The sequence below is a fragment of the Scomber japonicus genome, chromosome 14, assembly GCF_027409825.1.
Source record: "Scomber japonicus isolate fScoJap1 chromosome 14, fScoJap1.pri, whole genome shotgun sequence".
NCBI lineage: Eukaryota > Metazoa > Chordata > Actinopteri > Scombriformes > Scombridae > Scomber > Scomber japonicus.
Genome location: NC_070591.1, coordinates 2,420,048 through 2,564,226, shown reverse-complemented (window position 1 = coordinate 2,564,226; position 144,179 = coordinate 2,420,048). Strand labels below are relative to the sequence as shown.

General features: G+C 38.7%; 10 protein-coding genes and 2 pseudogenes across 10 annotated transcripts in view; 6 read left to right on the top strand and 6 right to left on the bottom strand.

Moving 5' to 3' along the window:
* Positions 1 to 435, top strand: part of LOC128372804 (D(1)-like dopamine receptor) — a 1,488-nt gene extending 1,053 nt beyond the window's left edge. Inside the window, exon 1 of the mRNA XM_053332967.1 lies at positions 1 to 435. This exon is cut by the window's left edge and continues 1,053 nt beyond it. Coding sequence (XP_053188942.1) covers positions 1 to 435 — 435 coding nt within the window.
* Positions 436 to 21,307: 20,872 nt separating this feature from the next.
* On the top strand, positions 21,308 to 24,270 carry fgfbp3 (fibroblast growth factor binding protein 3). Its single transcript, XM_053333309.1, has 2 exons — positions 21,308 to 21,582; positions 23,826 to 24,270. Exons 1-2 carry the CDS (start codon positions 21,308 to 21,310, stop codon positions 24,268 to 24,270), a joined length of 720 nt encoding a protein of 239 aa, XP_053189284.1.
* A 10,078-nt stretch (positions 24,271 to 34,348) lies between these two features.
* On the bottom strand, positions 34,349 to 40,501 carry LOC128373252 (zinc finger protein 420-like). Its single transcript, XM_053333541.1, has 2 exons — positions 40,451 to 40,501; positions 34,349 to 35,952 (listed from the first exon to the last, which is right to left on the bottom strand). Exons 1-2 carry the CDS (start codon positions 40,499 to 40,501, stop codon positions 34,414 to 34,416), a joined length of 1,590 nt encoding a protein of 529 aa, XP_053189516.1. The 3' UTR covers positions 34,349 to 34,413.
* Positions 40,502 to 43,147: 2,646 nt separating this feature from the next.
* Positions 43,148 to 47,607, top strand: LOC128372592 (immunoglobulin kappa light chain-like). The gene is made up of 6 exons (XM_053332687.1): positions 43,148 to 43,190; positions 43,283 to 43,603; positions 44,020 to 44,064; positions 45,692 to 46,000; positions 46,133 to 46,207; positions 47,104 to 47,607. Exons 1-6 carry the CDS (start codon positions 43,148 to 43,150, stop codon positions 47,217 to 47,219), a joined length of 909 nt encoding a protein of 302 aa, XP_053188662.1. The 3' UTR covers positions 47,220 to 47,607.
* Positions 47,608 to 59,828: 12,221 nt separating this feature from the next.
* LOC128373250 (uncharacterized) lies at positions 59,829 to 67,470 on the bottom strand (annotated as a pseudogene).
* A 1,695-nt stretch (positions 67,471 to 69,165) lies between these two features.
* Positions 69,166 to 73,352, top strand: LOC128372590 (immunoglobulin lambda-1 light chain-like; annotated as a pseudogene).
* Positions 73,353 to 79,829: 6,477 nt separating this feature from the next.
* Positions 79,830 to 84,275, bottom strand: LOC128372589 (uncharacterized). The gene is made up of 6 exons (XM_053332686.1): positions 84,220 to 84,275; positions 83,803 to 84,127; positions 83,334 to 83,377; positions 81,396 to 81,704; positions 81,189 to 81,263; positions 79,830 to 80,323 (listed from the first exon to the last, which is right to left on the bottom strand). Exons 1-6 carry the CDS (start codon positions 84,260 to 84,262, stop codon positions 80,175 to 80,177), a joined length of 945 nt encoding a protein of 314 aa, XP_053188661.1. The 5' UTR covers positions 84,263 to 84,275; the 3' UTR covers positions 79,830 to 80,174.
* Positions 84,276 to 99,944: 15,669 nt separating this feature from the next.
* Positions 99,945 to 103,457, bottom strand: LOC128372593 (immunoglobulin lambda-1 light chain-like). Its single transcript, XM_053332688.1, has 5 exons — positions 103,400 to 103,457; positions 102,987 to 103,307; positions 102,514 to 102,558; positions 100,585 to 100,893; positions 99,945 to 100,452 (listed from the first exon to the last, which is right to left on the bottom strand). The coding sequence occupies exons 1-5, from the start codon at positions 103,440 to 103,442 to the stop codon at positions 100,175 to 100,177; spliced, it is 996 nt and encodes a 331-aa protein (XP_053188663.1). The 5' UTR covers positions 103,443 to 103,457; the 3' UTR covers positions 99,945 to 100,174.
* A 5,605-nt stretch (positions 103,458 to 109,062) lies between these two features.
* LOC128372588 (immunoglobulin kappa light chain-like) lies at positions 109,063 to 113,374 on the top strand. The gene is made up of 5 exons (XM_053332685.1): positions 109,063 to 109,118; positions 109,211 to 109,532; positions 109,970 to 110,007; positions 112,656 to 112,964; positions 113,075 to 113,374. The coding sequence occupies exons 1-5, from the start codon at positions 109,076 to 109,078 to the stop codon at positions 113,356 to 113,358; spliced, it is 996 nt and encodes a 331-aa protein (XP_053188660.1). The 5' UTR covers positions 109,063 to 109,075; the 3' UTR covers positions 113,359 to 113,374.
* Positions 113,375 to 121,070: 7,696 nt separating this feature from the next.
* LOC128373249 (uncharacterized) lies at positions 121,071 to 124,035 on the bottom strand. Its single transcript, XM_053333540.1, has 4 exons — positions 123,980 to 124,035; positions 123,564 to 123,887; positions 123,091 to 123,135; positions 121,071 to 121,462 (listed from the first exon to the last, which is right to left on the bottom strand). Exons 1-4 carry the CDS (start codon positions 124,020 to 124,022, stop codon positions 121,071 to 121,073), a joined length of 804 nt encoding a protein of 267 aa, XP_053189515.1. The 5' UTR covers positions 124,023 to 124,035.
* Positions 124,036 to 129,424: 5,389 nt separating this feature from the next.
* Positions 129,425 to 132,951, top strand: LOC128372851 (uncharacterized). The gene is made up of 5 exons (XM_053333036.1): positions 129,425 to 129,482; positions 129,575 to 129,910; positions 130,327 to 130,371; positions 132,000 to 132,308; positions 132,428 to 132,951. The coding sequence occupies exons 1-5, from the start codon at positions 129,440 to 129,442 to the stop codon at positions 132,703 to 132,705; spliced, it is 1,011 nt and encodes a 336-aa protein (XP_053189011.1). The 5' UTR covers positions 129,425 to 129,439; the 3' UTR covers positions 132,706 to 132,951.
* A 4,070-nt stretch (positions 132,952 to 137,021) lies between these two features.
* On the bottom strand, positions 137,022 to 141,528 carry LOC128372893 (uncharacterized). The gene is made up of 6 exons (XM_053333091.1): positions 141,447 to 141,528; positions 141,046 to 141,354; positions 140,561 to 140,599; positions 138,623 to 138,931; positions 138,416 to 138,490; positions 137,022 to 137,512 (listed from the first exon to the last, which is right to left on the bottom strand). The coding sequence occupies exons 1-6, from the start codon at positions 141,487 to 141,489 to the stop codon at positions 137,397 to 137,399; spliced, it is 891 nt and encodes a 296-aa protein (XP_053189066.1). The 5' UTR covers positions 141,490 to 141,528; the 3' UTR covers positions 137,022 to 137,396.
* Positions 141,529 to 144,179: the final 2,651 nt, after the last annotated feature.

The window sequence follows — 144,179 nt, the reverse complement described above, 5'->3', positions numbered from 1 at the left end:
TGGGCCAACTCCTCCCTCAACCCGGTCATCTACGCCTTCAACGCAGATTTCCGCCGGGCCTTCGCCACCATTCTGGGCTGCAACAGGATCTGCTCGAGCAACGCGGTGGAAGCCGTGAACTTCAGCAACGAGATGGTTTCTTATCACCATGACACGACGCTCCAGAAGGAGACGCTGGTCCCCGCACAGCCACAGCAACACGCTCGCACCATTAACGACGAGTCTGACCACTTGGAGGACATGAGCGCACAGTTTGACGAGGAGTCGCTCATCTCGAATGGTTCACAGAGCCACAACAGACTGCTGCTGCTTCCTGCCACCGTACAGCTGGAAGATGACCCGGAAATCTCCTTGGAGACGATCACACCGTTCACATCCGTGGCGGGGCTGGAGAGTGATGTGCTCATACCTGGACAAATCCACCAGGATGGCTAGAACACAAACTGCAAACTGAGTCGGCCATTACTGTTCAGGAAGTTACATGTGCTGTCTCTCAAATCTCTTCTTCTGTACTTACTTAATATTCTTAGTGCATAAGTGCGTTCACACTGAGAAGGAAACATGCAGCACAATGAGTACCCGGATGGTGCACTCAAACGGTCCGAAATTTGAGTGTGGAACTATGGACACTTCTCACCTTCAACAGTCGCCATCTTGGCTCCGTAGCAGAAGGGGAGGGACCACTTTTCAAACAGGAAACTGCGGCTGAAGCTGTTGTGAATACGGTGAAACTTATACAAATGTAAATTATACATCACTTCTTTTTTACACTAAGCACCACTATACTGTTGTCACATATAAGCCATCAGTAGGTTTATTGGGTTAATTTAGCAGTCTGTAATGATTTGGTACCACAAACAATAATGCATTACCAATTCCTCATTTACGGGAAGTGCACAATGACCCTGTTTGATTACTTGTTGAAATGTTCTCACTACACGAGTAAATATAGAGTGTACTAACAGAAATATGTGATTTGAGACGCAGCTATAGTGTTTCCTTCAAAATGAACTGCTGAAACTTCTGTTCAACTATACTCAGTCTTGTCCCTCGGCATGTTTACCATCCATCATATTTGCTGTTAGTTGATTTGGAATAACAAACAGGACATTGAAAGCTTAAAGTAACAGAAAACATGAGAGAGACTCAAGTGTTTAATTTAAGAATATATTGAATTTGATTATGTGATTGATGGATTGTTTGATTGTTGTGTTTTGCCACTTGTTCAGATGGAAGCAGATTTTGTTTTAGACCTGCGTGACACATTGAGGTTGAAGATAAATGATCATTTTTAGAAAAGCAATGTTTTGTCAGATATTAAATGTAATTTATTACAATGAATCATTGAATGTTTCAGTTCTTCATTGTCTGCTGGAGTTAAACGTATAGACTTCATGTAAACCTAAAACTTGGTTACTCAGATCCCTCACTGATTTAATCATTTGGTTGAGTTTAGTCATGAATGAGAGAAGTTTAAGATGATAATTCAATCTCTGAAACAAGTGTAATATTAATCAGCGTTGTTTCAGGCTCTCGCTGTTTCAGGTCAAGCATTTGTGATCTTTTGTCAAACTGTGTTAAAGTATTGGAGAGCCTGAAATGAGACAGAACTGTCCAATGTATATTAACTAGGGCTGTCAGCGTTAACGCGTTAATCACGATTAGATTAATGCAATCCATAACGCGTTAATTTTTTTTAATCACATTTTAATGTTGCAAGCCTTTTTGTCCCTTCTATTCCCCCGTAGACGGCTCCTCTAGCTGTAGCGCTATGCTTTGAAGTGGCCTCCTGCAGTAAACCTACCGCACTGATGGAAAGTAAGAGAGCTACTGGACTTTTGAACGGCTTGTTTAACTTTAAAACACTTCCAGACGCTTCAGTTGACAAGTCAAAAGTAAAATGCAACCTGTGTCAAACGGAGTTTAACTACCACCGGAGTACGTGGAGTTTGAGTTAGCACCTCCACGCTAAACACCCAGGTGCAGCCAAGCGAGCCTCAGCTCCACCAAAGGACCATTTTGGAGTGTGGGAGTCGCAGCAGAGCCGTGATTGATTCCCAGTTAAGACACTCTGGTAAGAAATGCTTTACATTATGGGCTTAAAACTGCCTTCAAATGGAAAATAACAGGATTTTAAACATACAATTCAAAACGCCATTAATCGCGATTAACTATGGGAATTCTGCGATTAATCTCGATTAAAAAAATTAATCGTTTGACAGCCCTAATGTTAAACCAACTGTTTTTTTTTTTTGGGGGGGGGGGGGGGGGGGTTTGTAACTGCAAACTCAAGTGAGTAGAAAAAGCTGGCATCTCTCAAATTAAATCTGTCTGTAGTTATTTTGAAGACATCTCCTTGTGCTACTGAACATCACTGAGGGTTGTTTTTAAAAACAAAAGGCTATATCATTTACTTCTATCTATACTTGTTGATTGCAGCTCAAGCCTGTATGAAACTGAACACACAACATCACCTTACCACCCACCCTCAATGAAAATGAAAGTCATTAATAAGGAATTAGTGTGAAAGAAAAGAACAAAAGGTGCTGATAAAGCTGGTTAAAAAGTGCTTCTTTAGAGGCGTCTGTGGAAAAGAGCACAAATTGTTTGGATGAAAACTGCAGACAGAGCTCAAACTGCTTATCCAAGGATTTAATAAAAGACAAAAAAACAAGAAGACACCACAGCTCTGACCAAACGACCATTCTAGCTAATCAGCTGAGTGAAAATTGCATGCAGTAAGGTTTAAGATCAGACCTTTTAGTAAGTAAATGCAGATGTATAAAAGTGCAGGCAAGAAACCTGTTCCCAAGTTATGAAACTTTTTCTTAAAGTGCATAAGAAGGGGGTTTTATTCTTGCAGAGCTTGTGCAGGGAGAAAAGTCTCGTCAGGTAATCTCTGAGGAAATCTCTCCCAGCAGGTACATTAAAACTGACTTCCAGCAGTTTATGGGACTCGTGTGTAATGAGAGAACTACATCCTGCACTAAAGAAAAGGGCTGTCTGCTTTTTTCTTTATATTCTGATTCGGTTCAGTTCAAGATTTTCTATTGTAGTACATATAGAGAGCAACATTTCCATCATGTTTTTACCACTTAGAATATTCAACACAAGCAAAAGTCAAAAAAACATGTCTGACACACCTGTGCATATATGTGTTTTGTTTTTAGGTAATGGTGTTAATAATCCATGTAAAGATGAAGATAAAGGGTTAAAGAACCAAATGAACTTCCAAATCTTCAACCTCTCTAATGGCAACATCTCTCTGAAATGCTTAATAGTAAAACAGCATAGTGAGATTTGGGGTTTTTTCCTCTTATTATGTGTCTCATAGCTGTATTTTCTCTACCTGGTTCAATATTGTGGCTGCTCCTTTAATCTTCAGTCGGTAGTGGAGTTGAAACAGAGATGAGGCACCTGGGGGGCGGCAGAGGGGACGGCACCCTGAACCTCACAGGTGTCCTCTCCGGGTTCAGCAGTTCAGACTCAGAGTGCATCATCACAGTGATTCTGTGCTGCAGGGTTAGAAACAGCAGAGGCCTATGTTCACCTCAGAGTGACACATACATGGACTGTAAGAAATGTGGGAGTTAAAGGTTGTAGGAAACAGCTGGGCCATCACTTATAAATAATAAGATCATTTCTCAGGAAAAAAAAGGACAAATGAGACAAAGAGTAATGGACAGCATGGCAAAGGGCAGATCTGGAGGTATATATACACACTAATAAGTGCTGGAGCAGGTGTGTGAGCAGATGATACGAAGCAGACTTGGAACAAATTATGGACAGGTCTGCAAAAACAGGAGAAGTTTTATATGAGAAAAGAACACAGAATAGGCGATGACGTAAGAAATAACTTTTAAACAGATGTTGGCATTGATGTTTATGCAGCCGCTCAGTTCAGCCTCTGTCTGAAAAAAAAAGCTTATTTATATGGAAGTAAATCTGTGCCATCTGCTTTTGAATTTGAATTTTTAGCACTGAATTTATTTGCACCGAATTTCAAACACTGAATTTTTTTTTTCCATTGAAATCAGACTTTGAATTTTAAAAGCTGTTGAATTTCAAGAACTGATTTTTTTTTCCTCTGACTTTTTTCTAATGTTTCAAAAAAAATCAATGCCTTCAAAAAATTCAGTGTAAAAAAATTCAATGTCTCAAAAAATTCAGTGTAAAAAAATTCAATGTCTCAAAAAATTCAATGTCTCAAAAAAATTCAGTGTCAAAAAATTCAATGTCTCAAAAAATTCAGTGTAAAAAAATTCAATGTCTCAAAAAATTCAGTGTAAAAAAATTCAATGTCTCAAAAAATTCAGTGTAAAACAATTCAAAGTCGCAAAACATTTAGTGTAAAAAAATTCAATGTCTCAAAAAATTCAGTGTAAAAAAATTCAAAGTCGCAAAAAATTTAGTGTAAAAAAATTCAATGTCTCAAAAAAATTACTGTAAAAAAATTCAATGCCTTCAAAAAATTCAGTGTAAAAAAATTCAATGTCTCAAAAAATTCAGTGTAAAAAAATTCAATGCCTTCAAAAATTCAGTGTAAAAAAATTCAATGTTTTCAAAAATTTAATGTAAAAAAATTCAATGTCTCAAAAAATTCAGTTTAAAAAAATTCAATGTCTCAAATTTAATGTAAAAAAATTCAACGTCTCAAAAAATTCAGTTTAAAAAAATTCAATGTCTCAAAAAATTCAGTTTAAAAAAATTCAATGTCTCAAATTTAATGTAAAAAAATTCAACGTCTCAAAAAATTCAGTGTAAAAAAATTCAATGCTTTCAAAAATTCAATGCCTTCAAAAAATTCAATGAGTTCAAAAAATTCAGTGTAAAAAAATTAAATGTTCAAAAAATTGGTGTAAAAAAATTCAATGTCTTCAAAAGAATCAGTGTCAAAAAATTCAATGTCTCAAAAAATTCAGTGTCAAAAAATTTAGTGTAAAAAAATCCAATGTCTCAAAAAATTCAATGTCTTAAAAAAATTCAATGTCTCAAAAAATTCAGTGTCAAAAAATTCAATGTCTCAAAAAAATTCAGTGTCAAAAAATTCAATGTCTCAAAAAAATTCAGTGTCAAAAAATTCAATGTCTTCAAAAAATTCAGTGTCAAAAATTCGAGTAACTAGACGGAAGCAATCGATCCCTGAATCAAATCGTTCACCATCCAGCCAATCAAGTTACGCTCCGTTTGTCCTGTGACCCCCGACACAGGAAGGCGGTGAAGATATACGGTTAAGCCCACTCGGCTACGTCCGCTACGTCTCAGCTACGTCTCGGCTACGTCTCAGCTAGCGGCAGAAACAACGACGGCGCTTCGGTGAGTAAACGGAGCGTAACTTGATTGGCTGGATGGTGAACGATTTCATTCTGGGATCGATTGCTTCTGTTTAGTTACCCGGATGTTGACTCTGAATTTGAGACACTGAATTTTTTTACACTGAATTTTTTTACACTGAATTTTTTTACACTGAATTTTTTTAAACATTAGAAAAAATTCAGAGGAAAAAAAATTCAGTTCTTGAAATTCAACGGCTTTTAAAATTCAAAGTGTGATTTCAATGGAAAAAAAAAATTCAGTGTTTGAAATTCGAATTCAATTTCTTCCTCCCTTCCTCCCTTCCATCCTTCCTCCCTTCCATCCTTCCTTCCTTCCTCTGTCCTTCTGTCTTCCTCCCTTCCATCCTTCCATCTTCACTTCCTTCCTTCCTTCCTCCCTTCCTTCCTTCCTTCCTTCCTCCCTTCCGTCTTTCCTTCCTTCCTCTGTCCTTCTTTCCTTCCTTCCTTCCTTCCATCCTTCCTTCCTTCCTCCCTTCCATCCTTCCTTCCTTCCATCTTCCCTTCCTCCCTTCCTCCTTTCTTCCTCCCTTCCTTCCTTCCTTCCAGCTTTCCTTCCTTCCTCCTTTCCTTCTTTCTTCCTCCCTTCCATCCGTCCATCCTTCCATTTTCCCTTCCTTTTTTCGTCCTTCCTTCCATCTTCCCTTCCTCCCTTCCTCCTTTCTTCCTCCCTTCCTCCCATCCTTCCAGCTTTCCTTCCTTCCTCCTTTCATTCTTTCTTCCTCCCTTCCATCCTTCCTTCCTTCCAGCTTTCCTTCCTTCCTCCTTTCCTTCTTTCTTCCATCCTTCCTTCCTTCCATCTTCCGTTTGTTTGAAATGCGATGCAAAAAAATTCAGTGCTAAAAATTCAAATTCAAAAGCAGATGGCACAGATTTACTTCCATATATTCATCAAAAAACTTCCACCGTCACAACACTCATTAGTGTGTAGAAGTGCTAAATTTAAACAGAGTGACACCCCCACCCACACCCCCCCACCCTCCCCCCTCCCCCCTCCTCCCCTCAAGCATTATGGTATCTGCCAGGTTTCAAACTGGAAACCTGAGGCATCCAGCAGGGCGTTTTCATTCTGACCTCATTTTGGCAAATAGTCGAACATTTTGTCTCTAAAAATGTGGTAAATTGTTTCTTTCTCCCCTCCATCCATCCTTCCTTCCTTCCAGCTTTCCTCCCTTCTTTCTTCCTCCCTTCCATCCTTACTCCTTTCCTTCTTTCTTCCTCCCTTCCATCCTTCCTTCCATCTTCCCTTCCTTCTTTCTTCCTCCCTTCCATGCTTCCTCCTTTCCTTCTTTCTTCCTCCCTTCCATCCTTTCTTCCTCCCTTCCTTCCATCCTTCCTTCTTTCCTCTGTCCTTCTTTCCTTCCTTCCTTCCATCCTTCCAGCTGTCCTTCCTTCCTCCTTTCCTTCTTTCTTCCTCCCTTCCATCCTTCCTTCCTTCCATCTTCCCTTCCTTCTTTCTTGTTTTTATATGCACATTTTAACTTTCATGTGTTGCAAATATGGGAGCAGCTTTCACTTGTATCCCTCACTCTCTTCATACAGTCTGTTATGTGTAATGATGTCTACTATTTTTTCCTTTTCTTCATCCTTTATTTATACACTGAATCCTTCCTTACGTCCTTCCTTCCTTCCTTCCTTACGTCCTTCCTTCCTTCCATCTTCCCTTCCTTCTTTCTTCCTCCCTTCCATCCTTCCTTCCTTCCATCTTCCCTTCCATCCTTCCTTCCAGCTTTCCTCCCTTCCTCCTTTCCCTCTTTCTTCCTCCCTTCCATCCTTCCTTCCTTCCACCTTCCCTTCCTTCTTTCTTTCTCCCTTCCATCCTCCCTTCCTTCTTTCCTCTGTCCTTCTTTCCTTCCTTCTTTCCTCTGTCCTTCTTTCCTTCCTTACTTCCTTCCATCCTTCCAGCTTTCCTTCCTCTGTCCTTCTTTCCTTCCTTCCTTCCTTCCTTCCTTCCTTCCTTCCTTCCTTCCTTCCTTCCATCCTTCCTTCCTCTGTCCTTCCTCCCTTCCTTCCTTCCTCCCTTCCTTCCTTCCTTCCTTCCTTCCTTTCTCCCTTCCTTCCTTCCTTCCTTCCTTCCTTCCTCTGTCCTTCCTCCCTTCCATCCTTCCTCCCTTCCTTCTTTCTCCGCTCCACCCTTCCTTCATTCCATCTTCCCTTCCTTCCTTCCTTCCTCCCTCCTTTCCTCTGTCCTTCAGAAAACGGACACTCTAACATTCAGGTAGAGCTCTAAGACGACACACACACACACACACACACACACACACACACACACACACACACACACACACACACACACACACACACACACACACACACACACACACACACACACACTGTTGATCAGCAACACCAGTCACCTTAAAACTAGAACTCCTTCTTTCCTACCTCCCTTCCATCCTTCCTTCCTTCCTTCCATCTTCCCTTCCTTCCTCCCTTCCATCCTTCCTACCTCCTTTCCATCCTTCCAACCTTCCTTCCTTCCTTCCTTCTTTCCTCTGTCCTTCTTTCCTTCCTTACTTCCTTCCTTCCATCCTTCCAGCTTTCCTTCCTCTGTCCTTCTTTTCTTCCTTCCTTCCTTCCTTCCTTCCTTCCATCCTTCCTTCCTTTCTTCCTCCCTTCCCCCTTTCTTTCCTTCCTTCCTTCCTTCCTCTGTCCTTCCTCCCTTCCATCCTTCCTTCCTTCCTTCCATCTTCCCATCCTTCTTTCTTCCTCCCTTCCAACCTTCCTTCCTTCCTTCCTTCCTTCTTTCCTCTGTCCTTCTTTCCTTCCTTACTTCCTTCCTTCCATCCTTCCAGCTTTCCTTCCTCTGTCCTTCTTTCCTTCCTTCCTTCCTTCCTTCCTTCCTTCCTTCCTTCCTTCCTTCCTTCCTTTCTTCCTCCCTTCCCCCCTTTCTTCCTCCCTTCCCCCTTTCTTTCTTTCTTTCCTTCCTTCCTTCCTTCCTCTGTCCTTCCTCCCTTCCATCCTTCCTTCCTTCCTTCCATCTTCCCATCCTTCTTTCTTCCTCCCTTCCATCCTTCCATCTTCCCTTCCTTCTTTCTTTCCCCGCTCCATCCTTCCTTCATTCCATCTTCCCTTTCTTCCTTCCTTCCTCCCTCCCTTCCATCCTTCCTTCCTTCAGAAAACGGTCACTCTAACATTCAGGTAGAGCTCTAAGACGACACACACACACACACACACACACACACACACACACAGTCGATCAGCAACACCAGTGACCTTAAAACTATGAAGTAACTCCCACCTGCTGCTATTTCTGGACCGCAGTCGCGATGAATAATCCAATTCTGATGTTAATATTTCAACACTCACTATAATTATCTTCTAAATCATGTGATGCCAAGTGTTGCAATTGACATGAGCACGCTCTCTTTCTCCTTCCTCCTTCTAGCTCCAACCCCCACACACGTTCACACCGTCTCTCCCTCTCTCTTTTCTTTTCATTTCTATGCAGATAATGACAGATCATTGTCCTGTAGTTAAACCTCGGGGCGTCTGCAGCCTCCAGTGTTTGCATTCTGTCCACATGGAAAATCAATCCTGTTTTTTTTTAGGGGAGAAATAATTCAAAGCTTGTGAGTGGACTAACAGGAAGAGAAAAATATACAGATTACAGATTGTAAAAGAAATGATATTACTCTTTAAAAGTAATGTTACATACTCTTTACATCATTACGTCAGCGCTGCCTTTAACCTTTGTGTCGTCCTCCCGGTTCAAATTGACCCCGTCGGTTTTGACTGTTCCTTCCTTCCTTCCGTCCTTCCTCCCTCCCTCATTCTCTCTTTCTTTCCTTCCTCCATCCCCTTTGTTCCTTCCTTCCTCCCTCCCCCCTACCTTCCTCCCTTCCTTCTTTCCTCCCTTTCTCCTACCTTCCTTATTTCCTCCATTCTTAATTTCCTTCCTCCCTTCCTTCTGTCCTTTCTTCCCTTCTTTCCTCCCTCCTTTTCTTACTCCCTTCCTTCCTTCCTTCCTTCCTTTCCTCCCTTCCTTCCTCCCTCCTTTCCTTCCTTCTTCCTTCCTTCCTTCCTCCCTCCTTTCCTTCCTTCTTCCTCCCTTCCTTCCTTTCTTCTTCCCTTCCTTCCTTCCTTTCCTCCCTTCCTTCCTCCCTTCCTTCTTCCTCCCTTCCTTCCTTGACTCGAGGAGGGTTAAACAACTCAATAAGTCAAGACTGAAACAGTAAAACTTTCTCTCAGGACACGCTGTAAAGTCATTTGACAGAACTGGGTGTGATGGAGAATACTGTGTTAAGAAATCTGAGCTAAGCACAGAGATTATTCTTTATTTCATGGTGTCTTTCTTCTGATCCCTGCAGGTATTCTTCCTTTTTTTTCTATCTTCACCTCCTGCAAATAAAAGTGTCACATTAATAATGTGTGACTTTGATATTGTTACACCCGAAGGTGACACTGATGTCTTTACATAAGAAGAAATATTTGTGCATGAGTCAGATAGAAAGTTTGTCTTATTATCAAACAGCAAAACTTTTCCTACAATTACCTTATATACACAGTAAACTAAAGCTTCTTTATAGGGCTATCAGCATTAACACGTTAATCGCGATTAGATTAATGCAATCCATAACGCGTTCATTTTTTTTAATCTCATTTTAATGTGCAATCCTTTTTGTCCCTTCTACTCCCCCGTAGACGGCTCCTCTAGCTGTAGCGCTATGCTTTGAAGTGGCCTCCTGCAGTAAACCTACCGCGCTGATGGAAAGTAAGAGAGCTACTGGACTTTTGAACGGCTTGTTTAACTTTAAAACACTTCCAGACGCTTCAGTTGACAAGTCAAAAGTAAAATGCAACCTGTGTCAAACGGAGTTTAACTACCACCGGAGTACGTGGAGTTTGAGTTAGCACCTCCACGCTAAACACCCAGGTGCAGCCAAGCCAGCCTCAGCTCCACCAAAGGACCATTTTGGAGTGTGGGAGTCGCAGCAGAGCCGTGATTGATTCCCAGTTAAGACACTCTGGTAAGAAATGCTTTACATTATGGGCTTAAAACTGCCTTCAAATGGAAAATAACAGGATTTTAAACATGCAATTCAAAACGCTAGATTCTGCGATTAATCTCGATTAAAAAAATTAATCGTTTGACAGCCCTACTTCTTTATTAAGTTTAGGTTGAAATTTGTGTAATGACCACTGGCTTTTCCTGATAAGGCACATCTTACAATCAATTCAGACTGGATTTATTTCTCTAGGAGAGGTTACTTTTGCCAGTCAGTGGTTATGATTCCACCTGGAGAAAAAAAGTTAAAAACTAATATTCTTTATGAGCTTCCTACAATATCCAACAAACACAGGCTGCTACAGAAGCCTCATTTCATCCATTTAATTTGCAGCATTGTTACTTTTTGTTTACCTCCTATAAACAAATGTAGATGAATATCAGCACTTCTGCATATATAGAAGATGTAAATGAAAAAGTGAAATGAATGACTTCAATAAAAATATATCTGGCTGCAGGTTTTTTTGGCAGCTGATGATGAATCTTTATCTTTATGAGGAAATCCTGACACCACAAAGCACCAAGCTCTCAGCCCTGATTTACCATCCCTGTACTAATATAATACTTAAATCACATGGCATACGCACAGTGAACCTACTCATTACAGATCTATCAGGCAGTGAGGGTCAGTAAGACAGTTGTCATAGAAACGATTCATCAGGTCCTCAATGAAGACAGTTGCGCTTCATTTATTAACCTCTAAGACAATCTATATATGTGAAATATACTGAATGGACTATTTTTATATTGCTATATTGATTATTTTACTTATGATCTGAGTACTTCTTCCACCACTGTGCATATGAAAGACAAACAATGCATGAAATGGTCCAATCATCTGCAACCCAACATGTGTTATCTTTTACACCACTTGCAGTTTAAACATGCCAACAGAGACCGGCTCTCAGCTCTCTCAGCTTCAAAGGTTTTTTCAATGACAGTCAGCTCTTATTCAGTCTCATCCCATTTTCTTTCCATTTCACCTTTTGTCTATTGCTCCCTTCCATCTCTCTCTAAAACACACACACACACACACACACACACACACACACACACACACACACAAACACACATTGGAGGTCGCAGTGTCATAATCACCAAAGTAATCACGACAGAAGAGGTGACGGCGCCGATCGAGCGCTGATTGCGGCCTCCTCTCAACGACCGCTCAAAACTAGAAAGTGGACGCCTCTGCTCTCTGTCAAGGACTCCAAGTCATCAGTAGCTCATTACACACAAACACACACATGCACACACACACACACACACAAAAGCAGAGACACACACTGGTGGGAGACATTTTTTTCACAAGTGAAGAAAGCGAGAAAGAGAAGAAGATGCTGTTTGGAGAAGCGGAAAAAACAAGTATACTCATAGAATCGGGGGTTATGACACTTAACCAACGTTGTCTGTTCAAACACAATCTTGCTACGCCCTAAAGCTGAGTCTATTTTACTCTAAATCTAAAGATCATCAAACTAACTAGGAACATGTTGACTGAGGTATTAAACTTAATGAGAAGACTTCTTTATGCAGCCAGTGGAGTCGCCCCCTGCTGGCCATTTGAAAGAGTGCATTTGAATTGGCTTACATTTTCAGACCTGGAGCTACCTGCTAAGTAAAGTCATCCATCGTTCCATTTTCTGCCACTTATCCAGGGCCGAGTCGCAGTGGCATTAGGCTGAGCAATAAAACCCAGACATCCTTCTACCCAGCAAGGAAGGAAGGCATATAGGAGGCATCCTGACCAGGTGCGAAGGAGCAGAAACTCATTTTCAGTCACTTCCCAAAGCTTGTGACTTCCCTCCACACCTGTCCTGCATCAGTCCTTGTTAGCTCTGCTCCCAGTTCAGCTCCTTGCCTGGTCACCTAGCGTTTCACCTATATAGAAACATGCAGTTCAGTTTTTATTGGTTCAGTTTTGCTCATTTTGTTTGTTTTTTCCTGCATGATTCTTTATAAAGGAGTTTTCCTCAGTCAGCCTTTCAGTCTCCCATATTTAGGATCAAAATATTAAACCTACAGCTGATATGAAAAGAGTATAATAGGTAAAAGGTCTTTCTTGTGACAGATGTTTAGTTTTCATGTCATTTAGTGTTTACTTTCCCATCAGCTCTCTTGATTGTGTTTGTCTCATGAAAGCACCAGTAGGAGGCAACAGAGTCTCAGCTGTGTATCTGCTCTCTAGACACTCGAGGCACTCAAACACACACACTTCAAATTCAAGAGTGAGCACACACACACATACACACGCTTACATTTGCATGAACAAACATCCTGATGTACACAAACACACAAAGCGTCACATCATAAACCAACATGGTTCAACTGATACTGGTCAACATCGAAATGTAAAGATTCAACGTTACTGTGGTTTGTAGAAATATATAATTCCAACATTTTACTCTGGCAAATTTATTGTGATTTAATATTTTACCACTGTTAGACTAATTTCTGTTTTTCCACTGTGGTGCATAAAAACACACTGAAGTCAAACAAAATAGTTGCTCGACAAACATAAAACTTTCTCTGGTGTAAAAACAAACAAGACCAGAGGGAATTAAAAGCATCTCCCTCATTTCCACACATTTATTCCCTCGTCTGTGAGTTGCAGATAAACTCCTGACACTGGTGTTCTGCTTTTGGCAAAACTAGAGAAAATGATGTTTCTCTGCTCGAGAGGGAAACATACTTACAGCTGAAAACAAGGTGACATATTTGTTCAACATTGATTGGCTCAGACTGGGCAGACCGATGTGTTTACTGTCGTTGGCTTGTTTTTCAGAGCATCCTTCTCTCGCCAAAGCAGATTTTTGGCAGCGTGCGTCCTCTCAGAGCTGCACCAACCCCTGAGCTGAATGAGAAGAGGCTGGATGGCCACGGCAGGGTGTCAGCAGGGGGTTAAGCTGTGACCCAGATTCCTGCACGAGTCTTTGTCCTGGAGGAGGGAGAAGATTCTTCTCATTCATCTCGATGAGGGCCGAGCTACTTGCTGTTATAAATACAGTGACACAGAGAGAGGGAGAGAGAGGGAGAGAGAAAGGAAGGAAAAGTGACTGACTTTCACTGTTCTTTCATGTGACAGAGCATGCATTATGGATTATTTGGGCATGGGGTGGGGTGGGGGGTCAGCAGATATTCAAACTGTTTATCCCTTATTTTTAAATGTAGATTTTAGCTGTGCAGGTCACTTCGCTCACGTTTAGACAAGCCGAGTAATTTCGTAAATGCACATTTTACTTCCGTCCAGACTAAAACTGCATTTTTCGCTCCTGAAATTGGAGCTTTGTATTAAGGCTGTCATATCATCAACAAAACAGATGGTGGCAGTAGTGAGGATTTTCATTGGAAGAATGCAACAATGACAACAATGGCGAAAAGGCTTCATGCAAGTGTTGTTCTCTTTATTGTCTATCTCCAGTTCTACTCAGTTTAGAGTTAAATGCTGTTATCTACCACCTTTCTCTGCCAAAACTACTGCAATCTGTTCACAATAAACGTCTTTTCTCATCCGTCCTTTAGACATGCCCAGTAGGAGGTGTTTTAATGTAGAAGGACGAATAAGCTGATACTCCTGCTGTGGATGCATAAAATTTTTTATATTATAAGACACTATAGTCTGGTCATAAGAAGTGAACATATGCAAGATATAAGGATATTTTAAACTGTTAATGTATAGGATTATGCAGCAAGAGTAATAATAATATAGAGTTGTAGTACAATATTATTTAGGTGCTTGTAAAAAATGAACTTATTGAGGATGTAAGCAGGTCTGATAAAAGACGAGGTTGTAAATAAAGTCTAAACAGCACTCAGTAATGGATGGTGGTTCCCAAACAGTGGTCCAGGGATCAGTAGGGGGTCCTTGATGAGATTCCAGGGGATACTCATTAAAAAGGGAGGAAGCATTTAAAACTGCACACAGAACATTCACAGGGCAGCGCAGAGGTTCAGTGCTTAGCAACGTTAAGGTTCGAATCCCGGCCATCAGAGGTTTACATGAGTTCCCTCTGCGTTATATATATATGTTTGGGGTTTTTATTTAGACAGTAGCTGGCGGAGAGGCTGACAGGAAACAGGGAGAGAGAGAGGGGACTGACCTGTAGCATAGGTCCTTTGCCAGATTCGAACCAGGGATGCTGTGATTATGTGGCATTCACACTAACCACCAGGTTGACCACCAGGTTGCTCTCTGTATGTTAGGATTTTATCTTCTTCACTCTCCACCATGTGGCTGTTCAAAACCTAGAAGATCTGTGTGAGATGTGAGCTGAATAAAACTGTGTTGGTGCTTGTCATTGAAAAAAATAACAAATGAACAAAAGAGCTTAAAGACTGAAGAAAGGAGCAGCCTTTTCTCTCTATGTTCGGTCTGTATAATCAATTCATTAACTTTTTAAAGCAGTATGATTTGGATTAAAGATAAAACAAACTTGGAAATACAGAAATTTAGAAAATAACTCAAAAGTTTGGAGTTTTGATGGTACAAACATTAAGTGACAGAAAAGTAATTTGAGCAATACAGCTGACACAAAATATAGCTTTGTTCTTGATGTATCGGGGCACAAAGGTGATATTTCCATCAGTGTTTATGATTTACTTTGTGGTGGGCATTTAAGTTTAAGATTTGTATGAAGTTCACATCAAGAGCCAGCTAACATGACTTCAGGTAGAAGTACTCAACTTCTCTCTAGAAATATAAAGTCAATAATCTTTTTTTAAATGAGTCATTCTGATCTCAATCTCTAAATTCAGGCTCTCTGATAAATGTGCTTGAGATACTTATAGTAACTTTGATGTCTCACCGGTTCTGGGACTCATGTTTAGTTGTACTAGAGTTGCAATATTTCACTAAATTTAATGTTTCTTGATGCTCTCTTAGCATGATTTAGCTAAAGTAAATTAGTCCAAGTATGCAGTGCTCAATGGTCCCAGTAAGCTAGTGTCAACTTGGATCCAAGGTAGCAGAGTGTGAAAGGAAACACTCCCAATTTGGAACATTGTGGCTCCAAACGGACAAGATTCTACGATACTGAGTCGGATTAGTGTTGCAATATTTCACAAATTTAATGTTATAATTTAATGATGCTCAGTGTTGTCAGTAAGCTGGCATTAGCTTGGGTCTGAGGTAGCAGGGTATGTTCTCCAAAATGTGAAAGGTGGAAGCTCCTGGCTCCAAACGGAAAAGATGGCGACGACCAGAAGCTACAACTCTGGGCTTCAAACTGGCTCAAAAGAAACCAACGGCTGAAGTTACACCTCACTACAGCCATCTTTACACACAGTCTGTGGTTCACACATTCATCATGTTATAACGAATGTTTAAGCAAAATATTTAGGGCTCAAAAAAACTAAAAGTGTGTGTTTCTATATTGTCTGTCTCAATCCAATTTTGACCCAGAAGGACAATAGGCGATGAGGTATGATGTATAGTTTCATTTAAATGAGGCCTATTGACCATAATTTCGAAAAAATGTATGTAAACTTGTGTTAATACATTGGAAAGAGGTTGGCTCTAAATGTCTTACACAGATTTAGGTGGTAATTTCTACTTCATGCTGTCAATTTTGACCTGGTAGGACAAAAGTTTCTCAGTTGACACAGAGACAACAGGAAGGGATAAACTAGCAATGTTCTTTATTTTTTCTCACTCTACTCTTTTTGGCCTGATAATTTAGCTTAAAGTCAAGTTTGACAGAGTGTATGTTTTGTCAGATTAACACACCGATCAACAAAAACATCACATTGAAAAGTGAAGGAAAAAGAACATCATTGATGAACAAAGAGGCGTTTTGTCGGCTGAGCCTGAAGCATCCAAACACTCGAGGTGTTGTCAGTGTCACACAGAGCGAGAAACCCTTGGCAAGTATGTCCATTGTCATTGTTCACACACACACACACACACACACACACACACACACACACACACACACACACACAGGGTTGTTTTCAGGGGGGTTGAATGTGGGAGGGGTCCTCAGTTTTTGGGTGGGCAGTTCTGCGTATAGTCCTCCTTATTCCCTGAACCCCCCTCCTTCCTTCCTCCTCCTCTTTTATCCCCGTCTTCTCCCCTCTTTCTCATTCTTACAGCGACTCAGAGCTGCGGAGCGTCACATGGTAAGAACAGCGGGCCCACACCGCTCACACTTAACTAAACATCCAACACTTTTAATTCATTTCTGCTTCAAACTAAAAAAACAAACAACTGTCAAATGTCTAATATTAGATCGTTAGAGACAAAGATGCAAGAATTGTTTTTGGTCATGACTTATTGATGACGGATGGATTTTGGATGAGTGGGGCGGGGAAGGTGGAAGGAGGGTGGAGGGGGGGGCAGTTAGAGGGGGGTGCTTGGCTTGGCAAGGGGGATTATTTTTGTTTTGGTGTGTCTTTGTTTTTCGAGCAACACTGCAGTAAAATGTGACTTAAACAGCCAAAACATCCACTTGTTCATTTACACTTATTTTTTGTTTTGTTTTTATTTTTCTGGATGACACAAACTTGAGAAGAGGATATTCTGAATGTGTTTAAAAGGAAAAAATGGAGGGAAGAAATTGACAAAAAATTCAAAAATTTGAGAGGAAAAGAGGGGTACTATTAAATATATACACAGTTGATGTTGATGGTGATAAAGTTTAAAGAATATTTAATGTTCTAAACTAATAATTAACCAGAAACACAAAGAAACTTTTTTGAGGTAACAGATTGATTGATTGATTTTATATATCCAGCTTTACATTAGCACTATGCTTCCTGATAATCACCAGCAGTATTTCCTCCTCAAAATTGAATTTAAGGAAACATTTGTGGTTTTATCTGTACATTTCAGGCTAATTTTGATGCAAGCAATAAAAAATAATTTTACTGCCACTCTGCAAAGCATGTAAAAATGTAGATCAAAAGCAGAAATACATATCGAGTTAGAAAAATAGACTGTAACTCAAAATGATGTTGATCTCAGCATTACTCACATAATGTGTGGTAGGTATAGTAATGCTATGGTATAGTGTGGTTATAGAAGAATAAAGCACAGTGCACACACGTATTATTTCCTGTGTCATAATGACTCGTGCACAAAATTGATTATCTCCACAATTTGTGATCAATCTGCATTTTTGTCAAACTCTTTCAGATATATTCAATTCACTTCTAACTGAATAGAAAGAGTGTTCATTACTTAAAACAGACAGTATCACCAAACATCTCTGACACCATTGTTTTAGGTGGAGTGTGTTCTGGGTCTGAGAGCAGTTAGTTCTCACTGTATCACATCATTAACTGTACGTGAAGGGAAGCAAGCTTTAACCTGGCGGCACAGTAACGCAAACTAAGAGACAAAGGAACATTGACCTGCATCTTATTTATTAACACAATAATACCAACCCTAACCCTAACCCTATAGCAAAGATCACTGTGCGTATAGTACAGTAAATGTTTTATTAGCAGCTTTAAATGTTTCTTAATTCAAGATCAAAATGGTTGTTTTATGTTTTTAAATTAAACAATAATTATTTAATGCATGTTTTCTGTTCCAAATATTGATTTGAGCAACAAAATTCTCCATCTTTGGCTTTATTTCCTTTTTATTCGTTACGTGCAATATTGCTATTTCCATTTGTCTCCATACTTTATGGTGATGATGACAAAAAGAAAAGAAAAATAAATGTGGAAATAAATGACTAGCTGTGCATTTAGCAGTAGTGCATTCCTCCTCTAGCTCCCTTCCCTCCCTCCACGGTTGTTTGATAGCAGCATGTCCGGTCTGCACTCTATTTCTTGTGAGAGTGTTTCTGACGCTTGACTGATCTTCAATAAGCTCTCACAGACCGAGCTTCACACCCCCCAACTCTGTGTCCATTGTCCATTTTCTTTCTTTAATTTAACACCCATGCGTCATGTCACTCTTTGACACTCTGGTCCTCAGGGACGCAGAGAGGAACGCAGCTACATTTCTCCATTCGACAAACACAATCTCATACTCCAAATATTAGCGTTGATATAGCAGGATGCTCATTTTATAGCAGTGTTTGATGTTGCGTTGACCCAGTTGTGTTTTAGGGATCAATTAAAGTTTCACTATAGCTCTTATTCACAGTTTCAATCGGATAATTGATTGACACAGCTCTACTCACATGGGCATTTTCTTCAAAACCCTGTTAAGTTTTGATTAGAATAACTAGATAAAAAGGAGAGGGAGTTGTTTTCCTCTGTTCTATTAAAAGGAGCACTCCAACATGTTAAGTTCAGTTAACTCGTCACAGAGGGCGCTATATCTGTGGCTCTGGAGGGATCCATATTAACAAGGGTTTGAGAAAGTGTTTCTGCTAAATTCAGTGTCAATAACAGAGTCATTTTATTCTGATCAGGTCTATAACAGCATGAAAAAGGAAAGGTTTGTGCGATGTGAATCTTAGATAGATTGATACATTTGTCCTTATGGAAATACATAGTGCAGTTATCAGATAAATACAAATTAGGGCTGTCAAACGATTAATTTTTTTAATCAAGATTAATCACAGAATTTCCATAGTTAATCACGATTAATGGCGTTTTGAATTGCATGTTTAAAATCCTGTTATTTTCCATTTGAAGGAAGTTTTAAGCCCATAATGTAAAGCATTTCTTACCAGAGTGTCTTAACTGGGAATCAATCACGGCTCTGCTGTGACTCCCACACTCCAAAATGGTCCTTTGGTGGAGCTGAGGCTGGCTTGGCTGCACCTGGGTGTTTAGCGTGGAGGTGCTAACTCAAACTCCACGTACTCCGGTGGTAGTTAAACTCCGTTTGACACAGGTTGCATTTTACTTTTGACTTGTCAACTGAAGCGTCTGGAAGTGTTTTAAAGTTAAACAAGCCGTTCAAAAGTCCAGTAGCTCTCTTACTTTCCATCAGCGCGGTAGGTTTACTGCAGGAGGCCACTTCAAAGCATAGCGCTACAGCTAGAGGAGCCGTCTACGGGGGAGCAGAAGGGACAAAAAGGCTTTCAACATTAAAATGCCATTAAAAAAAATTAAAGCGTTATGGATTGCATTAATCTAATCGCGATTAACGCGTTAACGCTGACAGCCCTAATACAAATATATTCAAACGATCAGCAACGAACAAACATCCACTACCCTACAATAGACATCCACAACCCTACGCCAAAATCAGAAAGGTCTGTTGTTAATGTGTTCCTCATATAAAGTGCAACATCTTCGCACACAGGAGGTTCAATTACTAATTTCACTGTTGGTTCATTAGTAAAACACTGGTCAGTACAAATGATCTGTGAGCCCTGTTGGTTCGGAGGGATGGCTGATGGTAACAGCTCCTATGCACTAAACAGGGGATGTAATTCCTCTCTAATAATTACCTATCCCTTCCTCAGCACTCAGGACTCACAGATCATCATCATCACACAGTTTTAGTGGTGATAGAAGAGGACCGATATGTGTATGTCCACTTTAAATTGTCACAGTTTATGCAGCAAGCCTTTCTTATAAATAGCATCCATATTTGAGTTCCATAACAGCTTAACATCTATTATTGTTCCTAAATATTTGTACTTATCCACCACTTCAATACTCTCCCCATCAATCATCATCTGTTGGTGGGTGGTGTTACTAGTCCTAAAGTCAAACTTATTTAGTTTTCTTAGTGTTCAAATGTAGAAAGCTGGACCTAAACCAAGCAACAAGCTGATCTGCCCAAGCTCGATAGCTGGTTTCATCTAGCAAAACATGTATCTAAATCATTAGTAAAAGTCAGATCATACTCACTGTTACTCACATCGATCATCTCGAATCACCGATCATCGTGTACACCCCCTGCCATGCCTGCCTTAAATCATTACCTCTCATCTTCCCTTCAATCTTTAATTTCACTCATGCTTGCATTCAATGATTATTTGCCTTATTTCCTTTTGTATAGCTTTCATTTGGGACACATTCTCCTGTTTAAAAGCATGTCTTTTACTCTTCAATGCCACTGAGTTTCCTATTTACACATTGTTTAAAAAAACCCTCACGGTCTTTACGAGGATTACACGGTCCACACAAATGATGGCAAACAGCAGACTCAGAGAAACAATCATTAACAATCATCCTTTTGAGTAGTGGTTGTGTCCACTGGATCAATGTAAATCCAACATTCATTCTCTGTTTAGTACTGGTTTGGTCTCCACCAACCCTTTAGGAGAAATATGCCACTAACTTTTGTTGTGGTAATCTTTCATAAAATGTTCTCTGTATAGTCTTTAGTGGACACCTATTTACTTAGTATATTAATCAGATACACATTTAATGTTTGAATTAGTTTCTTTGGTCATAAAAAACCCACATTACTGTTATTGTGTGTAACCAGTCTTTGTGTGAAGTATAGACTGGAAGTGTTTTTAAAAATGGATTTACTTTACAGCCAAAGTGGGAAGTCCCTAGCAGATCCCTGATAAATCCAAGAAGCTAATTGGTATCAGGGAGACACCTGGCCAACTGGCCTTGGCAGGGAAAATGCTGACAACAGTAAAACTGGCCAACAGGACTGCTAAGGGGGGGGGGGGGGTGGAGCGTTACTAATTTTGGAAAGTATGACACAGTTGTTGCCAGGGCAAGCAAGCTCTCCTTAGTCCAATCCCAGGGTCTGATTTGGGTTTTGTTTCTATCTGCTTCGAATTCTGACTTTCTCCAGTGAATTATTTTGGGCAACTTTGAAACTTCAAATAGGTAATTACGTTGAGTTTTAGTGAAGTGCTGGTGAAGAACCCAGGCACATCATCTGGCCCTGATCTGGCCTTCTCCAACACTTTGTCTTTTTGAGTCTGAGCAGGTGGTGTTCAGTGGATTCACCAGAGCCTGACAGTAAATGTGACAAAAAACAAAACTGGAGCTGACTAAAATGTCAGCATTCAAAGAAAATCTCATAAAAAATACATCACCTTTCATACTTTCTCTTTTTTCTGTGACTGAATATCCCTCCCCAGCCACCATGAGTATCCTGCCGTGCAGTTTCCTCTTCCTCCTCCTCATCTGCCTCCCTGTCCTGGCTGAAGCTAAACGTCAGCCTGGTCAGGGGAAACCGGACAAACCTCGCCAGCCTCCGCCATCACCTCAACCGGCCAAGAGACACAGAAATCGCTCTGTGCCGGGCTCCGGAGAGCTGACCACGAAGGAGGGACATCGCTGCATCTGGCAGACGTCCGGTGATGGCCTGGTGAGCCTGCTGGTGAACTGCAGCACTGAAACACTGGGAGAGCAGCAGAGGTAATATCTCAACCTGACTGGTCATACGGACTTCCATTCATATGACCTAAAGAACTAATTGTAAAGAAAAAACAATAGAGCATTAGTTGTTTTGTTGGTGTGACAAAGCCCTCTGGTGGCCGTAGACTGTAATACTGACTCTTGTCGGCTGGGACCAAAGAAGGAAATCATGTGACTCTGTTCTAGAGCCACAAACTCAGCACAGATTGTAGTTTTCCTGCTTTATATCGACAGTCAACATTTGTTTCTTTTAACCACGAGTGCAGTGCTTTCTTAAATTTAACAAGGTAGTTATTTGAACCCAAACAATGATCTTTGTCTCTACCAACAAATCGCATGTGCAGGCCCAAACCAACACGTTCCTTCATGAAGAGTTTAGTAATGTTTGTTTGTTTGTTTAGAAACAGCTCCAAATAGTAACAACAGTCATTTTCAGTAGAGTAGTTCTGTGTAAATGTCAATTTCCACCGTGTCTGTCAAGAGCTGTATTTCAGCAACAAACACGAATAAAGCTGACAGATGAAGACACCATTTATCTACGTAGCCTACTGACCCACAATAGAAGCACAAAAATCAGAGAAAATTACCAAATCAACTAAATTTGAGCAAGTTAACAAAATTGGAACATTTAGTTGGACTGCTACTACAGTAATTACGGTAGCCTAAAGGTACAAGTTTGGATTTGATTGGGCTGTCGTAATTACTGTATTAACAGTGCAACTTAATTTAAAGGGCAGATTTCTGTCCCAAAGTATGCTCCGCTCCACTGCCATAACGATACTTGCTTCAATGGCAGCAGGAAACGCAACTAACAAATCTACACCTTTAACATTTTTTCCAAGACGCCTCACTGGAAACCTTTACTGGGAGCCCTATAATCCTCCATAGTGAACTGCATGTCACTGCCCCAATATGAACAGCTGCCATGAAGATTGTGTATTGGTTCTGTTTCCACCCAGTTTTTGACAAAGAAACAGATCTGTGATGTGTCATGGTTTGGGTTCTACCGTGCAGGAGGATAAAATCATATAGCATGTTTCATTTTTACACACTTATACGGTCATGGTCCACCCCCACAGGTTTTTTTTTACTCAGTCTATCTGATGAGATCTCCTCTCTGGACTCTGTGGGTGTATTGCATATAGACTGTGCTTGATTAACATCTCTCTGTCTCTTTTGTTAACATTATTGCATATGTTATGGTGGGATAGCACCTTAATTATTCTAATTGGTACACGTGGTTCGGTGACCTCATGTAATCAAACAAGACATCAACTTAAGCAGTCGTCTAATCAGCCAGAGAGACAGAAAACACCTGAGTGGAGTAAAGAGTAAATGTCTCAGATTTCAGAGGCAGATGTAATTAAAATACCTGCCAGTTTATTTTTTAAATCCATTAAACCTCACTTCCAGCTCTCTTAGCTCAGTTTTAAGTTAATTTTGACAGGTCATTATCAGGTCTTAGAGGTGACATATTCTCCTTATTCTGATTTTCTGTTACGTCTAGTTTGCAAAATTACCTCTACTTCGTTTTTTGTGATTATGTCAGCCTGTGTCAAACAAAAGCTGAACTGAGGGGCTGCATAAAGGGTCAGTAGGGTTAGGGTTTTTAATTCTAAATTATGCAATTTACATATAAATATAGAGCTGATGTAAAAATGACTGAACTCAGAATAGTTAAAGCCTGCTTGTGGTTGTTACAAAGCTTTGATAAGTCTTTTTATAAAGGAAAACAATTACTGTGATAATGAGTCAGTCACATTCACTGACAAAATAAAGATCATGATCTCAAAACTATCACATACTGAAGTTTTTTTTGCTATGGGAAGAGGTTGCTGAGAAGTGTATTTTTTTTAACAGTTGCGTAAAAAGGCAGGGCTGATGGAAAAAAAGGTCTTAATTATGGGAGGTGCAGGCAAAAACAGGCCCCAAAAAGCCCCAAAAACTGAACTAAGCAGACAGGGTGCAACAGAATAGACAACCTGACAAAGACTGAACGTAAAACTGAACTTAAATACACAAGGGTTGATTACAAACTGGACACAGGTGAAACACATGAGGTCATCAAGCAAGGCGGGAAAACACAGGAAGTAAATATAAGAAAAGTACAAGGAGAAAATATTTCAAAATAAAACAGAAACTTAACTATTGCTGTGATCAGCTAGTTAGCAAGCATTTCCTTTTATTTTTAACTTAATATTTCTGCTTTACTGTGTTTATTCTTTTTGGTCTTCCTCCTCCAGGTACTGGTGTCGCTACGCTGGCAAACCAGACCTCTGCCAGGCCTACGGGTTGAAGTCCAGCCAGTACTGGAAGCAGCTGGTGGGGAAGCTGAAGAAGAGGCAGAACGCCTGTGATGGAGAGAAAGTCCTGAAGGCCAAAACCTGCAAGAAGTCACCCGTCGAAGCCCACATGAAGCTCGCCCAACGCAGCGGAGAGGAGGAAAGGAAGGGAGGCAAGGAAGGCGGGAAGAAAAGAGTGCTGCCGGCCGGTAGGAGCTCAGAAGGAGGGAAGGCAGAGAGGAGGAAGAAGAAGGAGGAGGAGGATGAAGAGGAGAAGAAGAAGAGGGAGGAGAGGACTGGGTTTGATGAGGAAGGAGTGATGAACGACATGGAGCCGGTGCAGAATTACTGCAGCGAGGGATGGAACTCCGTCTGCTCGTTCTTTATCAAGTTTTTTGAGGGCTGATGGGAGAAATATTGACGGAGATGCGAGTCTCAGTTTGACGTAGATGATCCTGCGAGTTCACAATCTGGAAAACGACCTCAGAAAATAAGTTTTGTTAAATGCATTTGTAAAAAAAAAAAAATCTTTCTTTTCGTCTTTGATTTTTGTCTTTGACGCTGAGTTGTGAATATTTCAAAAATATCATAAAAAACAAATGAGTCATTAAATCATAAGAATAATGAGAAATTCTCCTTTTGTGCTTTTAAAATAAAGTTCAACATTTGAAGTCAAAAGTTATAAATGTTATAAAAGATGCATCCTGGCATTTAATTTGCAGCTTTGTAGCAGATTGATAAAAAACAAACATCAATCTGAATCATATAAAACCATTAAATTAAACCTATAAATACTATAATCACTTAAAAAAACGTCTCTCCCAGTGATCAGAAACACCAATCATCTGCTGTGTCTCATTATAACCGAGTTCAGTTTGTGTTAATTGAACATATTTAGTTTTGGGGGGGTTGGGTTAGGGTTATTTCATTAAAAGTTTGTTGTAGGTTTTTTTTTGTTTTTTTTTTAATGTAAAATCAGATGAAACTAAACAGTTGAGCTGTATAAACTGTGAATGTTGGAATAATCTAACAAATAAAACGATGTTTGGATGGACAACAATCAGTCAATGATCGTCACTGATGCTGATGGTGATGATTTTGTAGTGATTACACTGTAATTGTTGATAATAGAAGTGTGTTTTTTTATCCTTATTTTTGTGATGTGAAACTAATATTTTCAATAAACTCTGTAATTGTTTTGTAAAAATGATCTGGCTTCTGTTTGATGTGATTTGCAACATTTTTTACACCATTAATCAATCAATCAATCAATCTTTATTTGTATAGCGCCAAATCACAACAAAGTTATCTCAAGGCTCTTTCCACATAGAGCAGGTCTAAACCGAACTCTTCAGGTTTTAACTTTAAAGAGACCCAACATTCACACATGAGACACAGTGGAGAGAAAAAACTCCCTTTTAACAGGAAGAAACCTCAGAACCAGACTCAGAGTGGGAGAACATCTGCCTCGACCGGTTGGAGTAGAGAGGAGAGAGAGGAAGGATAGAGGAGAGAGAGGAAGGAGAGGAGAGAGAGGAGAGGAGAGAAAGGAAGGATAGAGGAGAGAAGCACAATGAAAATCAACAATGAAGCTAGAAGGTCCGGGACTGGAATCCGTCATCCGGAGTGGAAGTGGAATCATGTTTCCTTCAAAATACATGTATGTACATTCACCTCTGAGATAATGTGATATCCTGGCAGTATATAATATATTTAATATATTGTAAATATAGCTTTCAGTTTTTGTAATATGCTACTAAGAAATGGGCTGAACAGCTTCATCATAACATAGTAATAATATCTTTAACTCTGTAACGCCAAGAGGATCATATTTGATCCATGAGTTTTAGAGAGCTCTACATCATCAGTGTAAAAACCTGATGTCTATGATCAGACACATGCAGTACACAGATAAACCACCAGGGGACCTTTTCTATTTGAGGCAACCAGGATGGACGTTGTCAATCACTGGTCTGGTCTGTAGTAATGGCTACTGAGGTCGTTCCACATGTATATTACTGATCTGATTGAGGCTCTGACATGTTGACATGAATTTCCATTTTCAGTAAAAAAAAAATCAATAAATCAATAAATAAAATCAAGAAAACGAAGCAAAGATCCATCTATGACTGCATGAAGAGCAAGTAGAAGATAAATAAGGTGTTTAACTGGAAATCATGCAAATATATTCCAGAATATAAATACAGAGTCCTTTAAGACTTATTTGGGGTGAGATTCAAATACGAATCATTGGTTTATTTTATATAGCCGAAAGACAGAAATCACAGGGTTTTATTATCTGCACCGCATAGGCCTCTATTCTATGCTTAGATCCTTAATTCAGATATGCACCCAAAACTATAAAGCAGTATATGGACAGTCCAAACACTACATTAGTATAAATCTGAATACATATATTTTTTATGTATATACACGTGTGCTTTTAACACTTGGTACTTGAACTGGTCTCTTGAGTTATTCACTTAATACACTGTAGAGCAAATCCTACTACTGTATGTATAGGATAAAACGTCCAATGGCAACTTAAGATAAGAGGATGGTATGAGTATCTCTGACATTTTCAAATGTAAATTTGAACTTTTACTGCCCAAAAAGGTGGACCAGCATATCGGAGGGTCATACACGTCTCTGTGACCTCTGTGGAGGTTTGGGAGCATCATTGCTTTAGAGACCCGGCGACTCTGATCTCTGCTGTGAATTCACTCAGTATTCCTGTCAGCCAAACTCAGACTCGGCTGCTTTAAAAATAGAACATCTAACTTTGTGGTGGAAACAAATCCCCCAAAGGCCAGAAAAACAAAGGAACGAGCCGGGAATTTGGAGAGCCTGGACAACCTCCCAGTGGTTGCCACGACAACGGCCCGAGAAGTAGGTGTGTGTATGTGTGTGTGTGTATTTGCAGTGGGATCTATGGCTGTTTGGCAGGATGTATAGTGGAGTCTCCAATTTGTTAAAAGGGGTTGTATGACCCTGTGTGTGTGTGTGTGTGTGTGTGTGTGTGTGTATTTCTGGAGAGACACACACACACACACACAGAGAGAGAGAGAAAAAGATCTAAAGAACTACAGATTGAACCTAAAGAGATTTTTACTTGTCAGATCGATCCGTAACTAAGTTATCCGTTGGTTAGTAGTCACAGGTTTCTCTTGCCATCCATTAATGTTACAGTTATAAATGTTTACATGAATCATTACTCCATCAAACAAATACTGTAAATAAGATGTAAATAAACAGATTTTGGCTCAGATGCTCTGGAGCAGAATATAAATGGCTGAATTGTTTCTTGTGGTTTCTTCCCAATGAATGAAAGGACTTAAGACTTCTGGAAAGTACTAATAATTTGGTTCTAATTAGGAAAATAAAACTAATTTCAAAATCAAGATATCTCTTCATCACGAGTGTACTAACATCTTCATATGGCTGACTTTTAGACCTTAGACATTTTCACCTTGTTAATCTCTTATTTAAAAGCCATCAGCATTAGATTTGCATCATCAGGCACCTAATCATCCCCATTATCCAGTTTGTCAGTGCTCACAGAGGCGGAGTGGATTTAGAAGTTTTTAGAGAGTAGAGTCAAAGTTTAATATAAATACTAATTAAAAGAAATGAACGGCTTGTTTAACTTTAAAAAACTTTGAGACGGTTCAGTTGACAAGTCAAAAGTAAAATGCAACCTGTGTCAAACGGAGTTTAACTACCACCGGAGTACATGGAGTTTGAGTTAGCACCTCCACGCTAAACACCCAGGTGCAGCCAAGCCAGCCTCAGCTCCACCAAAGGACCATTTTGGAGTGTGGGAGTCGCAGCAGAGCCGTGATTGATTCCCAGTTAAGACACTCTGGTAAAAAATGCTTTACATTATGGGCTTAAAACTGCCTTCAAATGGAAAATAACAGGATTTCAAACATGCAATTCAAAACGCCTTTAATCACGATTAACTATGGAAATGCTGCGATTAATCTTGATTTAAAAAATGAATCGTTTGACAGCCCTAGTTATCATACATTATACTTATTTTATGCTTTTTATTAATGTTTAAGAGAATTTTCCTTTGAGGAATTTTACTATTAAGATAAAAGTTGTCCTTTAGCACATTACTCATAGAGGGTATCAGTCTTTCATCAACTAGTTCATATTGTACAGTTAGTATTGGACTACAAGAGAGTTTGCAGGTAGAGTAATTTAAAGCTTTGAATGTACACATCTCCACGGTGGCCTTGATTGTCCTTGTACAGCACACACACACACACACACACACACACACACACACACACACACACACAGCAGGGAGCAGCATGGGTCAGATCCTCCATAGATTCGGATTCTAAGACCCCCCATGCTGGACGCTGGCTGTCTGCCTGTAAGGACTCGGGCACAGTGAGGGTCTGGCAGCTCTCCGCCTCGGTTCAGCTTTGCTTTTATTCATCAGCTTTTTCTTCATTTTTTTCTTTCAACTTTACTGAAGTGTGAAGTTTTAGGGAGTGTGCACACCTCCACACACCCTTAAGTCTTTCATCCGTCAAGAAGCTTTAAGATTCAACTTTGTAGTCGAGCTGATTTTGACTTCAGAGTCGCACAAAAACAGAAAACTTTCCAGAAACCTTGGACTGTGTGTGTACATTAAAGCTAAAGGCACAGTTTTGACCCACAGACACTGACTTTTGGTTGTTGTTATTTGCAAACTGTTGTTAAAATACCACCTTCAGCTTCAGATACTGATCAACATTATCATTCATTAGGAGTCTTGTTTCTTTCCACCTGCTGAAAGTAAAGTCCAATATTCACTCTGTTTTAGCTCTGCTTTTACTCTCTACCAACTACTGAGGGAAATATCTGGCTCTTAAGCTAAATGCTCCACTATGTTCACCAGCTAGTCTACAGCTAACTGTGTCTGTTTGTTTGGTGCTGAGAAGGTAGAGTACAGTGGATTTTTTTAACAGCTTTTTTTTTTCTCTGAATACGACACTATGAGAGTGTTGAGAGTGAACCAAAACAGTGAAGTTGCAGTCGGTCAGTTAAACAATGAGCTGAAACGAGCCAAGAGGTGCAGAGTCACTGATAATTCTCTGTAGGTTCATCACTACAAGTCACAAACGCATTACAAACGTTGACCTTTGATTCATTTTATTAAAAGAATGTGTATGTGTAAAAAAGTGTGTGCACTATGCTTGAAAAATCACAACCAGTCCGTGGTGATTTAATTAAACTCTGTTATTGAAAAAAATCATATTAAATGTTTCTTTTGAAGTTGAGAAATTCTAGGCATGGGCTGATAACCGTGTTCAAGGTATACCGCGATTTGAAAAAGCCAACCGCCAAATTTTGTGTCATACCGTTCCTAAGGTATGAGCTGTTTTTTGTCTGGTCAAAGACAGGAAGTGCTGGTCAGAAATCCCTCAGGTAGTGCAGCTGCAGCGTAGAGTATCACGACCCCTCACACTGTCATTACAGATTCAGGTTAAATTAACATGTCTGTCTGTTTCTTCCTTTTAGGAACATTTTAGAGCTGGAATCTTATGGTTATCATACCACCACAATCTCATACCGGCCCATGCCTATATGGAACATTTACAAATTGGTGACTTATTATTTAAGATTTGTAAATTCAAGACATTTACAGAACCTGTAGACATTCAGACACTCACATGTTACTAATAGTGTATACATTGTGTAAATCAAATAGTTTCACAATAAGGCAGCATCAAAACATGAAACCAAACCTTAACCAACTTAAGGCAGGATGTCAAATTCATTACATTTGTATTAGAACCTGACATAAACTCTGTGTGTATGCAGCCACGTTGGTCTGTCTCTGGTTTACATTTTCAAGCTGCTGCATTAGTGTTAAATCTGGGCCCAGCAGATGTTTGCTGCACTCTGCTGGAAAATGTTTATAATTGCAAAAGGCCCAAAATCCATCCTACATACTGATTGTAGGCACGTTTTGAGTTTGTAGTGTGTTTACACAAAATTAAGTATAATTAAACTCAGTATATAAAAAATATCAATGATTTTTGAGTGTGCTGCTGATGGACAGTTATAGGAACACTTTGGAAAACAAGAATTGGATTTTTTAAAGACTTTTCCTTAAAGTAAAAGTAATCAAGATTTTCTAAGATATGATAAGATGGACTTCCTCAGTGAGAGGACACAAGCAGTACGAGTCAGCAACAACACCTTGAGCAGCATCATACTCAGCACAGGGGCCCCAAAGCTGTGTGCTCAGTCCCCTGCTTTTCACCCTGCTGACTCACGACTACACACCAACCTACAGCACCAATCACATGGTGAAGTTTGCAGACAACACAACTCTGGTGGGTCTCATCACCAGGAACAACAAGACCCACTACAGAAAGGTCAATCTTCTGACCACGTGGTACAGAGACAACAACCTCCTGCTGAATGTCAGCAAAACCAAAGAGACTGTTGTTGACTTCTAGAGAGGCCACACCGAACACCCACCACTGACCATCGATGGTGCTGCTGTGGAGAGAGTGAGCGGCAACAAATTCCTGGGGGTGCACATCAGTGAGGACCTCTCCTGGACCACCAACACTGCATCACTGGCAAAGAAAGCCCAGCGGCACTTCTACTTCTACTACTTCTAAGCTCCCCCACCCATCATGTGCACTAACCCTAACCCTAACCCTACTGGGGGACCATTGAAAGCATCCTGTCCAGCTGCATCACCGTGTGGGGCGGGAGCTGCACTGAATACAGCAGTAAATGCATAGTAAACACAGCTGGTAAAATCATTGGTGCCTCACTCCCTTCCTTGCAAGACACATACATCACCCGCCTCACCTGCAACGCTACCTCGATTGTGAGCGACGCCAGCCACCCTACACAGTCTGTTCAGCCTCCTGCCTTCTGGGAGAAGGTATAGGAGCCTCCATACCCGCACCACCAGGCTCACAAACAGCTTCATCCACCAAGCTGTCAGGAAGCTAAATTCTCTCCCCTCTCTCCCCTCAGCTACACCCACCAGGCTGTCAGAAAGCTGAAAAAACACTCTGGACCCTGGACAAACTATCTCTTTACTATACTTTATTATTACTATCACTAAATACCATACAGACTGAAATTGCTGCTATTCACTGACTATATATCTTTATACAGAAACTTTATACAGCAGAATATACTGCTACTTCCTACATATATATAGTAGACTCCTAGATTTTATATTTTATTTTATTTATATTTTCATTATATATGTCAATATATATTTTCAATATATATGTCTTATATGCAGTGTTGGGTAGTAACTAGTTACATGACTTAATTGCAAAAAATATAACTAATATGTTAGTTACTGATGAAAATGTTGATGAGGTTACATCTGAAGTCAGACCTTTAAGATTCTTCCTTATTTTGTAATATTTAACATGTTGCTGAATACATAGATTACCGTTTTCGTCCATCGTCGTCTTCTTCCGCTTATCCTGGTCGGGTCTCGGGGGCAGCAGCCTAAGCAGGGAAGCCCAGAGTTCCCTCTCCCCAGCCACTTCGTCCAGCTCTTCCCGGGGGATGCCCAGGCGTTCCCAGGCCAGCCGAGAGACAGTCTCTCCAGCGTGTCCTGGGTCTTCCTCAGGGTCTCCTACCGGTGGGACGTGCCCTGAACACCTCACCAGGGAGGCGTCTGGGAGGCATCCTAATTAGATGCCCGAGCCTCCTCATCTGGCTGCTCTCGATGCGGAGGAGCAGCGGGTCTACTCCGAACTCCCTCCGGATAACTGAGCTTCTCACCCTATCTCTAAGGGGAGCCCAGCCACTCTACGGAGGAAGCTCATTTCGGCCGCTTGTACCCGCGATCTTGTTCTTGCGGTCACTACCCAAAGCTCATGACCAGAGGTGAGGGTAGGAACGAAGATCGACTGGTAAATCGAGAGCTTCGCGTTTCGGCTCAGCTCTCTCTTCACCACGACGGATCTGTGCAGAGTCCGCATTACTGCAGACGCCGCACCGATCCGCCTGTCGGTCTCCCGCTCCATCCTTCCCTCACTTGTGAACAAGACCCCGAGGTACTTGAACTCCTCCACTTGGGGCAGGATCTCATCCCCGACCCGGCCAGTGCACTCCACCCTTTTCCGGTTGAGGACCATGGCCTCGGATTTGGAGGTGCTGATTCTCATCCCGGCCGCTTCATACTCGGCTGCGAACCGATCCAGTGTGAGTTGGAGGTCACGGTCTGATGAGGCCAACAGGACCACGTCATGCGCAAAAAGCAGTGACCCAATCCTGAGGTCACCAAACCGGACCCCCTCCACACCCTGGCTGCGCCTAGAAATCCTGTCCATAAAAATTATGAACAGGATCGGTCACAAAGGGCAGCCCTGGCAGAGTCCAACCCTCACTGGAAACAAATCTGACTTATTACCGGCAATGCGGACCATGCTCTGACACCGGTCATACAGGGAACGGACGGCCCTTATCAGGGGGTCCGGTACCCCGTATTCCCGGAGAACCCCCCACAGGACTCCCCGAGCGACACGGTCGAATGCCTTCTCCAAGTCCACAAAACACATGTGGACTGGTTGGGCAAACTCCCATGCACCCTCAAGGATCCTGCAGAGGGTGTAGAGCTGGTCCACAGTTCCACAGCCTGGACGAAAACCACACTGCTCCTCCTGAATCTGAGGTTCGACTATCCGACGGACCCTCCTCTCCAGCACCCCCGAATAGACCTTACCAGGGAGGCTGAGGAGTGTGATCCCCCTATAGTTGGAACACACCCTCCGGTCCCCCTTCTTAAAAAGAGGGACCACCACCCCAGTCTGCCAATCCAGAGGCACTACCCCGATGTCCACGCGATGCTGCAGAGTCGTGTCAACCATGACAGCCCCACAGCATCCAGGGCTTTGAGGAACTCAGGGCGGATCTCATGCACCCCCGGGGCCCTCCCACCGAGGAGCTTTTTAACCACCTCGGCGACCTCCACCCCAGAGATAGGAGAGCCCACACCCGAGTCCCCAGGCCCTGCTTCCTTATCGGAAGGCATGTCGGTGGGATTGAGGAGGTCTTCGAAGTATTCCTTCCACCGATCCACAATGTCCCGAGTCGAAGTCAGCAGCGCACCGTCCCCACTGTACACAGTGTTGACAGCACACTGCTTCCCCCTCCTGAGATGCTGGATGGTGGTCCAGAATCTCTTCGAAGCCGTCCGGAAGTCTTTTTCCATGGCCTCGCCGAACTCCTCCCATGTCCGGGTTTTTGCCTCAGCGACCGCCTTAGCTGCGCTCCGCTTGGTCTGCCGGTACCCGTCTGCTGCCTCCAGAGTCCTACAGGCCAAAAAGGCCCTATAGGACTCCTTCTTCAGCTTGACGGCATCCCTCACCGCCGGTGTCCACCAGCGGGTTCGGGGATTGCCGCCCCGACAGGCACCGACCACCTTGCGGCCACAGCTCCGGTCAGCCACCTCAACAATGGAGGCACGGAACAAGGCCCACTCGGACTCAATGTCCCCCGCCTCCCCCGGTATGTGGTTGAAGCACTCCTGGAGGTGGGAGTTGAAACTCTCTCTGACTGAATTTTACGGGAAGCCAATGCAGTGAAGCCGAGATGGGAGTAATATGATCTCTCATACTAGTTTTTGTCAGAACATGAGCAGCTGCATTCTGGACCAGCTGGAGAGTCTTTAGAGACTTATTGGGACAGTCTGATAATAATGAATTGCAGTAATCCAGCCTAGAAGTAACAAATGCATGGACTAGTTTTTCAGCATCATTTTGAGACAGGATATGTCTAATTTTTGCAATATTATGCAGATGAAAGAAGGCAGTTTAAGTGTGACCAGAGGTATTTGAGAGCTGCACTTGAAGGTAGAGGTGACTTGTTTGTGTGACCCCAAAACAACCTGATGAGAGGAAGAAACTTTAGTTATGATTTCTGATGCATGATTTTTGTGTTTTAATTTTACAGCATATTTTTGCTCTCTTAAAAAAAGATTGCCTTATAAATCATTTTGTTTTCTAAAAAAAACTCTTTTACTTTGCCATTATGGGGTATTCTGTGTAGATTGATGAGGAAAAAAGGGATTTAAATCATTTTGGAATAAGGCTGTAACTTAACAAAATGTTGGGAAAGTGAAGATGGCGTCAGTCACTGATAGATTAAACCTTAAGTCAATCTCTATACTGTACCATGCAGAACACAGACAGCAGAGTAAACTTGAGGGTGAACAGTCATTTATTAAAATACAAGCCTGCTGCATAAGTGTCAGGGATACATCATCATCATATTTTTTGTAAATAGCACTCTGTCTCCTGATAACCTAGTGCCAATAGATAGCCATTTTAACTGTATCTTAGATATTAAATTATGGATGGCTGAGAATTTTCTACAGCTCAAACAGGACAAATCATGAAAAAGAAAAATCACACCATCACTATTTTCAACTGTTGTCAATGTAACATTTTAGCTTTTCTACAAGCGAGTGGCATGAGAATACTTTCAAAGGTTAAACTTGGAAAGCATAATCGCTGATTTGGGATACAACATGAAACACAATAAAAAAACAGTTGTTGCATCATAAATTATGGTGAATGCGTTGGTGTGTTTTTAGGGAGTTGTCTTGAGTGAAAGTTTTTCCACATTGCTCACAGCTGTACGGCCTCTCTCCAGTGTGAATGCGTTGGTGTGTTTTTAAATTATTGCCATGAGTGAAAGTTTTCCCACATTGCTCACAGCTGTACGGCCTCTCTCCAGTGTGAATGCGTTGGTGTGTTTTTAAATTACTGTCTTGAGTGAAAGTTTTCCCACATTGCTCACAGCTGTACGGCCTCTCTCCAGTGTGAATGCGTTGGTGTCTTTTTAGGGAGTTGTTGTCAGTGAAAGTTTTCCCACATTGCTCACAGCTGTACGGCCTCTCTCCAGTGTGAATGCATTGGTGTGTTTTTAGGGAGTTGTCTTGAGTGAAAGTTTTCCCACATTGCTCACAGCTGTACGGCCTCTCTCCAGTGTGAATGCGTTGGTGTGTTTTTAGGGAGCTGTTGTGAGTGAAAGTTTTCCCACATTGCTCACACCAGTAAGGCTTCTCTCCAGTGTGAATGCGTTGGTGTGTTTTTAAATTACTGTCTTGAGTGAAAGTTTTCCCACATTGCTCACAGCTGTACTGCTTCTCTCCAGTGTGAATGCGTTGGTGGATTTTTAGATAACTGTTCAGAGTGAAAGTTTTCCCACACTGCTCACAGCTGTAAGACTTCTCTCCAGTGTGAATGCGTTGGTGTGTTTTTAAATTACTGTCTTGAGTGAAAGTTTTCCCACATTGCTCACAGCTGTACGGCTTCTCTCCAGTGTGAATGCGTTGGTGGATTTTTAGGGAGTTGTTGTCAGTGAAAGTTTTCCCACATTGATCACACCAGTAACGCTTCTCTCCAGTGTGAATGTGTTGGTGTGCTTTTAGATTACCGTTACAAGTGAAAGTTTTCCCACATTGCTCACAGCTGTACGGCTTCTCTCCAGTGTGAATGCGTTGGTGTGTTTTTAGGGAGTTGTTGTTAGTGAACGTTTTCCCACATTGTTCACAGCTGTACGGCTTCTCTCCAGTGTGAATGCGTTGGTGTCTTTTTAAATTACTGTCTTGAGTGAAAGTTTTCCCACATTGCTCACAGCTGTACGGCTTCTCTCCAGTGTGAATGCGTTGGTGTGTTTTTAAATTACTGTCTTTAGTGAAAGTTTTCCCACATTGCTCACAGCTGTAAGACTTCTCTCCAGTGTGAATGCGTTGGTGTGTTTTTAAATGACTGTCTTGAGTGAAAGTTTTCCCACATTGCTCACAGCTGTACGGCTTCTCTCCAGTGTGAATGCGTTGGTGTGTTTTTAAATGACTGTCTTGAGTGAAAGTTTTCCCACATTGCTCACAGCTGTACGGCTTCTCTCCTTTGTGAATGCGTTGGTGGATTTTTAGATAACTGTTAAGAGTGAAAGTTTTCCCACATTGCTCACAGCTGTACGGCTTCTCTCCAGTGTGAGTTTTCTGAGGAATTGGTAAATATCTTGATGTGGTGATGGCTTCGTCAGAGTGCAGAAAGCAGTGATATTTGATTTCCTTTCTTCCCGTTTGTTTCTATTACAACAGACAAATACACAGAGAAAGAGAGAGAAAGAGTAAGTTAGGTCACAAGTCATTAAAAATTGACAGGCTACCCCGGTTCGAATCCCGCGCCGAGCGGTCGTATCCTGCGGGTCATTCGCCCCCTCTCTGCCTCCAGTTTCCTGTCTCTCTCTACTAACCTGTACATTAAATGCGAAAGCTCCAAAAAATATTGTTACGGCCACTAGCAGTGTGTATGGTGTGTATTGTGTGTCTGTGTGGGTTCTCTGTGTTCTCTCTCTGTTTGGTTCCCTTCACTTCCGTCCAGCCAATCTCCAGTCCTGACTTAAACAAAACAAAAAAACCAGAGTTTTTACTTTTTCAGTTGCAGTTTGAGAAATCAAGGATCCAGTATTTTTAAAACTTGACCCTGACCACAGACTACATCAGGACATCTAGACCTCTCCTGACCTTTGTGAAGCCATTAATAGAGCACTGACAAAAAAGAAAAAGAAAAAACAAGCAATACAATAAGAGAACTGCAAAGAGATCGATATGGACTGTTAGTCGGAAAAAACAAGACATGAAGATGATGACTCAGAGATGTGCCACTATAATATCATGGTAATCTGTACTATCATGATAATCAATAAATTGCCTGAAACTATTCTATTAGTGTTAAAATATAGTTTAATGATTTTCCAGTTTCACCACAATCACTTAATTCCCTGAGCAATATTTTGTTGCAGCTTGGTTGGACTGTGCAAAAGAAATATAATCAAAAACAGTAAATGACAGCAGGTTGTTCACAGTTTAACACTGGAAAATATCAGGAAATCACTTTAAATGAAGCGCAAGACCCCTGAGAAAATGGTATCGTCCTAAGCGGATGGTCCACTCTGCACGGAACAATACGCCCTGATGGACTGCAGGTTTTCGGTTTTGCAATTCACTTTGCATTGATGCTTTACAGGCAACTGTGTGTGTGTGTGTGTGTGTGTGTGTGTGTGTGTGTGTGTGTGTGTCTGTGTGCGTGTGTGCGCCTATCCAGGCAGGTGAAAAGCCATTCCACGCGAGTTAATGTCCAATCGCTGTTGAGCCTCCACCCACTTACCCCCTCTCACACTGTTGTAACTGCAGCTGGGTGCAGTTCACACACAGAAGCGGAAAAAAGAAAACAAAGAGGCATGGCTAGTACCAGCGGAGGAGTTGAGAGACAAAAGTTTGAAGAAGCACCGGCTTCATTCAAATCTTCAGTGTGGGTTAATTTCAGTTTCGCCGTTGAATACAACGAGGGAGTGAAAACTGTTGACAGTAAACTTTCTGTCTACAAACGCAGACATCCTAACTCTCCAGGAGTTCCAGGAGTCTCCCGCATATTGATAGCGGCTCCCTAACACCCGCAAATAAGACACAATCTCCCAGAAACTGGATCTAGCAAGCAAGAGTGTGACTATCAATGCAGCGCGTGAGAGCACAACGTCCTCATAACTCTGTGTAGCAGCTTATTTGACCAATCGCACCCCGTCCCCCGACACCCAGGGTTTTAATTTTTTATACTTATTTTATACTACTGTATAGCATGTACAAGTGTTACAGCCTTAGGCCATCTGCATTGTTTCTCCCCTTCTTCTGTGTGTGTTCCACCCCACTGTTTGCAGTGGACCCATGAAGCTGATCCCTGGCGGCTGGTGTATGAGGCTGATTGGTGTGGCGCTTCCCAAGCAAGCGACAGCTATAAAAGCCCGGTGTGCCCTGCCAACGCTGGCAGACACCTCAGCATTTGTGTAGTTTTAGTCTTCCTGTATAGTAGCATGTGTTTTGGTTACCCAGATTTGGGCCTGGGGTAAGGATAGTCTCTCTCTTTATTAAAATACTTATTTGTGTCACTTTGTTTTCCCACGCTAGGTTTAGGGGTGCTGATCATTTGTATTTCTGTTTTTGTTTAACACTAGAGTAGTTAGTTAGGTTTTTGTTTTAGAAATATTTGATTCGTTGTTTATTATTCACTTTATTCATGAGACGGTTAGCTCCATTTTATTTGTAAGGAGTCCTCTTTTTGTTATATTTGTTTATTGATTTATCAGCACCTGGCGGCCCTTTTCTGTTGGCTTTAGTATTAATTTCCACTTGTTGAATTAATATAATAAATACCACTTTAATTTTACAACCATTTCCATCAGGTTGTGTGTGTTACTTTACCTTTTCCCCAACGAGCTGGGTTTGTAACAACAAGTAGTCAAGGAATAAGAGGTAGTTTACCATTTGAAAGTGTTGTGTTTAGTAACTGTTGGAGCCATAATATAATTTTTTGTTTCTTCTTTTATTTTTAGGAACTGAGCTGAAAGGCAAGAGGGCAAGGACTCCATATAAGACCGGGAAAGCATAGTCAGTCAGACTTTGTGAACTGACAGACTCTGTTGTTCGTCAGGCATAGGAAGATGCTGCTAAATAAAATGGCGTATTGAGACCGAATATCTTCTCCTATTGCTTTATTAAACGAACACGCGGACTCAGCTCACACATAGTATAAGATTAGCTAGTAAAGAGAGCTAGAGTCCAACAGCAGCAACTGAAGATGAAAAATATAAAAGTATAGCTCAAACAAATAAAGTATAACTTCATTACAAGCAGCTGTGTTGTTGTTTAGCCTGTCCTACCTTATTAAACACAGTTTAATGGCTACATTCAACATGTAATATATTTCAGTAGTTGGTGAAATCTTGTAAGCAAAAAAAAGAGTAAAACCCAAAGTGAAACACAAAGAATTTGTTCTGAACTGAGAGCATGTCCACGATGTGTCATACAGACAATACAAAGGCTGAATATTTTGTTTAGATAATCATCAGAGAATGATAAAACATCCCAGCGGGGTCAATTCACCCTCTGATGGAGATTTCTGCTTAGTATTTGAGCTTCAATATTAACTGACTCTTTAAGAAAAGGACACACCATGTCTGACCCCTCCTTCAGTCTGCAGGCTTCAGTTAAAAAAGAAGAGAAACTCATGTTTAGTTGAAGAAAACCTGCCAGTGAGCAGGTTAGTGTCACTGAGTATGTTGCCAGGGTAACTGACTCATAGTTAATCTGAACTGGCTTTGTGTTTCCTTCAACTCTGAGTCAACTAACTCTGAGTTTTCACTAAACCTGCTTTCTGAAACAGGACCCTGGTAATAGGAGTCACACTGTTGATGTTAATTTTGGTCACATATTGTGTGCTCCTACTGGTTCAGATGATAGTAAAACAAAAAAGATGCTGCCACAGCTATTAGACAATTTCCTGAAATCGCCTGATATTGAAGCAAATCCACATATTGAGATAGAAAATGTTGATAAAATGGCAAATCATAGCTTAAAGACAATAAAATGTAAACAAAGACTGTATGACTTCATTATAAAATAAATAATTAAAAAAACTTTGAAGAAAAGGACATTTGTAATGCAAACAATATTTTGATGGCTTACAATATAAACTTAATATGAATTAAAGTTAATAAAGGCCTTCAGCCACATCTTTATTTTAGTATAAATTAGAATAAAAAATGATGAATCAAAATAAACAATAGTCACTGGATCATAGCCAATATACTGTGACTTTAGTAATGGTCATTTAAGAAAAGGCTAGTAGCCAATGGCATAAAATCATCTGGACTTACAAAGGACAGCTTGGAAATAACTGTAAAATCCCCAAACATGTGAAAGAGAAGGATATGAAGTAAACTGAGCTCCACCCCTGATAAAGCTCAAACAGATTAACTATAACAATGATTTTTACCAAAATACATTCAGTGCGTCTGTTCCATGAACAGCTCTCGGTTTGCTTGTATCACATTTTTGATGCACAGTCCACTGAACTCTGCATGACTCAGTGTCTTATGTTACTGTATGGATGTGTTTTTATGTGAATGTTTCACATTAAGTGGAATAAAGCTATTATAACATAATCTTTTAACATAATGTTATTTTTTAATCAACTGAAAATGCATGTCATGGAGAACCATAAATTTCAAGTGGTGTAGTTGAAGGTTTTTTTCTGCAACAGCTCCACCTAGTGGCACTAACAAATCCAAACTGAAATAACTTTGTTGCCGGCTTTCTGACTCTCCTCCACTTCTGTTTAAATATATTTATTTAAAGTAGTCTTATTATCGTCGGTTTTACTGCAGAATAATGAATAATGAAAGAATAGTAAATAAAGAGGGAGATGGTTTTTAGTTGTTTCCTTTGTTTGGTGTCACTAGCAGACATCCCAACTCTGCCGTCTGCGTGTGTGTTTGTGTGATTATAAATGCAGCGCGTGTGAGAGCAAAGCGTCCTTATAGCTCTGTGTTGCTGCTTATTAGACCGACACCGATCGCACCCCTCCCCCGGACCGACACCAAGTGTAACAACCCCCACAACCCCGGAACGAACCTCCCTGAAATGACTTTTTGCAGGTTGGGACTAGTTTCACTACAGAGCCAAACTTATAAGAAACAGACGGAAACAGACACTGGTCACTTTCTGTAGTTTTTACAGCTGAGAAACTGACCTGTTTATCGGTGGTAGCAGACAGTGAGTCCTGGTCCTGGTTCTCCTCCATGCTGCTCCTGTAGTAGTTACGATTTGTGAAATATTTATCTTTATCTCTTCTTCTTCTGCTGTTTAATGGCGGTTGGCAAACAACGAATTGGTGCATTACCGCCACCTACTGGTATGGATTGTGGATCAAAATGGCCATAACACCCTTACAAAATAACTAAATAAATACTACAAGAAAAAGAAAAAGAAAAAAATAAATAATACATTAAATAAACAAACAAACAAACAAACTTATATCCTCCCCATTAAACCACTCACTCTAATAAACTCTAACATCAATTGCCAACACCTACTTCCAGCGTGTTCCTGTAACATTGTTCTGAGATCATACTGTATCTTATTTTTTGTACGTTTTCTAATCCACCTCTGCCTTTCATCTTCATACCCCCGACAATGCACCATAACATACTCTATTGTTTCAGTTTGACCACATTTCTCACATTCACCCGTGTTATGTTTCCCTATTTTAACTAATGTACCATTTAGTGCCGTATGCCCAAACCTAATTCTTGATATTATTGTTTGAAATATTCATCTTCTTCTTCTTTCTTGTTTAATCGTGGTTGGTCATCCAGCTCTTGGTGCATTACCGCCACCATCTGTTCTGGAGTGTGAACCAGAAACTCTACTTACAATCTACATTATTCTGGGAAGAGTTATAGGCTTCCCCTGTGCAGGCACAATCTATACAAACACTCCTTTGTTCCTGTATCAATCACGCTCCTTAACAGCCAGAAATGAATGAATCTGATGGTTTTGTATTTTGGAAATGAATGTATATTTATGAATCCAGCTAGTGTATGGATGTATGCGAGTGAATGGATCAATGAATGTTTGTGATAGAGTGCTGGGATGTGTGACTGAATCTATATTTCTGACACAATGATTTTTTTTGGGGTTTGATGATTCTGGGTTCATCTCTATCAGTCTGGGTGCTGCTCTTTTATAGTCAATGAACTGGTTTAACTTTTATTATATTAATACGGTTAAAAATGAAAATATTTATTTTTGAATTGTATTAATTTATTATTTAAGTCATGTCCACATGAATTCACCTTTCTCTAATCAAGTAATCTATTTTATCTAATTTATCTAATTTCAGTGTTTTGGTAACCAGGGGCTACAATTGCACCCAGAGTCCAACGATGACCTTATAAAACATCTGAAAACTCTGCAACTAAAAATAATCACACATCAACTCTATGGGTCAACTCTCAGTTTTACTGTACACATGATACATACATACACATTTATACTCTTTATACACATTTGGGGCCATGAAAACAAAACTATGAAGAGACTAGTAGTAGTAGAAGCACTGTGTTGTTGCAGCCACCAGATGGCAGCAGTGTGAAGGTTTTATCAGAGCCGTCTATAGAGAGAGTATGGACAACTCCACAACAGGGGCCATGTTGACACCACGGACATGGGGTACATCTTATACACTGTGTCCTATTCACCAGTAAAATGCAGAGAGGGTTGGATCTGAATATGATCATAGGCGGAGGTGAGAAGTAATGAAGTATTTGTACTTGGTTACTGTACTTCAGTAGATATTTCAGGTATCTGTACTTTACTTGAGTATTTTTTCCTACGACTTTTGACTTTCCCTCCCGACATTTGACCACAGATATCTGTACTTTCTACTCCTTACATTGTTAAACAGGCTCGTTACTTGTTTATAAAAAGAAGACATGACGTGTAAATAAATGATAGAAACCATGTTAGTTTTCTTTTGTTGTGTTTGCTCCGTGTCCCCCGGTAAGATGCCCCCCTGGGTGACTGCTCATATCTAAATGTGCTACTGGAAGGAAAGTCCAATAATGTGCAGACAGTGCAGGAATATGACAGCAGCAGGAAGACTCCTATCATATGAACACATGCTGTGCACAGTTTACATAGCTCCATTATAACATCTGTGACAGTGAGTGAGTCAGTGAGGAGAGATTAACACAATTTTAAAAAAATAACACGTTTGAATGAGTACTTCTACTTTTACCACTTTTTTAATACAAGTAGCTATCTGTACTTCTACTAGTATACAGAAGGTGAGTACTTTTGCCACCTCTGATCATAGATCTGTAAAAGGCCGTCCACTAAGAACAATAACTATAACAAATATACGACTCTGGGTTTTATTACTGACAGCAGCAGCACACAGCAGATAGAGGTAATGTAATATAAAGTGGAGAATGAGATGTAAACTATAGGTTTAAAGTGTCATAAAACATCTGAACAACAATAATAAGTAAAGTATTTTATGAATTATATATAATAAAAAGAGAGAGATATGTAGACTGCTGCAGGTTGTTATTGATACCAAACTTTGATTTAATGAACATGAATAAATATTTAGTTATTCCAAAACAGGAAGCATTTTCTCTTGTTGTAGATTTTGCAATATTAAAATTATAGTTGAATAATATGATTAAAATAATTAACACTAGACTATTTTTTCACTCAGAGGAAAACCACACAGCAGCAGCAGCAGCCTTATGTGTCCGCTGCAGGGGCTGATGGGAGGTTTGAGGACCTGTTAGAAACCACGTGGCCCTCGTCTGATCTCACAGCTCGTCCTTGTTTGGCCTCAGCTGCATCAGAGCGCCACTTCTCCCCAGGTTCACCAGAGGAAACACCACTTCACAAAATGCTTTTCCTCCCAGCTGCTGCTCTGTGCTGTCTGTGTTCAGGTGAGTGTTTCCAGCCAATCAGGAGCCCACAAACTCAACCTTTAACAAACACTGTCACACTGACCTTCATCTGTGTGTCTGTTTCTCTACAGCGCTGGTTGCCATGGCAGCACAGCTGAGTCAGAAGGATTTAACATTGACCAGGAGAGCTGGTGAAAATGTCTCCTTCAGCTGTCAAGGAACTGAACAGTGTGGAACAAATGTATACTGGTACCAGAAGAAAGACACAGAAACATTCACAGGGATTCTGCTCATTGACATTAGTAGTGGTCAAGTATATAATAAAAATGCATACAATCATCCTCAGAAAGATGATTTCTCATCTGTAGAGAATCAGAACAACTATGAGTTGCAGATCCAGACAGTTCAACTCTCACATTCAGCCACCTACTACTGCTCCTGTGTGTCCCACAGTGAGAAATGATCCCTGCAGCCTGTACAAAAACCTCCAGATGTCAAACAGTGCTTGTGACAGGAAGAGAGCAGTAAACCACAGCCCAGGTCAAATCAATAATTGAATCCTCTGGGGACCGTGAACGTCTGAACAACATTTAATTACAATCCATCCGTCCTTTGATCCAGAATCAGATCCAATCCATCTGCACTTAAGTGGAGGACCGACCAGCTGACTGACATTAGTATCCATATAGTCACACTGCTAATGTGGCTAAAATCAAATAAAAGAAGAGACAGTCATGTTGATATGAACATTAGACAAACACATCATGGAGATGAAATATGATTCTGCTTAAAAATGTGGATTATTTCACCTCAGCTGACACTCAACAGCAGACAGGTTTTTGTACGACGCTTTTTCACTGTGTGTCAGGATACGGCTACGAAATCTTTGGCTCTGGAACTAAACTGTTTGTAGGTAAGTCTAAACTTTCATTTTCCTTCAGTTGTTTTATTGAACAAGTTGAAAATGTGTTTGTAGTTGTAGTTTCTGCTGCTTCAGGCTTTACATGTTAGTTTTGTCATATTTAGTAGAGAATTCTTCATGCAGCCATTCTTACATCAAACTAATCAATAACTCCTGAAAAGAGCTTCAAATCTCACTGCACACCACAAGTTATTCTTTATTTATGCATCACATCAAAGTTTGTTTCCAGCCAAAAAGTCTGATATCAGTAATGTTACAAATAAACAGGATTTAATCATCTCAGTGATTCAGCAGCAGCTGCTGTTTGTTAAAAACAAGATGATATATGATGTGAAACATCATTTAATAAATGTTCCTAAATGTCATTTTAGAAGCAAATAGTCAGAAATATATTGTGTGTTAAATATACACTATATATTTGTAAATGGTGAAATGTATCATGATAATTGTGTTTTTATGATGATAAATATGTTTTTAGTAGAAAATATATTAATGCATGAAGGTAAAATAGATGAATGTTATTATAATAAATATAATTTAAAATTAAAGTGTTTAATTGATGTCAAAGATATAATGTTAAGAATATTTAAGAAAGTATGTAGAAAATATAATAAATAAGGAAACATACTTATTGTGATTTGAAATATATAATTCTTATATTTATTTGATAAATTTGAACATGTGTTAATTATATTTTATATAAAAGCTGAAATATTTAAAACTATTGATGAATTGTGTGACTGATTAGATTAAAGTATATGGTGGTAAATATACTTCATATAAAACATTATAATCATTTACAAATGTAATATGAATATAATATATTTTAACCAAGTAATAAAACTATACTTTTAATTTTACAAAGACAAATGTCATCATATTATATTATGTTGCATTATATTATATTTGACATATTTCTACATGTTGAGGTGATTGTGTTTTATATAAAACTTAAAAATGTTTCATGATGAAAAATATAACTATTAATATATTGATTCACTTTTAATTGAATAAAGCATATAGTGGTAATTACATTTTATATAAAACACTATAATTATTAGAAAACTTATTTTATATGTAATTTCCAATCATTTATTTTAACAAATGAAAAAAAATCTATTTTAAAGAGAAAAATGTTTTTTACACATTAAACATGATGTAGCAATTGTTTTTAATAAAAGATAAAAGTCATGAAAATAAATAAAATTATTGATAAATTGATTTGCTTTGAATTTATTAAACTACATCGTTTTAAATATATTTTAAATAAAACATTATAATCATGAACAAATGTATTTTCTATGAGGCTGTTATGTCATGATATATGTTCAGTTTTACAAATGTTATTATATTAGTAATTAATGTAGTGGTAAATATTGATAAAGAGTGGTACATTGTGTTTGAATCTTTCTATATGACATATGATGAGCTTCCATGATGCTTTAGTCTGATATGATTATTGATCCAGTGTCCAGTAGATGATGTTTGTGGTGTATTGATGAGTAGTTTAGTGATCATGTAGTTTCCAGGATCAGACTGAATGCAGTGCAGTGCTGTAAGCTGCTGTTGACTGTGTGAATGTGTGTCTGTGCTGCTTGTTGCTGCTGTCAAACTTCAGATGAGCAGGTAGTGAGGCCCGTGGTGAGCGTGTACCCAGCAGCATCCAGAGCCCACCTGGAGGGGAAGAGCTCCTTGCTGTGTCTGGCCTCAGCCATGTCTCCTCCTCTGGTCCAGTTCTCCTGGAAAAGACAGAAGAAGAACGGCCCGCTGGAGGAGCTGACCTCTGCTGAGAGAGAGCAGCTGGAGCTCAGAGAGCCGGGACGCAGCGCCTCCATCCTGCTGCTCCATCAGCAAGAGGACAGCACATACAAATACAGATGCGACGTCAAGCACGAGTCGGGCACAGTGATGGCCCAAACAGAACAAGGTAATGAAGGCTTGGTGACTGTGTTCAGCAGTGATTTAGCTTCATCTGGAGACGCTGTCAGAGAGAGCAGAGGAGCAGAGCGCTGACATTTCTCACTGCAACTCCAAACATTTGACTCCTTTTCTGTTTCAGAGGTTCCAGCTCCAGCAGCCTCCTGTCCTCCAGAGAGAGAGCCAGCAGACCTGCCAGCTCTGCAGCAAGCTGACTGTAAGATCACCTGCTGCCTCTCTGCATGCTCTGACAGCTCCAATGTCCTGCTGCAGTTAGGGCTGCATATCAGTCTGTTCACTTTCTGCTCATCATTGAAGGATTTAAACATACACTCCCTGATTCTGTTAGAGTGTCCCACAGCACAACAAGTCCCACTGAGAGAGCTTTCACTGCAATGGCTGACTAATAACACTTTTTAGGGGAGCTAGACTACATTTTAGGCTTTGAGGGCAATACAACAAGTTTAGGGAGTCTATCTTAAAGCTGCACTAATCAATAGTTTTATATAGAGAAATAATCTAATGACTAAATGAGCTTTTGAGCCTCTTTTAGCTGCTAGTTGTGGTTTTGCAGCACATTTCCTGTCTGGTTCAGTCTCAGTGTTTCCAGCAGCAGCAGCAGCTGTTTCCTGATAAAGCCACTGTACACTACCTGCCCAGCAGCAAACAGCACACACACCATAATATGTCAGAGATGACTTTGTTAGCTTGTTGTGGAGTTATTCTGCATCCAAGTGGGAAAAACTTCAAATCTATGGTAACCTGAGTGTTTTATACTTGAGTGATTTGAATTGTTATAAATTGTAGTTTATTAGTTGTGGATGAAAAAGTTATTTGAAGTCAAAAACAGGAAGTCAAAGCCTGTGGAGGGCCCCTAAAAAGCTGGGTCCCGCCCTGACTTGTTGTATTTAATAAGGACCTTTGAGCTGTCAGTCAAACTGTAGTGGACCTCTGTCTTCATGTAAAGCTGCTCGTCCCGTGTGGAAAAGTCCAAGTTATAGTGAAGAACATGTGATGATATTGTGATGAAATGTCCACAGTTGAACAGACCTGTGTGTGTGTGTGTGTGTGTGTGTGTGTGTGTGTGTGTATGTGTGTGTGTGTGTGTGTCAGTGCTCTTCCAGTCTCAGTGCAGGGTGCTGCTGCTCTGTGTGCTGTACACAGTGCTGATAGTGAAGAGTCTGGTGTACTGCTGTGGACTCTCTCTGCTGATGATCCTCAGAAACTAGGGACCGTCCACCAACTGCACACATGCTGACTGACTGTTTCCTGCTCGCCTTTTCTCACCATCACATCTCATCAATTCATCTCATTTATCACTTTGATCAGTCTTCACAAATGTCACTTATGACGTTGTGTTGTGCTTGTTTTTACGATTTCTCTCTTTGTGCACAAGTTAGATACAGTTGTGCTAAATATATAAATACATATATACACATTTATATTTACCTTAACAGTTACTTCTTCAGCTCAGATTGTTTGATTCCTGCTTTAAACTTTGACATGTGTACAGAAAATAAAAGCAAATACAGAAAATATAACTTAGTTTTTAGTTCTTTACAAACCTTTATTATGTTTATTGTTTAGTGTTTAATGTATTCTGCAACGTTACATTTTCTCTTTTTCATTCATAATTATGATATTCTCAATAAACTGTAACATCACAGTGTTTGTGTTTGATGAAGTTATTTGTTTGAGTTGATTTTTCTTCTAAATGTGTCTCTGTTTTGATTTTGATGTGATGTGACCCCCAAAAATATAGAGAATATTTACAAATAAAGTCTCAACAGTTACTGATTATATAACTTCATTTCAGTCTTATGATGCTCTCGTTCATTTCCAATATAGAGTCACTTCTGAATGTACAATGAAGAAATATATCAAATAAATCACCCTTTCTTCATTTTTCTTTCATTATTCGCCTCCATCCCTCTTTCTTTGCTCCCATCTCCTTCCATCCTTCCTTCCTCTTTTCCTCCCTCCCTTCTTACTCCTTTCCTTCCTTCCTTCCTTCCTCACTCCTTTCCTTCCTTCATTCTTCCCTCCCTCCTTACTCCTTTCCTTCCTTCCTACACTCCTTCCTTCCTTCATTCCTACCTACCTACCTTCTTTCCTCCTGTCCTTCCTTGACCTTACCATGTAAAAGATTATATAAACAACACAGGCATAAGCGTTGACAACATATTGTACATCTGAATTTACCTTCCAACATTTTAATAGGGGTTTATCAAAACTTCATTAACTTGCTTTTTTTAAATATTAGATGTGTTTTTACAGCTATATGTTTATATACAGCCTCAAATGTAACTTGACCAATCCCTGAACATCAAATCAAACTTTCAACAATATCATAGCTGCTGTTCTCATCTGACTGTCATCATGAACAAAACAGTTTATATTATTTTGCTTTTTTCCTCGCCTATAAGCATGTTGATGTATAATATGAACATTAAACTGTTATATCAGGATAACTTCATAAAGTATGTAAATATGAGCTATGGAAGAGTTCAGCATTTTATTAATATTTTCATTTTTTTAAATGTTATATAATGTTCAACATAATGTTTTTTCTTATTCCAGTTGCACTTTGGTTTTTGCTTTAATGGCTACTAAACACACTTTACAACATATTTTCTGTTTTAATGAAGAACAAACTTAAAACCAGATAAGTCAAAGTGTAAATCATTTATTTGAACATTTTGAGCAACTTTTTTTAAAGGTTTCTTGTTGTATAGAAATAAATAAATGAATAAAATTGGTGAAAATAAACACTGTCACGTCTTACAAGAGTATTTTGTCATTTTCTTGATTTTGTTTCTGTCACTTTTCCTTCATTCCAGTTTTCAGTCTGATCTATATGTTATGTTTGTTAGCTCAGCTGCTCTCAGTTTGCTTTAAAGTAATAAACAGGATGATTGACAGACTGTTGCTGAGAGTCAGTTTGTTTTTTCACCATGATTTACTGTAAAATATATATCACAAAGCAATAGGTGCTGCTTCTGAGTCCTTTCTTGGATCCTCCTTTTGTCAGCAGCTATAAGTGGACAGTACATAATGACACACTAATGCAACCTGGCTCCAAACAACACAAACAGTCAGACAACAACACAATGAAGTTTCAACTTCTACCCAAAGTGTAGAATCAAGCTAACACCAAAGCAGAAGATGCTGTTGTTTTTTCTCCTAGACAGATCTTTGTCATTGTACATAGATACAATGAAAATCTGTTTAGTAGCTCTTCAGTATATAAAAAAGGTGCAATCAATAAATACACAAGATGAAGGACACATTAAAACACATAAAATGACAGTTTAAAAAGGGACAGACAGCAGAAAGTGAGCAGTACATATGTGGTAATACATTTCAGACTCTTGCAGTTAATATTTCTTTACAGGTCATTGTTTTACATATAAATTACAGAAATATTAGTTGCAAAATGTACTTCAAGTATCAAACATAAAGTACTTATTATGTAAATTGGCTCCACACAGTGTTTTATAGATCATATACATACATACAGTGGGTCTTGAAATGTTTCATATTTTATTGTTTGACATTATGAAGTCAAAGGGGATTTAATGTGGCTGAAGAGACTCTTATATGTCAAATTGAAAATAGATCTCTACAAAGTGATCTAAATGTATTTCAAACATAAAATACATCATGGGCTTTACTAGTAAAATCTACATCTGAAAAATAAGTAGTACCTATAGCTGTGAAATGAATGCAGTGAAGTAGAGAGTAAAATATTTCCCTCTGAAATGTAGTGGAGTGGATGAATAAAGCAGCATAAAATGTAAATATTCACGTAAAGTACCTCACAATTGTACTTTATTATATTCCACCCCTGCTGTAAAGAGAACATTTGGTCACTAAAAACTGGTGGGAGCACTCAGTGGAAAAAAGGTTTACAGACAACAAGAGAAAAGAGTGAGATAAATGAGAGAGGAAAGTTCATGAGTGTACAGCAGCAGGTGTGAATCTGTTCTCGGTGGTTATTAAGACTCATAAAAAAAACTAAAAACTGTTGACAGCGAATCAACACTTCCTTTCCTGCAGCAGAAGAGCCGTGTGGGTTTCTGCTCAGCAGCCTCCACACTGTTCACTGTGGTTTTTCACTTTAACAACACAATGACGGTTACAACCATCCACTCTGGTTAAACTATCGTTCCAGGAACTTCAGTGTGATCTCAGTGCTCCCTGTCTCAGGTTTTTATATTTGTGTTATTAATCTGTGAGAGAAGCAGCTCAAATCCTAAACTCAGAGCTGAGAAACTGACATGATTAAATAAAGGGAGACATTCAAACTCCTGCAGTGTACTCAGCTCCCACAGTCTGTACTGTGACTCATGCTGAGTGGCCACACAGGTGTGGTGCTTATATAGCCCCAGGTTGCTAATCAGTGTGGCCACTACAGGTGATGTGTCTTAAAGAGTAATCCACAACAGCTGCCCCTGTAGGGTCAGTCCCCGTCCATATGGAACATGTAGGGTGGAGAGATAGTCTTGACACGATACAGAACGGTTTATACTTGCAGTAACGTAGCAACCAGCAGTAAGAAAGACGCCAGAGGCCTGTACTACGAAGCTGGATTCACCTATCCAGGATATCTCTCCGTTACCTGGGTTGACTTAACCAGATCTTCGCAGTCTAGGATAAGCGGTACTACGAAGCTGGATATCAACTCGGTAAATCAACCCAGGGTTTTCCAATCTGGATCTCTGCGCGTTCACATAAAGGGGAGGTGTTTGCAGCGTCTGACCAATCACAAACATGGAGAAACTCTGCAGAGCAGACTAAACCATGGAGGAGCAGACAATTATTCTTCATAAATATGAAGAATTCAAACATCATCCAGGCCAAAAGCAACTCTGATGCTGCAGCAAAAGCCAGGAAGGAATGCTGGCAGAACATTGCTGACTCTGTTAATGTGTAAATTCATGAGATCATACAATATTAATTTATCAGACAATATAAATGGACAGCACTCTGATCACACAATGCCACTTTATTACGGCACAGACGTTTGGGGCAGATCGCTTCCTCAGTGCCCTTCCTTTCATAAGAGACATTAAGTTAGTTTAATATTCAACATTCAAAATACAAACCTATTATGCGCTTCAACCATTTGAGTGAATGATTTCAAACCAACTGTATAACAGACTAATATCCCTCATGTGCCACAAGGATTATTTTACAAATATATATTTTCGTCAATTTTTTATAATTACAATAAATAAATACCGTTATTATGCTCCCTGACCCTTTGATCTCAGGATGTCAAACCTACAGAATAATATCCCTCACGTGCCTCAATGATTATTTTACAAATATATATTTTGGCCAATTAAAAAATTGCATCTATCCCTAAAAACTCTTTCTCTCCTAAGCGCTCCTCTCGCGATCTGCGCACCAATGTTGACAGGATCTTTTAAGAATGGGCAGGTCATTTTCTAAGAGAACTGATTGGTCAGGAGGTGGTGCTTTTATACTCGTTGATCTCTTATCCAGAACATAACCTGCTCCGGAGCAGGTTAGCCGTTCAGCATCAGTTACCATGGTGATTTACCCCGGTAAGAAGTGAACCAGCTTCGTAGTACGGAAAACCCAGAGTTAACCCTGAAGTTACCTCAATAAGAGAAAATCCAGCTTCGTAGTACAGGCCTCTGGTCACTCTGAATCTTCTTTTCTCATACTCACGAAAGCAATGGCTGTGAGTTTGTTCATTTGATGTAATATATAATATAATATGTAATGTTAAGTTTAGTATTGTAATGTGTGATGTTTATTGACTGGGAAGTCATACAAGAAGTGTTAAAAGTAATTTGAGAGCTGATGTAAAGTGAGCGTTGCTTAGCAACGATGTGTATCAACTGTTAAGGTAAACGGTTCATTTGTGCCGTGTAGTTTTTTAGCTATTGTTTAAATATCATTACTGTTTATTAGTTTTCTTTACAGCGTGTCACTAAGGTTTTGTAATGTCTTTTATTTGCAGGTCACTCGTGGTATTTCAACAGAAAAGAAGGAAATAAAGGGAGCAAGACGCTCTGATCCTGGCTCAAGTGTTATACCTGAGTTTGGCTGACTGTTAAACTGTGATAACGTACATGAAGCACATTACACGCAGGGAGAACAGTACAATGGATTTGTATCATTAATAGTTGTATTACTTTCTTGTTGCTGTTTGTTTTATCAGTGTTTTATATGAAGTTGATTTTGCTAATAAAACAAACTCATTTTTTTATTTGTGGTGTTTCTGAAATCTTTCAACTTCTTCTAAATTGCAGTTTTTACCACGACACTGTCTCTGTGCAAAGTTTCAAATAAAACAACATCCCATGTTTGTTATCATCAATCAGAACAGCAGAACACAAACCATAATGACACAGAGATAGAAACCACTGAGACAAACAAGTCATTTTATACACTGAATGACTTTTGTATTTATGTCTGCTGTATAAATCTAAATACATTTAGTTTCATTATAAATGTTTTAAATGTAAATGCACCAAACTATTTAGTCTGGATAAAACTACAAGAGCTAATCAGTATTTTAGTGATTTATTTTATATATTTCTTCATTGTACATTCAGAAGTAGAACAAAAATTAAAATAAAATGAATTATGTTATTATGTTGAACATTATATAACATTTAAAAAATGAAAATATTAATGAAATGCTGAACTCTTCCATTGCTCATATTTACATACTTTATGAAGTTATCCTGATATAACAGTTTAATGTTCATATTATACATCAACATGCTTATAGGCGAGGAAAAAAGCAAAATAATATAAACTGTTTTGTTCATGGTGACAGTCAGATGAGAACAGCAGCAATGATATTGTTGAAAGTTTGATTTGATGTGCAGGGATTGGTCAAGTTACATTTGAGGCTGTATATAAATATATAGCTGTAAAAACACATCTAATATTTAAAAAAAAACAAGTTAATGAAATTTTGATAAACCCCTATTAAAATGTTGGAAGGTAAATTCAGATGTACAATATGTTGCCAACGCTTATGCCTGTGTTCTTTTACATGGTAAGGTCAAGGAAGGACAGGAGGAAGGAAGGGAGGAAAGAAGGTAGGAAGGAAGGAGTGTAGGAAGGAAGGAAGGAAGGGAAGAATGAAGGAAGGAAAGGAGGAAGGAAGCAAGCAAGGATGGAAGTGAGGGAGGGAGGGAGGGAGGAAGGAAGGAAGGAAGGAAGGAGTGTAGGAAGGAAGGAAGGAAGGAAAGGAGTAGGGAGGAAGGAAGGAAGGAATGTAGGAAGGAAGGAAGGAAGGAAAGGAGTAAGGAGGGAGGGAGGAATGAAGGAAGGAAGGAAAGATGGAAGGAAAGAAAGAAGGAACAGTCAAAAGACATGAGGACAACAGGAGGGTTAAAATATTGGACGGTAAATTCAGATGTACAATATGTTGTCAACGCTTATGCCTGTGTTGTGTACATAATCTTTTACACGTCGAAGGCAGAAAGGGAGATGGGATTGTTGCTAGATAATGTCTGCTGTATAAATCTGTCACGGGTTCGTTTTTAGCAAGGTGGTAAGGATGGCTCGGACGACAAGACTTCAGTGATGATTGTTTTTTTATTCACCCCAAGATCTCCAACAACAGGCAGCTCAGCTGGTCTCCTTCCATACAGCTCATGCTTCAACAGCCAACCAAAAAACCCCGCAAACAGCTCACTCCTATATACCCCCCTAGCCCCGCCCCTGGGCATACCAATTAACAAATTATTCCAATCATTATGTACAGTACACCACATTAATACACAGCACACAGATATGACAGAATCCTGTATATATAAAAGTGGCACTACTCTCTCTCCATAGAGATGACCATACAAACAATAACCGGGCATAAATATCTGGTTCATTCATCATTAATGGTTGAGTCCATGATCACATGATCTTCTGAGGCGCCAATCATGAGTATAAATGAGGTGACCTGGAAGTTCCTCGGTTTGGCCCGGTTCTGCAGTAATCTATGGCGGCAGCAGCAGCAGGAGGTAAATGTGTTTTGTGTGTATGTGTGTTGCGTCGGCGCCGAGTGTGCACCCTCGTACGCCAGCAACAGGGGAAAAAAGAGTTGGGCTGTGGGGGAAAAGTTTATGAAAGTCCAGGACCATGTACAACAGTAACATTCAACCCGCGCGTCGGGGGGGGGGGGGCTGCGCTCCGTGCGCTCCCGACGCACAGAGAAGAGAGAGATGACGGAGCGCTTAATGCCGCCCCGTCACATTATCCCCCTCCTCCCCGAGGTTGGCGATGTGCGGCAACCTGGAGAGATAATCTGCCACCACATTTGTCTTGCCAGCTCGATGTCGGATCTGGAACTTGAAAGGCTGGAGGGACAGATACCAACGGGTGAGACGACTGTTGTGATCCTTCATGGAGTTCATCCAGGTCAGCGCACGGTGGTCGGGCTCCAGGTCGAACTCCCTCCCCAGCAGATAGTACCTCAAACTCTCCAGGGCCCATTTTATGGCCAGGCCCTCCTTCTCCACAGTGGAGTACCTGGTCTCACGGGGCAGCAGCTTGCGGCTCAGATACAGTACCGGCTGTTCTTCACCAGGATCACCTTGGGTCAAGACTGCCCCCAGTCCCACCGCGGAGGCATCCGTCTGCACCAGGAACCGTTGGCTGAAGTCAGGGCTCCGTAACACTGGCGATGAGCACAAGCAGGCCTTGAGGTTTTGGAATGCGGCCTCACATTCGTCATTCCAAGTGACCGGGTTCCTCTGGTCCTTCGCCGTCAGAGCTGTCAGAGGGGCGGCGATGGTGGCGAACTGTGGGACGAACCTCCGGTACCAGCCGGCCAAACCCAAGAAGGACCTCACCTCCTTCTTCGTGCGAGGGCGTGGGCAGCCGCGGATGGCCTCGACCTTGTCCACTTGTGGTCGGACCTCACCTCGTCCCAGCAGATAACCCAGGTACTTCGCCTCCTCCTTGGCCCACTGACACTTGGCAGGATTCAGAGTCAGGCCCGCCTGCTGGATCTGACCCAGGACTCGCTCCAGATGGCACAGGTGCTGCTCCCAGGTGTCGCTGAAGATGACCACATCGTCCAGGTAGGCAGCACTGCAGTCCTCGCACCCCTGCAGGACACGGTCCATCAGTCTTTGGAACGTGGCGGGTGCCCCATGCAGGCCAAAGGGCATCACGGTGAACTGAAAGAGGCCGGCAGGGGTCTGGAAGGCAGTGTAGGGACGACTCGACGCTTCTAAGGGCACCTGCCAGTAGCCCTTACAGAGGTCCAGGGTGGTAATGAACCTGGCCCGGCCAATCTTCTCCAGCAGGTCGTCGATCCGGGGCATTGGGTAGGCATCGAACTCTGACATGGCGTTGAGCTTCCTAAAGTCGATGCAGATGCGGAGGGAGCCATCTTTCTTCATCACGATGACTATCGGACTGCACCACTCGGACTGCGATGGCTCGATTACCCCCAGGCGCTGCATCTCCTCCACCTCCTTCACGAGCTTGGCCACCAGGTGTTGGGGCACCCGATAGGACCTCTGGCGAATGGGCCCCCGATCTTTCAGTCTGATGACGTGTTCCACCCGGTCAGTTCTTCCTGGGACAGCCGCAAACAGCTCGGAGACCCGCTGAAACATCTGGCCCAGCTGGCGGCGCTGAATGTCCGAGAGGTGGTCAAGAACGGGATCAGTAGCCTGGTCGGGGTCGGTCAGGACAGACTCCTCCCCCTCGCTGTCCACCTCCGTCACCACCAGAGATGCCACGGGAACCCGGATTGGAGCCTCCTTCCACTCCTTCAAGAGGTTGACGTGGTAGATCTGCTTCGTCTTTTTCTTGTCAGGGTGGTGGATCTCGTAGGTTACAGGACCCATCTTCCGGAGGACTGTGTATGGGCCCTGCCACTTGGCCAGCAGCTTGCTGTTGGAGGACGGCAGGAGGAGCAGGACCTTCTGACCTGGCTGAAGCTCTCTGTGCCTGGCCTGCTGGTCGTACCACGCCTTCTGCTTCTGCCGGGCCTCCTGTAGGTTGCTCTCAACCTCGTCTCTGTACCCCGCCAGCCGGTCTCTCATCTCGAGGACGAACTGGACCACACTGCGATCACTGGAACCTCGTTGCAGGAGCCTCCCAGGTCTTAAGCAGCAGGTCAAGCGGGCCCTGGATGTCCCAGCCATACAGGAGCTCGAACGGGGAGAACCCAGTGGAAGCTTGCGGGACCTCCCGGTATGCAAACAGCAGGAAGGGCAGCCACTGGTCCCAATCCCGTCCGGTATCTGCAACAAATTTCTGCAGCATCCTCTTTAGGGTCTGATTGAACCTCTCAACGAGCCCGTCCGTCTGCGGATGGTATGGGGTGGTCTTTATGGCCTCAATGCCCAACTGCCGATGGAAGAGCTGCAGCAGCCTGGAGGTGAAGTTCGTCCCCTGGTCCGTGATTATCTCGTCTGGAACACCAACCCTGGAAAACAGTTGGACAAGACAACGCAGCACAGCAGGGGCAGTGACCGTGCACAGTGGGAAGGCTTCGGGGAACCGCGTGGCATAATCACAGACCACGAGAATGTACTGGTGTCCCCTACTGCTCCGCACCAGCGGACCAACAATGTCCATGGCTATCCGCCTAAAAGGAGTGGAGATGACAGGCAGTGGTTGGAGATAAGCACGGTCTGATTGGCGGACATAGGAGGTTTTCTGACAGGTGGGACAGGTTTTACAGAAAGTTTGGACATCTGTGTACATGGAGGGCCAATAGAACCTGGAAGCTATGCGCAAGTACGTTTTGTTACGACCAAGATGACCAGCCCAAGGCAAGGTGTGTGCCAGGTGCATTATCATCGGTCGGCATGTTTCAGGAACCACAAGGCGCTTAACCCCATTAGCCAGAGCATACAGGATATCGGATATCACAGTCAATGATAAAACATTCTTTGACTCCCTTTGCTATATCTTGACCCCCAACTGCTTTAGCAAACAATGGCGTAAGAGTCCCATCTTCCCTTTGCCGGGCTGCAATGTCCCCTGGCACCTCCCACATGTCGTTTTTCAGTCCGCCCTTACAGTCTGGCTGTCTGGATTGCAGCTCTTTTTCAAACCGGCGCTGGCGGCGAGACTTCCTCGGGCCCTTTGTGCCTCCCTCAAACAAACTGCTGTCCAAGGTCGAAAAGGGATCTGGGTCCTTTTCCTGCCTTGAGTCAGATGTCACCCCTGCTCTGGCCTGGGCACGGGTGATCACTGCACCTGACAAGTCCATAACACATTCACTGTCTTTGGTCTCCCCCTCTGACAGCAGGTCCAGTAGCACTGGTAAGTCCCACCCCAGTAGCGCAGGTACAGGCAGTTTTTCAACCACCCCCACAGTCAACAAATAGGGTTGCTCATCCACCACCACCGTCAGGTCCGCAGTAGGGTAGGCATGGCTGTCCCCATGCACACACAAAATGTCCTCCTGTTTGCCATAGTCCACAATGCCTGTAGGCACCAAATCTCTGCGCACTAGAGTCCGGAAGCTACCCGAGTCGACCAAAGCAGTCACAAGTTCACCATTAATGGAAATGTCTTTAAAATGCTGCCGCCTCCCCACAGCCCTTCCATCCTCAGCACGAGGAGTGTAGCACGCGCCACTCAATTTAGCTTTCTTGATGGGACATAGGGCGGCTTTGTGGCCGGCCTGCTGGCAGTAAAAACAGATGAGCTCCTTACCGGAACTGTACTGGCTGGGTGCAAGGTGACGTTCCCCGGGCAGGTGTGGATTAGCTCTAGTTGCTGGTCTGGGCTGGGAAGAAGGATAACGACCCGCACCACCTTGGTACGAAGCTGGGCCTCCCCTCCGTGCGTTGAGGTACTGCTGTGCTAGCTTGGCCGCAGCTAGTCCATCTGTGGGCTCGTGCTCCCTCACCCAGGTGCGGATGTCGGTCGGAAAGACACGTAGCAGCTGCTCCAGAATCAGCTGCTCACTGATCTGCTCCTTGGTGTGCTGTGTCGGACGAATGCATCGTCGGTAGAGACCCTTTAAACGCTGGTACGTCTCCGCTGGGCTCTCCCCAGATGGCACCACCATCGACCGGAACTGTTGGCGGTAAGTCTCGGGTGAGATATCGAACTTGGCCAGGAGTGCTGCCTTCAGGTCAGGGTAAGAGTGAGCCCTCTCCTCGTCCATTGCTGTGTAGGCCTCCAGAGCTTTCCCTGAGAGTAGAGGCACCAGTCGACATGCCCACTCAGACTCTGGCCAGTTCCAGGTCCTGGCAATGCGCTCGAAGCGAAGCAGGTAATTTTCAATGTCCTCTCCTGCCAGGTACGGTGGGATCTTGGGATCCCCATATGGCCTGCTCTCCAGCCTCGGGGTTTCCACCCTGTTGCTGGCTGGGCCCTCTGGATCTCCATCGCCACGTTGGGTCGTTACCGTGGGCCTGGTGTTGGCAAATCTAGCCGAAGGCTCATCATCGACCCCTCCGATGGCGATGCGGCTCTGGCGGCTGCTGGACTCGGTGCTACTGGGCTCGCCTCTGCCCCCGTCGAACCTGGCTGCGTGGTGGTCATCGAAGCCCGTAGTCCTCTGAGCTCCGCCAGAAACCTCTCTTCTCTGCTCTGCTGACCGTGCAGGAAAGTCCTCATGACCGCTAGAAGCTCCTCTCCGGCACTTGGAGCTGTCTGCAGGGCTGGCGCAGCAGCAGCCCCTTCCTCCTCATCATCTGTGGCCCAGGCTTTCTCCTCTGCCACCTCCTCGGGTGCCTCCTCCTGCTTCTGTGAGCGCAGCCCGGCCCGTCTTCCTGGAAGCCGGCCGCGCCCCCGTCGTCCAGCCATCCCACTTCTGACACCAAATGTCACGGGTTCGTTTTTAGCAAGGTGGTAAGGATGGCTCGGACGACAAGACTTCAGTGATGGTTGTTTTTTTATTCACCCCAAGTCCCACAACTGGCAGTGATGACGGGTGAAAATATGTACAGTGGCAACAAACAAACAAACAAAAAAAGAAAATACAAAAATAAAGTAACAAAACTATTTACAGAGATCTCCAACAACAGGCAGCTCAGCTGGTCTCCTTCCATACAGCTCATGCTTCAACAGCCAACCAAAAAACCCCGCAAACAGCTCACTCCTATATACCCCCCTAGCCCCGCCCCAGGGCATACCAATTAACAAATTATTCCAATCATCATGTACAGTACACCACATTAATACACAGCACACAGATATGACAGAATCCTGTATATATAAAAGTGGCACTACTCTCTCTCCATAGAGATGACCATACAAACAATAACCGGGCATAAATATCTGGTTCATTCATCATTAATGGTTGAGTCCATGATCACATGATCTTCTGAGGCGCCAATCATGAGTATAAATGAGGTGACCTGGAAGTTCCTCGGTTTGGCCCGGTTCTGCAGTAATCTATGGCGGCAGCAGCAGCAGGAGGTAAATGTGTTTTGTGTGTATGTGTGTTGCGTCGGCGCCGAGTGTGCACCCTCGTACGCCAGCAACAGGGAAAAAAAGAATCTAAATACATTTAGTTTAATTATAAATGTTTTAAATGTAAATGCACCAAACTATTTAGTCTGGATAAAACTACAAGAGCTAATCAGTATTTTAGTGATTTATTTAATATATTTCTTCATTGTACATTCAGAAGTGACTCTATATTGGAAATGAACGAGAGCATCATAAGACTGAAATGAAGTTATATAATCAGTAACTGTTGGGACTTTATTTGTAAATGTTCTCTATATTTTTGGGGGTCATATCACATCAAAATCAATACAGAGACACATTTAGAAGAAAAATCAACTCAAACAAATAACTTCATCAAACACAAACACTGATGTTACAGTTTATTGAGAATATCATAATTATGAATGAAAAAGAGAAAATGTAACGTTGCAGAATACATTAAACACTAAACAATAAACATAATAAAGGTTTGTAAAGAACTAAAAACTAAGTTATATTTTCTGTATTTGCTTTTATTTTCTGTACACATGTCAAAGTTTAAAGCAGGAATCAAACAATCTGAGCTGAAGAAGTAACTGTTAAGGTAAATATAAATGTGTATATATGTATTTATATATTTAGCACAACTGTATCTAACTTGTGCACGAAGAGAGAAAACGTAAAAACAAGCACAACACATCATAAGTGACATTTGTGAAGACTGATCAAAGTGATGAATGAGATGAATTGATGAGATGTGATGGTGAGAAAAGGCGAGCAGGAAACAGTCAGTCAGCATGTGTGCAGTTGGTGGACGGTCCCTAGTTTCTGAGGATCATCAGCAGAGAGAGTCCACAGCAGTACACCAGACTCTTCACTATCAGCACTGTGTACAGCACACAGAGCAGCAGCACCCTGCACTGAGACTGGAAGAGCACTGACACACACACACACACACACACACACACACACACACACACACACACACAGGTCTGTTCAACTGTGGACATTTCATCACAATATCATCACATTTTCTTCACTATAACTTGGACTTTTCCACACGGGACGAGCAGCTTTACATGAAGACAGGGGTCCACTACAGTTTGACTGACAGCTCAAAGGCCCTTATTAAATACAACAAGTCAGGGCCGGACCCAGCTTTTTAGGGGCCCTCAACAGGATTTGACTTCCTGTTTTTCAGTTCAAATAACTTTTGAATCCACAACTAATAAACTATAATGTATAACAATTCAAATCACTCAAGTATAAAACACACAGGTTACCATAGATGTGAAGTTTTTCCCACTTGGATGCAGAATAACTCCACAACAAGCTAACAAACTCATCTCTGACATATTATGGTGTGTGTGCTGTTTGCTGCTGGGCAGGTAGTGTACAGTGGCTTTATCAGGAAACAGCTGCTGCTGCTGGAAACACTGAGACTGAACCAGACAGGAAATGTGCTGCAAAACCACAACTAGCAGCTAAAAGAGGCTCAAAAGCTCATTTAGTCATTAGATTCTTTCTCTATATAAAACTATTGATTAGTGCAGCTTTAAGATAGACTCCCTAAACTTGTTGTATCACCCTCGAAGCCTAAAATGTAGTCGAGCTCCCCTAAAAGGTGTTATTAGTCAGCCTGTGCAGTGAAAGCTCTCTCAGTGGGACTTGTTGTGCTGTGGGACACTCTAACAGAATCAGGGAGTGTATGTTTAAATCCTTCAATGATGAGCAGAAAGTGAACAGACTGATATGCAGCCCTAACTGCAGCAGGACATTGGAGCTGTCAGAGCATGCAGAGAGGCAGCAGGTGATCTTACAGTCAGCTTGCTGCAGAGCTGGCAGGTCTGCTGGCTCTCTCTCTGGAGGACAGGAGGCTGCTGGAGCTGGAACCTCTGAAACAGAAAAGGAGTCAAATGTTTGGAGTTGCAGTGAGAAATGTCAGCGCTCTGCTCCTCTGCTCTCTCTGACAGCGTCTCCAGATGAAGCTGAATCACTGCTGAACACAGTCACCAAGCCTTCATTACCTTGTTCTATTTGGGCCTTCACTGGGCCCCACTCGTGCTTCACGTGGCAGCTGTATTTATATGTACTGTCCTCTTGCTGATGGAGCAGCAGGATGGAGGCGCTGCGTCCCGGCTCTCTGAGCTCCAGCTGCTCTCTCTCAGTAGAGGTCAGCTCCTCCAGCGGGCCGTTGTTCTTCTGTCTTTTCCAGGAGAACTTGACCAGAGGAGGAGACATGGCTGAGGCCAGACACAGCAGGGAGCTCTTCCCCTCCAGGTGGGCTCTGGATGCTGCTGGGTACACGCTCACCACGGGCTCCACTACCTGCTCATCTGAAGTTTGACAGCAGCAACAAGCAGCACAGACACACATTCACACAGTCAACAGCAGCTTACAGCACTGCACTGCATTCAGTCTGATCCTGGAAACTACATGATCACTAAACTACTCATCAATACACCACAAACATCATCTACTGGACACTGGATCAATAATCATATCAGACTAAAGCATCATGGAAGCTCATCATATGTCATATAGAAAGATTCAAACACAATGTACCACTCTTTATCAATATTTACCACTACATTAATTACTAATATAATAACATTTGTAAAACTGAACATATATCATGACATAACAGCCTCATATAAAATACATTTGTTCATGATTATAGTGTTTTATATAAAATATATTTACAACCATATAGTTTAATAAATTCAAAGCAAATCAATTTATCAATAATTTAATTTATTTTCATGACTTTTATCTTTTATTAAAAACAAATCATGTTTAATATGTAAAAAAAACATTTTTCTCTTTAAGATAGATTTTTTTTCATTTGTTATAATTAGTTATAATATAATGCAACATAATATAATATGATGACATTTGTCTTTGTAAAATTAAAAGTATAGTTTCATTACTTGGTTAAAATATATTATATTCATATTACATTTGTAAATGATTATAATGTTTTATATGAAGTATATTTACCACCATATACTTTAATCTAATCAGTCACACAATTCATCAATAGTTTTAAATATTTCAGCTTTTATATAAAATATAATTAACACATGTTCAGATTTATCAAATAAATATAAGAATAATATATTTCAAATTACAATAAGTATGTTTTCTCATTTATTATATTTTCTACATACTTTCTTAAATATTCTTAACATTATATCTTTGACATCAATTAAACACTTTAATTTTAAATTATATTTATTGTAATAACATTCATCTATTTTACCTTCATGCATTAATATATTTTCTACCAAAAACATATTTATCATCATAAAAACACAATTATCATGAGATACATTTCACCATTTACAAATATATAGTGTATATTTAACACACAATATATTTCTGACTATTTGCTTCTAAAATGACATTTAGGAACATTTATTAAATGATGTTTCACATCATATATCATCTTGTTTTTAACAAACAGCAGCTGCTGCTGAATCACTGAGATGATTAAATCCTGTTTATTTGTAACATTACTGATATCAGACTTTTTGGCTGGAAACAAACTTTGACGTGATGCATAAATAAAGAATAACTTGTGGTGTGCAGTGAGATTTGAAGCTCTTTTCAGGAGTTATTGATTAGTTTGATGTAAGAATGGCTGCATGAAGAATTCTCTACTAAATATGACAAAACTAACATGTAAAGCCTGAAGCAGCAGAAACTAAAACTACAAACACATTTTCAACTTGTTCAATAAAACAACTGAAGGAAAATGAAAGTTTAGACTTACCTACAAACAGTTTAGTTCCAGAGCCAAAGATGTAGTGCATAGTGCTCCATCCTGACACACAGTGAAAAAGCGTCGTACAAAAACCTGTCTGCTGTTGAGTGTCAGCTGAGGTGAAATAATCCACATTTTTAAGCAGAATCATATTTCATCTCCATGATGTGTTTGTCTAATGTTCATATCAACATGACTGTCTCTTCTTTTATTTGATTTTAGCCACATTAGCAGTGTGACTATATGGATACTAATGTCAGTCAGCTGGTCGCTCCTCCACTTAAGTGCAGATGGATTGGATCTGATTCTGGATCAAAGGACGGATGGATTGTAATTAAATGTTGTTCAGACCTTCACGGTCCCAAGAGGATTCAATTATTGATTTGACCTGGGCTGTGGTTTACTGCTCTCTTCCTGTCACAAGCACTGTTTGACATCTGGAGGTTTTTGTACAGGCTGCAGGGATCATTTCTCACTGTGGGACTCTCTATACTGACAGGAGCAGTAGTAGGTGGCTGAATGTGAGAGTTGAACTGTCGGGATCTGCAACTCATAGTTGGTCTGATTCTTTGCAGCTGAGAAATCATCTTTCTGAGGATGATTGTACGTATCTTTATGTACTGTACCACTACTAGTTATGTACAGAATCCTTGTGAATGTTTCTGTGTCTTTCTTCTGGTACCAGTATACAAATGATCCACTGATACACTGCTCAGTTCCTCGACAGCTAAAGGAGACTGTTTGACCAGCTCTCTTGGTCAATGTTAAATCCTTCTGAATCAGCTGTGCTGCCATGGCAACCAGCGCTGTAGAGAAACAGACACACAGATGAAGGTCAGTGTGACAGTGTTTGTTAAAGGTTGAGTTTGTGGGCTCCTGATTGGCTGGAAACACTCACCTGAACACAGACAGCACAGAGCAGCAGCTGGGAGGAAAAGCATTTTGTGAAGTGGTGTTTCCTCTGGTGAACCTGGGGAGAAGTGGCGCTCTGATGCAGCTGAGGCCAAACAAGGACGAGCTGTGAGATCAGACGAGGGCCACGTGGTTTCTAACAGGTCCTCAAACCTCCCATCAGCCCCTGCAGCGGACACATAAGGCTGCTGCTGCTGCTGTGTGGTTTTCCTCTGAGTGGAAAAAAAGTCTAGTGTTAATTATTTTAATAATATTATTCAACTATAATTTCAATATTATGAAATCTACAATAAGAGAAAATTCAGCCTGTTTTTGAATAAATAAATATTTAATCATGTTCATTAAATCAACTTTGGCATCAATAACAACCTGCAGCAGTCTACATGTTCAGCTGTTTCCAAAAGTAACTCTGCCTCTTTTTATTATATAATATTTATAATATACTTTACACATTATATGATATATTATTATTGTTGTTTACATGTTTTATGACACTTTAAATCTATAGTTTACATCTCATTCTACACTTTATATCACATTACCTCTATCTGCTGTGTGCTGCTGCTGTCAGTAATAAAACCTTCACACTGCTGCCATCTGGTGGCTGCAACAACACATTGCTTCTACTACTACTAGTCTCTTCATAGTTTTGTTTTCATGGCCCCAAATGTGTATAAAGAGTATAAATGTCTTATATATGTGTATGTATGTATCATGTGTACAGTAAAACTGAGAGTTGACCCATAGAGTTGATGTGTGATTCTTTTTAGTTGCAGAGTTTTCAGATGTTTTGTAAGGTCATCGTTGGACTCTGGGTGAAATGTCTCCCTATTATAATAAGTATTGATCCTCTTATTGAACCTTCATCTAATTTTGGTTGAATTGTGATAGGAATGGTATTTGTTTTGGATATTTTCTTTCATTGTTTTAATTTACAACATACAATATTAAGGGCAGATAATAACAGGAGGGAACAAACTGGATCAGCTCCTCTAAACTGAGACACTTTCTTAATATCAGTCTACCCTAAAGACTGTTTCACCATTAAAACAGTTAATTTACAACACTTATATATAAATAAATTGTTAAATACACTTGTAATAGTGTTTGGTGTTTTATATTAATGCTTTTTATACTAAACATAATGTAAAATAATGCTAATCTGGAAATGATTAAGTCAAGCATAATTACACTGAATAACTTATGTGATATATGTGCACACATACCAATCATAAGTGAATTATAAAAGTCAGAAGTCATAATAAATGAAGAACTGTTTGGGAGCTGAAAGAGCCAAATGATGTGACTCACTCAAAAGAGCCGGTGTTCCCATCACTAACACGACTCAATAGATTAAAGTTCATGAATATTTTACAAACTGCTGTGAGACTGGAGTGTGTTCACCTACTACTGAGGGATAAAAAGTGTGTGACGTGCTTAGAAAGCAAAGACACCACGTGTAGAGAAAAGTGGGAATCAGTGGAAACAGGTGAGGTCTAAATCAAAGCAGGAAGCAGAAAGGTAGAGACTTAGAGGGATGTACTGTAGAAGAGGAGAGAGGACAGACACACAGAGGTTAGGAGAGGTGACTGAGAAAGGAGGAGTAACAGGCAGGAAACTGTAATCACTCATCAATTTAGTGTGAATGATGAAATCAGTTAAAACATGCTCTCAAACATCTGCTGCTTATCTTGGCAGGTAAGACATGACGGTGTACCTGCTTCCTTATTTTGTATGGTAATTACAGCCAATCACATAATACACTGTGTTTTTATTTCAAAGGGTCTTATAGGCTGTGTTCAGACAGCCCTGTGTGAAAAACTCAACTCCCTCATTCATTTGAAAGGAGAAAGTCCAGTGATGCAGTGGGGGTGCCTACCATGGATTTATTAAGGAGAGGAGTGAGGGCCGCCCTGGGTGAGATATTAGATTGGATTCCCCACATTAACCCTTTATTGGGCAAATAATTATATTTGGTCACTTCTGTAAATATCCCAAAACATCCTTCCTTCCTTCTTTCTTCCCTTCCTCTTCTCCTTTCTCCCTCCCTCGTTCCTTATTTCCTCCGTCCGTCCTTCCTTTCCTTCCATCTGTCCTTCCTCCCTCCCTCCTTCTCTCCTCCCTTCCTTCTTTCCTTCCTCCGTCCTTCCTTCCTTCCTTTCATCTGTCCTTCCTCCCTCCCTCCTTCTCTCCTCCCTTCCTTCTTTCCTTCCTCCATCCCCCTTTCTTCTTCCTTCCTTCCTTCTTTCTTCCCTCCCTCCTTCTCTTTCTTTCCTCCCCCCTACCTTCCTTCCATCCTTCTTTCCTCCGTCCTTCCTTCCTTTCCTTCCTTCCTTCCTTTCATCCTTCGTTCGTTCCTTCCTTCCTTCCTCCCTTCCTTTCAATGAGTGTCCTATAAAGGGTTAATGATGAACACAATTATGATTACAACAACAACAACAACAAGAAACAACTTCCAAAACAGCAGCAGTCAGATTGGGTGGAGGTAAATGAGCAGCTGAGGGCCTCTTCAGCAGCAGAAAGAGTTATAGATGAGGTAGACAGAGCACTTGGAGTCCTTTCAGTAGCAGAGAGAGGTTGGGATGTGGTGGATGGACGGTTTGGGGTCCCTTGTAAATATTTATAAAATAATCTGTTGAAATATAAAACAAACCAGACATGCGCCATACTCAAACATTAAGTAAGATGTATGTCACACACAAGCATGAACAAACACACCCACACGTAGTTAATGAAGGTGGGGGAAAGAGCAACATACTGAATATAATGCAAACACTAACACAGACAGGTTGAATGAAAAGGGCTTTAATAAACCACAACCCTAAAACAGGATCATAATCCGACAATATGAAAGCAGCCAGAACAAGCACACAGTTTGTCCAACAATTACGAATGAATGTTTGAATTGATCTGTTTTTCAGGTTGGGACTAACTGTGCTGTGTTGTGTTGTTTAAACTTCTTTTTAAACATGAATTAAAAAGGGGTAATGTTAACTTTTACATGTTTGCAAATCAACCTGTAGCTGTTGCTCTTGAATTATGATCTATAATCTTACCACACGATAATTAATCTTCACAGTGTGTTAATGTTATGTGATATCATGTTATTGTTCATCAGCTTTTAAGATTTTTTTTACATTTAGTTTCCCTGAGATATTGATGGAGAATTTCTCCACTGAAATAAAACCCAGCAGTCACAGTGTGAACAAAGCCTTTGTTAAAATCATCACATTACACCTTTTAACTGTATTCACTGAATGACTTAGGCAGCCTGTAACCTTTATATCTGCTGGCTGGGAAATACAATAAAGCTTTCCACCCTACATTTTAACTTGGCCAGCTAACTGCCTTTATCCTAGAAATACTCTCACTCTTACCCCTCTGAACACAAATAACATTACCAACATGACAAAGTAAAATGCTGTTAAACTAAACTGAACAAACTACTGTGGTGGTTGAACACTGACTAAATATTTCATGGTATTTACTGACTCAATGTGTGTTACTGCTAACTGTTAACACACATTACAATAACGCTAGCGATGTTAGCACCAACGCTGCTAACGGTCGCTAACGTTAGCGGTTGCTAACGGTTGCTAATGCTCACAAAAAGATGACCTCATAAAACATCTGAAAACTCTGCAACTAAAAAGATTCACACATCAACTCTATGGGTCAACTCTCAGTTTTACTGTACACATGATACATACATACACATTTATACTCTTTATACACATTTGGGGCCATGAAAACAAACTATGAAGAGACTAGTAGTAGTAGAAGCAATGTGTTGTTGCAGCCACCAGATGGCAGCAGTGTAAAGGTTTTATCAGAGTCGTCTATAGAGAGAGTATGGACAACTCCACAACAGGGCCATGTTGACACCACGGACATGGGGTACATCTTATACAATGTGTCCTATTCACCAGTAGAAATGCAGAGAGAGGTTGGATCTGGATATGATCATAGGCGGAGGTGAGAAGTAATGAAGTATTTGTACTTGGTTACTGTACTTAAGTAGATATTTCAGGTATCTGTACTTTACTTGAGTATTTTTTCCTACGACTTTTGACTTTCCCTCCCGACATTTGAACACAGATATCTGTACTTTCTACTCCTTACATTGTTAAACAGGCTCGTTACTTGTTTATAAAAAGAAGACATGACGTGTAAATAAATGATAGAAAACATGTTAGTTTTCTTTTGTTGTGTTTGCTCCGTGTCCCCCGGTAAGATGCCCCCCTGGGTGACTGCTCATATCTAAATGTGCTACTGGAAGGAAAGTCCAATAATATGCAGACAGTGCAGGAATATGACAGCAGCAGGAAGAGTCCTATCATATGAACACATGCTGTGCACAGTTAACACAGCTCCATTATAACATCTGTGACAGTGAGTGAGTCAGTGAGGAGAGATTAACACAATAAAAAAAAACCCGTTTGAATGAGTACTTCTACTTTTACCACTTTTTTAATACAAGTAGCTGTCTGTACTTCTACTAGTATACAGAAGGTGAGTACTTTTGCCACCTCTGATCATAGATCTGTAAAAGGCCGTCCACTAAGAACAATAACTATAACAAATATACGACTATGGGTTTTATTACTGACAGCAGCAGCACACAGCAGATAGAGGTAATGTGATATAAAGTGGTGAATGAGATGTAAACTATAGGTTTAAAGTGTCTTAAAACATGTAAACAAAGTGTCATAAAATGTCTGAACAACATTAATGAGTAAAGTATTTTATAAATATTATATAATAAAAAGAGGCAGAGTTACTTTTGAAAACAGCTGAACATGTAGACTGCTGCAGGTTGTTATTGATACCAAACTTTGATTTAAAAACAGTCAGCATTTCCTCCTTATTGTAGATTATTCACTATTACAATTTTAGTTGAATAATGTTATTAAAATAATTAACACTAGACTTTTTTTCACTCAGAGGAAAACCACACAGCAGCAGCAGCAGCCTCATGTGTCCGCTGCAGGGGCTGATGGGAGGTTTGAGGACCTGTTAGAAACCACGTGGCCCTCGTCTGATCTCACAGCTCGTCCTTGTTTGGCCTCAGCTGCATCAGAGCGCCACTTCTCCCCAGGTTCACCAGAGGAAACACCACTTCACAAAATGCTTTTCCTCCCAGCTGCTGCTCTGTGCTGTCTGTGTTCAGGTGAGTGTTTCCAGCCAATCAGGAGCCCACAAACTCAACCTTTAACAAACACTGTCACACTGACCTTCATCTGTGTGTCTGTTTCTCTACAGCGCTGGTTGCCATGGCAGCACAGCTGAGTCAGGAGGATTTAACATTGACCAAGAGAGCTGGTGAAACAGTCTCCTTCAGCTGTCGAGGAACTGAGCAGTGTTACAGTGGACACCAATATGTATACTGGTACCAGAAGAAAGACACAGAAACATTCACAAGGATTCTGGGCATTGACATGAGTAGTGGTCGTACAGCATATAAAGATTATTTCAATCATCCTCAGAAAGATGATTTCTCAGCTGAACAGAAAGAGAACAACTATGAGTTGCAGATCCAGACAGTTCAACTCTCACATTCAGCCACCTACTACTGCTCCTGTTACGATGGGTCCCACAGTGAGAAATGATCCCTGCAGCCTGTACAAAAACCTCCAGATGTCAAACAGTGCTTGTGACAGGAAGAGAGCAGTAAACCACAGCCCAGGTCAAATCAATAATTGAATCCTCTGGGGACCGTGAACGTCTGAACAACATTTAATTACAATCCATCCGTCCTTTGATCCGGAATCAGATCCAATCCACCTGCACTTAAGTGGAGGACCGACCAGCTGACTGACATTAGTATCCATATAGTCACACTGCTAATGTGGCTAAAATCAAATAAAAGAAGAGACAGTCATGTTGATATGAACATTAGACAAACACATCATGGAGATGAAATATGATTCTGCTTAAAAATGTGGATTATTTCACCTCAGCTGACACTCAACAGCAGACAGGTTTTTGTACGACGCTTTTTCACTGTGTGTCAGGAAACTACCTCATCTTTGGCTCTGGAACTAAACTGTTTGTAGGTAAGTCTAAACTTTCATTTTCCTTCAGTTGTTTTATTGAACAAGTTGAAAATGTGTTTGTAGTTTTAGTTTCTGCTGCTTCAGGCTTTACATGTTAGTTTTGTCATATCTAGTAGAGAATTCTTCATGCAGCCATTCTTACATCAAACTAATCAATAACTCCTGAAAAGAGCTTCAAATCTCACTGCACACCACAAGTTATTCTTTATTTATGCATCACATCAAAGTTTGTTTCCAGCCAAAAAGTCTGATATCAGTAATGTTACAAATAAACAGGATTTAATCATCTCAGTGATTCAGCAGCAGCTGCTGTTTGTTAAAAACAAGATGATATATGATGTGAAACATCATTTAATAAATGTTCCTAAATGTCATTTTAGAAGCAAATAGTCAGAAATATATTGTGTGTTAAATATACACTATATATTTGTAAATGGTGAAATGTATCTCATGATAATTGTGTTTTTATGATGATAAATATGTTTTTAGTAGAAAATATATTAATGCATGAAGGTAAAATAGATGAATGTTATTAAAATAAATATAATTTAAAATTAAAGTGTTTAATTAATGTCAAAGATATAATGTTAAGAATATTTAAGAGTATGTAGAAAATATAATAAATAAGAAAACATACTTATTGTAATTTAAAATATATTATTCTTATATTTATTTGATAAATCTGAACATGTTAATTATATTTTATATAAAAGCTGAAATATTTAAAACTATTGATGAATTGTGTGACTGATTAGATTAAAGTATATGGTGGTAAATATACTTCATATAAAACATTGTAATCATTTACAAATGTAATATGAATATAATATATTTTAACCAAGTAATAAAACTATACTTTTAATTTTACAAAGACAAATGTCATCATATTATATTATGTTGCATTATATTATATTTGACATATTTCTACATGTTGAGGTGATTGTGTTTTATATAAAACTTAAAAATGTTTCATGATGAAAAATTTAACTATTAATATATTGATTCACTTTTAATTGAATAAAGCATATAGTGGTAATTATATTTTGTATAAAACACTATAATTATTAGAAAACTTATTTTATATGTAATTTCCAATCATTTATTTTAACAAATGAAAAAAATCTATTTTAAAGAGAAAAATGTTTTTTACACATTAAACATGATGTAGCAATTGTTTTTAATAAAATATAAAAGTCATGAAAATAAATAAAATTATTGATGAATTGATTTGCTTTGAATTTATTAAACTATATGGTTGTAAATATATTTTATATAAAACACTATAATCATGAACAAATGTATTTTATATGAGGCTGTTATGTCATGATATATGTTCAGTTTTACAAATGTTATTATATTAGTAATTAATGTAGTGGTAAATATTGATAAAGAGTGGTACATTGTGTTTGAATCTTTCTATATGACATATGATGAGCTTCCATGATGCTTTAGTCTGATATGATTATTGATCCAGTGTCCAGTAGATGATGTTTGTGGTGTATTGATGAGTAGTTTAGTGATCATGTAGTTTCCAGGATCAGACTGAATGCAGTGCAGTGCTGTAAGCTGCTGTTGACTGTGTGAATGTGTGTCTGTGCTGCTTGTTGCTGCTGTCAAACTTCAGATGAGCAGGTAGTGAAGCCCATGGTGAGCGTGTACCCAGCAGCATCCAGAGCCCACCTGGAGGGGAAGAGCTCCCTCCTGTGTCTGGCCTCAGCCATGTTTCCTCCTCAGGTCCAGTTCTCCTGGAAAAGACAGAAGAAGAACGGCCCGCTGGAGAATCTGACCTCTGCTGACTTTGAGCACCTGGAGTTCAGAGAGCCGGGACGCAGCGCCTCCATCCTGCTGCTCCATCAGCAAGAGGACAGCACATATAAATACCGCTGCTACGTCGAGCACGAGTGGGGCCCAGTGAAGGCCCAAACAGAACAAGGTAATGAAGGCTTGGTGACTGTGTTCAGCAGTGATTCAGCTTCATCTGGAGACGCTGTCAGAGAGAGCAGAGTAGCAGAGCGCTGACATTTCTCACTGCAACTCCAAACATTTGACTCCTTTTCTGTTTCAGAGGTTCCAGCTCCAGCAGCCTCCTGTCCTCCAGAGAGAGAGCCAGCAGACCTGCCAGCTCTGCAGCAAGCTGACTGTAAGATCACCTGCTGCCTCTCTGCATGCTCTGACAGCTCCAATGTCCTGCTGCAGTTAGGGCTGCATATCAGTCTGTTCACTTTCTGCTCATCATTGAAGGATTTAAACATACACTCCCTGATTCTGTTAGAGTGTCCCACAGCACAACAAGTCCCACTGAGAGAGCTTTCACTGCACAGGCTGACTAATAACACCTTTTAGGGGAGCTAGACTACATTTTAGGCTTTGAGGGTGATACAACAAGTTTAGGGAGTCTATCTTAAAGCTGCACTAATCAATAGTTTTATATAGAGAAAGAATCTAATGACTAAATGAGCTTTTGAGCCTCTTTTAGCTGCTAGTTGTGGTTTTGCAGCACATTTCCTGTCTGGTTCAGTCTCAGTGTTTCCAGCAGCAGCAGCCGTTTCCTGATAAAGCCACTGTACACTACCTGCCCAGCAGCAAACAGCACACACACCATAATATGTCAGAGATGAGTTTGTTAGCTTGTTGTGGAGTTATTCTGCATCCAAGTGGGAAAAACTTCACATCTATGGTAACCTGTGTGTTTTATACTTGAGTGATTTGAATTGTTATAAATTGTAGTTTATTAGTTGGGGATTAAAAAGTTATTTGAACTGAAAAACAGGAAGTCAAATCCTGTTGAGGGCCCCTAAAAAGCTGGGTCCGGCCCTGACTTGTTGTATTTAATAAGGGCCTTTGAGCTGTCAGTCAAACTGTAGTGGACCCGTCTTCATGTAAAGCTGCTCGTCCCGTGTGGAAAAGTCCAAGTTATAGTGAAGAAAATGTGATGATATTGTGATGAAATGTCCACAGTTGAACAAACCTGTGTGTGTGTGTGTGTGTGTGTGTGTGTGTGTGTGTGTGTGTGTGTGTGTGTGTGTGTGTGTGTGTGTGTGTGTGTGTGTGTGTGTGTGTGTGTGTGTGTGTGTCAGTGCTCTTCCAGTCTCAGTGCAGGGTGCTGCTGCTCTGTGCTGTACACAGTGCTGATAGTGAAGAGTCTGGTGTACTGCTGTGGACTCTCTCTGCTGATGATCCTCAGAAACAAGTGACCGTCCACCAACTGCACACATGCTGACTGACTGTTTCCTGCTCGCCTTTTCTCACCATCACATCTCATCAATTCATCTCATTCATGACTTTGATCAGTCTTCACAAATGTCACTTATGACGTTGTGTTGTGCTTGTTTTGACGTTTTCTCTCTTCGTGCACAAGTTAGATACAGTTGTGCTGAATATATAAATCCATATATACACATTTATATTTACCTTAACAGTTACTTCTTCAACTCAGATTGTTTGATTCCTGCTTTAAACTTTGACATGTGTACAGAAAATAAAAGCAAATACAGAAAATATAACTTAGCTTTTAGTTCTTTACAAACCTTTATTATGTTTATTGTTTAGTGTTTAATGTACTCTGCAACGTTACATTTTCTCTTTTTCATTCATAATTATGATATTCTCAATAAACTGTAACATCACAGTGTTTGTGTTTGATGAAGTTATTAGTTTGAGTTGATTTTTCTTCTAAATGTGGCTCTGTATTGATTTTGATGTGATATGACCCCCAAAAATATAGAGAATATTTACAAATAAAGTCTCAACACTTACTGATTATATAACTTCATTTTAGTCTTATGATACTCTCGTTCATTTCCAATATAGAGTCACTTCTGAATGTACAATGAAGAAATATATCAAATAAATCACTAAAATACTGATTAGCTCATGTAGTTTTATCCAGACTAAATAGTTTGGTGCATTTACATTTAAAACATTTATAATTAAACTAAATTTAGATTTATACAGCAGACATTATCTGGCAACAATCCCATCTCCCTTTCTGCCTTCGACATGTAAAAGATTATGTACACAACACCGGCATAAGCGTTGACAACATTTTGTACATCTGAATTTACCGTCCAACATTTTAACCCTCCTGTTGTCCTCCTGGGTCAAATTGACCCCATGTCTTTTGACTAATCCTTCTTTCTTTCCTTCCATCTTTCCTTCCTTCATTCCTTCTTTCCTCCCCCTTTCTTCATTTTTTCTTTCATTCTTCGCCTCCATCCCTCTTTCTTTGCCCCCATCTCCTTCCATCCTTCCTTCCTCTTTTCCTCCCTCCCTCTTTACTCCTTTCCTTCCTTCCTTCCTTGCTTCCTCACTTCCTTCCTTCTTTACTCCTTTCCTTCCTTCCTTGCTTCCTCACTTCCTTCCTTCTTTACTCCTTTCCTTCCTTCATTCTTCCCTCCCTCCTTACTCCTTTCCTTCCTTCGTCAATTCCTTCCTTCCTCACTTCCTTCCTTCCTTACTCCTTTCCTTCCTTCCTTCATTCTTCCCTCCCTCCTTACTCCTTTCCTTCCTTCCTTCCTTCACTCCTTCCTTCCTTCCTACCTTCTTTCCTCCTGTCCTTCCTTGACTTTACCATGTAAAAGACTATATAAACAACACAGGCATAAGCGTTGACAACATATTGAACATCTGAATTCACCTTCCAACATTTTAATAGGGGTTTATCAAAATTTCATTAACTTGCTTTTTTTAAATATTATATGTGTTTTTACAGCTATATATTTATATACAGCCTCAAATGTAACTTGATCAATCCCTGAACATCAAATCAAACTTTCAACTATATCATAGCTGCTGTTCTCATCTGACTGTCATCATGAACACAACAGTTTATATTATTTTGCTTTTTTCCTCGCCTATAAGCATGTTGATGTATAATATGAACATTAAACTGTTATATCAGGATAACTTCATAAAGTATGTAAATATGAGCAATGAAGAGTTCAGCATTTTATTAATATTTTTATTTTTTAAATGTTATATAATGTTCAACATAATAACATAATTCATTTTATTTTAATTTTTTTCTACTTCTGAATGTACAATGAAGAAATATATCAAATAAATCACTGAAATACTGATTAGCTCTTGTAGTTTTATCCAGACTAAATAGGTTGGTGCATTTACATTTAAAACATTTATAATGAAACTAAATGTATTTAGATTTATACAGCAGACATAAATACAAAAGTCATTCAGTGTATAAAATGACTTGTTTGTCTCAGTGGTTTCTATTTCTGTGTCATTATGGTTTGTGTTCTGCTGTTCTGATTGATGAGAACAAACATGGGATGTTGTTTTATTTGAAACTTTGCACAGAGACAGTGTCGTGGTAAAAGCTGCAATTTAGAAGAAGTTGAAAGATTTCAGAAACACCACAAATAAAAAAATGAGTTTGTTTTATTAGCAAAATCAACTTCATATAAAACTGATGATAAAACAAACAGCAACAAGAAAGTAATACAACTATTAATGATACAAATCCATTGTACTGTTCTCCCTGCATGTTATGTGCTTCGTGTACGTTATCACAGTTTAACAGTCAGCCAAACTCAGGTATAACACTTGAGCCAGGATCAGAGCGTCTTGCTCCTTTTATTTCCTTATTTTCTGTTGAAATACCACGAGTGACCTGCAAATAAAAGTCAATACAAAACCTTAGCGACACGCTGTAAGGAAAACTAATAAACAGTAATGATATTTAAACAATAGCTAAAAAACTACACGGCACAAATGAGCCGTTTACCTTAACAGTAGGTTGATACACATCGTTGCTAAGCAACGCTCACTTTACATCAGCTCTCAAATTACTTTTAACACTTCTTGTATGACTTCCCAGTCAATGAACATCACACATTACAGTACTAAATTTAACATTACATATTATATTATATATTACATCAAATGAACAATCTTACAGCCATTGCTTTCGTGAGTATGAGAAAAGAAGATTCAGAGTGACCAGCCGTCTTTCTTACTGCTAGTTGCTACGTTACTGCAAATATAAACCGTTCTCTATCATGTTAAGACTATCTCTCCACCCTACATATTCCATATGTACGGGGACTGACCCCACAGGGGCAGCTGTTGTGGATTACTCTTTAAGACACATCACCTGTGGTGGCCACACTGATTAGCAACCTGGGGCTATATAAGCACCACACCTGTGTGGCCACTCAGCATGAGTCACAGTACAGACTGTGGGAGCTGAGCAGACTGCAGGAGTTTGAATGTCTCCCTTTATTTAATCATGTCAGTTTCTCAGCTCTGAGTTTAGGATTTGAGCTGCTTCTCACAGATTAATAACACAAATACAAAAACCTGAGACAGGGAGCACTGAGATCACACCGAAGTTCCTGGAACGATAGTTTAACCAGAGTGGATGGTTGTAACCGTCATTGTGTTGTTAAAGTGAAAAACCACAGTGAACAGTGTGGAGGCTGCTGAGCAGAAACCCACACGGCTCGTCTGCTGCAGGAAAGGAAGTGTTGATTCGCTGTCAACAGTTTTTTTTTTTTATGAGTCCTAATAACCACCGAGAACAGATTCATATCTGTTGCTGTACACTCATGAACTTTCCTCTATCTCATTTATGGCGCTCTTTTTTCTTGTTGTCTGTAAACCTTTTTTCCACTGAGCGCTCCCACCAGTTTTTAGTGACTAAATGTTCTCTTTACAGCAGGGGTGGAATATAATAAAGTACAATTGTGAGGTACTTTACATGAATATTTACATTCTACGCTTCTTTATTGGTCCACTCCACTACATTTCAGAGGGAAATATTTTACTCTCTACTTCACTGCATTCATTTCACAGCTTTAGGTACTTCTTACTTTTCAGATGTAGATTTTACTAGTAAAGCCCATGATGCATTTTATGTTTGAAATACATTTAGATCACTTTGTAGAGATCTATTTTCACTTTGACATATAAGAGTCTTTTCAGCCACATTAAATCCCCTTTGACTTCATAATGTCAAACAATAAAACATGAAACATTTCAAGACCCACTGTATGTACAGAGGGGAGAACAAGTATTTGATACACTGCTGATTTTGAAGGATTTCCCACTTAGGGGAAAGCATGTAGAGGTCTGTCATTTTTATCATAGGTACACTTCAACTGTGAGAGACAGAATCTAAAACAAAAATCCAGAAAATCACATTGTATGATTTTTAAATAATTAATTTTCACTTTATCTGTGAGGTCTTTGAGAGCCAGTAACGTTTTCAAATAGGTTCAGTTAATACAGGTAATGAGTAGAGAACAGGAGGGCTTCTTAAAGTAAAACTAACAGGTCTGTGAGAGCCGGAATTCTTACTGGTTGGTAGGTGATCAAATACTTATGTCATGCAATAACATGCAAATATAGTTTGATTCTACACTTTGGGTAGAAGTTGAAACCTCATTGTGTTGTTGTCTGACTGTTTGTGTTGTTTGGAGCCAGGTTGCATTAGTGTGTCATTATGTACTGTCCACTTATAGCTGCTGACAAAAGGAGGATCCAAGAAAGGACTCAGAAGCAGCACCTATTGCTTTGTGATATATATTTTACAGTAACTCATGGTGAAAAAACAAACTGACTCTCAGCATCAATCTGTCAATCATCCTGTTTATTACTTTAAAGTAGGGCTGTCAGCGTTAACACGTTTATCGCGATTAGCTCCACCAAAGGACCATTTTGGAGTGTGGGAGTCGCAGCAGAGCCGTGATTGATTCCCAGTTAAGACACTCTGGTAAGAAATGCTTTACATTATGGGCTTAAAACTGCCTTCAAATGGAAAATAACAGGATTTATTTATTATGATGCAGTCATGCAATTCAAAACGCGATTAACTATGGCAATTCTGCGATTAATCGCGATTTTATAAATTAGTCGTTTAACAACCCTACTTTAAAGCAAAATAAGAGCAGCTGAGCTAACAAACATAACATATAGATCAGACTGAAAACTGGAATGAAAGAAAAGTGACAGAAACAAAAACAAGAAAATGACAAAATACTCTTGTAAGACATGACAGTGGTTATTATATTATTTATTTATTTCTATACAACAAGAAACCTTTAAAAAAAGTAGCTCAAAATGTTCAAATAAATGATTTACACTTTGACTTATCTGGTTTTAAGCTTGTTCTTCATTAAAACAGAAAATATGTTGTAAAGTGTGTTTAGTAGACATTAAAGCAAAAATCAAAGTGCAACTAGAATAAGAAAAAACATTAAAATAAAATGAATCATTATGTTGAACATTATATAACATTTAAAAAATGAAACTATTAATAAAATGCTGAACTCTTCCATTGCTCATATTTACATACTTTATGAAGTTATCCTGATATAACAGTTTAATGTTCATATTATACATCAACATCCTTATAGGCGAGGAAAAAAGCAAAATAATATAAACTGTTTTGTTCATGATGACAGTCAGATGAGAACAGCAGCTATGATATTGTTGAAAGTTTAATTTGATGTTCAGGGGTTGGTCAAGTTACATTTGAGGCTGTATATAAATATATAGCTGTAAAAACACATAATATTTTAAAAGAGTAAGTTAATGAAGTTTTGATAAACCCCTATTAAAATGTTGGAAGGTAAATTCAGATGTACAATATGTTGTCGACACTTATGCCTGTGTTGTGTATATAATCTTTTACATGGTAAGGACAGGAGTAAAGAAGGTAGGTAGGTAGGAATGAAGGAAGGAAGGAGTGTAGGAAGGAAGGAAAGGAGTAAGGAGGGAGGGAGGGAAGAATGAAGGAAGGAAAGAAGGAAGGAAGGAAGCAAGCAAGGAAGTGAGGGAGGGAGGGAGGAAGGAAAGGAGTAAGGAGGGAGGGAAGAATGAAGGAAGGAAGGAAGTGAGGGAAGGAAGGAAGGAAGGAAGGAAGGAAGGAAGTGAGGGAAGGAAGGAAGGAAGGAAGGAAGTGAGGGAAGGAAGGAAGTGAGGGAAGGAAGGAAGGTAGGAAAGGAGTAAGGAGGGAGGGAGGAAAAGAGGAAGGAAGAATGGAAGGAGGTGAGAGCAAAGAAAGAGGGAAGGAGGCAAAGAATGAAAGAAAAAATAAAGAAAGAGGGAGGAAAGAAAGAAGGAAGGGAGGAAGGAAGGGAGGAAGGAGGGAAGGAAAGATGGAAGGAAAGAAAGAAGGAACAGTCAAAAGACATGGGGTCAATTTGACCCAGGAGGACAACAGGAGGGTTAAAATGTTGGACGGTAAATTCAGACGTACAATATGTTGTCAATGCTTATGCCTGTGTTGTTTATATAATCTTTTACATGTCGAAGGCAGAAAGGGAGATGGAATTGTTGCTAGATAATGTCTGCTGTATAAATCTAAGTACATTTAGTTTAATTATAAATGTTTTAAATGTAAATGCACCAAACTATTTAGTCTGGATAAAACTACAAGAGCTAATCAGTATTTCAGTGATTTATTTGATATATTTCTTCATTGTACATTCAGAAGTGACTCTATATTGGAAATGAACGAGAGCATCATAAGACTGAAATGAAGTTATATAATCAGTAACTGTTGAGACTTTATTTGTAAATATTCTCTATATTTTTGGGGGTCATATCACATTAAAATCAACACAGAGACACATTTAGAAGAAAAATCAACTCAAACAAATAACTTCATCAAACACAAACATTGATGTTACAGTTTATTGAGAATATCATAATTATGAATGAAAACGAGAAAATGTAACGTTGCAGAATACATTAAACATAAAACAATAAACATAATAAAGGTTTGTAAAGAACTAAAAACTAAGTTATATTTTCTGTATTTGCTTTTATTTTCTGTACACATGTCAAAGTTTAAAGCAGGAATCAAACAATCTGAGCTGAAGAAGTAACTGTTAAGGTAAATATAAATGTGTATATATGTATTTATATATTTAGCACAACTGTATCTAACTTGTGCACGAAGAGAGAAAACGTAAAAACAAGCACAACACAACGTCATAAGTGACATTTGTGAAGACTGATCAAAGTGATGAATGAGATGAATTGATGAGATGTGATGGTGAGAAAAGGCGAGCAGGAAACAGTCAGTCAGCATGTGTGCAGTTGGTGGACGGTCCCTCGTTTCTGAGGATCATCAGCAGAGAGAGTCCACAGCAGTACACCAGACTCTTCACTATCAGCACTGTGTACAGCACACAGAGCAGCAGCACCCTGCACTGAGACTGGAAGAGCACTGACACACACACACACACACACACACACACACAACACACACACACACACACACACACACACACACACAGGTCTGTTCAACTGTGGACATTTCATCACAATATCATCACATTTTCTTCACTATAACTTGGACTTTTCCACACGGGACGAGCAGCTTTACATGAAGACAGGGGTCCGCTACAGTTTGACTGACAGCTCAAAGGCCCTTATTAAATACAACAACAGGATTTGACTTCCTGTTTTTGACTTCTAAGAACTTTGAAAACCACAACTAATAAACTACAATTCATAACTATTCAAATCACTCAAGTATAAAACACACAGGTTACCATAGATGTGAAGTTTTTCCCACTTGGATGCAGAATAATTCCACAACAAGCTAACAAACTCATCTCTGACATATTATGGTGTGTGTGCTGTTTGCTGCTGGGCAGGTAGTGTACAGTGGCTTTATCAGGAAACAGCTGCTGCTGCTGGAAACACTGAGACTGAACCAGACAGGAAATGTGCTGCAAAACCACAACTAGCAGCTAAAAGAGGCTCAAAAGCTCATTTAGTCATTAGATTCTTTCTCTATATAAAACTATTGATTAGTGCAGCTTTAAGATAGACTCCCTAAACTTGTTGTATCACCCTCAAAGCCTAAAATGTAGTCGAGCTCCCCTAAAAGGTGTTATTAGTCAGCCTGTGCAGTGAAAGCTCTCTCAGTGGGACTTGTTGTGCTGTGGGACACTCTAACAGAATAAGGGAGTGTATGTTTAAATCCTTCAATGACGAGCAGAAAGTGAACAGACTGATATGCAGCCCTAACTGCAGCAGGACATTGGAGCTGTCAGAGCATGCAGAGAGGCAGCAGGTGATCTTACAGTCAGCTTGCTGCAGAGCTGGCAGGTCTGCTGACTCTCTCTCTGGAGGACAGGAGGCTGCTGGAGCTGGAACCTCTGAAACAGAAAAGGAGTCAAATGTTTGGAGTTGCAGTGAGAAATGTCAGCGCTCTGCTCCTCTGCTCTCTCTGACAGCGTCTCCAGATGAAGCTGAATCACTGCTGAACACAGTCACCAAGCCTTCATTACCTTGTTCTGTTTGGGCCTCCACTGTCTCCCCCTCGTGCTTGACGTCGCAGCGGTATTTATATGTGCTGTCCTCTTGCTGATGGAGCAGCAGGATGGAGGCGCTGCGTCCCGGATCTCTGAGCTCCAGCTCCTCTCCCTCAGCAGAGGTCAGCTCCTCCAGCGGGCCGTTCTTCTTCTGTCTTTTCCAGGAGAACTGGACCAGAGGAGGAGACATGGCTGAGGCCAGACACAGCAGGGAGCTCTTCCCCTCCAGGTGGGCTCTGGATGCTGCTGTGTACACGCTCACCACGGGCTTCACTACCTGCTCAACTGAAGTTTGACAGCAGCAACAAGCAGCACAGACACACATTCACACAGTCAACAGCAGCTTACAGCACTGCACTGCATTCAGTCTGATCCTGGAAACTACATGATCACTAAACTACTCATCAATACACCACAAACATCATCTACTGGACACTGGATCAATAATCATATGAGACTAAAGCATCATGGAAGCTCATCATATGTCATATAGAAAGATTCAAACACAATGTACCACTCTTTATCAATATTTACCACTACATTAATTACTAATATAATAATATTTGTAAAACTGAACATATATCATGACATAACAGCCTCATAGAAAATACATTTTTTTCATGATTATAGTGTTTTATATAAAATATATTTACAACCATGTAGTTTAATAAATTCAAAGCAAATCAATTAATCAATAATTTAATTCATTTCATGACTTTTATCTTTTATTAAAAACAATTGCTACATCATGTTTAATTTGTAAAAAACATTTTTCTCTTTAAATAGATTTTTTTTTCATTTGTTAAAATAAATGATTGGAAATTACATATAAAATAAGTTTTCTAATAATTATAGTGTTTTATATTAAATATAATTACCACTGTATGCTTTATTCAATTAAAAGTGAATCAATATATTAATAATTATATTTTTCATCATGAAACATTTTTAAGTTTTATATAAAACACAATCACCTCAACATGTAGAAATATGTCAAATATAATATAATGCAACATAATATAATATGATGACATTTGTCTTTGTAAAATTAAAAGTATAGTTTTATTACTTGGTTAAAATATATTATATTCATATTACATTTGTAAATGATTATAATGTTTTATATGAAGTATATTTACCACCATATACTTTAATCTAATCAGTCACACAATTCATCAATAGTTTTAAATATTTCAGCTTTTATATAAAATATAATTAACACATGTTCAGATTTATCAAATAAATATAAGAATAATATATTTTAAATTACAATAAGTATGTTTTCTTATTCATTATATTTTCTACATACTTTCTTAAATATTCTTAACATTATATCTTTGACATCAATTAAACACTTTAATTTTAAATTATATTTATTGTAATAACATTCATCTATTTTACCTTCATGCATTAATATATTTTCTACTAAAAACATATTTATCATCATAAAAACACAATTATCATGAGATACATTTCACCATTTACAAATATATAGTGTATATTTAACACACAATATATTTCTGACTATTTGCTTCTAAAATGACATTTAGGAACATTTATTAAATGATGTTTCACATCATATATCATCTTGTTTTTAACAAACAGCAGCTGCTGCTGAATCACTGAGATGATTAAATCCTGTTTATTTGTAACATTACTGATATCAGACTTTTTGGCTGGAAACAAACTTTGATGTGATGCATAAATAAAGAATAACTTGTGGTGTGCAGTGAGATTTGAAGCTCTTTTCAGGAGTTATTGATTAGTTTGATGTAAGAATGGCTGCATGAAGAATTCTCTACTAAATATGACAAAACTAACATGTAAAGCCTGAAGCAGCAGAAACTACAACTACAAACACATTTTCAACTTGTTCAATAAAACAACTGAAGGAAAATCAAAGTTTAGACTTACCTACAAACAGTTTAGTTCCAGAGCCAAAGATGTAGTACTCGTCTCTTGACACACAGTGAAAAAGCGTCGTACAAAAACCTGTCTGCTGTTGAGTGTCAGCTGAGGTGAAATAATCCACATTTTTAAGCAGAATCATATTTCATCTCCATGATGTGTTTGTCTAATGTTCATATCAACATGACTGTCTCTTCTTTTATTTGATTTTAGCCACATTAGCAGTGTGACTATATGGATACTAATGTCAGTCAGCTGGTCGGTCCTCCACTTAAGTGCAGATGGATTGGATCTGATTCTGGATCAAAGGACGGATGGATTGTAATTAAATGTTGTTCAGACGTTCACGGTCCCCAGAGGATTCAATTATTGATTTGACCTGGGCTGTGGTTTACTGCTCTCTTCCTGTCACAAGCACTGTTTGACATCTGGAGGTTTTTGTACAGGCTGCAGGGATCATTTCTCACTGTGGGACTCACGTTTCACACAGGAGCAGTAGTAGGTGGCTGAATGTGAGAGTTGAACTGTCTGGATCTGCAACTCATAGATGGTCTGATTCTTTGCAGCTGAGAAATCATCTTTCTGAGGATGATTGTAACGATCTTTATCTACTCTACCACTACTAATGTCAATGTTCAGAATCACTGTGAATGTTTCTGTGTCTTTCTTCTGGTACCAGAGTACATAACCGTAACTGTAACACTGCTCAGTTCCTCGACAGCTGAAGGAGACTGTTTCACCAGCTCTCTTGGTCAATGTTAAACCATCCTGAATCAGCTGTGCTGCCATGGCAACCAGCGCTGTAGAGAAACAGACACACAGATGAAGGTCAGTGTGACAGTGTTTGTTAAAGGTTGAGTTTGTGGGCTCCTGATTGGCTGGAAACACTCACCTGAACACAGACAGCACAGAGCAGCAGCTGGGAGGAAAAGCATTTTGTGAAGTGGTGTTTCCTCTGGTGAACCTGGGGAGAAGTGGCGCTCTGATGCAGCTGAGGCCAAACAAGGACGAGCTGTGAGATCAGACGAGGGCCACGTGGTTTCTAACAGGTCCTCAAACCTCCCATCAGCCCCTGCAGCGGACACATAAGGCTGCTGCTGCTGCTGTGTGGTTTTCCTCTGAGTGAAAAAATAGTCTAGTGTTAATTATTTTAATAATATTATTCAACTATAATTTTAATATTATGAAATCTACAATAAGAGAAAATGCCGCCTGTTTTTGAATAACTAAGTATTTATTCATGTTTATTAAATCAAAGTTTGGTATCAATAACAACCTGCAGCAGTCTACATGTTCAGCTGTTTCCAAAAGTAACTCTGCCTCTTTTTATTATATAATATTTATAATATACTTTACACTCCCTCCGTTGGCTTCCTGTCCTTTATAGAATTGATTTTAAACTTTTAGTGTTTGTTTTTAAAGCTCTTAACGGCCTCACCCCATCGTATTTATCTGAGCTTTTAACTGTTCGTAATCCTGGTAGAGCTCTGAGGTCAACAAATCAACTCTTGCAGGTCAAAGTACAAACCCTGGGGTGACCGAGCCTTTTCTGTTGCTGCCCCCAGGCTCTGGAATAAGCTCCCCGCCCAGATGCGTATTATTTCTGACCTGGGCCTCTTCAAGTCCAGGCTAAAAACCTACTTTTTTAGGATGGCTTTTAATACCCAGTAGTATGACACTTTTATCTTATTTTATCTTATTTGATTTTGTTGTATTTTATTGCTTTCACTGTTATTCTATTGTTTTTAATTGTTTTTACTTCTTCCTCTCTGTATTTATTACCTGCTGTAAAGCACTTTGGTACACCGAAAGGACTGTTGTAAAGGGCTGTATAAATAAAGTACATTTACATTTTACATTTACATTATATGATATATTATTGTTGTTGTTGTTTACATGTTTTATGACACTTTAAACCTATAGTTTACATCTCATTCTACACTTTATATCACATTACCTTTATCTGCTGTGTGCTGCTGCTGTCAGTAATAAAACCTTCACACTGCTGCCATCTGGTGGCTGCAACAACACATTGCTTCTACTACTACTAGTCTCTTCATAGTTTTGTTTTCATGGCCCCAAATGTGTATAAATAGTATAAATGTCTTATATATGTGTATGTATGTATCATGTGAACAGTAAATCTGAGAGTTGACCCATAGAGTTGATGTGTGATTCTTTTTAGTTGCAGAGTTTTCAGATGTTTTGTAAGGTCATCGTTGGACTCTGGGTGAAATGTCTCCCTATTATAATAAGTATTGATCCTCTTATTGAACCTTTATCTAATTTTGGTTGAATTGTGATAGGAATGGTATTTGTTTTGGATATTGTTTTCATTGTTTTATTTACAACATACAATATTAAGGGCAGATAATAACAGGAGGGAACAAACTGGACCAGCTCCTCTAAGCTGAGACACTTTCTTAATATCAGTCTACCCTAAAGACTGTTTCACCATTAAAACAGTTTGATTTTCTTTGATATATTTTCCATTTTGAGTGTGATTTGTTTGGAATAGTATTCATTTCAGCAGCAGAAAGAGTTATAGATGAGGTAGACAGAGCACTTGGAGTCCTTTCAGTAGCAGAGAGAGGTTGGGATGTGGTGGATGGACGGTTTGGGGTCCCTTGTAAATACTTATAAAATAATCTGTTGAAATATGAAACAAACCAGACATGCGCCATACTCAAACATTAAGTAAGATGTATGTCACACACAAGCATGAACAAACACACCCACACGCAGTTAATGAAGGTGAAACAAAAGCAACATAATAAATATAATGCAAACACTAACACAGACAGGTTGAATGAAAAGGGCTTTAATAAACCAAAACCCCAAAACAGGCTCATAATCCGACAATATGAAAGCAGCCAGAACAAGCACACAGTTTGTCCAACAATTACGAATGAATGTTTGAATTGATCTGTTTTTCAGGTTGGGACTAACTGTGCTGTGTTGTGTTATTTAAACTTTTTTTTTAAAACATGAATTAAAAAGGGTTAATGTTAATTTTACATGTTTGCAAATCAACCTATAGCTGTTGCTCTTGAATTATGATCTATAAGCTTACCACACTATGATTAATCTTCACAGTGTGTTAATGTTATGTGATATCATGTTATCATTCATCAGCGTTTAAGATGTTTTTTACATTTAGTTTCCCTGAGATATTGATGGAGAATTTCTCCACTGAAATAAAACCCAGCAGTCACAGTGTGAACAAAGCCTTTGTTAAAATCATCACATTACACCTTTTAACTGTATTCACTGAATGGCTTAGGCAGCCTGTAACCTTTATATCTGCTGGCTGGGAAATACAATAAAGCTTTCCACCCTACATTTTTAACTTGGCCAGCTAACTGCCTTTATCCTAGAAATACTCTCACTCTTACCCTCTGAACACAAATAACATTACCAACATGACAAAGTAAAATGCTGTTAAACTAAACTGAACAAACTACTGTGGTGGTTGAACACTGACTAAATATTTGATGGTCTTTATTGACTCAATGTGTGTTACTGCTAACTGTTAACAAACCAACAAGATCTCACAGAAATACGTGATGGGGACACGTAATGTGTCAAATTTACGTGTCCCAATCACGGAAACAATACCACAGTAAAGTCAATGGGAATCCTCTTTCAGTAAAGTCAATGGGAATCCTCTTTCGTGGTGGACACACGGATTTCTAATTTATAAATCTTTTATTTCTAGCGGTTTTTATTTTTTATTTTTATATTTTTTTCAAAAGGTATTTCCTTTCATAGTAGGCAAATTATATTAATAACAAGCTATTGAGTGAAAAGAAGAGTCAGTCGTTACCGGACCGGAGCACATCTGTGCAATAAACCCTTGTTTTTATGTGTTTATTATCACCGCTACATTGCTCAATATTTGACCAGCTGATTTTCATTCTTCTTGAGTATGCATCTGTCCCGCGGGAAGACCGGATAACTCGATTCTTGCCTCGGCTATTTTCCACACAGTCCATATCCTCATATTTCTCAATACAACAACACGAAAATAAGTAGATTTTTTACCTCACCACGAAAGAGTAAATTTGACACATTACGTGTCCCCATCACGGAATTCAGTGTTAAGAAGTCGTGCCCGCGTCACGTATTTCTGTGAGATCAGGCTGATTACAATAACACTAGCGCTGTTAGCACCAACGCTGCTAACGGTCGCTAACGTTAGCGGTTGCTAACGGCTGCTAATGCTAACAAAGCGCTAACGTTTTTGTTTAACTCACTGACTCTACCGGTTAATAAAGTTATATTGATATGAAAGCAAGTTGCAGTTAACAACTCACCAAGACTTTCTTCGGCATAGAGCAGCAGAATTGTGACTACTCCAGGTTTTATTTCCTTTTCTAGGGGTTTGATGATTCTGGGTTCATCTCTATCAGTCTGGGTGCTGCTCGTTTATAGTCAATGAACTGGTTTAACTTTTATTATATTATTACGGTTAAAATACGGTTTATTTTTAAATTGTATTAATTTATTATTTAAATCATGTCCACATAAATTCACCTTTTCTCAATCAAGTAATCTATTTTATCTAATTTATCTAATTTCAGTGTTTTGGTAACCATGGGTTACAATTGCACCCAGAGTCCAACGATGACCTTATAAAACATCTGAAAACTCTGCAACTGAAAAGAATTAACATCAACTCTATGGGTCAACTCTTAGTTTTACTGTACACATGATACATACATACATACACATTTATACTCTTTATACACATTTGGGGCCATGAAAACACAAATACCAAGAGACTAGTAGTAGTAGAAGCAATGTGTTGTTGCTGCCACCAGATGGCAGCAGTGTGAAGGTTTTATCAGAGTCGTCTATAGAGAGAGTATGGACAACTCCACAACAGGGGCCATGTTGACACCACGGACATGGGGTACATCTTATACACTGTGTCCTATTCACCAGTAAAATGCAGAGAGAGGTTGGATCTGAATATGATCATAGGCGGAGGTGAGAAGTAATGAAGTATTTGTACTTGGTTACTGTACTTAAATAGATATTTCAGGTATCTGTACTTTACTTGAGTATTTTTTCCTACGACTTTTGACTTTCCCTCCCGACATTTGACCACAGATATCTGTACTTTCTACTCCTTACATTGTTAAACAGGCTCGTTACTTGTTTAACAAAAGAAGACATGACGTGTAAATAAATGATAGAAAACATGTTAGTTTTCTTTTGTTGTGTTTGCTCCGTGTCCCCCGGTAAGATGCCCCCCTGGGTGACTGCTCATATCTAAATGTGCTACTGGAAGGAAAGTCCAACAATGTGCAGACAGTGCAGGAATATGACAGCAGCAGGAAGACTCCTATCATATGAACACATGCTGTGCACAGTTTACACAGCTCCATTATAACATCTGTGACAGTGAGTGAGTCAGTGAGAAGAGATTAACACAATTTTTAAAAAAATAACACGTTTGAATGAGTACTTATACTTTTACCACTTTTTTAATACAAGTAGCTATCTGTACTTCTACTAGTATACAGAAGGTGAGTACTTTTGCCACCTCTGATCATAGATCTGTAAAAGGCCGTCCACTAAGAACAATAACTATAATAAATATTCGACTCTGGGTTTTATTACTGACAGCAGCAGTACACAGCAGATAGAGGTAATGTGATATAAAGTGTAGTATGAGATGTAAACTATAGGTTTAAAGTGTCATAAAACATCTGAACAACATTAATGAGTGAAGTATTTTATAAATATTATATAATAAAAAGAGGCAGAGTTATTTTTGGAAACAGCTGAACATGTAGACTGCTGCAGGTTGTAATTGATACAAAACTTTGATTTAAAAACAGGCAGCATTTTCTCTTATTGTAGATTTTGCAATATTAAAATTATAGTTGAATAATATTATTAAAATAATTAACACTAGACTATTTTTCCACTCAGAGGAAAACCACACAGCAGCAGCAGCAGCCTTATGTGTCCGCTGCAGGGGCTGATGGGAGGTTTGAGGACCTGTTAGAAACCACGTGGCCCTCGTCTGATCTCACAGCTCATCCTTGTTTGGCCTCAGCTGCATCAGAGCGCCACTTCTCCCCAGGTTCACCAGAGGAAACACCACTTCACAAAATGCTTTTCCTCCCAGCTGCTGCTCTGTGCTGTCTGTGTTCAGGTGAGTGTTTCCAGCCAATCAGGAGCCCACAAACTCAAGCTTTAACAAACACTGTCACACTGACCTTCATCTGTGTGTCTGTTTCTCTACAGCGCTGGTTGCCATGGCAGCACAGCTGATTCAGGAGGATTTAACATTGACCAGGAGAGCTGGTGAAAATGTCTCCTTCAGCTGTCGAGGAATTGAGCAGTGTACTGGTGGTTCATATGTATACTGGTACCAGAAGAAAGACACAGAAACATTCACAAGGATTCTTCGTATTGTCATTAGTGATGGTAGAGTAGATAAAGATACGTACAATCATCCTCAGAAAGATGATTTCTCAGCTGCAAAGAAAGAGAACAACTATGAGTTACAGATCCCGACAGTTCAACTCTCACATTCAGCCACCTATTACTGCTCCTGTTACAAATATGAGTCCCACAGTGAGAAATGATCCCTGCAGCCTGTACAAAAACCTCCAGATGTCAAACAGTGCTTGTGACAGGAAGAGAGCAGTAAACCACAGCCCAGGTCAAATCAATAATTGAATCCTCTGGGGACCGTGAACGTCTGAACAACATTTAATTACAATCCATCCGTCCTTTGATCCAGAATCAGATCCAATCCATCTGCACTTAAGTGGAGGACCGACCAGCTGACTGACATTAGTATCCATATAGTCACACTGCTAATGTGGCTAAAATCAAATAAAAGAAGAGACAGTCATGTTGATATGAACATTAGACAAACACATCATGGAGATGAAATATGATTCTACTTAAAAATGTGGATTATTTCACCTCAGCTGACACTCAACAGCAGACAGGTTTTTGTACGACGCTTTTTCACTGTGTGTCAGAAGAGTACTACTTCATCTTTGGCTCTGGAACTAAACTGTTTGTAGGTAAGTCTAAACTTTCATTTTCCTTCAGTTGTTTTATTGAACAAGTTGAAAATGTGTTTGTAGTTGTAGTTTCTGCTGCTTCAGGCTTTACATGTTAGTTTTGTCATATTTAGTAGAGAATTCTTCATGCAGCCATTCTTACATCAAACTAATCAATAACTCCTGAAAAGAGCTTCAAATCTCACTGCACACCACAAGTTATTCTTTATTTATGCATCACATCAAAGTTTGTTTCCAGCCAAAAAGTCTGATATCAGTAATGTTACAAATAAACAGGATTTAATCATCTCAGTGATTCAGCAGCAGCTGCTGTTTGTTAAAAACAAGATGATATATGATGTGAAACATCATTTAATAAATGTTCCTAAATGTCATTTTAGAAGCAAATAGTCAGAAATATATTGTGTGTTAAATATACACTATATATTTGTAAATGGTGAAATGTATCTCATGATAATTGTGTTTTATGATGATAAATATGTTTTTAGTAGAAAATATATTAATGCATGAAGGTAAAATAGATGAATGTTATTACAATAAATATAATTTAAATTAAAGTGTTTAATTAATGTCAAAGATATAATGTTAAGAATATTTAAGAGTATGTATAAAATATAATAAATAAGAAAACATACTTATTGTAATTTAAAATATATCATTCTTATATTTATTTGATGAATCTGAACTTGTGTTAATTATATTTTATATAAAAGCTGAAATATTTAAAACTATTGATGAATTGTGTGACTGATTAGATTAAAGTATATGGTGGTAAATATACTTCATATAAAACATTATAATCATTTACAAATGTAATATGAATATAATATATTTTAACCAAGTAATAAAACTATACTTTTAATTTTACAAAGACAAATGTCATCATATTATATTATGTTGCATTATATTATATTTGACATATTTCTACATGTTGAGGTGATTGTGTTTTATATCAAACTTAAAAATGTTTCATGATGAAAAATGTTTACATATTTAACACGATGTGGCAGTTGATTTTAAATAAAAGATAAAACTCACTTTGAAAATAAATAAAACTATTGATAAATTGATTTGCTTTGAATTTATTAAACTATATGGTTGTAAATATATTTTATATAAAACACTATAATCATGAACAAATGTATTTATATGAGGCTGTTATTTCATGATATATGTTCAGTTTTACAAATGTTATTATTAGTGCCATGGGTGCGTAACTCCTCCCGCAGCTTTAAAAAAACCCCGACAATACAGGGAAAGAGGTGCTATGACTGGAGGTTTCTCCATTCAAACGAGGAGTGGAAGCGGCAGTTAGCTTGAGTGAGAGGAGCAGTAAAAAAATATCCTTAATTTTTATTTTTAACTCGAGCACACAGCCAAACCGTGAAAAGTAGACAATTAATTTTTGGTCAAAATGTAGACATAGGTGTTGGGATTCATAAAATGTGACGTTGACAGGCGGGGTCTGCACAAAATTTAAACAGGGGTGCCGAGACCGGCAGCAATACCTGTCTCGCTCCCCATTGACCCTAATGTAATCATCTTTTAAAAAAATAAGTATCTCACTCTGTGCTTACACAGAGCTTACTCGCTCATTTTAAGGAATATCTGAATAAAATAAACACTGTCAGAATCTGCCGGCTTCTGTGTCTCTCACGGTGTTTTCGGTTGTTGGACAGGAGTTGCGGTTTTCTCAAAGTTTGCAATTGTTCGGGACCTTGTCAGAAGCCAAATTCTGGGGGCATTTTGCTACTGCCTTGTACTCTGCATGCTACTCTCTGCTTACATCTACAGTTACACTTGATATTGACGAGTAAGATGTACTTAATACTGCGACTGTAATAGATACTTAGTGTTATATGATCAGGGTGACTTTTGAACACTGGAAATAAATTGTGTACTCGTCCCGGCAGCAGCCCCGTGGCACTCAACATTTCCCTGGAATTTTCTAGTATTAGTAATTAATGTAGTGGTAAATATTGATAAAGAGTGGTACATTGTGTTTGAATCTTTCTATATGACATATGATGAGCTTCCATGATGCTTTAGTCTGATATGATTATTGATCCAGTGTCCAGTAGATGATGTTTGTGGTGTATTGATGAGTAGTTTAGTGATCATGTAGTTTCCAGGATCAGACTGAATGCAGTGCAGTGCTGTAAGCTGCTGTTGACTGTGTGAATGTGTGTCTGTGCTGCTTGTTGCTGCTGTCAAACTTCAGTTGAGCAGGTAGTGAGGCCTGTGGTGAGCGTGTACCCAGCAGCATCCAGAGCCCACCTGGAGGGGAAGAGCTCCCTGCTGTGTCTGGCCTCAGCCATGTCTCCTCCTCTGGTCCAGTTCTCCTGGAAAAGACAGAAGAAGAACGGCCCGCTGGAGGAGCTGACCTCTGCTGAGAGAGAGCAGCTGGAGCTCAGAGAGCCGGGACGCAGCGCCTCCATCCTGCTGCTCCATCAGCAAGAGGACAGCACATATAAATACCGCTGCTACGTCGAGCACGAGTCGGGCACAGTGAAGGCCCAAACAGAACAAGGTAATGAAGGCTTGGTGACTGTGTTCAGTGATTCAGCTTCATCTGGAGACGCTGTCAGAGAGAGCAGAGGAGCAGAGCGCTGACATTTGACTCCTTTTCTGTTTCAGAGGTTTCTCTTATTCCACCAACACCAGCTCCGACAGATAAACCAACTCCGACAGCTACATCAGCTCCAACAGCTATACCAACTCCGACAGCTATACCAACTCCGACAGCTACATCAGCTCCAACACCTCCAGCAGCTTTTGTCCCGTCTCAGTACCAGGTGCTGCTGCTCTGTGTGCTGTACACAGTGCTGATAGTGAAGAGTCTGGTGTACTGCTGTGGACTCTCTCTGCTGATGATCCTCAGAAACAAGGGACCGTCCACCAACTGCACACATGCTGACTGACTAACTGTCCTCCAGCTTTAACCTCTCACTGACAACTGTTAAATCTTGAAGATAAAGACGACAACTGATCTTGAGGAATGTGAGGATCTCATTAGCTTTTTCTTTCAAACTAGTGACAATAAGTATTGATTGTGGAGACAAACTGCTGACCAAGAGAAATGTAAAAATAAAAAAGACATATCGTTGCATTTGGGTGAAGTAAATCATTTTCATGACATTCCTTCAGATGCATATTAGTTAATCTGTATATTGAGCATACACATCTCAATCAATCAATCAATAAATCAATCAATCAATCTTTATTTATAAAGCGCCAAATCACAACATAGTCATCTCAAGGCACTTTACACATAGAGCAGGTTCTAAACCAAACTCTTCAGGTTTTAACTTTAAAGAGACCCAACATTCCCACATGAGCAACAGTGGCGAGAAACATCTCTGTTATGTAGATAAACTGCATAACATTGCACTAACATTCCCGTCCTTTGATGCTTTTTTCTAGCAACAATCCCATCGCCATTTCTGCCTTCGACATGTAAAAAAATATGTTACAACACCGGCATAAGCGTTAACAACAAAATCCTACATCTGAATTTACCTTCCACCATTTTAATAGGGGTTTATCAAAACTTCATTAACTAGCCTTAGTCTGTATAGACACAAGCTACTGACCAAAAGAAACAAAACATTTAAAAATAAAGTACATATTGTTGGATTTGGGTGAATTCCATAGTTATCAGGAACATTCCTTCAGATGCATATTTGTTAAGGTATAAACATCTTCTTGAGCATACACATCTCTGTTATGTAGATAAGCTCTGCCTAAACTTCTCAATCCCTCTTCTGCACTAACATTCCCGTCCTTTTATGCTTTTCTTTGGACATTATCTAGCAACAATCCCATCTCCCTTTCTGCCTTCGACATGTAAAAGATTATGTAAACAACACAGGCATAAGCGTCGACAACATATTGTACATCTGAATTTACCTTCCAACATTTTAATAGTGGTTTATCAAAACTTCATTAAATAGATTTTTTTAAATATTAGATGTGTTTTTACAGCTATATATTTATATACAGCCTCAAATGTAACTTGACCAATCCTTGAACATCAAATCAAACTTTCAACAATATCATAGCTGCTGTTCTCATCTGACTGTCATCATGAACACAACAGTTTATATTAATTAGCTTTTTTCCTCGCCTATAAGCATGTTGATGTATAATATGAAAATTAAACTGTTATATCAGGATAACTTCATAAAGTATGTAAATATGAGCAATGGAAAAGTTCAGCATTTTATTAATATTTTCATTTTTTAAATGTTATATAATGTTCAACATAATGATTCATTTTATTTTAATGTTTTTTCTACTTCTGAAGTTGCAGTTTGTTTTTTGCTTTGATGTCTACTAAACACACTTAACATATTTTCTGTTTTAATGAAGAACAAACTTAAAACCAGATAAGTCAAAGTGTAAATCATTTATTTGAACATTTTGAGCTACTTTTTTAAAAGATTTCTTGTTGTATAAAAATAAATGAATAAAATTGGTGAAAATAAACACTGTCACGTCTTACAAGAGTATTTTATCATTTTCTTGTTTTTGTTTCTGTCACTTTTCCTTCATTCCAGTTTTCAGTCTGATCTATATGTTATGTTTGTTAGCTCAGCTGCTCTCAGTTTGCTTTAAAGTAATAAACAGGATGATTGACAGACTGTTGCTGAGAGTCAGTTTGTTTTTTCACCATGATTTACTGTAAAATATATATCACAAAGCAATAGGTGATGCTTCTGAGTCCTTTCTTGGATCCTCCTTTTGTCAGCAGCTATAAGTGGACAGTACATAATGACACACTAATGCAACCTGGCTCCAAACAACACAGTCAGACAACACCACAATGAAGTTTCAACTTCTACCCAAAGTGTAGAATCAAGCTAACACCAGAGCAGAAGATGCTGTTGTTTTTTCTCCTAGACAGATCTTTATTTGTCATTGTACAAAGATACAATGAAAATCTGTTTAGTAGCTCTTCAGTATATAAAAAAGGTGCAATCAATAAATACACAAGATGAAAGACACATTAAAACACATAAAATGACAGTTTAAAAGGGACAGACAGCAGAAAGTGAGCAGTGCATATGTGGTAATACATTTCAGACTCTTGCAGTTAATACTTCTATACAGGTCATTGTTTTATATATAAATTACAGAAATATTAGCTGCAAAATGTACTTCAAGTATCAAACATAAAGTACTTATTATGTAAATTGGCTCCACATAGTGTTTTATAGATCATATACATACATACAGTGGGTCTTGAAATGTTTCATATTTTATTGTTTGACATTATGAAGTCAAAGGGAATTTAATGTGGCTGAAAAGACTCTTATATGTCAAAGTGAAAAATAGATCTCTACAAAGTGATCTAAATGTATTTCAAACATAAAATACATCATGGGCTTTACTAGTAAAATCTACATCTGAAAAGTAAGTAGTACCTATAGCTGTGAAATGAATGCAGTGAAGTAGAGAGTAAAATATTTCCCTCTGAAATGTAGTGGAGTGGACCAATAAAGGAGCATAAAATGTAAATATTCATGTAAAGTACCTCACAATTGTACTTTATTATATTCCACCCCTGCTGTAAAGAGAACATTTGGTCACTAAAAACTGGTGGGAGCGCTCAGTGGAAAAAAGGTTTACAGATAACAAGAGAAAAGAGTGAGATAAATGAGATAGAGAAAAGTTCATGAGTTTACAGCAGCAGGTGTGAATCTGTTCTCGGTGGTTATCAGGACTCATAAAAAAAAAACTGTTGACAGCAAATCAACACTTCCTTTCCTGCAGCAGACGAGCCGTGTGGGTTTCTGCTCAGCAGCCTCCACACTGTTCACTGTGGTTTTTCACTTTAACAACACAATGACGGTTACAACCATACACCATCCTGTCTCAGGTTTTTATATTTGTGTTATTAATATGTGTGAGAAGCAGCTCAAATCCTAGACTCAGAGCTGAGAAACTGACATGATTAAATAAAGGGAGACATTCAAACTCCTGCAGTGTACTCAGCTCCCACAGTCTGTACTGTGACTCATGGAAAAGAAAGTATAAACATTATAAAGAAAATCCATTTTCATACTAATAACCCAATTTAAATCTCATGTTTTAATACCAAACAAACCTTCTGCTCATTTTTAATAAACAGAACAAAGAAATGTTTTTCATCTAAAATACAGGTGTACATGTACAACCAACCAACTTTGATTGGTTGTAATACTATTCATATTGTACATCAACATATATAGTTGTTTAATAATTAATACGTATTGTTTAATAATATGGATGTTCTGCTCTCAATAATTGTAATGATTTAAGGTACTTGAAATGATTTAGAGACTATCTCTACAGCTATTAGCCGCTCTGAAACGCGTTCCAATCAAGGTCAATCAGAGTGGCCACACAGGTGTGGTGCTTATATAGCCCCAGGTTGCTAATCAGTGTGGCCACTACAGGTGATGTGTCTTAAAGAGTAATCCACAACAGCTGCCCCTGTGGGGTCAGTCCCCGTACATATGGAACATGTAGGGTGGAGAGATAGTCTTGACACGATAGAGAACGGTTTATATTTGCAGTAACGTAGCAACCAGCAGTAAGAAAGACGGCTGGTCACTCTGAATCTTCTTTTCTCATACTCACGAAAGCAATGGCTGTGAGTTTGTTCATTTGATGTAATATATAATATAATATGTAATAAGTTTAGTATTGTAATGTGTGATGTTTATTGACTGGGAAGTCATACAAGAAGTGTTAAAAGTAATTTGAGAGCTGATGTAAAGTGAGAGTTGCTTACCAACGATGTGTATCAGCCTACTGTAAAGGTAAACGGCTCATTTGTGCTGTGTAGTTTTTTAGCTATTCTTTAAATATCATTACTATTTATTAGTTGTCTTTACAGCGTGTCGCTAAGGTTTTGTATTGTCTTTTATTTGCAGGTCACTCGTGGTATTTCAACAGAAAAGAAGGAAATAAAGGGAGCAAGATGCTCTGATCCTGGCTCAAGTGTTATACCTGAGTTTGGCTGACTGTTAAACTGTGATAACGTACACGAAGCACATAACACGCAGGGAGAACAGTACAATGGATTTGTATCATTAATAGTTGTATTACTTTCTTGTTGCTGTTTGTTTCATCATCAGTTTTATATGAAGTTGATTTTGCTAATGAAAAAAACTCATTTTTTTATTTTTGGTGTTTCTGAAATCTTTCAACTTCTTCTAAATTGCAGTTTTTACCACGACACTGTCTCTGTGCAAAGTTTCAAATAAAACAACATCCCATGTTTGTTATCATCAATCAGAACAGCAGAACACAAACCATAATGACACAGAAATAGAAACCACTGAGACAAACAAGTCATTTTATACACTGAATGACTTTTGTATTTATGTCTGCTGTATAAATCTAAATACGGGTTGAGCATAGCTCAGCGGGTAGCGCACCCGCCCCATGTCTTGAGGCTACAGTCCTCGTTGCAGGCGACCCCGGTTCGAATCCCGATCCGAGCGGTCTTATCCTGCGTGTCATTCCCCCTCTCTCTGCCTGTTTCCTGTCTCTCTCCACTGTCCTGTACATTAAAGGCAAAAAAGCCCGAAAAAATATACTTTAAAAAAAAAATCTAAATACATTTAGTTTAAATGCAAATGCACCACACTATTTAGTCTGGATAAAACTACAAGAGCTAATCAGTATTTTAGTGATTTATTTTATATATTTCTTCATTGTACATTCAGAAGTAGAAAAAAATTTAAATAAAATGAATTATGTTATTATGTTGAACATTATATAACATTTAAAAAATGAAAATATTAATAAAATGCTGAACTCTTCCATTGCTCATATTTACATACTTTATGAAGTTATCCTGATATCACAGTTTAATGTTCATATTTTACATTAACATGCTTATAGGCGAGGAAAAAAGCAAAATAATATAAACTGTTTTGTTCATGATGACGGTCAGATGAGAACAGCAGCTATGATATTGTTGAAAGTTTGATTTGATGTGCAGGGATTGGTCAAGTTATATTTGAGGCTGTATATAAACATATAGCTGTAAAAACACATCTAATATTTAAAAAAGCTATTTAATGAAGTTTTGATAAACCCCTATTAAAATGTTGGAAGGTAAATTCAGATGTACAATATGTTGCCAACGCTTATGCCTGTGTTGTGTACATAATCTTTTACATGTCGAAGGCAGAAAGGGAGATGGGATTGTTGCTAGATAATGTCTGCTGTATAAATCTAAATACATTTAGTTTAATTATAAATGTTTTAAATGCAAATGCACCACACTATTTAGTCTGGATAAAACTACAAGAGCTAATCAGTATTTTAGTGATTTATTTTATATATTTCTTCATTGTACATTCAGAAGTGACTCTATATTGGAAATGAACGAGAGCATCATAAGACTGAAATTAAGTTATGTAATCAGTAACTGTTGAGATTTTATTTATAAATATTCTCTATATTTTTGGGGGTCATATCACATCAAAATCAATACAGAGACACATTTAGAAGAAAAATCAACTCAAACAAATAACTTCATCAAACACAAACACTGTGATGTTACAGTTTATTGAGAATATCATAATTATGAATGAAAAAGAGAAAATGTAACGTTGCAGAATACATTAAACACTAAACAATAAACATAATAAAGGTTTGTAAAGAACTAAAAACTAAGTTATATTTTCTGTATTTGCTTTTATTTTCTGTACACATGTCAAAGTTTTAAAGCAGGAATCAAACAATCTGAGCTGAAGAAGTAACTGTTAAGGTAAATATAAATGTGTATATATGTATTTATATATTTAGCACAACTGTATCTAACTTGTGCACGAAGAGAGAAAACGTAAACACAAGCACAACACAACGTCATAAGTGACATTTGTGAAGACTGATCAAAGTGATGAATGAGATGAATTGATGAGATGTGATGGTGAGAAAAGGCGAGCAGGAAACAGTCAGTCAACATGTGTGCAGTTGGTGGACGGTCCCTAGTTTCTGAGGATCATCAGCAGAGAGAGTCCACAGCAGTACACCAGACTCTTCACTATCAGCACTGTGTACAGCACACAGAGCAGCAGCACCCTGCACTGAGACTGGAAGAGCACTGACACACACACACACACACACACACACACACACACACACACACACACACACACACAGGTCTGTTCAACTGTGGACATTTCATCACTATATCATCACATTTTCTTCACTATAACTTGGACTTTTCCACACGGGACGAGCAGCTTTACATGAAGACAGGAGTCCACTACAGTTTGACTGACAGCTCAAAGGCCCTTATTAAATACAACAAGTCAGGGCCGGACCCAGCTTTTTAGGGGCCCTCAACAGGATTTGACTTCCTGTTTTTCAGTTCAAATAACTTTTGAATCCACAACTAATGAACTACAATTTATAACAATTAAAATCACTCAAGTATAAAACACACAGGTTACCATAGATGTGAAGTTTTTCCCACTTGGATGCAGAATAACTCCACAACAAGCTAACAAACTCATCTCTGACATATTATGGTGTGTGTGCTGTTTACTGCTGGGCAGGTAGTGTACAGTGGCTTTATCAGGAAACAGCTGCTGCTGCTGGAAACACTGAGACTGAAGCAGACAGGAAATGTGCTGCAAAACCACAACTAGCAGCTAAAAGAGGCTCAAAAGCTCATTTAGTCATTAGATTCTTTCTCTATATAAAACTATTGATTAGTGCAGCTTTAAGATAGACTCCCTAAACTTGTTGTATCACCCTCAAAGCCTAAAATGTAGTCGAGCTCCCCTAAAAGGTGTTATTAGTCAGCCTGTGCAGTGAAAGCTCTCTCAGTGGGACTTGTTGTGCTGTGGGACACTCTAACAGAATCAGGGAGTGTATGTTTAAATCCTTCAATGATGAGCAGAAAGTGAACAGACTGATATGCAGCCCTAACTGCAGCAGGACATTGGAGCTGTCAGAGCATGCAGAGAGGCAGCAGGTGATCTTACAGTCAGCTTGCTGCAGAGCTGGCAGGTCTGCTGGCTCTCTCTCTGGAGGACAGGAGGCTGCTGGAGCTGGAACCTCTGAAACAGAAAAGGAGTCAAATGTTTGGAGTTGCAGTGAGAAATGTCAGCGCTCTGCTCCTCTGCTCTCTCTGACAGCGTCTCCAGATGAAGCTGAATCACTGCTGAACACAGTCACCAAGCCTTCATTACCTTGTTCTGTTTGGGCCGTCACTGTCTCCCCCTCGTGCTTGACGTGGCAGCGGTATTTATATGTGCTGTCCTCTTGCTGATGGAGCAGCAGGATGGAGGCGCTGCGTCCCGGCTCTCTGAGCTCCAGCTGCTCTCTCTCAGTAGAGGTCAGCTCCTCCAGCGGGCCGTTCTTCTTCTGTCTTTTCCAGGAGAACTTGACCAGAGGAGGAGACATGGCTGAGGCCAGACACAGCAGGGAGCTCTTCCCCTCCAGGTGGGCTCTGGATGCTGCTGGGTACACGCTCACCACGGGCTTCACTACCTGCTCATCTGAAGTTTGACAGCAGCAACAAGCAGCACAGACACACATTCACACAGTCAACAGCAGCTTACAGCACTGCACTGCATTCAGTCTGATCCTGGAAACTACATGATCACTAAACTACTCATCAATACACCACAAACATCATCTACTGGACACTGGATCAATAATCATATCAGACTAAAGCATCATGGAAGCTCATCATATGTCATATAGAAAGATTCAAACACAATGTACCACTCTTTATCAATATTTACCACTACATTAATTACTAATATAATAACATTTGTAAAACTGAACATATATCATGACATAACAGCCTCATAGAAAATACATTTGTTCATGATTATAGTGTTTTATATCAAATATATTTACAACCATATAGTTTAATGAATTCAAAGCAAATCAATTTATCAATCATTTATTTCATGACTTTTATCTTTTATTAAAAACAATTGCTACATCATGTTTAATGTGTAAAAAACATTTTTCTCTTTAAAATAGATTTTTTTCATTTGTTAAAATAAATGATTGGAATTTACATATAAAATAAGTTTTCTAATAATTATAGTGTTTTATATAAAATATAATTACCACTATATGCTTTATTCAATTAAAAGTGAATCAATATATTAATAGTTATATTTTTCATTATGAAACATTTTTAAGTTTTATATAAAACACAATCACCTCAACATGTAGAAATATGTCAAATATAATATAATGCAACATAATATAATATGATGACATTTGTCTTTGTAAAATTAAAAGTATAGTTTTATTACTTGGTTAAAATATATTATTCATATTACATTTGTAAATGATTATAATGTTTTATATGAAGTATATTTACCACCATATACTTTAATCTAATCAGTCACACAATTCATCAATAGTTTTAAATATTTCAGCTTTTATATAAAATATAATTAACACATGTTCAGATTTATCAAATAAATATAAGAGTTATATATTTTAAATTACAATAAGTATGTTTTCTTATTTATTATATTTTCTACATACTTTCTTAAATATTCTTAACATTATATCTTTGACATCAATTAAACACTTTAATTTTAAATTATATTTATTGTAATAACATTCATCTATTTTACCTTCATGCATTAATATATTTTCTACTAAAAACATATTTATCATCATAAAAACACAATTATCATGAGATACATTTCACCATTTACAAATATATAGTGTATATTTAACACACAATATATTTCTGACTATTTGCTTCTAAAATGACATTTAGGAACATTTATTAAATGATGTTTCACATCATATATCATCTTGTTTTTAACAAACAGCAGCTGCTGCTGAATCACTGAGATGATTAAATCCTGTTTATTTGTAACATTACTGATATCAGACTTTTTGGCTGGAAACAAACTTTGATGTGATGCATAAATAAAGAATAACTTGTGGTGTGCAGTGAGATTTGAAGCTCTTTTCAGGAGTTATTGATTAGTTTGATGTAAGAATGGCTGCATGAAGAATTCTCTACTAAATATGACAAAACTAACATGTAAAGCCTGAAGCAGCAGAAACTAAAACTACAAACACATTTTCAACTTGTTCAATAAAACAACTGAAGGAAAATCAAAGTTTAGACTTACCTACAAACAGTTTAGTTCCAGAGCCAAAGATGTAGTAACCGTATCCTGACACACAGTGAAAAAGCGTCGTACAAAAACCTGTCTGCTGTTGAGTGTCAGCTGAGGTGAAATAATCCACATTTTTAAGCAGAATCATATTTCATCTCCATGATGTGTTTGTCTAATGTTCATATCAACATGACTGTCTCTTCTTTTATTTGATTTTAGCCACATTAGCAGTGTGACTATATGGATACTAATGTCAGTCAGCTGGTCGGTCCTCCACTTAAGTGCAGATGGATTGGATCTGATTCTGGATCAAAGGACGGATGGATTGTAATTAAATGTTGTTCAGACGTTCACGGTCCCCAGAGGATTCAATTATTGATTTGACCTGGGCTGTGGTTTACTGCTCTCTTCCTGTCACAACCACTGTTTGACATCTGGAGGTTTTTGTACAGGCTGCAGGGATCATTTCTCACTGTGGGACCCACTATGCCAACAGGAGCAGTAGTAGGTGGCTGAATGTGAGAGTTGAACTGTCTGGATCTGCAACTCATAGTTGTTCTCTTTCTTTGCAGCTGAGAAATCATCTTTCTGAGGATGATTATATGTATCTTTATCTACTGTACCACTACTAATGACAATGCCCAGAATCCCTGTGAATGTTTCTGTGTCTTTCTTCTGGTACCAGAATACATGTGAACCACCAGTACACTGCTGAGTTCCTCGACAGCTGAAGGAGACATTTACACCAGCTCTCTTGGTCAATGTTAAATCGTCCTGAATCAGCTGTGCTGCCATGGCAACCAGCGCTGTAGAGAAACAGACACACAGATGAAGGTCAGTGTGACAGTGTTTGTTAAAGGTTGAGTTTGTGGGCTCCTGATTGGCTGGAAACACTCACCTGAACACAGACAGCACAGAGCAGCAGCTGGGAGGAAAAGCATTTTGTGAAGTGGTGTTTCCTCTGGTGAACCTGGGGAGAAGTGGCGCTCTGATGCAGCTGAGGCCAAACAAGGACGAGCTGTGAGATCAGACGAGGGCCACGTGGTTTCTAACAGGTCCTCAAACCTCCCATCAGCCCCTGCAGCGGACACATAAGGCTGCTGCTGCTGCTGTGTGGTTTTCCTCTGAGTGAAAAAATAGTCTAGTGTTAATTATTTTAATAATATTATTCAACTATAATTTTAATATTATGAAATCTACAATAAGAGAAAATAACTAAATATTTAATCATGTTCATTAAATCAAAGTTTGGCATCAATAACAACCTGCAACAGTCTACATGTTCAGCTATTTTCAAAAGTAACTCTGCCTCTTTTTATTATATAATATTTATAATATACTTTACACTCCCTCCATTGGCTTCCTGTCCTTTATAGAATTGATTTTAAACCTTTAATGTTTGTTTTTAACGCTCTTAACGGCCTCACCCCATCGTATTTATCTGAGCTTTTAACTGTTCGTAATCCTGGTACAGCTCTGAGGTCAACAAATCAACTCTTGCAGGTCAAAGTACAAACCCTGGGGTGACCGAGCCTTTTCTGTTGCTGCCCCCAGGCTCTGGAATAAGCTCCCCGCCCAGATGTGTATTATTTCTGACCTGGGCCTCTTCAAGTCCAGGCTAAAAACCTACTTTTTTAGGATGGCTTTTAATACCCAGTAGTATGACACTTCTATCTTATTTTATCTTATTCGATTTTGTTGTATTTTATTGCTTTCACTGTTATTCTATTGTTTTTAATTGTTTTTACTTATTCCTCTCTTTATTTATTACCTGCTGTAAAGCACTTTGGTACACCGAAAGGACTGTTGTAAAGGGCTGTATAAATAAAGTACATTTACATTTTACATTTACATTATATGATATATTATTGTTGTTTACATGTTTTATGACACTTTAAACCTATAGTTTACATCTCATTCTACACTTTATATCACATTACCTCTATCTGCTGTGTGCTGCTGCTGTCAGTAATAAAACCTTCACACTGCTGCCATCTGGTGGCTGCAACAACACATTGCTTCTACTACTACTAGTCTCCTCATAGTTTTGTTTTCATGGCCCCAAATGTGTATAAAGAGTATAAATGTCTTATATATGTGTATGTATGTATCATGTGTACAGTAAAACTGAGAGTTGACCCATAGAGTTGATGTGTAATTCTTTTTAGTTGCAGAGTTTTCAGATGTTTTGTAAGGTCATCGTTGGACTCTGGGTGAAATGTCTCCCTATTATAATAAGTATTGATCCTCTTATTGAACCTTTATCTAATTTTGGTTGAATTGTGATAGGAATGGTATTTGTTTTGTATATTTGTTTTCATTGTTTTAATTTACAACATACACTATTAAGGGCAGATAATAACAGGAGGGAACAAACTGGATCAGCTCCTCTAAGCTGAGACACTTACTTAATATCAGTCTACCCTAAAGACTGTTTCACCATTAAAACAGTTTGATTTTCTTTGATATATTTTCCACTTTGAGTGTGGTTTGTTTGGAATGGCATTTATTTTGGATAGTTTTTTAATTTTCAATCTAATTTACAACATTTATATATAAATAAATTGTTAAATACACTTGTAATACATGTTTGGTGTTTTATATTAATGCTTTTTATACTAAACATAATGTAAAATAATGCTAATCTGGAAATTATTAAGTCAAGCATAATTACACTGAATAACTTATGTGATATACGTGCACACATACCAATCATAAGTGAATTATAAAAGTCAGTAGTCGTAATAAATGAAGAGCTGTTGGGGAGCTGAAAGAGCCAAATGATGTGACTCACTCAAAAGAGCCGGTGTTCCCATCACTAACACGACTCAATAGATTAAAGTTCATGAATATTTTACAAACTGCTGTGAGACTGGAGTGTGTTCACCTACTACTGAGGGATAAAAAGTGTGTGATGTGCTTAGAAAGCAAAGACACCACGTGTAGAGAAAAGTGGAAATCAGTGGAAACAGGTGAGGTCTAAATCAAAGGAGGAAGCAGAAAGGTAAAGACTTAGAGGGATGTACTGTAAAAGAGGAGAGAGGACAGACACACACACACAGAGGTCAGGAGAGGTGACTGAGAAAGGAGGAGTAACAGGCAGGAAACTGTAATCACTCATCAATTTAGTGTGAATGATGAAATCAGTTAAAACATGCTCTCAAACATCTGCTGCTTATCTTGGCAGGTAAGACATGACGTTGTACTTGCTTCCTTATTTTGTATGGTAATTACAGCCAATCACACAATACACTGTGTTTTTATTTCAAAGGGTCTTATAGGCTGTGTTCAGACAGCCCTGTGTGAAAAACTCAACTCCCTCATTCATTTGAAAGGAGAAAGTCCAGTGATGCAGTGGGGGTGCCTAGCATGGATTTATTAAGGAGAAGTGGATACCGCCTTCAAAGATGGTGCCCCATTCATTCCTGTGGCTGAATCCAAATGTCCAGAGTCACTGCTCTAAACTGGTGTGTGTGTGTGTGGGAAGTGTGTGAGGAGTGAGGGCCGCCCTGGGTGAGATATGAGATTGGATTCCCCACATTAACCCTTTATTGGGCAAATAATTATATTTGGTAACTTCTGTAAATATCCCAAAACATCCTTCCTTCCTTCCTTCTTCCCTTCCTCTTTTCCTTTCTCCCTCCCTCGTTCCTTATTTCCTCCGTCCTTCCTTCCTTTCCTTCCATCTGTCCTTCCTCCCTCCCTCCTTCTCTCCTCCCTTCCTTCCTTTCATCTGTCCTTCCTCCCTCCCTCCTTCTCTCCCCCCTACCTTATTTCCTTCTTTCCTCCATCCTTCCTTCCTTCCTTCCTTTCCTTCCTTCCTTTCATCCTTCCTTCCTTCCTTCCTTCCTTTCAATGAGTGTCCTATAAAGGGTTAATGATAAACACAATTATGCTTACAACAACAACAACAACAACAACAACAACAACAACTACAAGAAATAACTTCCAAAACAGCAGCAGTCAGATTGGGTGGAGGTAAATGGGCAGCTGAGGGCCACTTCAGCAGCAGAAAGAGTTATAGATGAGGTAGACAGAGCACTTGGAGTCCATTCAGTAGCAGAGAGAGGTTGGGATGTGGTGGATGGACGGTTTGGGCTCCCTTGTAAATACTTATAAAATAATCTGTTGAAATATGAAACAAACCAGACATGCGCCATACTCAAACATTAAGTAAGATGTATGTCACACACAAGCATGAACAAACACACCCACACGTAGTTAATGAAGGTGAAACAAAAACAAGATAATAAATATAATGCAAACACTAACACAGACAGGTTGAATGAAAAGGGCTTTAATAAACCAAAACCCCAAAACATGCTCATAATTCATCAATATGAAAGCAGCCAGAACAAACACACAGTTTGCCCAACAATTTCTAATCAAAGTTTGAATTGATCTGTTTTTCAGGTTGGGACTAACTGTGCTGTGTTGTGTTGTTTAAACTTCTTTTTAAACATGAATTAAAAATGTTAACTTGCAAATCAACCTGTAGCTGTTGCTCTTGAATTATGATCTATAAGCTTACCACACTATGATTAATCTTCACAGTGTGTTAATGTTATGTGATATCATGTTATTGTTCATCAGCTTTTTAAGATTGTTTTACATTTAGTTTCCCTGAGATATTGATGGAGAATTTCTCCACTGAAATAAAACCCAGCAGTCACAGTGTGAACAAAGCCTTTGTTAAAATCATCACATTACACATTTTAACTGTATTCACTGAATGACTTAGGCAGCCTGTAACCTTTATATCTGCTGGCTGGGAAATACAATAAAGCTTTCCACCCTACATTTTTAACTTGGCCAGCTAACTGCCTTTATCCTAGAAATACTCTCACTCTTACCCTCTGAACACAAATAACATTACCAACATGACAAAGTTAAATGCTGTTAAACTAAACTGAATAAACTACTGTGGTGGTTGAACACTGACTAAATACTTTATGGTCTTTATTGACTCAATGTGTGTTACTGCTAACTGTTAACACACATTACAATAACGCTAGCGATGTTAGCACCAACGCTGCTAACGGTCGCTAACGTTAGCGGTTGCTAATGGTTGCTAATGCTCACAAAACAATGACCTTATAAAACATCTGAAAACTCTGCAACTAAAGATAATCACACATCAACTCTATGGGTCAACTCTCAGTTTTACTGTACACATGATACATACATACACATTTATACTCTTTATACACATTTGGGGCCATGAAAACAAAACTATGAAGAGACTAGTAGTAGTAGAAGCAATGTGTTGTTGCAGCCACCAGATGGCAGCAGTGTGAAGGTTTTATCAGAGTCGTCTATAAAGAGAGTATGGACAACTCCACAACAGGGGCCATGTTGACACCACGGACATGGGGTAGGCTCTACATCTTATACACTGTGTCCTATTCACCAGTAAAATGCAGAGAGAGGTTGGATCTGAATATGATCATAGGCGGAGGTGAGAAGTAATGAAGTATTTGTACTTGGTTACTGTACTTAAGTAGATATTTCAGGTATCTGTACTTTACTTGAGTAATTTTTCCTACGATTTTTGACTTTCCCTCCCTACATTTGAACACAGATATCTGTACTTTCTACTCCTTACATTGTTAAACAGGCTCGTTACTTGTTTATAAAAAGAAGACATGACGTTTAAATAAATGATAGAAAACATGTTAGTTTTCTTTTGGTGTGTTTGCTCCGTGTCCCCCGGTAAGATGCCCCCCTGGGTGACTGCTCATATCTAAATGTGCTACTGGAAGGAAAGTCCAATAATGTGCAGACAGTGCAGGAATATGACAGCAGCAGGAAGACTCCTATCATATGAACACATGCTGTGCACAGTTTACACAGCTCCATTATAACATCTGTGACAGTGAGTGAGTCAGTGAGGAGAGATTAACACAATAAAAAAAACCCTGTTTGAATGAGTACTTCTACTTTTACCACTTTTTTAATACAAGTAGCTACCTGTACTTCTACTAGTATACAGAATGTGATAGATTTAATAGATCTGTAAAAGGCCGTCCACTAAGAACAATAACTATAACAAATATACGACTCTGGGTTTTATTACTGACAGCAGCAGCACACAGCAGATAGAGGTAATGTGATATAAAGTGTAGAATGACACGTAAACTATAGGTTTAAAGTGTCATAAAACATCTGAACAACATTAATGAGTGAAGTATTTTATAAATATTATATAATAAAAAGAGGCAGAGTTATTTTTGGAAACAGCTGAACATGTAGACTGCTGCAGGTTGTAATTGATACAAAACTTTGATTTAAAAACAGGCAGCATTTTCTCTTATTGTAGATTTTGCAATATTAAAATTATAGTTGAATAATATGATTAAAATAATTAACACTAGACTATTTTTTCACTCAGAGGAAAACCACACAGCAGCAGCAGCAGCCTTATGTGTCCGCTGCAGGGGCTGATGGGAGGTTTGAGGACCTGTTAGAAACCACGTGGCCCTCGTCTGATCTCACAGCTCGTCCTTGTTTGGCCTCAGCTGCATCAGAGCGCCACTTCTCCCCAGGTTCACCAGAGGAAACACCACTTCACAAAATGCTTTTCCTCCCAGCTGCTGCTCTGTGCTGTCTGTGTTCAGGTGAGTGTTTCCAGCCAATCAGGAGCCCACAAACTCAACCTTTAACAAACACTGTCACACTGACCTTCATCTGTGTGTCTGTTTCTCTACAGCGCTGGTTGCCATGGCAGCACAGCTGATTCAGGATGATTTACCATTGACCAGGAGAACTGGTGAAACAGTCTCCTTCAGCTGTCGAGGAACTGAGCAGTGTGGCGGCACTTATGTATGGTGGTACCAGAAGAAAGACACACAAACATTCACAAGGATTCTGGACATTGGCACAAGCGGTGGTGCAGTAGATAAAGATTATTACAAACATCCTCAGAAAGATGATTTCTCAGCTGCAAAGAATCAGAACAACTATGAGTTGCAGATCCAGACAGTTCAACTCTCACATTCAGCCACCTACTACTGCTCCTGTTATAAAGTTGAGTCCCACAGTGAGAAATGATCCCTGCAGCCTGTACAAAAACCTCCAGATGTCAAACAGTGCTTGTGACAGGAAGAGAGCAGTAAACCACAGCCCAGGTCAAATCAATAATTGAATCCTCTGGGGACCGTGAACGTCTGAACAACATTTAATTACAATCCATCCGTCCTTTGATCCAGAATCAGATCCAATCCATCTGCACTTAAGTGGAGGACCGACCAGCTGACTGACATTAGTATCCATATAGTCACACTGCTAATGTGGCTAAAATCAAATAAAAGAAGAGACAGTCATGTTGATATGAACATTAGACAAACACATCATGGAGATGAAATATGATTCTGCTTAAAAATGTGGATTATTTCACCTCAGCTGACACTCAACAGCAGACAGGTTTTTGTACGACGCTTTTTCACTGTGTGTCAGGATGGAGCACTAGGAACCTCATCTTTGGCTCTGGAACTAAACTGTTTGTAGGTAAGTCTAAACTTTGATTTTCCTTCAGTTGTTTTATTGAACAAGTTAAAAATGTGTTTGTAGTTTTAGTTTCTGCTGCTTCAGGCTTTACATGTTAGTTTTGTCATATTTAGTAGAGAATTCTTCATGCAGCCATTCTTACATCAAACTAATCAATAACTCCTGAAAAGAGCTTCAAATCTCACTGCACACCACAAGTTATTCTTTATTTATGCATCACATCAAAGTTTGTTTCCAGCCAAAAAGTCTGATATCAGTAATGTTACAAATAAACAGGATTTAATCATCTCAGTGATTCAGCAGCAGCTGCTGTTTGTTAAAAACAAGATGATATATGATGTGAAACATCATTTAATAAATGTTCCTAAATGTCATTTTAGAAGCAAATAGTCAGAAATATATTGTGTGTTAAATATACACTATATATTTGTAAATGGTGAAATGTATCTCATGATAATTGTGTTTTTATGATGATAAATATGTTTTTAGTAGAAAATATATTAATGCATGAAGGTAAAATAGATGAATGTTATTACAATAAATAAAATTTAAAATTAAAGTGTTTAATTGATGTCAAAGATATAATGTTAAGAATATTTAAAAAAGTATGTAGAAAATATAATAAATAAGAAAACATATAAAAATATATAATTCATTCATTCATTTATTTGATAAATGTGAACATGTGTTAATTATATTTTATATAAAAGCTGAAATATTTAAAACTATTGATGAATTGTGTGACTGATTAGATTAAAGTATACGGTGGTAAATATACTTCATATAAAACATTATAATCATTTACAAATGTAATATGAATATAATATATTTTAACCAAGTAATAAAACTATACTTTTAATTTTACAAAGACAAATGTCATCATATTATATTATGTTGCATTATATTATATTTGACATATTTCTACATGTTGAGGTGATTGTGTTTTATATAAAACTTAAAAATGTTTCAGGATGAAAAATATAACTATTAATATATTGATTCACTTTTAATTGAATAAAGCATATACTGTAGAGGTAATTATATTTGATATAAAACACTATAATTATTAGAAAACTTATTTTATGTGTAATTTCCAATCATTTATTTTAATGGGAAAAAAAATCTATTTTATAAGAGAAAAATGTTTTTTACATATTTAAGACGATGTGGCAATTGATTTTTAATAAAAGATAAAATTCACTTTGAAAATAAATAAAATTATTGATAAATTGATTTGCTTTGAATTTATTAAACTACATGGTTGTAAATATATTTTATATAAAACACTATAATCATGACCAAATGTATTTTCTATGAGGCTGTTATGTCATGATATATGTTCAGTTTTACAAATATTACTAGTGCCACGGGTGCCTAGCTCCGAGGCACTCCTCACCAGTATTATTACATTATCTATTCATCTTCTCCATACTTATTCTTCTTTTTCCGCCAAATTTCGGCTCGTAACTCCTCCCGCAGCTTTAAAAAAACCCCGACAATACAGGGAAAGAGGTGCTATGACTTTTTCCCCAAAGTTATTCCCAAAAAAAACGGGAGGTTTCCCATTGGAAATGAACAGGAATGTTTTGAAAACCCCCAAAAATTTCACCTGGCTCTGCACGTGCATGTAGAAAACGTGATTCAAACTGTTTTTCCATAACATGTAAACTTTCCAAACTATGAGCCGTCAAACGAGGAGTGGAAATAATTTTTTCTTCAAAGTTAGAGTGGAAGCCGCAGTTAGCTTGAGTGCAAGGAGCAGTAAAAAATATCCTTAATTTTTATTTTTAACTCGAGCTCACAGCCAAACCGTGAAAAGTAAACAAATAATTTTTGGTCAAAATGTAGACGTAGGTGTTGGGATTCATAAAATGTGACGTTGACAGGCGGGGTTTCCACAAAATTTAAACAGGGGGGCCGAGACCGGCAGCAATACCCGTCTCGCTCCCCATTGACCCTAATGTAATCATCTTTTCAAAAAATAAGTATCTCACTCTGTGTTCACAATGAGCTTCCTCGCTCATTTTAAGGAATATCCGAATAAAATAAACACTGTCAGAATCTGCCGGCTTCTGTGTCTCTCACGATGTTTTCGGTTGTTGGACAGGAGTTGCGGTTTTCTCACAGTTTGCAATTGTTCGGGACCTTGTCAGAAGCCAAATTCTGGGGGCATTTTGCTACTGCCTTGTACTCTGTGTGCTACTCTCTGCTTACATCTACAGTTACACTTGATATTGACTAGTAAGATGTACTTAATACTGCGACTGTAATAGATACTTAGTGTTATATGATCAGGGTGACTTTTGAACACTGGAAATAAATTGTGTACTCGTCCCGGCAGCAGCCCCGTGGCAGTCAACATTTCCCTGGAATTTTCTAGTATTAGTAATTAATGTTGTGGTAAATTTGATAAAGAGTGGTACATTGTGTTTGAATATTTCTATATGACATATGATGAGCTTCCATGATGCTTTAGTCTGATATGATTATTGATCCAGTGTCCAGTAGATGATGTTTGTGGTGTATTGATGAGTAGTTTAGTGATCATGTAGTTTCCAGGATCAGACTGAATGCAGTGCAGTGCTGTAAGCTGCTGTTGACTGTGTGAATGTGTGTCTGTGCTGCTTGTTGCTGCTGTCAAACTTCAGTTGAGCAGGTAGTGAAGCCCGTGGTGAGCGTGTACCCAGCAGCATCCAGAGCCCACCTGGAGGGGAAGAGCTCCCTGCTGTGTCTGGCCTCAGCCATGTCTCCTCCTCTGGTCCAGTTCTCCTGGAAAAGACAGAAGAAGAACGGCCCGCTGGAGGAGCTGACCTCTGCTGAGAGAGAGCAGCTGGAGCTCAGAGAGCCGGGACGCAGCGCCTCCATCCTGCTGCTCCATCAGCAAGAGGACAGCACATATAAATACCGCTGCTACGTCACGCACGAGGGGAGCACATTGAAGGCCAAAATAGAACAAGGTAATAAAGGCTTGGTGACTGTGTTCAGCAGTGATTCAGCTTCATCTGGAGACGCTGTCAGAGAGAGCAGAGGAGCAGAGCGCTGACATTTGACTCCTTTTCTGTTTCAGAGGTTTCTCTTATTCCACCAACACCAGCTCCGACAGATAAACCAACTCCGACAGCTACATCAGCTCCAACAGCTATACCAACTCCGACAGCTATACCAACTCCGACAGCTACTTCAGCTCCAACACCTCCAGCAGCTTTTGTCCCGTCTCAGTACCAGGTGCTGCTGCTCTGTGTGCTGTACACAGTGCTGATAGTGAAGAGTCTGGTGTACTGCTGTGGACTCTCTCTGCTGATGATCCTCAGAAACAAGGGACCGTCCACCAACTGCACACATGCTGACTGACTAACTGTCCTCCAGCTTTAACCTCTCACTACTGTTAAATCCTGAAGATAAAGACGACAACTGATCTTGAGGAATGTGAGGATCTCATTAGCTTTTTCTTTCAAACTAGTGACAATAAGTATTGATTGTGGAGACAAACTTCTGACCAAGAGAAATGTAAAAATAAAAAAGACATATCGTTGCATTTGGGTGAAGTAAATCATTTTCACGACATTCCTTCAGATGCGTATTTGTTAATCTGTATATTGAGCATACACATCTGTCATGTAGATAAACTGCATAACATTTCACTGACATTCCCGTCATTTGATGCTTTTTTCTAGCAACAATCCCATCACCATTTCTGCCTTCAACATGTAAAAAGATTATGTATACAACACAGGCATAAGCGTTAACAACAAAATCGTATATCTGAATTTACCTTCCACCATTTTAATAGGGGTTTATCAAAACTTCCTTAACTAGCCTTAGTCTGTATAGACACAACCTACTGACCAAAAGAAACAAAACATTTAAAAATAAAAGACATATTGTTGGATTTGGGTGAATTCAATCGTTATCAGGAACATTCTTTCAGATGCATATTTGTTAACGTATAAACATCTTCTTGAGCATACACATCTGTTATGTAGATAAGCTCTGCCTAAACTTCTCAATCCCTCTTCTGCACTAACATTCCCGTCCTTTTATGTTTTTCCTTGGACATTATCTAGCAACAATCCCATCTTGCTTTCTACCTTCAACATGTAAAAGATTATATAAACAACACCGGCATAAGCGTTGGCAACATATTGTACATCTGAATTTACCTTCCAACATTTTAAATAGGGGTTTATCAAAACTTCATTAAATTGCTTTTTTTAAATATTATATGTGTTTTTACAGCTATATATTTATATACAGCCTCAAATGTAACTTGACCAATCCCTGAACATCAAATCAAACTTTCAACAATATCATAGCTGCTGTTCTCATCTGACTGTCATCATGAACAAAACAGTTCATATTATTTTGCTCTTTTCCTCGCCTATAAGCATGTTGATGTATAATATGAACATTAAACTGTTATATCAGGATAACTTCATAAAGTATGTAAATATGAGCAATGGAAGAGTTCAGCATTTTATTAATATTTTCATTTTTTAAATGTTATATAATGTTCAACATAATGATTCATTTTATTTTAATGTTTTTTCTATTTCTGAAGTTGCACTTTGGTTTTTGCTTTATTGTCTACTAAACACACTTTACAACATATTTTCTGTTTTAATGAAGAACAAACTTAAAACCAGATCAAGTCAAACTGTAAATCATTTATTTGAACATTTTGAGCAATTTTTTTTAAAGATTTCTTGGTGAAAATAAAAAAACTGTCACGTCTTACAAGAGTATTTTGTCATGTTCTTGTTTTTGTTTCTGTCACTTTTCCTTCATTCCAGTTTTCAGTCTGATCTATATGTTATGTTTGTTAGTTCAGCTGCTCTCAGTTTGCTTTAAAGTAATAAACAGGATGATTGACAGACTGTTGCATGATTTACTGTAAAATATATATCACAAACCAATAGGTGCTGCTTCTGAGTCCTTTCTTGAATCCTCCTTTTGTTAGCAGCTATAAGTGGACAATACATAATGACACACTAATGCAACCTGGCTCCAAACAACACAAACAGTCAGACGACAGCACAATGAAGTTTCAACTTCTACCCAAAGTGTAGAATCAAGCTAACATCAAAGCAGAAGATACTGTTGTTTTTTCTCCTAGACAGATCTTTATTTGTCATTGTACATAGATACAATGAAAATCTGTTTAGTAGCTCTTCAGTATATAAAAAAAGTGGAATCAATAAATACACAAGATGAAAGACACATTAAAACACATAAAATGACAGTTTAAAAAGGGACAGACAGCAGAAAGTGAGCAGTGCATATGTGGTACATACATTTCAGACTCTTACAGTTAATACTTCTTTACAGGTCATTGTTTTATATATAAATTACAGAAATATTAGTTGCAAAATGTACTTCAAGTATCAAACGTAAAGTATTTATCATGTAAATTGGCTCCACACAGTGTTTTATAGATCATATACATACATACAGTGGGTCTTGAAATGTTTTATGTTTTATTGTTTGACATTATGAAGTCAAAGGGGATTTAATGTGGCTGAAAAGACTCTACTTACTCTACAAAGTGATCTAAATGTATTTCAAACATAAAATACATCATGGGATTTACTAGTAACATCTACATCTGAAAAGTAAGTAGTACCTATAGCTGTGAAATGAATGCAGTGAAGTAGAGAGTAAAATATTTCCCTCTGAAATATAGTGGAGTGGATGAATAAAGAAGCATAAAATTTAAATATTCATGTAAAGTACCTCACAATTGTACTTTATTATATTCCACCCCTGCTGTAAAGAGAACATTTAGTCACTAAAAACTGGTGGGAGCGCTCAGTGGAAAAAAGGTGTACAGATAAGAGAAAAGAGTGACATAAATGAGATAGAGGAAAGTTCATTAGTGTACAGCAGCAGGTGTGAATCTGTTCTCGGTGGTTATCAGGACTCATAAAAAAAAAAAAAACTGTTGACAGTGAATCAACACTTCCGTTCCTGCAGCAGACGAGCCGTGTGGGTTTCTGCTCAGCAGCCTCCACACTGTTCACTGTGGTTTTTCACTTTCACAATACAATGACGGTTACAACCATACACCATCCTGTCTCAGGTTTTTATATTTGTGTTATTAATCTGTGAGAGAAGCAGCTCAAATCCTAAACTCAGAGCTGAGAAACTGACATGATTAAATAAAGGAAGACATTCAAACTCCTGCAGTCTGCTCAGCCCCCACAGTCTGTACTGTGACTCATGGAAAAGAAAGTAGAAGCATTATAAAAAAAAAGCACAAATCCATTTTCATACTAATAACCCAATTTAAATTGGTGGATTCTTGAGCCTGCTGAAGCATCGCCTTGGCATCTGGTCCAAACATAGCAGATGAGACCACAGGCAGCCTGAGTAGACGGGCTCGGTCTTCCCTCTGTAACCGTGACTGAGACAGCCAGAGATGGCGTTTCACCATACAGCGCAAGGCCGGGGCCCAACAGGTCGCCACCGCCTGCTCCTTCATCAACTTGGCCAAAATAGATGACACCTGTTGCACCTCTGCAATTATGCCGGAGTCTCCCACTAACCGGCCGGCCAGCTGGCGTTGGTACAAGGCAAGAATAGCTCTGGCTCTGCTCGGGCAACTCTGTGTCCCCAAGACTGACTTAGTGGGGGACATCAAGGGCCCCAAAGCCTGATCCATGGGAGGAGGAGGTCCACAGCCAATCCTCTCTCGACCATGCACACCTGCCAGCCTTCTGCACAGACCTGACCAACGATGGGCTTCAGACGGCGTAGCAAACTGTTTCAATACCAGATCCTCCATGTCAGGAAGTAGTGGCATTAAAAAAGACTGTGACTGAGTTGGAGTCACGTCATCAAACCGGGAGGCCCTCTGTCCTTGGTCCGCTGGCATGTCAACCACCAATGCTATCGCGGCCCGAGCAAGAAGCTGGTGATAGAGAGGAGAGGTAATGTCCTGCTCGCCCACTAAATGCTGAGACTCCACCCCCTTGAACAGGGAGGAGGGCTTCGTCCTTAGGGTCAATGCCCAAGATGTAAATGTCCCCTTCATAAGACACATCTGACATGGGGGAGACCAGGTGAAGCTCTTCCTGCCCTTGCCAGGTGGGGGCAGTGTTCTGAACAGTAGGCAAGGCTCCAACCGTAGCTGCAGGAGGGGGCCTCCCACTCATGCCCTGACACCCCCTCCAGAGGGATGAAGTGATTGTGCCACTGGGTCACGCAAAGCCACCCTTCTTGGCCGTTTTGTAGTCACAGTGAGAGTGGCTGGACGACAATTTATGCAGAATGTGGGGGCCTGGCTGGCCATGACCATCCTCCATGGGCATCCTTACACTACAGTTCAAACAGGTGTGCCCCACTGGACTAGCCATTCTCCCGCTATACACATGCACTGAAGTATGCCTGCACTGGTGGCACTAATCACCTGATCATACACTGACACGGAAGTCAAGTACAACCCGTGGAGGAGTGTTTTTTTTGTTTTTGTTTTTATGTTTTTTTTGTTTTTACAGACAAACTCAGAGTAAGTGGATACTGTGCACACAATCCGGCTAACACACGCTACTCTTTTGCTTCTCAAGAGAATCACATACAACTGCTTGCAGTGGAAATCAAGAAATCAGAGTGGCCACAGGTGTGGTGCTTATATAGCCCCAGGTTGCTAATCAGTGTGGCCACCACAGGTGATGTGTATTAAAGAGTAATCCACAACAGCTGCCCCTGTGGGGTCAGTCCCCGTACATATGGAATATGTAAGGTGGAGAGATCGTCTTGACACGATAGAGAACGGTTTATTCTTGCAGTAACGTTGCAACCAGCAGTAAGAAAGATGGCTGGTCACTTTGAGTCTTTTTTTCTCATACTCACGAAAGCAATGGCTGTAAGTTTGATCATTTGATGTAATATATAATATAATATGTAATGTTAAATTTAGTATTGTAAAAATTAGCAACGATGTGTATCAGCCTACTGTTAAGGTAAACGGCTCATTTGTGCCGTGTAGTTTTTTATCTATTCTTTAAATATCATTACTGTTTATTAGTTTTCTTTACAGCGTGTCGCTAAGGTTTTGTATTGTCTTTTATTTGCAGGTCACTCGTGGTATTTCAACAGAAAATAAGGAAATAAAGGGAGCAAGACGCTCTGATCCTGGCTCAAGTGTTATACCTGAGTTTGGCTGACTGTTAAACTGTGATAACGTACACGAAGCACATAACACGCAGGGAGACCAGTACAATGGATTTGTATCATTAATAGTTGTATTACTTTCTTGTTGCTGTTTGTTTTATCATCAGTTTTATATGAAGTTGATTTTGCTAATAAAACAAACTGATTTTTTTATTTGTGGTGTTTCTGAAATCTTTCAACTTCTTCTAAATTGCAGTTTTTACCACGACACTGTCTCTGTGCAAAGTTTCAAATAAAACAACCTCCCATGTTTGTTATCATCAATCAGAACAGCAGAACACAAACCATAATGACACAGAAATAGAAACCACTGAGACAAACAAGTCATTTTATACACTGAATGACTTTTGTATTTATGTCTGCTGTATAAATCTAAATACATTTAGTTTCATTATAAATGTTTTAAATGTAAATGCACCAAACTATTTAGTCTGGATAAAACTAGAAGAGCTAATCAGTATTTTAGTGATTTATTTTATATATTTCTTCATTGTACATTCAGAAGTAGAAAAAAATTAAAATAAAATGAATTATGTTGAAGATTATATAACATTTAAAAAATGAAAATATTAATAAAATGCTGAACTCTTCATTTCTCATATTTACATACTTTATGAAGTTATCCTGATATAACAGTTTAATGTTCATATTATACATCAACATGCTTATAGGCGAGGAAAAAAGCAAAATAATATAAACTGTTTTGTTCATGATGACAGTCAGATGAGAACAGCAGCTATGATATTGGTGAAAGTTTGATTGATGTGCAGGGATTGGTCAAGTTACATTTGAGGCTGTATATAAATATATATAGCTGTAAAAACACATATAATATTTAAAAAAAGCAAGTTAATGAAATTTTGATAAACCCCTATTAAAATGGTGGAAGGTAAATTCAGACGTACAATATGTTGTCAACGCTTATGCCTGTGTTGTTTATATAATCTTTTACATGTCGGAGGCAGAAAGGGAGATGGGATTGTTGGTAGATAATGTCTGCTGTATAAATCTAAGTACATTTCATTTAATTATAAATGTTTTAAGCGTAAATGCACCAAACTATTTAGTCTGGATAAAACTACAAGAGCTAATCAGTATTTTAGTGATTTATTTGATATATTTCTTCATTGTACATTCAGAAGTGACTCTATATTGGAAATGAACGAGAGCATCATAAGACTGAAATGAAGTTATATAATCAGTAACTGTTGAGACTTTATTTGTAAATATTCTCTATATTTTTGGGGGTCATATCACATCAAAATCAATACAGAGACACATTTAGAAGAAAAATCAACTCAAACAAATAACTTCATCAAACACAAACACTGTGATGTTACAGTTTATTGAGAATATCATAATTATGAATGAAAAAGAGAAAATGTAACGTTGCAGAATACATTAAACACAAAACAATAAACATAATAAAGGCTTGTATAGAACTAAAAACTAAGTTATATTTTCTGTATTTGCTTTTATTTTCTGTACACATGTCAAAGTTTAAAGCAGGAATAAAACAATCTGAGCTGAAGAAGTAACTGTTAAGGTAAATATAAATGTGTATATATGTATTTATATATTTAGCACAACTGTATCTAACTTGTGCACGAAGAGAGAAAACGTAAAAACAAGCACAACACAACGTCATAAGTGACATTTGTGAAGACTGATCAAAGTGATGAATGAGATGAATTGATGAGATGTGATGGTGAGAAAAGGCGAGCAGGAAACAGTCAGTCAGCATGTGTGCAGTTGGTGGACGGTCCCTAGTTTCTGAGGATCATCAGCAGAGAGAGTCCACAGCAGTACACCAGACTCTTCACTATCAGCACTGTGTACAGCACACAGAGCAGCAGCACCCTGCACTGAGACTGGAAGAGCACTGACACACACACACACACACACACACACACACACACACACACACACACACACACACACAGGTCTGTTCAACTGTGGACATTTCATCACAATATCATCACATTTTCTTCACTATAACTTGGACTTTTCCACACGGGACGAGCAGCTTTACATGAAGACAGGGGTCCACTACAGTTTGACTGACAGCTCAAAGGCCCTTATTAAATACAACAAGTCAGGGCCAGACCCAGCTTTTTAGGGGCCCTCAACAGGATTTGACTTCCTGTTTTTGACTTCAAATAACTTTTGAATCCACAACTAATAAACTACAATTTATAACAATTCAAATCACTCAAGTATAAAACACACAGGTTACCATAGATGTGAAGTTTTTCCCACTTGGATGAAGAATAATTCCACAACAAGCTAACAAACTAATCTCTGATATATTATGGTGTGTGTACTGTTTGCTGCTGGGCAGGTAGTGTACAGTGGCTTTATCAGGAAACAGCTGCTGCTGCTGGAAACACTGAGACTGAACCAGACAGGAAATGTGCTGCGAAACCACAACTAGCAGCTAAAAGAGGCTCAAAAGCTCATTTAGTCATTAGATTCTTTCTCTATATAAAACTATTGATTAGTGCAGCTTTAAGATAGACTCCCTAAACTTGTTGTATCACCCTCAAAGCCTAAAATGTAGTCTAGCTCCTCCAAAAGGTGTTACTAGTCAGCCTGTGCAGTGAAAGCTCTCTCAGTGGGACTTGTTGTGCTGTGGGACACTCTAACAGAATCAGGGAGTGTATGTTTAAATCCTTCAATGATGAGCAGAAAGTGAACAGACTGATATGAAGCCCTAACTGCAGCAGGACATTGGAGCTGTCAGAGCATGCAGAGAGGCAGCAGGTGATCTTACAGTCAGCTTGCTGCAGAGCTGGCAGGTCTGCTGGCTCTCTCTCTGGAGGACAGGAGGCTGCTGGAGCTGGAACCTCTGAAACAGAAAAGGAGTCAAATGTTTGGAGTTGCAGTGAGAAATGTCAGCGCTCTGCTCCTCTGCTCTCTCTGACAGCGTCTCCAGATGAAGCTGAATCACTGCTGAACACAGTCACCAAGCCTTCATTACCTTGTTCTGTTTGGGCCGTCACTGTGCCAGACTCGTGCTCGACGTAGCAGCGGTATTTATATGTGCTGTCCCCTTGCTGATGGAGCAGCAGGATGGAGGCGCTGCGTCCCGGCTCTCTGAGCTCCAGCTGCTCCTCAGCAGAGGTCAGCTCCTCCAGCGGGCCGTTCTTCTTCTGTCTTTTCCAGGAGAACTGGACCAGAGGAGGAGACATGGCTGAGGCCAGACACAGCAGGGAGCTCTTCCCCTCCAGGTGGGCTCTGGATGCTGCTGGGTACACGCTCACCACGGGCTTCACTACCTGCTCATCTGAAGTTTGACAGCAGCAACAAGCAGCACAGACACACATTCACACAGTCAACAGCAGCTTACAGCACTGCACTGCATTCAGTCTGATCCTGGAAACTACATGATCACTAAACTACTCATCAATACACCACAAACATCATCTACTGGACACTGGATCAATAATCATATCAGACTAAAGCATCATGGAAGCTCATCATATGTCATATAGAAAGATTCAAACACAATGTACCACTCTTTATCAATATTTACCACAACATTAATTACTAATATAATAACATTTGTAAAACTGAACATATATCATGACATAACAGCCTCATAGAAAATACATTTGTTCATGATTATAGTGTTTTATATAAAATATATTTACAACCATATAGTTTAATGAATTCAAAGCAAATCAATTTATCAATAATTTAATTTATTTTCATGACTTTTATCTTTTATTAAAAACAATTGCTACATCATGTTTAATGTGTAAAAAACATTTTTCTCTTTAAAATAGATTTTTTTTTCATTTGTTAAAATAAATGATTGGAAATTACATATAAAATACATTTTCTAATAATTATAGTGTTTTATATAAAATATAATTACCACTATATGCTTTATTCAATTAAAACAGAATCAATATATTAAAAGTTATATTTTTCATCATGAAACATTTTTAAGTTTGATATAAAACACAATCACCTCAACATGTAGAAATATGTCAAATATAATATAATGCAACATAATATAATATGATGACATTTGTCTTTGTAAAATTAAAAGTATAGTTTTATTACTTGGTTAAAATATATTATATTCATATTACATTTGTAAATGATTATAATGTTTTATATGAAGTATATTTACCACCATATACTTTAATCTAATCAGTCACACAATTCATCAATAGTTTTAAATATTTCAGCTTTTATATAAAATATAATTAACACATGTTCAGATGTATCAAATAAATATAAGAATAATATATTTTAAATTACATTAAGTATGTTTTCTTATTTATTATATTTTCTACATACTCTTAAATATTCTTAACATTATATCTTTGACATCAATTAAACACTTTAATTTTAAATTATATTTATTGTAATAACATTCATCTATTTTACCTTCATGCATTAATATATTTTCTACTAAAAACATATTTATCATCATAAAAACACAATTATCATGAGATACATTTGACCATTTACAAATATATAGTGTATATTTAACACACAATATATTTCTGACTATTTGCTTCTAAAATGACATTTAGGAACATTTATTAAATGATGTTTCACATCATATATCATCTTGTTTTTAACAAACAGCAGCTGCTGCTGAATCACTGAGATGATTAAATCCTGTTTATTTGTAACATTACTGATATCAGACTTTTTGGCTGGAAACAAACTTTGATGTGATGCATAAATAAAGAATAACTTGTGGTGTGCAGTGAGATTTGAAGCTCTTTTCAGGAGTTATTGATTAGTTTGATGTAAGAATGGCTGCATGAAGAATTCTCTACTAAATATGACAAAACTAACATGTAAAGCCTGAAGCAGCAGAAACTAAAACTACAAACACATTTTCAACTTGTTCAATAAAACAACTGAAGGAAAATGAAAGTTTAGACTTACCTACAAACAGTTTAGTTCCAGAGACAAAGATGAGGTAGTAGTTTCCTGACACACAGTGAAAAAGCGTCGTACAAAAACCTGTCTGCTGTTGAGTGTCAGCTGAGGTGAAATAATCCACATTTTTAAGCAGAATCATATTTCATCTCCATAATGTGTTTGTCTAATGTTCATATCAACATGACCGTCTCTTCTTTTATTTGATTTTAGCCACATTAGCAGTGTGACTATATGGATACTAATGTCAGTCAGCTGTTCGGTCCTCCACTTAAGTGCAGATGGATTGGATCTGATTCTGGATCAAAGGACGGATGGATTGTAATTAAATGTTGTTCAGACGTTCACGGTCCCCAGAGGATTCAATTATTGATTTGACCTGGGCTGTGGTTTACTGCTCTCTTCCTGTCACAAGCACTGTTTGACATCTGGAGGTTTTTGTACAGGCTGCAGGGATCATTTCTCACTGTGGGACCCACGTTTATAACAGGAGCAGTAGTAGGTGGCTGAATGTGAAACTTGAACTGTCTGGATCTGCAACTCATAGATGGTCTGATTCTTTGCAGCTGAGAAATCATCTTTCTGAGGATGATTGAAATAACCTTTACCTACTGTACCACCATCACTGATTCTAATGCCCAGAATCCCTGTGAATGTTTCTGTGTCTTTCTTCTGGTACCAGTATACTTCATAACTACTGTCACACTGCTCAGTTCCTCGACAGCTGAAGGAAACATTTACACCAGCTTTCCTGGTCAATGTTAAATCATCCTGAATCAGCTGTGCTGCCATGGCAACCAGCGCTGTAGAGAAACAGACACACAGATGAAGGTCAGTGTGACAGTGTTTGTTAAAGGTTGAGTTTGTGGGCTCCTGATTGGCTGGAAACACTCACCTGAACACAGACAGCACAGAGCAGCAGCTGGGAGGAAAAGCATTTTGTGAAGTGGTGTTTCCTCTGGTGAACCTGGGGAGAAGTGGCGCTCTGATGCAGCTGAGGCCAAACAAGGACGAGCTGTGAGATCAGACGAGGGCCACGTGGTTTCTAACAGGTCCTCAAACCTCCCATCAGCCCCTGCAGCGGACACATAAGGCTGCTGCTGTGTGGTTTTCCGCTGAGTTTTTCATATTGCAAAATCTACAATAAGAGAAAATTCAGCCTGTTTTCGAATAAATAAATATTTAATCATGTTCATTAAATCAAAGTTTGGCATAAATAACAACCTGCAGCAGTCTACATGCACAGCTGTTTTCAAAAGTAACTCTGCCTCTTTTTATTATATAATATTTATAATATACTTTACACTCCCTCCATTGGCTTCCTGTCCTTTATAGAATTGATTTTAAACTTTTAATGTTTGTTTTTAACGCTCTTAACGGCCTCACCCCATCGTATTTATCTGAGCTTTTAACTGTTCGTAATCCTGGTAGAGCTCTGAGGTCAACAAATCAACTCTTGCAGGTCAAAGTACAAACCCTGGGGTGACCGAGCCTTTTCTGTTGCTGCCCCCAGGCTCTGGAATAAGCTCCCCGCCGAGATGACCTGAGCCTCTTCAAGTCCAGGCTAAAAACCTACTTTTTTAGGATGGCTTTTAATACCCAGTAGTATGACACTTCTATCTTATTTTATCTTATTTGATTTTGTTGTATTTTATTGCTTTCACTGTTATTCTATTGTTTTTAATTGTTTTAACTTATTCCTCTCTTTATTTATTACCTGCTGTAAAATACTTTGGTACACCGAAAGGACTGTTGTAAAGGGCTGTATAAATAAAGTACATTTACATTTTACATTTACATTATATGATATATTATTATTGTTGTTTACATGTTTTATGACACTTTAAACCTATAGTTTACATCTCATTCTACACTTTATATCACATTACCTCTATCTGCTGTGTGCTGCTGCTGTCAGTAATAAAACCTTTACACTGCTGCCATCTGGTGGCTGCAACAACACATTGCTTCTACTACTACTAGTCTCTTCATAGTTTTGTTTTCATGGCCCCAAATGTGTATAAAGAGTATAAATGTCTTATATATGTGTATGTATGTATCATGTGAACAGTTAAACTGAGAGTTGACCCATAGAGTTGATGTGTGATTCTTTTTAGTTGCAGAGTTTTCAGATGTTTTGTAAGGTCATCGTTGGACTCTGGGTGAAATGTCTCCCTATTATAATAAGTATTGATCCTCTTATTGAACCTTTATCTAATTTTGGTTGAATTGTGATAGGAATGGTATTTATTTTGGATAGTTTTTTAATTTTCAATCTAATTTACAACATTTATATATAAATAAATTGTTAAATACACTTGTAATACATGTTTGGTGTTTTATATTAATGCTTTTTATACTAAACATAATGTAAAATAATGCTAATCTGGAAATTATGAAGTCAAGCATAATTACACTGAATAACTTATGTGATATACGTGCACACATACCAATCATAAGTGAATTATAAAAGTCAGTAGTCGTAATAAATGAAGAGCTGTTGGGGAGCTGAAAGAGCCAAATGATGTGACTCACTCAAAAGAGCCGGTGTTCCCATCACTAACACGACTCAATAGATTAAAGTTCATGAATATTTTACAAACTGCTCTGAGACTGGAGTGTGTTCACCTACTACTGAGGGATAAAGAGTGTGTGATGTGCTTAGAAAGCAAAGACACCACATGTAGAGAAAAGTGGAAATCGGTGGAAACAGGTGAGGTCTAAATCAAAGCAGGAAGCAGAAAGGTAAAGACTTAGAGGGATGTACTGTAGAAGAGGAGAGAGGACAGACACACACACACAGAGGTCAGGAGAGGTGACTGAGAAAGGAGGAGTAACAGGCAGGAAACTGTAATCACTCATCAATTTAGTGTGAATGATGAAATCAGTTAAAACATGCTCTCAAACATCTGCTGCTTATCTTGGCAGGTAAGACATGACGGTGTACCTGCTTCCTTATTTTGTATGGTAATTACAGCCAATCACACAATACACTGTGTTTTTATTTCAAAGGGTCTTATAGGCTGTGTTCAGACAGCCCTGTGTGAAAAACTCAACTCCCTCATTCATTTGAAAGGAGAAAGTCCAGTGATGCAGTGAGGGTGCCTAGCATGGATTTATTAAGGAGAAGTGGATACCGCCTTCAAAGATGGTGCCCCATTCATTCCTGTGGCTGAATCCAAATGTCCAGAGTCACTGCTCTAAACTGGTGTGTGTGTGTCTGGGAAGTGTGTGAGGAGTGAAGGTCGCCCTGGGTGAGATATTAGATTGGATTCCCCACATTAATGATAAACACAATTATGTTTACAACAACAACAACAAGAAATAACTTCCAAAACAGCAGCAGTCAGATTGGGTGGAGGTAAATGAGCAGCTGAGGGCCTCTTCAGCAGCAGAAAGAGTTATAGATGAGGTAGACAGAGCACTTGGAGTCCTTTCAGTAGCAGAGAGAGGTTGGGATGTGGTGGATGGACGGTTTGGGCTCCCTTGTAAATACTTATAAAATAATCTGTTGAAATATGAAACAAACCAGACATGCGCCATACTCAAACATTAAGTAAGATGTATGTCACACACAAGCATGAACAAACACACCCACACGTAGTTAATGAAGGTGAAACAAAAGCAACATAATCAATGTAATGCAAACACTAACACAGACAGGTTGAATGAAAAGGCCTTTAATAAACCAAAACCCCAAAACAGGCTCATAATCTGACAATATGAAAGCAGCCAGAACAAGCACACAGTTTGCCCAACAATTTCTAATCAAAGTTTGAATTGATATGTTTTTCAGGTTGGGACTAACTGTGCTGTGTTGTGTTGTTTAAACTTCTTTTTAAACATGAATTAAAAATGTTAACTTGCAAATCAACCTGTAGCTGTTGCTCTTGAATTATGATCTATAATCTTACCACACTATGATTAATCTTCACAGTGTGTTAATGTTATGTGATAGCATGTTATCATTCATCAGCTTTTATGATTTTTCTTTTTACATTTAGTTTCCCTGAGATATTGATGAAGAATTTCTCCACTGAAATAAAACCCAGCAGCAGTCACAGTGTGAACAAAGCCTTTGTTAAAATCATCACATTACACCTTTTAACTGTATTCACTGAATGACTTAGGCAGCCTGTAACCTTTATATCTGCTGGCTGGGAAATACAATAAAGCTTTCCACCCTACATTTTTAACTTGGCCAGCTAACTGCCTTTATCCTAGAAATACTCTCACTCTTACCCTCTGAACACAAATAACATTACCAACATGACAAAGTAAAATGCTGTTAAACTAAACTGAACAAACTACTGTGGTGGTTGAACACTGACTAAATATTTCATGGTCTTTATTGACTCAATGTGTGTTACTGCTAACTGTTAACAAACATTACAATAACACTAGCGCTGTTAGCACCAACGCTGCTAACGGTCGCTAACGTTAGCGGTTGCTAACGGCTGCTAATGCTAACAAAGCGCTAACGTTTTTGTTTAACTCACTGACTCTACCGGTTAATAAAGTTATATTGATATGAAAACAAATTGCAGTTAACAACTCGCCAAGACTTTCTTCGGCATAGAGCAGCAGAATTGTGACAGCTCGAGGTTTTATTTCCTTTTCTAGGGGTTTGATGATTCTGGGTTCATCTCTATCAGTCTGGGTGCTGCTCTTTTATAGTCAATGAACTGGTTTAACTTTTATTATATTATTACGGTTAAAATACGGTTTATTTTTTAATTGTATTAATTTATTATTTAAATCATGTCCACATAAATTCACCTATTCTCAATCAAGTAATCTATTTTATCTAATTTATCTAATTTCAGTGTTTTGGTAACCATGGGTTACAATTGCACCCAGAGTCCAACGATGACCTTATAAAACATCTGAAAACTCTGCAACTAAAAAGAATTAACATCAACTCTATGGGTCAACTCTTAGTTTTACTGTACACATGATACATACTTACACATTTATACTCTTTATACACATTTGGGGCCATGAAAACAAAACTATGAAGAGACTAGTAGTAGTAGAAGCACTGTGTTGTTGCAGCCACCAGATGGCAGCAGTGTGAAGGTTTTATCAGAGCCGTCTATAGAGAGAGTATGGACAACTCCACAACAGGGGCCATGTTGTCACCATGGACATGGGGTACATCTTATACACTGTGTCCTATTCACCAGTAAAATGCAGAGAGAGGTTGGATCTGAATATGATCATAGGCGGAGGTGAGAAGTAATGAAGTATTTGTACTTGGTTACTGTACTTAAGTAGATATTTCAGGTATCTGTACTTTACTTGAGTATTTTTTCCTACAACTTTTGACTTTCCCTCCTGACATTTGAACACAGATATCTGTACTTTCTACTCCTTACATTGTTAAACAGGTTTGTTACTTTGTTTATAAAAAGAAGACATGACGTGTAATTAAATGATAGAAACCATGTTAGTTTTCTTTTGTTGTGTTTGCTCCGTGTCCCCCGGTAAGATGCCCCCCTGGGTGACTGCTCATATCTAAATGTGCTACTGGAAGGAAAGTCCAACAATGTGCAGACAGAGTAGGAATATGACAGCAGCAGGAAGACTCCTATCATATGAACACATGCTGTGCACAGTTTACGCAGCTCCATTATAACATCTGTGACAGTGAGTGAGTCAGTGAGGAGAGATTAACACTTTAATTAATTGAATGAGTACTTCTACTTTTACCACTTTTTTTAAATACAAGTAGCCATCTGTACTTCTACTAGTATACAGAAGGTGAGTACATTTGCCACCTCTGATCAGAGATCTGTAAAAGGCCGTCCACTAAGAATAATAACTATAACAAATATATGACTCTGGGTTTTATTACTGACAGCAGCAGCACACAGCAGATAGAGGTAATGTAATATAAAGTGGAGAACGAGATTTAAACTATAGGTTTAAAGTGTCATAAAATGTCTGAAATACATTAATGAGTAAAGTATTTTATAAATATTATATAATAAAAAGAGGCAGAGTTACTTTTGGAAACAGCTGAACGTGTAGACTGCTGCAGGTTGTTATTGATGCCAAACTTTGATTTAAGAACAGGATGCACTTTATCTTATTATAGATTTTGCCATATCAAAATTATAGTTGAAAAATATTATTAAAATAATTAACACTAGACTATTTTTCCACTCAGAGGAAAACCACATAGCAGCAGCAGCAGCCTTATGTGTCCGCTGCAGGGGCTGATGGGAGGTTTGAGGACCTGTTAGAAACCACGTGGCCCTCGTCTGATCTCACAGCTCGTCCTTGTTTGGCCTCAGCTGCATCAGAGCGCCACTTCTCCCCAGGTTCACCAGAGGAAACACCACTTCACAAAATGCTTTTCCTCCCAGCTGCTGCTCTGTGCTGTCTGTGTTCAGGTGAGTGTTTCCAGCCAATCAGGAGCCCACAAACTCAACCTTTAACAAACACTGTCACACTGACCTTCATCTGTGTGTCTGTTTCTCTACAGCGCTGGTTGCCATGGCAGCACAGCTGATTCAGGACGATTTAACATTGACCAGGAGAGCTGGTGAAAATGTCTCCTTCAGCTGTCGAGGAACTGAGCAGTGTGACAGTCGTTATGAAGTATACTGGTACCAGAAGAAAGACACAGAAACATTCACAAGGATTCTGGGCATTGACATGAGTAGTGGTGGTACAGTAGGTAAAGATTATTTCAATCATCCTCAGAAAGATGATTTCTCAGCTGAACAGAAAGAGAACAACTATGAGTTGCAGATCCAGACAGTTCAACTCTCACATTCAGCCACCTACTACTGCTCCTGTTGGTATGAAGAGTCCCACAGTGAGAAATGATCCCTGTAGCCTGTACAAAAACCTCCAGATGTCAAACAGTGCTTGTGACAGGAAGAGAGCAGTAAACCACAGCCCAGGTCAAATCAATAATTGAATCCTCTGGGGACCGTGAACGTCTGAACAACATTTAATTACAATCCATCCGTCCTTTGATCCAGAATCAAATCCAATCCATCTGCACTTAAGTGGAGGACCGACCAGCTGACTGACATTAGTATCCATATAGTCACACTGCTAATGTGGCTAAAATCACATAAAAGAAGAGACAGTCATGTTGATATGAACATTAGACAAACACATCATGGAGATGAAATATGATTCTGCTTAAAAATGTGGATTATTTCACCTCAGCTGACACTCAACAGCAGACAGGTTTTTGTACGACGCTTTTTCACTGTGTGTCAGGAGAGTACTACTTCATCTTTGGCTCTGGAACTAAACTGTTTGTAGGTAAGTCTAAACTTTGATTTTCCTTCAGTTGTTTTATTGAACAAGTTGAAAATGTGTTTGTAGTTTTAGTTTCTGCTGCTTCAGGCTTTACATGTTAGTTTTGTCATATTTAGTAGAGAAGTCTTCATGCAGCCATTCTTACATCAAACTAATCAATAACTCCTGAAAAGAGCTTCAAATCTCACTGCACACCACAAGTTATTCTTTATTTATGCATCACATCAAAGTTTGTTTCCAGCCAAAAAGTCTGATATCAGTAATGTTACAAATAAACAGGATTTAATCATCTCAGTGATTCAGCAGCAGCTGCTGTTTGTTAAAAACAAGATGATATATGATGTGAAACATCATTTAATAAATGTTCCTAAATGTCATTTTAGAAGCAAATAGTCAGAAATATATTGTGTGTTAAATATACACTATATATTTGTAAATGGTGAAATGTATCTCATGATATTTGTGTTTTTATGATGATAAATATGTTTTTAGTAGAAAATATATTAATGCATGAAGGTAAAATAGATTAATGTTATTACAATAAATATCATTTAAAATTAAAGTGTTTAATTGCTGTCAAAGATATAATGTTAAGAATATTTAAGAGTATATAGAAAATATAATAAATAAGAAAACATACTTATTGTAATTTGAAATATATTATTCTTATATTTATTTGATAAATCTGAACATGTGTTAATTATATTTTATATAAAAGCTGAAATATTTAAAACTATTGATGAATTGTGTGACTGATTAGATTAAAGTATATGGTGGTAAATATACTTCATATAAAACCTTATAATCATTTACAAATGTAATATGAATATAATATATTTTAACCAAGTAATAAAACTATGCTTTTAATTTTACAAAGACAAATGTCATCATATTATATTATGTTGCATTATATTATATTTGACATATTTCTACATGTTGAGGTGATTGTGTTTTATATCAAACTTAAAAATGTTTCATGATGAAAAATATAACTTTTAATATATTGATTCTGTTTTAATTGAATAAAGCATATAGTGGTAATTATATTTTATATAAAACACTATAATTATTAGAAAACTTATTTTATATATAATTTCCAATCATTTATTTTAACAAATGGAAAAAAAATCTATTTTAAAGAGAAACATGTTTTTTACACATTAAACACGATGTAGCAATTGTTTTTAATAAAAGATAAAAGTCATGAAAATAAATAAAACTATTGATAAATTGATTTGCTTTGAATTTATTAAACTATATGGTTGTAAATATATTTTATATAAAACACTATAATCATGAACAAATGTATTTTATATGAGGCTGTTATGTCATGATATATGTTCAGTTTTACAAATGTTATTATATTAGTAATTAATGTAGTGGTAAATATTGATAAAGAGTGGTACATTGTGTTTGAATCTTTCTATATGACATATGATGAGCTTCCATGATGCTTTAGTCTGATATGATTATTGATCCAGTGTCCAGTAGATGATGTTTGTGGTGTATTGATGAGTAGTTTAGTGATCATGTAGTTTCCAGGATCAGACTGAATGCAGTGCAGTGCTGTAAGCTGCTGTTGACTGTGTGAATGTGTGTCTGTGCTGCTTGTTGCTGCTGTCAAACTTCAGATGAGCAGGTAGTGAAGCCCGTGGTGAGCGTGTACCCAGCAGCATCCAGAGCCCACCTGGAGGGGAAGAGCTCCCTGCTGTGTCTGGCCTCAGCCATGTCTCCTCCTCTGGTCCGGTTCTCCTGGAAAAGACAGAAGAAGAACGGCCCGCTGGAGAATGTGACCTCTGCTGAGGGAGAGCAGCTGGAGCTCAGAGAGCCGGGACGCAGCGCCTCCATCCTGCTGCTCCATCAGCAAGAGGACAGCACATATAAATACAGCTGCCACGTCAAGCACGAGAGGGAGACAGTGACGACCCAAACAGAACAAGGTAATGAAGGCTTGGTGACTGTGTTCAGCAGTGATTCAGCTTCATCTGGAGACGCTGTCAGAGAGAGCAGAGGAGCAGAGCACTGCAACTCCAAACATTTGACTCCTTTTCTGTTTCAGAGGTTCCAGCTCCAGCAGCCTCCTGTCCTCCAGAGAGAGAGCCAGCAGACCTGCCAGCTCTGCAGCAAGCTGACTGTAAGATCACCTGCTGCCTCTCTGCATGCTCTGACAGCTCCAATGTCCTGCTGCAGTTAGGGCTGCATATCAGTCTGTTCACTTTCTGCTCATCATTGAAGGATTTAAACATACACTCCCTGATTCTGTTAGAGTGTCCCACAGCACAACAAGTCCCACTGAGAGAGCTTTCACTGCACAGGCTGACTAATAATACCTTTTAGGGGAGCTAGACTACATTTTAGGCTTTGAGGGTGATACAACAAGTTTAGGGAGTCTATCTTAAAGCTGCACTAATCAATAGTTTTATATAAAGAAAGAATCTAATGACTAAATGAGCTTTTGAGCCTCTTTTAGCTGCTAGTTGTGGTTTTGCAGCACATTTCCTGTCTGGTTCAGTCTCAGTGTTTCCAGCAGCAGCAGCAGCAGCTGTTTCCTGATAAAGCCACTGTACACTACCTGCCCAGCAGCAAACAACACACACACCATAATATGTCAGAGATGAGTTTGTTAGCTTGTTGTGGAGTTATTCTGCATCCAAGTGGGAAAAACTTCACATCTATGGTAACCTGTGTGTTTTATATTTGATTGATTTGAATTGTTATAAATTGTAGTTTATTAGTTGTGGATTCAAAAGTTATTTGAACTGAAAAACAGGAAGTCAAATCCTGTTGAGGGCCCCTAAAAAGCTGGGTCCGGCCCTGACTTGTTGTATTTATTAAGAGCCTTTGAGCTGTCAGTCAAACTGTAGTGGACCCCTGTCTTCATGTAAAGTTGCTCGTCCCGTGTGGAAAAGTCCAAGTTATAGTGAAGAAAATGTGATGATATTGTGATGAAATGTCCACAGTTGAACAGACCTGTGTGTGTGTGTGTGTGTGTGTGTGTGTGTGTGTGTGTGTGTGTGTGTGTGTCTGTGTGTCTGTGTGTGTGTGTGTCAGTGCTCTTCCAGTCTCAGTGCAGGGTGCTGCTGCTCTGTGTGCTGTACACAGTGCTGATAGTGAAGAGTCTGGTGTACTGCTGTGGACTCTCTCTGCTGATGATCCTCAGAAACTAGGGACCGTCCACCAACTGCACACATGCTGACTGACTGTTTCCTGCTCGCCTTTTCTCACCATCACATCTCATCAATTCATCTCATTCATCACTTTGATCAGTCTTCACAAATGTCACTTATGACGTTGTGTTGTGCTTGTTTTTACGTTTTCTCTCTTCGTGCACAAGTTAGATACAGTTGTGCTAAATATATAAATACATATATACACATTTATATTTACCTTAACAGTTACTTCTTCAGCTCAGATTGTTTGATTCCTGCTTTAAACTTTGGCATGTGTACAGAAAATAAAAGCAAATACAGAAAATATAACTTAGTTTTTAGTTCTTTACAAACCTTTATTATGTTTATTGTTTAGTGTTTAATGTATTCTGCAACGTTACATTTTCTCTTTTTCATTCATAATTATGATATTCTCAATAAACTGTAACATCACAGTGTTTGTGTTTGATGAAGTTATTTGTTTGAGTTGATTTTTCTTCTAAATGTGTCTCTGTATTGATTTTGATGTGATATGACCCCCAGAAATATAGAGAATATTTACAAATAAAGTCTCAACAGTTACTGATTATATAACTTCATTTCAGTCTTATGATGCTCTCGTTCATTTCCAATATAGAGTCACTTCTGAATGTACAATGAAGAAATATATCAAATAAATCACTAAAATACTGATTAGCTCTTGTAGTTTTATCCAGACTAAATAGTTTGGTGCATTTACATTTAAAACATTTATAATGAAACTAAATGTACTTAGATTTATACAGCAGACATTATCTAGCAACAATCCCATCTCCCTTTCTGCCTTCGACATGTAAAAGATTATGTACACAACACAGGCATAAGCGTTGACAACATATTGTATATCTGAATTTACCGTCCAACATTTTAACCCTCCTGTTGTCCTCCCGGGTCAAATTGTCCCCATGTCTTTTGACTAATCCTTCTTTCTTTCCTTCCATCTTTCCTTCCTTCCTTCTTTCCTCCCTCTTTCTTTATTTTTCTTTCATTCTTGGTCTCCTTCCCTCTTTCTTTGCTCCCATCTCCTTCCATCCTTCCTTCCTCTTTTCCTCCCTCCCTCCTTACTCCTTTCCTTCCTTCCTTCCTTCCTTCCTTGCTTCCTCACTTCCTTCCTTCCTTCCTTCCTTCCTTGCTTCCTCACTTCCTTCCTTCCTTATTCCTTTCCTTCCTTCATTCTTCCCTCCCTCCTTACTCCTTTCCTTCTTCCCTCCCTCCCTCCCTCAATTCCTTCCTTCCTTCCTTCCTCACTTCCTTCCTTCCTTACTCCTTTCCTTCCTTCATTTTTCCCTCCCTCCTTATTCATTCATTCATTCATTCATTCATTCATTCATTCATTCATTCATTCCTTCCTTCCTTCCTTCCTTCCTTCCTTCCTACCTTCTTTCCTCCTGTCCTTCCTTGACCTTACCATGTAAAAGACTATATAAACAACACAGGCATAAGCGTTGGCAACATATTGTATATCTGAATTCACCTTCCAACATTTTAATAGGGGTTTATCAAAACTTCATTAACTTGCTTTTTTTAAATATTATATGTGTTTTTACAGTTATACATTTATATACAGCCTCAAATGTAACTTGACCAATCCCTGAACATCGAATCAAACTTTCAACAATATCATAGCTGCTGTTCTCGTCTGACTGTCATCATGAACAAAACAGTTTATATTATTTTGCTTTTTTCTCGCCTATAAGCATGTTGATGTATAATATGAACATTAAACTGTTATATCAGGATAACTTCATAAAGTATGTAAATATGAGCAATGAATAGTTCAGCATTTTATTAATATTTTTATTTTTTAAATGTTATATAATCTTCAACATAATTCATTTTATTTTAATTTTTTTCTACTTCTGAATGTACAATGAAGAAATATATCAAATAAATCACTAAAATACTGATTAGCTCTTGTAGTTTTATCCAGACTAAATAGGTTGGTGCATTTACATTTAAAACATTTATAATGAAACTAAATGTATTTAGATTTATACAGCAGACATAAATACAAAAGTCATTCAGTGTATAAAATGACTTGTTTGTCTCAGTGGTTTCTATTTCTGTGTCATTATGGTTTGTGTTCTGCTGTTCTGATCGATGATAACAAACATGGGATGTTGTTTTATTTGAAACTTTGCACAGAGACAGTGTCGTGGTAAAAACTGCAATTTAGAAGAAGTTGAAAGATTTCAGAAACACCACAAATAAAAAAATTAGTTTGTTTTATTAGCAAAATCAACTTCATATAAAACTGATGATAAATCAAACAGCAGCAAGAAAGTAATACAACTATTAATGAGCTGAGTAGACTGCAGGAGTTTGAATGTCTCCCTTTATTTAATCATGTCAGTTTCTCAGCTCTGAGTTTAGGATTTGAGCTGCTTCTCTCACAGATAAATAACACAAATATAAAAACCTGAGGCAGGGAGCACTGAGTTCACACTGAAGTTCCTGGAACAATAGTTTAACCAGAGTGAATGGTTGTAACCGTCATTGTGTTGTTAAAGTGAAAAACCACAGTGAACAGTGTGGAGGCTGCTGAGCAGAAACCCACACGGCTCGTCTGCTGCAGGAACGGAAGTGTTGATTCGCTGTCAACAGTTTTTTTTTTTATGAGTCCTGATAACCACCGAGAACAGATTCACACCTGCTGCTGTACACTCATGAACTTTCCTCTATCTCATTTATCTCACTCTTTTCTCTTGTTGTCTGTAAACCTTTTTTCCACTGAGCGCTCCCACCAGTTTTTAGTGACCAAACCCAGATAGCAAAACTCTTTTGGCCCATATCTGGCCCACACCTGACATGTTCATCCGGCCCACATACAGCATGGAATGATGGCACTTGGGCGGTCCGCTCACGTTTGCCAAAAGTGGGCCATAACCAAGCCATCACAATGCCATATGTCAGCCAAGAAGAGACCAAATAAACCAGCACTCACCCAAATGTGGGCCACTGGACGGTAAATTCAGACGTACAATATGTTGCCAACGCTTATGCCGGTGTTGTGTACATAATCTTTTACATGTCGAAGGCAGAAAGGGAGACGGGATTGTTGCTAGATAATGTCTGCTGTATAAATCTGAATACATTTAGTTTAATTATAAATGTTTTAAATGTAAATGCACCAAACTATTTAGTCTGGATAAAACTACAAGAGCTAATCAGTATTTTAGTGATTTATTTGATATATTTCTTCATTGTACATTCAGAAGTGACTCTATATTGGAAATGAACGAGAGCATCATAAGACTGAAATGAAGTTATATAATCAGTAACTGTTGAGACTTTATTTGTAAATATTCTCTATATTTTTGGGGGTCATATCACATCAAAATCAATACAGAGACACATTTAGAAGAAATATCAACTCAAACAAATAACTTCATCAAACACAAACACTGTGATGTTACAGTTTATTGAGAATATCATAATTATGAATGAAAAAGAGAAAAATGTAACGTTGCAGAATACATTAAACACTAAACAATAAACATAATAAAGGTTTGTAAAGAACTAAAAACTAAGTTATATTTTCTGTATTTGCTTTTATTTTCTGTACACATGTCAAAGTTTAAAGCAAGAATCAAACAATCTGAGCTGAAGAAGTAACTGTTAAGGTAAATATAAATGTGTATATATGTATTTATATATTTAGCATAACTGTATCTAACTTGTGCACGAAGAGAGAAAACGTAAAAACAAGCACAACACATCATAAGTGACATTTGTGAAGACTGATCAAAGTGATGAATGAGATGAATTGATGAGATGTGATGGTGAGAAAAGGCGAGCAGGAAACAGTCAGTCAGCATGTGTGCAGTTGGTGGACGGTCCCTAGTTTCTGAGGATCATCAGCAGAGAGAGTCCACAGCAGTACACCAGACTCTTCACTATCAGCACTGTGTACAGCACACAGAGCAGCAGCACCCTGCACTGAGACTGGAAGAGCACTGACACACACACACACACACACACACACACACACACACACACACACACACACACACACACACACACAGGTCTGTTCAACTGTGGACATTTCATCACAATGTCATCACATGTTCTTCACTATAACTTGGACTTTTCACACGGGACGAGCAGCTTTACATGAAGACAGGGGTCCACTACAGTTTGACTGACAGTTCAAAGGCCCTTATTAAATACAACAAGTCAGGGCGGGACCCAGCATTTTAGGGGCCCTCAACAGGATTTGACTTCCTGTTTTTGACTTCAAATAACTTTTGAATCCACAACTAATAAACTACAATTTATAACAGCAATTCAAATCACTCAAGTATAAAACACACAGGTTACCATAGATGTGAAGTTTTTCCCACTTGGATGCAGAATAACTCCACAACAAGCTAACAAACTCATCTCTGACATATTATGGTGTGTGTGCTGTTTGCTGCTGGGCAGGTAGTGTACAGTGGCTTCATCAGGAAACAGCTGCTGCTGCTAGAAACACTGAGACTGAACCAGACAGGAAATGTGCTGCAAAACCACAACTAGCAGCTAAAAGAGGCTCAAAAGCTCATTTAGTCATTAGATTATTTCTCTATATAAAACTATTGATTAGTGCAGCGTTAAGATAGACTCCCTAAACTTATGTTATATCACCCTCAAAGCCTAAAATGTAGTCTAGCTCCCCTAAAAGGTGTTATTAGTCAGCCTGTGCAGTGAAAGCTCTCTCAGTGGGACTTGTTGTGCTGTGGGACACTCTAACACAATCAGGGAGTGTATGTTTAAATCCTTCAATGATGAGCAGAAAGTGAACAGACTGATATGCAGCCCTAACTGCAGCAGGACATTGGAGCTGTCAGAGCATGCAGAGATGCAGCAGGTGATCTTACAGTCAGCTTGCTGCAGAGCTGGCAGGTCTGCTGGCTCTCTCTCTGGAGGACAGGAGGCTGCTGGAGCTGGAACCTCTGAAACAGAAAAGGAGTCAAATGTTTGGAGTTGCAGTGAGAAATGTCAGCGCTCTGCTCCTCTGCTCTCTCTGACAGCGTCTCCAGATGAAGCTGAATCACTGCTGAACACAGTCACCAAGCCTTCATTACCTTGTTCTGTTTGGGCCTTCACTGTGCCCCACTCGTGCTTGACGTCGCAGCGGTATTTATATGTGCTGTCCTCTTGCTGATGGAGCAGCAGGATGGAGGCGCTGCGTCCTGGCTCTCTGAGCTCCAGCTGCTCTCTCTCAGCATAGGTCAGCTCCTCCAGTGGGCCGTTCTTCTTCTGTCTTTTCCAGGAGAACTTGACCAGAGGAGGAAACATGGCTGAGGCCAGACACAGCAGGGAGCTCTTCCCCTCCAGGTGGGCTCTGGATGCTGCTGGGTACACGCTCACCACGGGCTTCACTACCTGCTCATCTGAAGTTTGACAGCAGCAACAAGCAGCACAGACACACATTCACACAGTCAACAGCAGCTTACAGCACTGCACTGCATTCAGTCTGATCCTGGAAACTACATGATCACTAAACTACTCATCAATACACCACAAACATCATCTACTGGACACTGGATCAATAATCATATCAGACTAAAGCATCATGGAAGCTCATCATATGTCATATAGAAAGATTCAAACACAATGTACCACTCTTTATCAATATTTACCACTACATTAATTACTAATATAATAACATTTGTAAAACTGAACATATATCATGACATAACAGCCTCATAGAAAATACATTTGTTCATGATTATAGTGTTTTATATAAAATATATTTACAACCATGTAGTTTAATAAATACAAAGCAAATCAATTTATCAATAATTTTATTTATTTTCATGACTTTTATCTTTTATTAAAAACAATTGCTACATCATGTTTAATGTGTAAAAAACATTTTTCTCTTTAAAATATATTTTTTTTCATTTGTTAAAATAAATGATTGGAAATTACATATAAAATAAGTTGTCTAATAATTATAGTGTTTTATATAAAATATAATTACCACTATATGCTTTATTCAATTAAAAGTGAATCAATATATTAATAGTTATATTTTTCATCATGAAACATTTTTAAGTTTTATATAAAACACAATCACCTCAACATGTAGAAATATGTCAAATATAATATAATGCAACATAATATAATATGATGACATTTGTCTTTGTTAAATTAAAAGTATAGTTTTATTACTTGGTTAAAATATATTATATTCATATTACATTTGTAAATGATTATAATGTTTTATATGAAGTATATTTACCACCATATACTTTAATCTAATCAGTCACACAATTCATCAATAGTTTTAAATATTTCAGCTTTTATATAAAATATAATTAACACACGTTCACATTTATCAAATAAATATAAGAATAATATATTTTAAATTACAATAAGTATGTTTTCTTATTTATTATATTTTCTACATACTTTCTTAAATATTCTTAACATTATATCTTTGACATCAATTAAACACTTTAATTTTAAATTATATTTATTGTAATAACATTCATCTATTTTAGCTTCATGCATTAATATATTTTCTACTAAAAACATATTTATCATCATAAAAACACAATTATCATGAGATACATTTCACCATTTACAAATATATAGTGTATATTTAACACACAATATATTTCTGACTATTTGCTTCTAAAATGACATTTAGGAACATTTATTAAATGATGTTTCACATCATATATCATCTTGTTTTTAACAAACAGCAGCTGCTGCTGAATCACTGAGATGATTAAATCCTGTTTATTTGTAACATTACTGATATCAGACTTTTTGGCTGGAAACAAACTTTGATGTGATGCATAAATAAAGAATAACTTGTGGTGTGCAGTGAGATTTGAAGCTCTTTTCAGGAGTTATTGATTAGTTTGATGTAAGAATGGCTGCATGAAGAATTCTCTACTAAATATGACAAAACTAACATGTAAAGCCTGAAGCAGCAGAAACTAAAACTACAAACACATTTTCAACTTGTTCAATAAAACAACTGAAGGAAAATGAAAGTTTAGACTTACCTACAAACAGTTTAGTACCAGAGCCAAAGATGAAGTAGCCTCCTCCTGACACACAGTGAAAAAGCGTCGTACAAAAACCTCTCTGCTGTTGAGTGTCAGCTGAGGTGAAATAATCCACATTTTTAAGCAGAATCATATTTCATCTCCATGATGTGTTTGTCTAATGTTCATATCAACATGACTGTCTCTTCTTTTATTTGATTTTAGCCACATTAGCAGTGTGACTATATGGATACTAATGTCAGTCAGCTGGTCGGTCCTCCACTTAAGTGCAGATGGATTGGATCTGATTCTGGATCAAAGGACGGATGGATTGTAATTAAATGTTGTTCAGACGTTCACGGTCCCCAGAGGATTCAACTATTGATTTGACCTGGGCTGTGGTTTACTGCTCTCTTCCTGTCACAAGCACTGTTTGACATCTGGAGGTTTTTGTACAGGCTGCAGGGATCATTTCTCACTGTGGGACTCTTCTCTATACACACAGGAGCAGTAGTAGGTGGCTGAATGTGAGAGTTGAACTGTCTGGATCTGCAACTCATAGATGGTCTGATTCTTTGCAGCTGAGAAATCATCTTTCTGAGGATGTTTGAAATAATTTTTATCTACTCTACCACTACTCGTGATGTACAGAATCCTTGTGAATGTTTCTGTGTCTTTCTTCTGGTACCAGACTACAAATGAACCACTGATACACTGCTCAGTTCCTCGACAGCTGAAGGACACATTTTCACCAGCTCTCCTGGTCAATGTTAAATCATCCTGAATCAGCTGTGCTGCCATGGCAACCAGCGCTGTAGAGAAACAGACACACAGATGAAGGTCAGTGTGACAGTGTTTGTTAAAGGTTGAGTTTGTGGCCTCCTGATTGGCTGGAAACACTCACCTGAACACAGACAGCACAGAGCAGCAGCTGGGAGGAAAAGCATTTTGTGAAGTGGTGTTTCCTCTGGTGAACCTGGGGAGAAGTGGCGCTCTGATGCAGCTGAGGCCAAACAAGGACGAGCTGTGAGATCAGACGAGGGCCACGTGGTTTCTAACAGGTCCTCAAACCTCCCATCAGCCCCTGCAGCGGACACATAAGGCTGCTGCTGCTGCTGTGTGGTTTTCCTCTGAGTGAAAAAATAGTCTAGTGTTAATTATTTTAATCATATTATTCAACTATAATTTTAATATCATTCATGTCATTAAATCAAAGTTTGGCATCAATAACAACCTGCAGCAGTCTACATGTTCAGCTGTTTCCAAAAGTAACTCTGCCTCTTTTTATTATATATAATTTATAATATACTTTACACTCCCTCCATTGGCTTCCTGTCCTTTATAGAATTGATTTTAAACCTTTAATGTTTGTTTTTAAAGCTCTTAACGGCCTCACCCCATCGTATTTATCTGAGCTTTTAACTGTTCGTAATCCTGGTAGAGCTCTGAGGTCAACAAATCAACTCTTGCAGGTCAAAGTACAAACCCTGGGGTGACCGAGCCTTTTCTGTTGCTGCCCCCAGGCTCTGGAATAAGCTTCCCACCGAGATGACCTGGGCCTCTTCAAGTCCAGGCTAAAAACCTACTTTTTTAGGATGGCTTTTAATACCCAGTAGTATGACACTTCTATCTTATTTTATCTTATTTGATTTTGTTGTACTTCATTGCTTTCACTGTTATTCTATTGTTTTTAATTGTTTTCATTATATGATATATTATTATTGTTGTTTACATGTTTTATGACACTTTAAATCTATAGTTTACATCTCATTCTACACTTTATATCACATTACCTCTATCTGCTGTGTGCTGCTGCTGTCAGTAATAAAACCTTCACACTGCTGCCATCTGGTGGCTGCAACAACACATTGCTTCTACTACTACTAGTCTCTTCATAGTTTTGTTTTCATGGCCCCAAATGTGTATAAGGAGTATAAATGTCTTATATATGTGTATGTATGTATCATGTGAACAGTAAAACTGAGAGTTGACCCATAGAGTTGATATGTGATTCTTTTTAGTTGCAGAGTTTTCAGATGTTTTGTAAGGTCATCGTTGGACTCTGGGTGAAATGTCTCCCTATTATAATAAGTATTGATCCTCTTATTGAACCTTTATCTAATTTTGGTTGAATTGTGATAGGAATGGTATTTGTTTTGGATATTTTCTTTCATTGTTTTAATTTACAACATACAATATTAAGGGCAGATAATAACAGGAGGGAACAAACTGGACCAGCTCTTCTAAGCTGAGACACTTTCTTAATATCAGTCTACCCTAAAGACTGTTTCACCATTAAAACAGTTTGATGCTGATGGTTTACACATTGTAATTTATTTTTTCTGTGTTATAGAGTGTGATATGTTTGGAATGGCATTTGCTTTGAATAGTTTTTTTTAATTTTAAATCTAAATTACAACATTTATATATGAATAAATTGTTAAATACACTTGTAATAGTGTTTGTGGTGTTTTATATTAATGCTTTTTATACTAAACATAATGTAAAATAATGCTAATCTGGAAATGATGAAGTCAAGCATAATTACACTGAATAACTTATGTGATATACGTGCACACATACCAATCATAAGTGAATTATAAAAGTCAGTTTGTAAAGGTCTACGGTCAGTGAGTAGCTGGTAGTTAGAGCCGGAGGTAGGATGGTGCCTCGATGTGGAAAGTGACAAATATGAATATTAACGTTTCATTCAACAGCAAAATGTCACTCATGTTGATATTTTACATTATAAAGGTTATCAAGACTGTGTGAGTGAAACAAGGAGCTGTTGGGATATTCCGGGTTTCTGCAGGGTCTTAAAATGTAATCTCAATTTTAGACCTTACTGAAGTCTATTTATTGCTTCCTCCTTCACTCTCTTCTTTTCTTTTTTTTCCCCCTGTTACGAACCGGCTCAAAGTCCATAACAGAAATGGGAATCACACATGACAACACATATCTAAAATAATATTTAATACGAATATAAGTAAATAACAATGATAATCAGTTATATCAGTCATGAATGCTGGGTGTCGATGAGTGAAATATGTGGGGCGATATGTGCCAACAAAACCGAAACCCAAAAGTCTAACTAACCCATCTGGTTGGTGGAGGCCTGGAAGGAAGAGAAGAGAACAATTAATTACAAAGCAGCCAGCTAAATAGGCTGAGATCTAAACTACACAGGTGTAGGTAGTTTCCCTGACGTCCTCTCCAGTCCCACCCACTGGCTCCTGAGCCAAGAAGCCCCCCCCCCCCCAGAGAAATGCGTTGTAATTCTTTCTGAAGGATCCAGGTGGTGTTGGCTTGAACAATCAGAATTCAGTAGTTGGTTAAAACTGGTACCAAACAAACAATTCGAGTCCCTGAAATAGGCCCAGTTGGTGTGAAAGCACTGGTGTCACACTCAAGATCAGATGTTTTGTTGCTTTGAAAGTAAATACAGGACTGCGAGTTTTCCTTACTTTTGCATACTTCATGTCGGTCTAAAATGTAATTCATAATGTTCTTAAAACGTCCTAAATTTAACGTGTTCAAACCTGCAGAAACCCTGGATATGACTTCACCTCTAGCAGTGTACTGTTGTCATTTATGTTCATATTGCTATTTTTGGTGTTTTTATCTTGTGATGATAGAA

What these genes read in the sequence shown, in the direction of transcription:
- LOC128372592 (XM_053332687.1), top strand. Translation starts at nt 43,148, where the DNA reads ATGCTTTTCCTCCCAGCTGCTGCTCTGTGCTGTCTGTGTTCAG. An exon ending in TCTGTGCTGTCTGTGTTCAG is followed by an intron (nt 43,191 to 43,282) that starts GTGAGTGTTTCC and finishes GTTTCTCTACAG; the next exon opens with CGCTGGTTGCCATGGCAGCA. An exon ending in AGCTCTGCAGCAAGCTGACT is followed by an intron (nt 46,208 to 47,103) that starts GTAAGATCACCT and finishes TGTGTGTGTCAG; the next exon opens with TGCTCTTCCAGTCTCAGTGC.
- LOC128373252 (XM_053333541.1), bottom strand. Translation starts at nt 40,501, where the DNA reads ATGGAGGAGAACCAGGACCAGGACTCACTGTCTGCTACCACCGATAAA. An exon ending in CTGCTACCACCGATAAACAG is followed by an intron (nt 35,953 to 40,450) that starts GTCAGTTTCTCA and finishes CTGTTGTAATAG; the next exon opens with AAACAAACGGGAAGAAAGGA.
- LOC128372893 (XM_053333091.1), bottom strand. Translation starts at nt 141,489, where the DNA reads ATGCTTTTCCTCCCAGCTGCTGCTCTGTGCTGTCTGTGTTCAG. An exon ending in GAAGGCCCAAACAGAACAAG is followed by an intron (nt 138,491 to 138,622) that starts GTAATGAAGGCT and finishes TTTCTGTTTCAG; the next exon opens with AGGTTCCAGCTCCAGCAGCC. An exon ending in AGCTCTGCAGCAAGCTGACT is followed by an intron (nt 137,513 to 138,415) that starts GTAAGATCACCT and finishes TGTGTGTGTCAG; the next exon opens with TGCTCTTCCAGTCTCAGTGC.
- fgfbp3 (XM_053333309.1), top strand. Translation starts at nt 21,308, where the DNA reads ATGAGTATCCTGCCGTGCAGTTTCCTCTTCCTCCTCCTCATCTGCCTC. An exon ending in ACACTGGGAGAGCAGCAGAG is followed by an intron (nt 21,583 to 23,825) that starts GTAATATCTCAA and finishes TTCCTCCTCCAG; the next exon opens with GTACTGGTGTCGCTACGCTG.
- LOC128372851 (XM_053333036.1), top strand. Translation starts at nt 129,440, where the DNA reads ATGCTTTTCCTCCCAGCTGCTGCTCTGTGCTGTCTGTGTTCAG. An exon ending in TCTGTGCTGTCTGTGTTCAG is followed by an intron (nt 129,483 to 129,574) that starts GTGAGTGTTTCC and finishes GTTTCTCTACAG; the next exon opens with CGCTGGTTGCCATGGCAGCA. An exon ending in TGGAACTAAACTGTTTGTAG is followed by an intron (nt 130,372 to 131,999) that starts GTAAGTCTAAAC and finishes GTCAAACTTCAG; the next exon opens with ATGAGCAGGTAGTGAAGCCC.
- LOC128372593 (XM_053332688.1), bottom strand. Translation starts at nt 103,442, where the DNA reads ATGCTTTTCCTCCCAGCTGCTGCTCTGTGCTGTCTGTGTTCAG. An exon ending in TCTGTGCTGTCTGTGTTCAG is followed by an intron (nt 103,308 to 103,399) that starts GTGAGTGTTTCC and finishes GTTTCTCTACAG; the next exon opens with CGCTGGTTGCCATGGCAGCA. An exon ending in GACGGCCCAAACAGAACAAG is followed by an intron (nt 100,453 to 100,584) that starts GTAATGAAGGCT and finishes TTTCTGTTTCAG; the next exon opens with AGGTTCCAGCTCCAGCAGCC.
- LOC128372589 (XM_053332686.1), bottom strand. Translation starts at nt 84,262, where the DNA reads ATGCTTTTCCTCCCAGCTGCTGCTCTGTGCTGTCTGTGTTCAG. An exon ending in TGGAACTAAACTGTTTGTAG is followed by an intron (nt 81,705 to 83,333) that starts GTAAGTCTAAAC and finishes GTCAAACTTCAG; the next exon opens with TTGAGCAGGTAGTGAAGCCC. An exon ending in GGAGGCCCAAACAGAACAAG is followed by an intron (nt 81,264 to 81,395) that starts GTAATGAAGGCT and finishes TTTCTGTTTCAG; the next exon opens with AGGTTCCAGCTCCAGCAGCC.
- LOC128373249 (XM_053333540.1), bottom strand. Translation starts at nt 124,022, where the DNA reads ATGCTTTTCCTCCCAGCTGCTGCTCTGTGCTGTCTGTGTTCAG. An exon ending in TCTGTGCTGTCTGTGTTCAG is followed by an intron (nt 123,888 to 123,979) that starts GTGAGTGTTTCC and finishes GTTTCTCTACAG; the next exon opens with CGCTGGTTGCCATGGCAGCA. An exon ending in CTACTGCTCCTGTTATAAAC is followed by an intron (nt 123,136 to 123,563) that starts GTGGGTCCCACA and finishes ACTGTGTGTCAG; the next exon opens with GAAACTACTACCTCATCTTT.
- LOC128372588 (XM_053332685.1), top strand. Translation starts at nt 109,076, where the DNA reads ATGCTTTTCCTCCCAGCTGCTGCTCTGTGCTGTCTGTGTTCAG. An exon ending in TGGAACTAAACTGTTTGTAG is followed by an intron (nt 110,008 to 112,655) that starts GTAAGTCTAAAC and finishes GTCAAACTTCAG; the next exon opens with TTGAGCAGGTAGTGAAGCCC. An exon ending in GAAGGCCAAAATAGAACAAG is followed by an intron (nt 112,965 to 113,074) that starts GTAATAAAGGCT and finishes TTTCTGTTTCAG; the next exon opens with AGGTTTCTCTTATTCCACCA.